This window comes from Ceratotherium simum, chromosome 20, assembly GCF_057802395.1.
Source record: "Ceratotherium simum simum isolate JZ-2026a chromosome 20, ASM5780239v1, whole genome shotgun sequence".
Lineage (NCBI taxonomy): Eukaryota > Metazoa > Chordata > Mammalia > Perissodactyla > Rhinocerotidae > Ceratotherium > Ceratotherium simum.
In genome coordinates this window covers 42,437,110-42,559,005 of record NC_141919.1, presented here as the reverse complement: position 1 = coordinate 42,559,005, position 121,896 = coordinate 42,437,110, and the positions used below count along the sequence as shown (strand labels likewise).

The following is a 121,896-nucleotide window of genomic DNA, read 5'->3' as shown; positions in this document are numbered from 1 at the left end:
GTCCTCCTGTAGCAGCAGCTGCTGCACCCCTCCCACCTTCCCTAGGCCTTAGCCGTGTCTGCGACACTGGGTCTGACTTCGTCTCAGCACCCGCTTCTCTCTTCCTCAGCGCCTTCTCTGGCTGCTGGAGCCCATGCAGCCCACTGCAGGCCCATGGCCGCTGAAGCACTGGGCAGCTAAGGCCCTGCCCCCACCCCAGCGGCCCCTCACGGGAGTTGGTTTAGGAAACCACCAGCCCCTCCTTCCTCAGGTAGGGTAAGCGTGCGGTGTGGGTTCTGTGCCGCTTCCCAGAATTCCTCCGTGGGGTTACGCCCCAGTTGCACCTCCTGGTGTAACCTATTGACAAGTGAAGCCTTTATTAGCTTCCTTCTCTTTCCCTGTCTCACGTGTTTACTGGTGTTTCCCTGAATCACCTCTCACTTGCATTGTAATACCCACCTCCAGAGCCACTTCTGGGGGAACCTAAACTATAAAATATCCTCTAACCAAATGCCATTTTAATGAAATTAATTAGGCCTGGAATTTAGTTAGCCCTTAGCAGTCTTAAGGGAAAGCACAAATTTCCTGCACAACTCTACTGAAGCTAGAACACAGGCACAGCATTTCTCTGACTCATTACAAAGAAAAACGTGCTCTGACAGTAGCCTGGCCTTCATCGTGGTTCCCGGGTATTAGAAAGGGCCGTTCTTCTCTCTGGAAATTTTGATTCAACAGTTTGAATTTTAATAAAGCATGCCGACCCCTACCTGTTTTCTGACAGAATCAGTTCTCAGGAATCCCATCCCAACTTAAGACGGAAGATGATGATGTGGGTGAGGAGAGAGTTTACTCTTTAGGCCCCTCCACAGCTGTCTTCGTACAGCTTCAAAATGCGGCCACACCAATGGTTTTCCACTCAACTCCATTTGGAAGCCAAGTAGACTCTTGGGCCTAATGGATGCTTATGAAGTAGTTCATTATTCCTCCACTAAAGGTTTTCTGTCTGCCTCTAAATCACCTTATTGGTGACTCAACCACCCCCAGGAAGTTTGGTTCAGGGAAGACATTTAAAATTTCTAACCACTGACCAGGGAGTGGCTTACTCATCCAAAGGATGCGATCTCTTCATGCTGACATAGGCTCTCTAATGCAAACATCATAAAGTATTCATTAGCTTCCTCTTTGCCTCAAAAATAGAACCCATTTCTCCATTTGGATAAGGTATTAGGCTTTAAATGCCTCACAATGAATCTGCTCACTTCTGGGTTCTAATTGTTTCTCTCTCTTCCTTGGAGGGGGACTCTGGTGTGCTCTGCTTCTCTTAGCCAGCCATCTGTCCTTCTGCATTGACTCTCGCCTCATCTCCCTGTCTCACTTTTCCCTCCAGCCTTGTTTATAGTTCTTTTTCTGGAGGGGTGATGGCGGAGTTGACTTCCCAGGGAAAAGAAATTAAATATTCATGAGAAAGATAGTGTGGGCTTAGGGGATCTGGAAGAAGGCAAACTGAATATATAGTAAATGAAAAAATTTAAACATGTTAATTTTAATACTTTAACAAGCCCTGGCATGTCTGGGGCCCCTCACAAGATGTAGTCTTCTTGAAGCTGGGTAAGCTGCGTGGTAGTTATTTTAGTCATGCATGATTTTTTTCCCCTCTGTCATTAAATTAGAATATGATTACCTCCCACAGCCAAAATAGCTCCCTTGGGTACTAAGTAATATAATTTATTTCATAAATAGGATCAAAACACCTTTATTAGATGGAAATGACTGGGGAAAAAACAGCATTTTATTAACATTTCAGTATTGACTCTATTTTATTACATTTAATCAGGATGGGATTTTGACAGCAACCCAGAGATGGACTGAAACTTGTATTCATCCTTCAGCTGCCTTGCTTGAAAGACGCTTATTCTGTTTTTCTTTTAATGTAGAAACCAAACTGTTTGAGATGGATTCTTTTGAAAACCACAAGGGCTACCTGTTTAGTTTGTCTGAGACCTGGGCTCCTAGTGGTTTCTTTCTCTTATTGGTTCAGATGAACAGGACCACAAAGACCCTAATGTGTAGAGCCCAGGGTGGAGGACCCGTGAAGATGCTGACTTTCCTCCTCCTTGCTTTCTTTCTTATTATCAACAAATATTTATTTAACACCTGAGGATGCAGCAGTCAACAAAACAAAATCTCTTCACTTGTGGGTCTGGAGTATAGAAGGAGATAGGCAACAAAAATAAATATGGGCTACCCCAGGGGCTGAGTCCCTCATTCGGCACAAGTTTTCTGGATATCTGTTCTGTGCGAATACTGTGTTGTGTACCACCTATAGTCTTAACCTCCGGGGGGTCAGGCAGTCACACCTGGACATTCTGTAATGTTTTTCCCTAGGGATGATAAAAATAGGATATCAACTCATTTCTAGTTGAGGCATAAAAAGAATTACTGTGAAATTTAGAAGCAGCATTAAAGGTCATTTGAAAAAAAAGCTGGCTCTGCCCTTGGTCAAGTTATCTGACTTCTGCATCTCAGTTTGTTCTGTAAGATGGTACTAGCACCTGCCTCCCCAGGTTGTTGTAAGGATTGAGTGAGGTTCTATTTGTTGTGTACCTGGAATAGCGCTCCTGGCATGCATGCAGTAAGTGACATCTACAGATGTTGGCTATTTGGTCTGCTCTCCTGCCAGAGGCTTGCACTTCTCATCTCTCTTGGGGTGGTTGGCCATCTTCTGCTTAAATAGCTCCACTGAGGGAAGCCTGAACCTTCCGAAGGGCCCTTTGAACTTTGTCCCTTTGCCTGCTACTGCCCTTCCTCGTGTGGAGCTGAAATCTCTCGTTTATGTGGCTTCTACCCTGTGGTTTTTCACCTTGGGGATCAATTCAGAATAATTCCAGCCCTTCTTCCACACGATGCCCTTCAGATATTTGAAAAGAGTATGTACCATTTGAGAGTACTTTTCACTGGGCTGAATATCCCAGGTCCTACAGTTCTCTCTCAAAAGACATGGTTTCCAAGTTAATTCTAGTCTCATCCCAGGTTACTGGAAGGATGCACACCAGATCCTCCATCATATAATGTGGCTTGGAGTCTCCTAACCTTCCCAAGTGCTCTCCTCTGATCTGTTTCTTCTTTGTTTATATTATGTATTATAGGATGGGGTGCCCAGGTGTGAATAAATAACCTACTGGGTCCTAGCTCTGCAATATACGAGGAACAAGAGGGAAGATGTCCTGCACTCATGGAACTTCCATTCCAGTGGTGAAGACAGACAATGATCGGATATAGGAATATATAGCTCCAGGTAATGCTATTTTAGATTGGATGGATAGGGAAGGCCTCTTGAGGAGGTTATACTGAGATGAGATCTCAAGATTGAGAAGGAACCAACTGTGTAAATATCTGGAAAGGAATTTTCCAGGCAGAGGGAAGAGCATGTGCAAATACCCAGAGGGAGGAACAAGCTTAGCCGTGGGATCAAGCAGCAGAAAGACAGCCCATGTTTCTGGAGTAGAGTGAGTGGGGGAAGGAGGAGCATGCAATAAGATGAGGATCTATGTCTCTGCTCATCATATATCCTGGTAATAACTCTCTTCTCTTAGATCTGGAAAGTTTCAAAGATTCTCAGGGTTGGAAGAGACATTTCCCAAACTCCCCAGTCACTTTTCTCAACAGTACCCAGACTCAACCTTCATTCAAGCTGTGCTTAGGTTCTTCTAGTGCACTCTGTGGGAAATTGTTTAAAAAAATATACCAGTTGCCCAAATGTAACTATCGCCAAAAAGAAAATCTTTTTAATGGATTGCTTTCCCAGACTTCTAGTGCCATGTTCTCTACACTTCTGTTCGTTTCCACATACTGTTTTCTCCACCTGGAATTCCTTCTTTCAACTTCAATGGCCTGTGCATATTCTAAAAAACCCAACTTAAAGGCACCACCACCTCTGAGAGGCCTTCCCCACCCTTTGAATGGCCCCAGACTCCAGTAGAGGAAATCTCTGGTCTTTCAGCATCCATTCAGATTTCTAGATTAGCCATGAACCACTCTTGTTTTTTTTTTTTTTTTTTTTTGCTTTCATCCGTCCTTTATTTTTTTTAATTTATTTTTTTTTAATTTTTTGTTTATTGCAGTAACATTGGTTTATAACATTGTAAAAATTTCAGGTGTACATCATTATACTTCTATTTCTGCATAGATTACATCATGTTCACCACCAAAATACTCATTACAACCCATCACCACACACATGTACCGAATTATCCCTTTCACCCTCCTCCCTCCCCCCTTCCCCTCTGGTAACCACCAATCCAATCTCTGTCCCTATGTGTTTGTTTGTTGTTGTTATTATCTACTACTTAATGAAGGAAATCATACAGTATTTGACCTTCTCCCTCTGACTTATTTCACTTTGCATTATACCCTCAATGTCCATCCATGTTGTCACAAATGGCTGGATTTCATCGTATCTTATGGCTGAGTAGTATTCCATTGTGTATATATACCACATCTTCTTTATCCATTCGTCCCTTGATGGGCACTTAGGTTGCTTCCAAGTCTTGGCTATTGTGAATAACGCTGCAATGAACACAGGGGTGCATGTACCTTTACAAAGTGGTGTTTTCAAGTTCTTTGGATAAATACCCAGCAGTGGAATAGCTGGATCATATGTCAGTTCTATCCTTGATTTTTTGAGGAATCTCCATACTGTTTTCCGTAGTGGCTGCACCAGTTTGCACTCCCACCAGCAGTGTATGAGAGTTCCCTTCTCTCCACATCCTCTCCAACACATGTTGTTTCCTGTCTTGTTAATTATAGCCATTCTGACGGGTGTGAGGTGATATCTCATTGTAGTTTTGATTTGCATTTCCCTGATAGTTAGTTATTTTGAACATCTTTTCATGTGTCTGTTGGCCATCTGTATATCTTCTTTGGAGAAATGTCTGTTCAGGTCTTTTGCCCATTTTTTAATTGGGTTGTTAGTTTTTTGTTGTTGAGATGCATGAGTTCTTTATATATTTTGGGGATTAAGCCCTTATCAGATGTATGGTTTGCAAATATCTTCTCCCAATTGTTAGGTTGTCTTTTCATTTTGTTGATGGTTTCCTTTGCTGTGCAGAAGCATTTTAGTTTGATGTAGTCCCATTTGTTTATTTTTTCTATTGTTTCTCTTGCCCGGTCAGACGTGGTGTTTGAAAAGATGTTACTAAGACCGATGTCGAAGAGCGTACTGCCTATGTTTTCTTCTAGAAGTTTCACAGTTTCAGGTCTTACATTCAAGTCTTTAATCCATTTAGAGTTAATTTTTGTGTATAGTGTAAGGTAAGGGTCTACTTTCATTTTTTTGCATGTGGCTATCCAGTTTTCCCAACACCATTTGTTGAAGAGACTTTCTTTTCCCCATTGTATGTTCTTGGCTCCTTTGTCAAAGATTAGCTGTCCATAGATGTGTGGGTTTATTTCTGTCCTTTCGATTCTATTCCATTGATCTGTGTATCTGTTTTTGTGCCAGTACCATGCTGTTTTGGTTAATATAGCTTTGTAGTCTATTTTGAAATCAGGGAGTGTGATACCTCCAGCTTTGTTCTTTTTTCTCAGGATTCCTTTAGCTATTTGGGGTCTTTTGTTGCTCCATATGAATTTTAGGATTCTTTGTTCTATTTCTGTGAAAAATGTTGTTGGAACTTTGATAGGGATTGCATTGAATCTATAGATTGCTTTAGGAAGTATGGATATCTTAACTATGTTAATTCTTCCAATCCAAGAGCACGGAATATCTTTCCATTTCTTTGTGTCTTCTTCAATTTCTTTCAGAAATGTTTTATAGTTTTCGGGGTGCAGATCTTTCACCTCTTTGGTTAAGTTTATTCCTAGGTATTTTATTCTTTTTGTTGCAATTGTAAATGGGATGGTATTCTTAATTTCTCTTTCTGCTACTTCGTTGTTAGTGTACAGAAACGCAACTGATTTTTGTATGTTGATTTTGTATCCTGCAACTTTACCATATTCGTTTATTACTTCTAACAGTTTTCTGGTGGATTCTTTAGGTTTTTCTATATATAAAATCATGTCATCTGCAAATAGTGAGAGTTTCACTTCTTCCTTTCCAATTTGGATCCCTTTTATTTCTTTCTCTTGCCTGATTGCTCTGGCTAGGTCTTCCAGTACTATGTTAAATAGGAGTGGTGACAGTGGGCATCCTTGTCTGGTTCGTTCTTAGAGGGATAGCTTTCAGTTTTTCACCATTGAGGATGATATTAGCTGTGGGTTTGTCATATATGGTCTTTATTATGTTGAGGTACTTTCCTTCTATACCCATTTTATTTGGAGTTTTTATCATAAATGGATGCTGGATCTTGTCAAATGCTTTCTCTGCATCTATTGAGATGATCATGTGATTTTTATTCTTCATTTTATTAATGTGGTGTATTACATTGATTGATTTGCGAATGTTAAACCATCCCTGCATCCCTGGAATAAATCCCACTTGATCATGGTGTATAATCATTTTAACGTATTGTTGTATGAGATTTGCTAGTATTTTGTTGAGGATTTTTGCATCGATGTTCATCAGTGATATTGGCCTGTAATTTTCTTTTTTTGTGTTGTCCTTGTCTGGTTTTGGTATCAGGGTAATGTCAGCTTCGTAGAATGAGTTAGGGAGCTTCCCCTCTCCTCAATTTTTTGGAAGAGTTTGAGAAGGATAGGTATTAAGTCTTCTTTGAATGTTTGGTAGAATTCACCAGGGAAGCCGTCTGGTCCTGGACTTTTATTTTTGGGGAGGTTTTTGATTACTGTTTCGATCTCCTTACTGGTGATTGGTCTATTCAAATTCTCTACTTCTTCTTGATCCAGTTTTGGAAGGTTGTATGATTCTAAGAATTTATCCGTTTCTTCCAGATTGTCGAATTGGTTGGCATATAGCTTTTCATAGTATTCTCTTATAATCTTTTATATTTCTGAGGTGTCTGTTGTAACCTCTCCTCTTTCATTTCTGATTTTACTTATTTGTGCCTTCTCTCTTTTTTTCTTGGTGAGTCTAGCTAAAAGTTTGTCAATTTTGTTGATCTTTTCAAAGAACCAGCTCTTGGTTTTATTAACTTTTTCTATTGTTCTTTTGGTCTCTATTTCATTAATTTCTGCTCTGATTTTTATTATTTCCCTTCTTCTACTGATTTTGGGCTTTGTTTGTTCTTCTTTTTCCAGTTCCTTTAGGTGCATTGTTAGATTGTTTATTTGAGATTTTTCTTGTTTATTGAGATAGGCCTGTATCGCTATAAACTTCCCTCTTAGAACCGCTTTTGCTGTATCCCATAAATTCTGGCATGTCGTATTTTCATTTTCATTTGTCTCCAGATATTTTTTGATTTCTTCTTTGATTTCTTCGTTAACCCAGTCACTGTTCAGTAGCATTTTGTTTAATCTCCACGTATTTGTGGCTTTTCTGATTTTCTTCCTATAGTTGATTTCTAGTTTCATACTGTTGTGGTCAGAAAAGATGCTTGGTATTATTTCAATCTTCTTAAATTTATGGAGACTTGTTTTGTGGCCTAATATGTGATCAATCCTGGAGAATGTTCCATGTGCATTTGAAAAGAACGTGTATTCTTCGGTTTTTGGATGGAATGCTCTGTATATATCTACTAGGTCCATCTGTTCTAGTGTGTCGTTTAAGGCCAATGTTTCCTTATTGATCTTCTGTTTGGATGATCTCTCCGTTGGTGTAAGTGGAGTGTTAAAGTCCCCTACTATTATTGTGTTACTGTCTATTTCTGTTTTTATGTCTGTTAATAATTGCTTTATATATTTAGGTGCACCTACATTGGGTGCGTAGATATTTACAAGTGTTATATCCTCTTGTTGGATTGTTCCCTTGATCATTATGTAATGCCCTTCTTTGTCTCTTTTTACAGTTTTTGTTTTAAAGTCTATTTTGTCTGATATGAGTACTGCTACCCCAGCTTTCTTTTTGTTGCCATTTGCGTGGAGTATCTTTTTCCACCCCTTCACTTTCAGTTTGTGAGTGTCTTTAGGTCTGAAGTGTGTCTCTTGTATGCAGCATATATATGGGTCTTGTTTTTTATCCAATCAGCCACCTTATGCCTTTTAATTGGAGCATTTAGTCCATTGACGTTTAAAGTAGCTATTGATAAATATGTACTTACTGCCATTTTTTAAGTTTTTTTTTCTCAGTGTTTTAGTAGTCCTTCTCTGTTCCTTTCTTCTTCTATACAGAATTGATAGTCACTTTAGTTTGACCTCTGTCTGAAAGCTGTACTCTTTAACTCCCCTCCTACCTCCGTTTATGTTTTTGATATCATATCTAACCTCTTTTTTGTGCATTTGTATCCATTACGTTCTTATCATGGAAATAGAACATTTTTCCTATTTGTGGTCTTCTCTTTTCCCCTTAAATCAGTCCCTTTAACATTTCTTGTAGCACTGGTTTCTTGGTGACAAACTCCTTTAATTTTTGCTTGTCTGGGAAAATTTTGATCTCTCCTTCCATTTTGAATGATAACCTTGCTGGGTAGAGTATTCTTGGCTGTAAGTTTTTTCCTTTTAGCACTTTAAATATATCGTGCCATTCTCTTCTAGCCTGTAAGGTTTCTGCTGAGAAGTCAGCTGATAGCCTTATGGGGTTTCCTTTGCATGTAACTTGTCTTTCTCTGGCAGCTTTTAGGATTCTCTCTTTATCTTTAATTCTGGACATTTTGATTATGTTGTGCCTTGGTGTGGGCCTCTTTGGGTTTATCTTGTTTGGGGCTCCCTGTGATTCCTGTACCTAGATGTCTGTTTCCTTCCTTAGGTTGGGGAAGTTTTCATCTATTATTTCTTGAATTAGATCTCTGGCCCCTGTCTCGCTCTACTCCTTCCGGGACACCTATAACACGGATGTTAGTGTGCTTGATGTTGTCCCAGAGGTCCCTTAGACTGTCCTCACTCTTTTTAATTCTTTTCTCTTTTACCTGTTCACCTTGGGTAATTTCTTCTAGTCTTTCGTCCAGCTCACAGATCCGTTCTTCTGTATCCTCTACTCTGCTTTTGAGTCCCTCTAATGAATTTTTCATTTCCAGTATTGTATTCTTCATTTCTGATTGGTTCTTTTTTATATCTTCCATTTCTTTGTTGACATTCTCACTGAGTTCATCTATTCTTCTCCCCAGATCAGTGAGCATCCTTACCACTCTTAGTTTGAACTCTCTGTCAGGTAGGTTGCTCATTTCTGTTTCACTTAGTTCCTTTTCTGGGGTTTTGTCCTGTTCCCTTACTTGGAATGTATTCTTTTGCCTCCTCATTTGCCTCTTTCCCTGTGCTTGTGTCTACGTATTAGGTAGGTCAGCTACGTCTCCTGCTCTTGGATAGGTGACCTTATGTCAGTGATGCCTTAGGAGACTTCCAGTGTGCTTCCCTCAGTTCTCAATGTTCCAGGGGTGACCCCTATGTGGGCTACGTGTGTCCTTCTGTTGTGGCCTGTTTGCTCTCCCTGTAGGAGCCCAGGGAGGTTGAGTTATGCTCCTGGCCAGCTGTTGTAATGCTCAGCTGCTTGTAGTTGTTGTGGGCCCTTCAGTCTCTTTATCAGGTGTGGGGAGCCCCAGCACAGTTGGCTGCAAGTTCTAATACCACATTTGTGTTGCAGTATTTATTTTAAGTGAGTAGGCCCCCAGTGTGGCAGGTTGTTAGGCTCAGGGCCTTAGAATTGCTATAAGCCTCTAGCTTATTAGGTCTCTTGTCAGCTCTCTGATGATTGCAGCTGGGTGGGGCTGGCCTCAGGCACAGGAGCACCCAATTGTTTCAGGCTTTGGAAGGTGGGGCAAACCCCCTATGTGGGTCTTTGAGAAGCACAAGTCTTCTGCAGCTGACAAGCCCTGCCGCCCACAGGTCCACACACACAGTCAACACAGTCCTGCCCCGTGTGAGCACCCCGACCTCCCCAAGCGGACCCAGTCTTTCCACAGCGGGAGCCCCACACACTCCGCCACCACCCCACACTCTCCACCCGCTCCTTGTGCACACCCTGCCCCGCTAAAGTCGCCTCCGTTGCCAGGCTGCAGAGAATCCAGTCACCAATCTATGCAGGCCCACAAGTTGCCTGAGGGCTTGTTGTTGGGTGGGGCCAGTCTCTAGGGTGGGCTGCCTGCCCTGGCTGAGCTGGATTAAATCGGTGCTCTAGCAGGTGGGGCAGACCCTGGGCTATCAGGCCTCAGGGAGAACTCCAATGGCGACTGTGTCAGCACGCCCACACCAGGCCTCAACAATGGCCGCCGCCAATGTCCCAGTCCCTGGAGAGGTCTCAGCTCTCACCGAGATGCACTCAGGGCCTATTAGGTGAGTCTCTTTTCACCACAGCACTGTGCACCTTTCTTTCTGGTGATTTTGGGATACTTTCTGAAACGGGTGAGTGTGCGCCCGGGCCCTTTAAGAGCCGGTTTTAGTTTCTTTGTGAACCGGGTTTTCTGGGGGTGCTCCCCAATGCTTTAGTAGCAGGCAAAGTCAGATATTATGCCGCTGGTGTCGATTGTGCTGGGTCCACAAAATGCCCACAGCGGGGGCGCTCCCGGCTCAGGGCCCCGCGCCTCCAGGGAGGCTGCGTACCTGTGAGCTGCTCCCGGCGGCCGTGACGCTGGCGGCTTGTGAAGGCGGCGTTTTTCCTCTCCAGAAGGGAGTCTCTGCCTCTTCCACCTCAGTTAGGATTGTCCGTTGTTGCAGGAGTTCCTCTCATCCAGTTTTCAGTTCTGTCTCAGGGGTAATTTTTCCACGAGTAGTTGTAAATTGGCTGTGTCCGCGGGAGGAGGTGAGTTCTGAGTCTGCCTACGCCGCCATCTTGACTCGAGCCTCCGCCATGAACCACTCTTGTGAAACTGGTTGCTTGCTTCCTCACCTCCCTCCATTAATCTTGAGCCTCTTACAAGAAGAAACTTCCTCTTGTGCTGCTAACTCTAGGGTTTAGCAAGATGCTTGGCACTAGTTACTCAATGAACACTTGCTGTGTGATTGATTGTTGAGCATTAACTAAAATATCCTCTCCAGGGTTTGTCTAGCCCACTATTTCTCAATGGGAACACGATTCGCATTGTGGTTAGTCGAGTTATTTGTTTTGTGGGGACATCCCTTTCCTAGCATCCCTGCCTCCTCACTAAGTACTGCAACGAATTCTCAAACACCCTCTAGGGGGCAGTAGTGGCCCCAGTTGAGAACTATTGCTGGCGCATTAACTTATTTATTCATGTAAAAACTTTGGGTTAATACTTTATGCCTTGTGACTAATCTATATGTCTGAGAACACTGGAGCAGGAATTCACTACTTCTCGTTCCATCCATCTTGAGTCATCTCTGTAGGACAGTTCTTCCTCGTTATGTCAAAATGTGCCTTTCTGTAATATCTGCACATTGATTCTGGTGTTATTGTCTAGGGCAATACAGAACATATCCAATCTCTTTCTGTTGTGATAGCCTTTCAAGTATTTGAAGACTTTTTTATTGCCCTCAGTGCACCTACAATTTTTTCGTTCTGTAAGTGAAACATTACTGATTTTTTTTGACCATTCCCTCTGACATGAATTTGAGTGATTCCAGCTCTTTTTTGTGGAGTAAGGTTGTGTCAGTATGCATTACTTTGACTGTCACACTATAATATTTTTACCCTCCTTTCATGTTTGGCATTTTCCCCATTGTTTACAACTCCAGCAATGATATATCTGCAGGGTTTTTGTGTGGGGGAGCATTTTTTAAATGCATCAGGTCACAGGGACGTAACCACAGACAAATCTTCTTTGTGAAATGATTGCCTCTTTCTAGGCTTCCAGCAAGTGGCAAAATGTTTAGCACCCACTGTGTATGTAATGATATGTTGAACAACACAGAGGACAAAGATATATGTGAAATATCCCTATTGTCAAAAAGTTGATGAACTCTTTAGAGCAGTTTACAAACGTGAGGAAGTTAAAACCAGTGGTATGCCAGTAAATGTTTAACTGGCTCTGTGGGTTTGGAGTGGAGGGAGAGCCTTGATTTGTGTTTGCTGATTTCTGTGGTGTAAATTCTCCCACCATGACTGATTGCAAGCTAGGAACATGATGTCATGCATGTGGAGTTGGAAAGGGATGCGCAGTAGCTGTCCATTTTATAGTATTTCCTCCATACACATATAACAGACATAAATACAGTCATGCACCGCATAGCGACGTTTCAGTCAATGACAGCATATCCAACAGTGGTCCCATAAGATGAGTACCATATAGCCTAGGTGTGTAGTAGGCTATACCATCTAGGTTTGTGTAAGTACACACTATGTTGTTCGCACAACAACGAAATCACCTAACTATGCGTTTCTCAGAACATGTCTCCATTGTTAAGGGATACGTGACTGTAACCTCAAGAGCACAGATGATAGTCAAGTGTAATACAAATAACTAGGAAGTGTCATGTTTTTAGTGTTTATTACCTTTGTTTTTAATGTAATTGATTATAATTTTATGTAATTTAATTTTTAATAATGCCTGTGTTTAACAACCACCTCTCAAAATTCCGGAAAATTGAACAATTGGCTCTGACAAGCTGATGTGAGCTGGCTCTAGCCCACTGCTGGAAAGTCAGTTTATGACACAGTATGATGGGGCATTGGACACACGTGCAGAATAAATCATTTGTAAATTCAAATAAGAAAATAATTACTACATTATGTGTTGAAGTCATCAAGGAGGATTTCCTGGAGGAGGTGGTGGGACTTGAGCAATGCACAGGATTTGCACTAAGGAACATGAGAGAGATGTGGAGATGAAGATTAATAGCATCTTACTTAGTAACAATAATATTTCTTGAGGGCCTACTCTGCTACTCTGTCCCAGGCATTGTACTAAACACTAAAGTGTATAGTTTAACTGTCTTAAAAAACCAAGAAGTAGATACTATTATTAGCTTCCTATTAAAATGAGGAAACTGAGACTGAAGCCAAGAAACCTGGCTAAAGTCACACAGCTAGTAAGAGTTATTTTCCTTCTTGTGTTCTTCTTGTCTGAGATTGATTTCAGATATATTTAGTAGAGGAGACCATACCTGTGAGCATCCTCTGGCTTGTCAAATTGTCTATTCATACACCAACGTTCATAATTATAGAAGTCAGCTATTAGTTTCAAATACTCTTAGCACTTAAAGATTCCTATCCAGCTTTCTGATGGACAAACCACCAAATAATGCTTTTCCTTGCGTGTCACTGGTCTTTTTGGGGGGAGATGGGGATATGGTAAGTGACAAAACATCCAGATGAAACTGTGTTAATGAAAAGTGAAATCGATTGGTTACAAAACTGAAAGTGCAGAGATAGGTCTCGCTTCAGGCACATCTGGACTCAAGGATTCACACAATATTGCTCCATCTCTCCTCTGTGTTGGCTCCATTTTAGGCAGCTTTCCCTTGGAGGGGACAGATGTCTGCCCACAGCTCATGCTTAGATTCTCACCACGTGAAATCAGGCAGAAAAGGAGTAGAAGCTCTTTCTCCAGAGTCTGAAGAAAAGTTTCAGCCTAGGACTCCTAGGCCATATTCTCATTGGCCCAGGTTGGGCTGTCCCTTTGTCAGTGAACCACTCATTCTGGCTAGGAGGATAATCTGTAGCCAAGAGTGAGTCACATGCCCTTCCTCCCTCCTCAATGAAGGAGCTGATGGATGAGAGTGAGGGAAGGGTATTCCTCAGAGGGAAATGAAGATGCCGTTAGCAAAAGTCCATAATGTGTATGTAAGGAAGAGAAATAAGGGACAAAGGAAGAAATAGTCATAAAGGAGATGGTGATACAGTGAACACAGAAATCAGAGCGAGAGAATCTGTATCATAAAGATTAATGTAGAACATGTGCCATCCAAATCCTTTTGAATTATAACACATATAGAACACAGCTATATATACCAACATGGAACACTTATAGAACAACAGCTCTAACATAACTAGACAGACTGTTCCCATGAGAGTACATTTATTCAACATTTTTGGAGCGTCCGCTATCTGCTAGGCTCTGTGACAATTCACATTCACATTCTCTTTTTTTGTCTTTATAATTAATGTATCATTGAAGAACAATAGACTACACATATTTAAAGTGTACAGTTTGGATGTGACATATGTATACACCTGTGAAACCATCACCACATCTAGAAAACAAACATTTCCATCACCCCCAATAGTTTCCTAGAGCCCATTTGTAATGGTGCCTAGTCCCCTCGTTTTCCTCCCTCCCCAGGCAACCTCTCTGATCTGCTTTCTGTCACTATAGATTAGTGATTTGCATTTTCTAGAATTTTATGTAAATAGGAGCATGTAGTATTTATTTTTTTTGTATAACGTCTTTCACACAGTGTAATGATTTTGAGATTCATCCATGTTGCATATATCAATAATTTGTTCCTTTTTGTGGCGTTCCAGTTAAGTGGATATTCTATAATTTTTTTATCCATTCCCTTGTTGATGGATATTTGGATCGTTTCTAGTTTTTGGCTATTACAAATAAGGCTGCTATGAACAGTCATGCTTATGCCTTTGTGTGAACATATGTTTTGGTTTCTCTTCAGTAAATACCTAGGATTGGAATGTGCGGGTCAGGTGGCAGGTATATGTATAACTTTGTAAGAAACTCCCAAGTTGTTTTCCAAAGTGGTGTACCATTTTACATTCCCACCAGCAGTGCGTGAGTGTTTCAGTTCCTCCACTTCTTGGCCTGTATGGTGAAATTTTTTTAAACTTATTCATTCTAATGTGTATGTAGTGGAATCACGGTGAGATTTTGGTTTGCATTTTCCTGTCAACTAATGACAGTCTTATTTTGACCTTATTTCTTACCTAGAGATGATGGGATTTTTCTATTAGGTAAAATTTCTCTCTATATATCTATAGACTAAGCTCTTTTGAACTCCTTGTGCACAAAAGGTGTTATTTCTATGTGGAATAGTGACGATTCAGTCATATAGTATCTCCCTTGGCTTATTATATCCATGAAACTTTCTGTACAGAAACTGGTTGCTATTTTACCCTCTCAAAATTATTTGACTCTGGAAACCATTACTTGAAACTAGTGGAGTTTAAAATAATGTAATTTTAGCAGACTGTAGCTGGCCCTATTTTTTCTTTATGTGACTCAAAATTTGAATATTTTAGAAATTTATTAGGACGTCTATCTTTAGAAGTAGTCAAGGCAAAAATCTTTCTCCAGTGTCTTCTCTCTGGAAAATTCTGGACTCACAGCTGGAGATGAAGTGACATAGTAAGGGAGAGAAAATTTGCATTACTGTCAAAAGGTGCAATTATCTTTCTTTCTGGAATTGCTTATATCCACACATCAGCAATATTGAGCATTGTTGTGAGGTTGGATTTTTTAGAAATAACCACGTGATTACTGTGCTTGCCTCAGTTCTGATGCTGTATTTTACTTTTTCTAATCTTAATTGAATGCTTCTGATTGTCATTATTTTCTGGTGCTTGTGCATGCACACAAAGCTTTAATTTGAAGGAGGAAATCGGATTATTTATCTTTGTTTTCTGGTTTCTAACTTCCTGGCATTCAAGTCCAAGGCCTGCCCTTGAATGGGATTCCTGGGTTTCTGGAGGGGTTATCACCCAGGATTCTACCCAGCAATCTATCTGCTGACCTTGAAAATCAGTGGTAGTTCTGTCGTGGCTACTGAAGTGGTGGAATGAAGGAGGAAGAGAAAGGATGAGTAAAGTAAGGGTTCTTAAAAAGACTTGAGGGCTATGCTGACAGCACATTTAAAGAACTGTGACAAATAATAATCACTTCTAACACATATTGAGCAGTTGGTGTGCGGTCAATGCTGTGCTATTTCCTGGCATCGTCTGATTTAATGAGGATAAGCGGTGTCATTATCCCCACCTTTATAGATGTGGAGACTAGGTTCAAAGAACTTAAATAATTGGCTGAAGGTCATTGTGTACATCTTGGTAGAGCCTGAGTTTGAATCTGGGCCTGTGTGTTCTGGAACCCATTTTAATCACGACCTTCTAGTGATTTGACTTGGACCAAAAGTTTATTCGCTTATCAGAAAATATGGAAGAACAATTTTTATAGCTTTGGAAATGTTTGCCATTCCTGTCTCTAGAAAGCTTGTTTTACGGTGGATGAAGGACAAGAATTTAACTACAAAAATGTGTTAAACACTTATTATTACCTGGATGGGAACCTGGATGCTCCACTGAGATTAAACACAGAAATATTCCTGGAAAGAAACATCAACTGATAGCAAGATTAGGCAAACAAAAGCCTTAACAAATCCCCCGCTACCTTTGCTTCTTTTTCAAGTTCTAGATGCCTGTATACCCTCCCGATGAAACACCCTAGAATCTAAGTTTTGGAAATGTTCTTAAATATCATCTCAAAATCCTGTGTTAGTTCATTTTATGTGTCAACTTGACTTGGTGACAGAGGGTGCCCCGATAATTGTCAAACATTATTCTGAGTGTATCTGTGAGGTTATTTCTGGATGAGATTGACATTTAAATAGGTGGACTGCTGGCCTTTGGAGTGGAGCTGTACTCACCCTGCAGATATAGGGACTCAGCATCCATAACAACATGAGCCAATTCTTTTTATAATAAATCTTTATATTATACACACACACATTCTATTGATTCTGTTTCTCTGGAGAACCCTGACTAATGTAGACCCCTAATATGATTCCCTCTATATAGCTCCATGCCAAGTGATCATTCAGTCTGGATGTATTCAGAACGTATTCTCCACTCTCCTGGCTCACCAAAGTATAATGGTTACAAAGTATAAAGGTCTAACCATTATACTCACCAAAGTAAGGTGGTTAGACCTTTCCTTTCAGCACCAACTGTCTTGCTGGGTGTTTTGGGTTCCGCCCTCCACTCTTTAATCTCTGGAGTTTAAAGCACCTAGGACATTGTAAGGTTGTAGTGAGAGTAAGTTTTCTCGTGGGCTGCATCTTCCGGGGCCCAGCAAAGTCTCTGGGCATGTGCAGGCTCCTCCCCTGCTGGGCGTCACTGTACTCGCAGGGCTGGTGTTGGGGGGTCACTGAAGCAGCAGCAGGCAGGACCCAGAGGCACTGGCGGTATATGCACCTTGTTCCAGGGGAGTTCGGACCATCTGCAAAGCTGGACTTGGTTCTTGCCTGCAGGGTCCGTTCAGGTTAGGGACTGTTATCCTGGGCTGCATGGACTCTGCGTTCACAGATGTCTGTGTGTGTCTCCAACTTTTGCCTCAGAACAGTGTGATGTTTTCTAGTGTGGTGCGTGATTTTTTTCTTTTACTCCTTCTCATTCCTTTATGATTCTAGGCTTTTAGAATGCAGATGCAAGAAAGGGCTCCATTTTTCTCTGCTCTCTGTTCATCCCTTCCCTGGGCAATGAGCACAGGCAACTTGGCTAAGAAGGAAGCATAGAAAGAAGGGTTAAGGGGGACAAGATGACTCTCGGAGGTGGGCAGGGATGTCAACTAACATTTCAAAAATACTGTCATCGCATTTGCTTTAATGTGTCCAGGGGTAGAGAACTGAATCCTTTTCCTCCTCCAAACTCGGAGAGGACCTGTTCAGTTTTTGGACTGTGGGGTTAACATGAACTTCGTTTCTCCATCTTTAACATCCCCCGTTCCCTTCATTCTTCAATTCTCTATTCCCATGAGACATCCATTTAAGTCTCTCTCGTGCCCTGCTTGCTTTCTTGAATGTGCTCCATGTCTTTTTTAAGATTTGTGACTGAGACGGACACCACCTGTGATCTGAGCAGGGCACTTGCATAATTTCTGGTGGCGTCTGTTTCCGTGATAAAAACCACTCAACCCCTAGAGTGTAAGTGTGGGTGGGTATACACAAACACACACACACACAGACGTACACACATACACACTGGAACTTAAAGCGAAAGCAGATGCAGAATGTCTTCCTGCAGCTTCCCTTGGCCCCCAGAGTCTCTAATGGGTGGGGAAGGAGCACGCAGCCACCAGTAACATTGTCAACTTAAAGTAAGGTCTTTTTTTTTCTTTTTTTGTGAGGAAGATCAGCCCTGAGCTAACATCCATGCCAATCCTCCTCTTTTTGCTGAGGAAGACTGGCCCTGAGCTCACATCCATGCCCATCTTCCTCTGCTTTATATGGGACGTTGCCACAGCGTGGCCTGACAAGTGGTGCGACGGTGCGCACCCGGGATCCAAACCCAGGCTGCCAGCAGCAGAGCATGCGCACTTAACTGCTACGCCACAGAGCCAGCCCCTAAAGTAAGGTCTTGAAGGAGCCAAGAAGCTTAATTTTGTGCTGGGCCAGAGTCAGTTTATGTCGTGTCTTTCATCACCATTCAGAAAGAATTTACATACTCAATAAAATTTCTGTGCTTAGTTCTTCCATTTAAGAGGATATTTGCAAACTTCAGGCTCTGCTGGCTGTTGAAGCAAACTCATTTCGGAGGGTTCCATCCTCACCCGCGGAAGAAGGCAGTCAGTGTGTAGGCCTCTCTGAGCTGACTCTTTGCCCTCAGCTCTCCAGCATCCTGGAAAGCCCATTCATTCACAGCCCTGGAGACCACATTATCACACTTTAGTAGTGGCTTCCCCTGGCTGTGGAGAGGTCTCCTTTATGTGGCGTGGGGTAGTGGTAGACCTGGCTTTGCCAGACAGCACAGAATTTAAAGCTGTTTTCTTGTATCTTCCCTTCCGCCCTGTATCCGTTAATGCCCAGGGTTAAAGAACATAAAAATCCTATCAGAGTTTTTCCAGGGGAGTGTACACCTGGACAGATCATCTGTCAGTGTCAAAGGAGTGAAGGTCCACCATCCACTTTGGAATAACAATAGCTCACGAGAGACTGAGCATACAGAGGGACAGTGGCCAGATCATACATGACACCAGAACTCTGACCCACGGCCTCCACAGGAGTTGGCCCAGCGAGGTCAGGACTGGGCCAGTGCCTGCCAGCACCCCTCTTTTTTGCCCCCACTTCCAGTTCAAGATCAACCAGAAAGAGTCAAATATGCTTTTCAAACCAATCAGTTAAGATGCTCTACTTCTAGTTAGCATACCTCCGGCCTCCCTGGGCCAACTGCCTCCAATCAGAGCACACTGGAAGCCTCCCCTCTATCCCTATAAAGTTCTCTCACTCCCTGCCTGCCTTTGAGTCTCTGCCAAGTGTGAGTGATGGTGTCTGACTCATTATTACCACAAGCCCCTCTCTGTTCTCACTCGGATGTTCTTTATTTATATCGATTCCATCATTGAATCCTCACAACAACCCTATGAATAAAATATTCCTAATGTCTCCGTTGTTCTGATATGGCGGAGAGGGGATAAGTTATCTGCACAAGGCCACACCACTGCTAAATGATGAGTCAGGATTTGAATCTAGGTTTGTCAGCCTCCTAAGTGCATGTCTATAAACTGGTCCCTCTTGCTGTCTCGCTGTGAGCCCTTAGGAGCCATGCATTGATATCTGCTGTAGGATTGGTAGAAGTTGAGATTTGTTAGAGGATCATGTGTTTTTTTAAATGTATGTCTACTTTAGGTCCTCAGGCCAGAGATGGGTAGCTGGTCACCAGCCAGGTGCTCCCCTTCCATGATGAAGGCTTGTGAAGTGCCGTTCAGCTGGTTTCCACTTCCCACAGCTCTTGTATCTAGCTGAGGCCATGAGGCTATTTATGACGAATGGAATGTGAACCTAAATGATGAATGTTCCTTTGGAAGAGGTAGTTGAGTTTTTGGTAGGCCATGCCCATATTCCCATCCTTCCATGGAAATTGTGGAGAGTCATGTTGCAGATGCAAACAGCAGAAGGTGGAAGGAACCTGAATTCCTGAATTTGTACTTAGGTGAGAGCCACTCAGGAGAGCCACGAGACCAGGTATAACCTCCACGGGACTTGGCATAAGTGAGAAATAAATGTTTATTGTGTTAATTCAATGAAGTTTTAGGGTTCTTTCAGCAGTCAGCCTGCCTTGATACACTTCTCTTTAGAAATACTTTAAGGGGGAGGGTTAGGCCCCCAGATCATTTTCTAGAAATAATTAGATTTCATCTAGATAACTAAAATGTACATGCTGATGTTTCCTTAGAAGCACTTATAGACTTTGTAGCTTGTAGAGCTAAAATGCAGGCACAGTAGACTCTGGGACTAGAGGCTGACATGGAAAGCAATTGATTGTAGCCACACCGGGAGCAGGACAGACAAGGTAAATAAATTATGAATTCCAGGGGAAAGGAGCTTGCAATAGCTGCTGTTTCATTTCCCTCTTAACCCCCTGTGACTGTAAACACGCTTATAGATATATTTTATTAATCATTGTTTTGATGTATTTGGATTTTGCAAGTGGCTATTGTAGCTAAGGGATTTCTGGACACCCCTCTAGCTAATCAGATTAGGGACATGAATGCTGTGGTGACAAACTAGTGTATGTACGAAAAGACAAATGGAAAATCTCTCCCTCACCAGCGCTTGTAACTAGCTGTTTGTTTAAAATAACAGCTGTAGATCGCTTTCCAGCTGGGCTGCCCTCACTTCTGTCTACAAATGATGGACTTTAGACGGGAAATTACACGAGAGGTCCTTAACAAATGGCTATCGTTCAAGGGACATCATCAGAATAAAACACTTCAAAATTCACTTTATGCTGCTTGAAGAAAGATAACATTGATATGGGTTATTGAAAGAGCCACAGCTACCGGAACTTTCAAAGACCTGTTCATTTTATAAAGAAAGCAAGGCAAAGCATGTCTGTTATTAATGGTAGAGCAGGCTAAATCTTAAGAGGATAACATAGGCTTTGCATGAGCTCCAAACTGTCCCACACAAAGCGTGTGTGTGTGTGTGTGTGTGTACTCCTGGCTTATTTATCTATACTTCACTGGGTAGTGGTAACTACTAGTCTCAAACTTTGGTTCTTTTCAAAGACAGCTCCCAGTGAAGTCTGGCCCAATCGTGCATCACCCTGCATCTCGGGAAATCTAGTGAGATCACTTTTCATTCTGATAGTCCTTCCTACACAGTAATCTTGCAATAGGACCTTTTGCTATGGAGATATCTTTTTAATTTTTATATTCTTTTTGCTCTGCCTTCTTTACGATGTCTGTTTTATTCGCTGGTCTATCTCCAGTGCCTAGCACCCTGCCTGGCACGTAGTCTACATTCAATATTTGTGGAATATATACAAGGGTGAGCAGGGTGACTGGAGATGACAGGAATTGGGGAAGTTTTAACATTTAAACATAAGATGGGCCTTGGAATAAAATGTGAAGGTTGGGTAAGTCGTGAATATGTTAAGAAGAGGAAAATTATTCCAGGTAGGGAATGGAATACACCGTGGGCTAAATCTAGGAGTCAGAAATGAGCGCAGTGTTTCCAGAACAGTAAGTAGGCAGTGTAGTGAAATAGAAGATGTGTTTCATGGCTGAGTCCTCGTTTAGAATGCCAAACATGAATAAAGTACGGAAAATTCTGCATTGAAAGTTTTGGAATAGCCTTGTTTTAACTCAAAAGGTGTTGTAAATTATGTTTGTTTATGGGCCAGTTTTACAAGTTAAAGCCACATGCTTTTCTTCCTATTATCCTGTGTGATTCATCTACCTTAAAGTCTTTTTAATACTACACATGTAAAACCAGAATATAAGAGCATTTATTGGTTTCGTCTCCCCAAAGGAAAGAATAGAAAGTCATTTCTCACTCAGCCATTATACTTTCCCATTCCTAGCCCCAGGATGGAAGACCCTTATGAGTCAAGAAATATTTCCTGGGCTGGATGTGGTTACATCAGAAATAATGCTAGTGTTTCCTCTTGGACCGGAGTTCAGTTGCTTGGGTTCCTGTGTGTCTAGTCCTAGGGAGAGCTGGAGGGGGAGGGCTGGATCTGAGGTGTCATTCTGCTGGATATAAAGCCAACTGTAGCAACTCCAATCTGTTTGGAGACTCAGCTGTTTTATGGTCCCATCTGCCTGCTGCCCACCAACTTCTGATGGTCAGAGAAAAGCAAGCTGCTCATTGGTCACTCTTCCCTGAAGCTCCACATGGGAAGCAGGGGCCTCTCCAACTCATTTCCTTCATGTACAGAAGCAGAGGAGTAGGTGGTCTAACGACTTTTGGCTCAGCTATCTGGGCTCATTTAGGGAGACTAAATTAATAAATCAGAACATTTTTCTGGCTCAGACTTGTTTTCCAGCAACAGTAATAGTAATAATTATTAATATATATTTAGTCATTACTAAGTGCTTAGAATCACACTAAATACTTTACCTATGTTATTTAGTTTATTGTCCAAGAACCAAGTATTTTCAGGATCCCCATTTTGGATCAGGAGACTGTGCCCTGAGAGTCTAAGGAACATCTGTAACATGATATAGCCAGTGAGTGACATGGTTATCTTGGATTCACGATATGGTTTGATCCCAAAGAGAGTCACTATCTAATGCTAGCCTTTGCCTCCATTTTTTGTTGTTGCTGTTGTTGAGGAAGATTCGCCCTGAACTAATATCCATGACAGTCCTCCTCTATTTTGTATGTGGGCTGCCACCACAGCATGGCTGACAAGTGGTGTTGGTCCACGCCTGGGATCTGAACCCACAAACCCCGGGCCACCAAAGCAGAACTCACAAACTTAACCACTATGCCACTGGGCTGTCCCAACCTCCATTTTTAAAGGGAATGATACCCATATTTAAGGCTAAAATCTTCACTGTTTTCTCTCAGACCTTCACAGACATAACTTTAAGAGAGATCCTTTGCAGAGATTATTCAGGTAGAACTCAGAACACTACAAGAAAGCTGTGATCTCAGCACCCACTGACTGGATGGCCTGGGCTCAAATCCCAGGGCACCATTACTGACTGTGTGACTTCAGCCTATGTATGTAAACTGCTTTTTACGGCACCTGGCACTTGTTAGAGCTCTGTAGATGCTATTAATAATTTCTTCCAAAGTGTATACGGTTTGAGTTGATAATGGTAGAACCATTTTCCTAGTTCCAGGATGTGCAATGCCTCACCTTTTTGCTTTCAGAAAGCAGGTGTTGACACATTCAGAGAGCGTGTGTCAGCATGCCTGCCATCCTAGGTCATGAAGGAATGAAGCAGAGTGGACAGGTGCTTCTAACCTAGAGAAGAGATTACAGAACTCACTAAATAAATGCACGGTCATATGCTTGTGTGGGGAAATTTAAAAATAAAGTAGTTTGGAAACTGAGACTAGAAGAGAGATCATAAAGTGCTGAGAGGACTCCTGGTTGAACCTGACGTTCTCTGGCAATGTTCTTAATCTTTTAGGGTCATAGACCAATTGGTAATTTTAGGAAAGCCAAGGAGCATCTACCGTCCAAATGCATGTGCACAGAGAATTATGCATACAGTTTTGGGGTTCAAAGAAACATCCTCTAAAGCCCCTCGATGTGTTTGCTCTCGGGCTAAGGGCACCTGTCTTGTTATCAGGGCCTGGGGGGGACCCTGATGATTCTTTTCCATCGGGAGCTTTCCTCAGTGGTGATGAGGAATTGGAGGTTGAAGGCTGAGGAGGAGTTTTGTAGATAGAGAAGAGAGAAGGACATGGCGGTAAAGGGGATTTTGTAGACAAACTTACAAAAGAGTGAAAGTGAATGGTGGGGTGCCCTCTGAGGAAGAGCAAATAAACAGGGACTAGATGAAGAATGTTGTTTGACACCATGCTAAGGAGTTTTGTCTTACCTTTATAGACTGGCACTCCTCAGCATTACAGGTCTGGGATGGGGCAAGACAGAGGGTTGAGGGTCTCCAAGCCCCTACCAGAGCTACAGCTGGAACAGCTGCATTTTGTGATTTATAGATGTGGTTTGAATTAAGGATTTTATACCTTTAATATGTTGAAAAAATTTTAAATATTGAAAAAATACTCAATATTTAAATATTTTTTCAATAATTAAATTTTTTTAAATATTGAAAAAAATAGGCAATAGAGGCCAAAGAAAATTTTAAGACAGGGAATCGATGTGAGCCAGTCTGTATTTGAAAAGACAATGCTGGCCACCAAGACTCAACCAGAACACCAATGAGGAGGGCAGGATGAGTCCTGCCTCTGGATCTAAACTCTCCAAAAGAACTTCCTGCAATGATGGAAATGTTTTATATCTGTGCTGCCCAGTAAAGACGCCACCAGCCACACGTGGCTATTGAACACTTGAAATGTGGCTAGAGTGATGGAGGAACTGGATTTGTAATATTATTTAATTTTAGTTAGTATAAATTTAAATAGCCATTTATGGCTAATGGCTACCATATCGGATGGTGCAACCTGGATGGATGGTCTCCTACCTCCCGAAAGGAAGGCAGCCCTGCCCACACTTGATTTTAGCACCATGAGACCCGTGTCAGACTCTGGACCTGTGGAACAATAAGATAACCAATAGCTATTGTTTTAAGCCACTAAGTTTGTAGTACTTTGTTATGGCAGCAGTAGAAAAGTGATAGTTACAAACCTCGAATGACATCATTAAAGGAGTTTTTGGACAAACATTATTTCAGGCCAAGAGTCACCAACTGAGACAAGAATTTTTTCATTTTGAAAGCGTCTTCTTTTTCTGAATATTTAGGTAGTCTACTGTCATTACAAAAAAATTTGGAGAAAGCACAGGACGTTTTAGAGAGGAAGAAGGAGGTAGCCACGTCTCCCTTTCTGGAGGCAAATACTAACAATATTTGGATATATTCCCTCTTTGTTTTTATTCATATTTTTATGATGGAGATGGTAATGGCTTAGAGTTAGTGAATGACTATTATGTGCCAGGCCCTGTTTAACCACTTTACTAACTCATTTAATCCTCATCGCAGTTCTATGAGATAGGCAGTCTTCCCATTGCACAGTTCAAGAAACTGAGGCAAGAAGATACGTCACCTGTATATCTATATAGGACTTGGCAGAGCAGCTCATCTGTCTCAGGCACTAAGTGTCAGAGCATAGCTTAATCCTATGCTATACTGCATTTTCTGAATATACTATTGTTAATCTTGATTTTTTTCACTTAACCCTTTAAAGATTTTCTCGTGTTATTAACAACTCCTCATTGCAAACATGGGATAGCACAAGTATCACCCTTTGGGGGCCACATTTATGCCAGAATAATTATGATGATCTTCTTTATCTTTGAAAAGAAGCATATTGGAAATAGAAATCCTTTTGCTTAAAGGTGAAATTAGCATGATGCTATCTTATGAATGGAGGCGAGGGGTGGGGCAAGTGTAAAATAAGTTTGTAAGTTCTTTTACTTGGATCTTGGAGTTAGTGTTCCTTTAAAATAATGTGATTCATTATTGGGTCATCAGCAGCACCCCCTTTCCCACAGGCATATTTTTCGAATAATATAATGGAACTACTCCATGTCGTCAGTACATTGAGGTTTAGCCCAAGAGCTTGTGTTTGAAGGAAAGAAAATATCCCCCAGGGAGGGCAGCTGCAAAGTGAGTATGAAGTTGATCAGAGCAGAGATATGCAAATTATTATTAAAAAGCAAGATAGTGTCTGGGCAGAAAGCTCTCAGCCCTGGAAGAAATGAGAAAGGAGTGCCTCGGATGTCCAGTGGCAGAGACCAAGGTGGCCCTGTGCCTGGTGGAGGGAGCTTAGCCGATGGCCTCTGAAGGGACTGGCCTCTCCGGAAGACAGGTGCATCAGGTTACTTTAGATGACGCGGTTAACGTCAGCTAACTCTCTTGTTTTGTTTGCATATTCACCCAACAATTTCTGGTTAAAATTTGGCTTCTTAACTAGGTCTACCTACAGAGAGAGAGTTCTCTGTTCGTGCTGCACAGGTATTATAGCCCTGTCACGGTGATATTTATCATTGTAAATTAAAAGATTGGTGTAGCAGTTCTATAAATGTTTCCTGAGTTTGGTTAATTCAAATACACCCCTCAGATATGGATCTTGGCGAGCTGAGAAAATCAGATCTCTGAAAGAGCCTGTGAGGCCCATGGTCAGTCCCTGAACCAGGGCCTCACCTCCTTTGACATCACTGGCCAAGCTTAGCCTCCTATTGTTATTTAAGCAACTTAGGTGGATATTTGTAACAAAAGAATAGGAAAAATACGGTTGTGATCGTAGTAATTACTACAAAAGGATGGTATGGTCAAATAAGAACAGTTTAATTAGAGAAAGATATAGATGCTGCTGCTGTTGCTGCTAATAAAGACAAATAACATTAACTGGGGACTTAAAAATGTGTCAGGCGTTGTGTTATGCACTTTAAATGAATTACTTCATTTAATTCTAACAACCCCATGGGGAAGGTACATTATTATGTACAAGTTACCATTGAGGAAATTGAGGGATCCAGAGGGCAAATGACTCACATGAGGCCAGATATCCGGGAAGCACAGAGCCAAGATCACCATCCAAACAGCGTGAGTCTTTGCCCAAACCCTTAACCATAATGTTCTATGAAGGAGGTGGAAGGAGGCTCTGGAGGAGAAACTAAGGGAGACTCACGTCTCAGCTTTAGGAGTTGATGTCACTGGTTTGTGACATCTTTTTGATCCAAGTATATCATTAACTTTTCATACTGACCAATCAGGGTTCAGTTCTATTTTTGGCTCACCACTTAAACAGAGGAGGAGAGAATCTTCTAGAACTAGATAAGAATTGGAAGGGGCTGGAGCAGAGTGATGAGGAAGAGGTCAAAGATGATACATGTATATGGAAAAGATTGTCAGATAAAAAAGTTATGTAAGCTGTGAATGTTGACAGATGAAAAGGGAGAGTGTGGGTTTGATGCCCACTCATAATCTTTCTGAGGGAGAAAAAAAGAATGGATCGGACACTAGTTACTAGAAGAATCTTTGCTTCTGTCTGGAGAGGAGGTGAGGGATAAGGGAAGCATACTCAGCTAGACAGCAGTCTGTATGTTCCCTGGTTTGTAACTGGAAGTCCTTGCTATTGCCTTTGAGCTCTGGAACTGTTTTATTGCTTTTATAAACTACTAGCTATCTTCTTTTAGGGGGAGATAACAGATGGTCATGCTGGAACCGAGCTTTTTATCTGAATCTTCAAAACCTTTTTGTGCACAATTTATGAGGTTCACTTCTTTGCAAATTCAGTGCTTTCTTGTAGCTTTTCCTTTTGAGATGAGCCACAAGAGCCTCATTTTCGTTGGGCATTGCCTATTAGTGGCAAAACTCCTTTCTTATTTAATCAGCTTCTCCAAAGGAATAGTTCAGATAACATTCTATTTATGAGGGTGAAAAGATTTTGGCAGTCTGACTAAAAATAACATGTGGAATCTGCCACCTGGGTCCTCCTTCCATATTCATCTTCTAGTTTTATGCATTTTGCTCATGGAGTTCAAGCTAATAGGTCAGCCCCTGTGAGCATGGAAGAAATTTGACGGGGTCAAGTGCTCGTGGCTGAGGTGCGGAGACTGTTACAGTGCTGGGGAGAGGCTGATCCTGACCTGGCTGCGTGGTTGAAGATAAGGTTGCTGTAACCCTGAATCCTGGCCCTCTTAGATTCAGAATGTACTGCGGATTATCACATACACTCTCTGTTGAGTGAAAATCAAAATGAGTAAAATAGTATTGCCCGTGGAAAAAACCTAGGAAATGATATGTTTTTTCATAATTACTAAAAACCTGCAAGATAGTTGGATACACAGTAGGCTCAGAAAACAAACAACCAAACCCAACCAAAATCAACTTTGCAGAGTTAAGCATATTCATAGCTCATCTTGTTCTACAGGCTTATTTCCCAAATCACTTGGAATTAATACTGTTCTGATTTATTATTCAAACCCCTGGGTCTACCAGAGGTAGTCCTAGCCAGCTTTTGTGCAGTGTCTGAAGACTGCCTAGACTTCAGGATGGCAGGATAGTTGAGTAGCTGAGAACACAGGCTCTGCAGTCGAAGTCTGGGTGTAAGTCTGGGGTCTGCCACTTACGAGCTACATGACTTTGGGGTAAATTATTCAGATTCTTTAAGCCCTTCAGTTTTCCTCAAATGCTAAATAGACATGGCAAGTATTTTCCAGGGTTGTTATGAGGATGACATTATAAACATGTATATATACACCCTCATATATGTATATATATATGTATCATGCTGTATGTATGTATGTATAAAGTGCTGGCATAGAGTCTATGTACAATCAATGACCTCGGTATTATTTTTCAGTTGCAAACTTTGCCCCTGTGTTGTCTTTGAAGAAATACTAGTCTCAGTGTTGAGTATTGCTTGCTTTAATTAGATTGGTTTAAGGGAGAGGGCTAAGTATATGGATAAAAAAAATCTTTTTTGTAAGTTCTGTATACTATCCTTTCATTTTAGAGAGTCGTGAAGGCTCTGAAAAGTCCTGCAATAAAGAAAGCTATTATAATTCTTATATGCTGAATATTCCCCAAACTTATTTGATCACTAAAACCATTTTTTCCAGTTATACATATTAACATCCTGTGGATTTACTGCTCTGCAAACACACTTTAGAAAATTCTGACCAGGTCGATAGCCACACTCTTGAATATAGAAATGTGTATTTGAATCCTTGTTCTATGCTTCCTGGCTGACTGGCAAAGCACTGAACTTGGCTCTCTCCTACTATTTGTTAAGACTCAACATGGATGCTATCGGCTCCAGGACCATTGGCCCCAGATGAGTGGGTAAGAAGCATGTCCTGTCTGGGCTCATAATCGGTGCCGTGCAGAGCACTGCTGGGACCTGAGGCAAAAGGAAAAATCAATTATCCTTCTGTTGTCTTCATTTAAAATGACGTTCTTCAGGGCCGGCTCCGTGGCTTAGCGGTTAAGTGTGCGCGCTCTGATGCTGGCGGCCCGGGTTCGGATCCCGGGAGCGCCCCGAGGCACCACTTCTCCATCCAACGTGAGGCCGAGTCCCACGTACAGCAACTAGAAGGATGTGAACCTATGACATACAACTATCTACTGGGGCTTTGGGGGGAAAAAACTGAATAAATAAAATCTTAAAAAAAAAAAAAAAAAAATGACGTTCTTCACTTGCCTCACCCTCCTCTTGGCCCTGCTTGTGATGCCCTGAACATGTCTCTCTCATGCTAGAATAATGTTTTTATACATGTCTCCACAAACAGACTGAAAGCTCCTGGTGGGTCGAGACCATGCTGTCTGAATCCTTACATCTACGGTACCTACCTCAGTACTGGCACAAACTCGGTTTTCAACATGTCTCAGACTGGAATGCGCTTCCCCTGGAGACCCACCCCTTCACTTCCTTCGTGTTTCTGTTTAAATCTCATCATCAGAGAGTCCTCTCCTGTAAGACGGCGTCACTCTCAGCACCACCTCACTATTTATCCCTATGGTGTTGAATTTTTCTTCATAGCACATATCATGATCTGACATCTTTTTGTTTGTTTTTTATTGCATATCTCCCTTGACTTCAACCTTGGTTGAGCAGAGTCTTGGTCTATTTTTCTCATTTCTGCATCCCCAGTGCCTAGCATGGTGCCAGGTACATAGTAGACACTCAAAAAATATTGGCCAGGTAAATAAATTATTGGATGAATGAAAGAATGGATCAATGAATATCTTCTTTTTCTATCATTGCCTCTTCTGTCAAATGGGAATAATGCAGCCTAAACCTATCTGCTATAGGATTAAATAAGAATGTGTATGTGGTGGCACTTAATATTCTGCTTTGCCCATTGGTGGTGTTTGATAAATGTTTGTTAAATAAATCTGAATCCAGCTGAATATGAATGGAAAATGGTAACGCATAGGAGGGTTTTCTGTGACCAGTGATAATGTCTTTGCCAGAGTTTTCTAATACTACAAAGAGAATGCTAGACCACAGTGTCATTTATTGAGTGGTATTTTTATAAGCAGAATATTAATGAAGCAACAGTCATACTCTTTTTTTTTTGTGAGGAAGATTGGCCCTGAGCTAATATCTGTTGCCCATCTTCCTCTTTTTGCTGAGGAAGATTGTTGCTGAGCAACCTTCCTCTATTTTGTATGTGGGGTGCTGCCACAGTATGGCTTGATGAGCGGTGTGTAGGTCTGTGCCTGGGATCTGAACCTACAAACCCTGGCCACCCAAGCAGAGTGTGCAAACTTAACCACTATGCTACCAGGCCACCCCCCGTACTCCTTTTTTTTAATAGAGTGTATATTCAATCAGAGACTGAGATAATGGTTTTTCATCTCATGGTTCTACATATTGTAGGACAGCATCAAGGGAACTCCTGGACTTGAATTTTGGCTCTGCCCTTGACTAAATTGTGGGTGATTTCAGATAAGTCACTTACCCTCTTTTTGAGCCTTGTTTGTTTTTGTCTGTAGAAGAATATCGTTGTAAACAGCTAGATCTCAGATTTGCTGTAGGAATCTCATGTGCTCATTTTATAAAACAGTAACTGTTAGTTGCTGCTGTTGTTTTTATTACTATTCCCACCACCACTGCTACTGAGTAACATCTCCTGGGAATTTCTAAGCCAAGCTATAAGGAAAAGATTCTACCCACTATTTATTTCTCTCATAAACTTTTAGCAGATCTCAAAGTCCAAAGGGAAGCTGGAACCAGGACAGATTGCATTAGCTGATAGACCCAGAAGCTGCTATTGCCACGGGGAAGCTGTCCTTTGGGTTCTGTAACTGATCTCCACCTCCCCTCAGCATTCTCCTGCTGCCTCTGGAAGGTTCCAGCACTGTCTGACAAATCTTTAGGACGACATCCCTTGGCAAACAAGGAGGTTATTGACTTGCGTGTGAAGAAATGCACATGATGTCGGTCTGTTAATGCTCCATTTCTCTGTTTCCCGTCCATGTGTTTTTCAGAAGGTGAGCGAGCCATATCGCGTAAATCGATCTTTCCCGTTGAGCCGAGACCGCGTCAAGAAAAATTCTAGAGGTGTGACCTCAGTGCTCCTTGGAAGGAGGAGAAGTAAGACGATGGGACCCTGGCCACAACGCAGAGTCCAAGGAGCTGTTCTTGAAAGTGAATCGTGAATCTTTAAGGTTATTTAAAGATTACACTGCTAAAAAGGTGTATTTGTTTATGCTCTCTTTTCCTGAAGACTTGAAAAGAGCTAGCAGCTTCCCTTGAGTGTTCTTCCTTGCCCCCCTCCACTCCCTGTCTTTTATTATTCTTTCATTTCTTTTTGGAGAGATCACAGCAAACTGTGTGTGTGTGTGTGTGTGTGTATTTTCTCAGTAAGCGCTAGAAAGAAAAGATAGCCCCCTTAAAATAGAATGACTGGGAACATATCTCCTTAAAAGAAGCTGAGATAACAGATTTCATTAAAACCATGCTTTAATAGAATTGAAGGGAGCTCTGTCATTAAGATGTGTTTGCAGAAGGTAAGTAGAAAGTGATTTTAATTATTGAATGTTTCTAAATATATCCACCCACTCCTCCCCAGCCAAGTACTGCAGCTCTGAGGTTCCAGGAGAAACTGTATAATATCATTGAAGGGTGACTAGAGATATCCTAACTGACCGTGATTTGGCAAGGTCTCTCCTTAATTAACCAAAGCAGAGACAAACCTAGAATTTTCTGCTCATATAGTGGAATAATATTTTGAAATATTATAACTATGCTCCTTTTTTCTGCTAAATTTACCATGTTCTCTTGCAGGCAGTGGTGAAGTTTTCATGTTCCCTCTCCTAAGGGTATGTTTGCTCCAGCCTATATGCAGAACTATAGAATAGGCAATGTGCAGATTTTCGGTCTCATAAAAATGTTAGGAGGAACAATGACATTTAGATTTTTAAAGGTAAGGACTGAGTCTTATTCATTTTTAACCCCCTAGTGCCTACTAGCACAAAATTTGACATACAATTAGTGCTCACCAAATGCTTGTTGAATGAGAAAAAGAAAACAATTCTATCTCTTTTGTATTCTCATTGTAATTCAAATGGATTCCAGCAATTTAGGGTAGATATGAGGAAGGTTTTTCTGGTGGGAAATTATTACCCCTTGAAATAGAAACTGAAGGAGAATGTGCAACATCTTGAGAGGTCTCTATGGTTTAGACTTGTTCTAGCCTAAATGTCAGAGGTAATTTTGCTGACTTTTCAACATTAAGATGTATATGAAGAGTGCTAACAACAAGAAGCCACGAAAAGACATGGAAGAATGTTAAATGCTTATTGCTAAATGAAAGGAACCAGTCTAATTATACTGTATAATTCCAACTATATGACATTATGGAAAAGGCAAATCCATAGAGATAGTAAAAAAAAATCAGGGGGTAGGTGGGAGGGAAGAAGTGTTAAGTATGTGGAGCACAGATGATTTTTAGGACAGTGAAATTATTCTGTATGAAACTGCAATGGTAGATTCATGATATTTACACATTAGTCAAATCCCGGAGAACTGTACGCTACAGAGTACACACTAATGTCAACTATGGACTTCATTTAATAACAATGTGTCTGTTGGTTCATCAGTGTAACAAACATATTGCACTAATGCAAGATATTAATAATAGGGGAAACTGTGCAGGGGTAGGGCAGAGGGGCATAGGAGAACTCACTGTACTTTCTGCTCAATTTTTCCATAAACCTAAAACTGCTCTAAAAAATAGCTATTAATTATCTTTTTAAATAAACTGTAAATCATCAAGACATAGAGGAATGAGAATTCTCTTAATTTGGGGACCATTTATTCTTTACTAAAATGTTAGTGAGAACTGGTGCTCCTCTCTTTCTTTGAGTTAGAAAGGACTAGGAGGAATCGAGAAAAGAACCGTTACTCTCCTCTATTAGACAAAAACAAAAGTGAGTTGTAGCAATCGGTTCCTTTCTGCATACTCCAAGCTGGAAGATACAGGAGAAAAAAGATGCTTCTTTGACTTTTCTCCCCGGCAATTGAGGGCTTATGTTCTTGGCACTTGAAAGCAACAGACATGTGAGTAGGCATATGGAAATCAAAGGGCAGAATGTAGCTGAGTGCAGTCCTCATTGAACATTTCACAAAAGCAGGGTCCAGGATCCAAGAGGAAATGGCAACTCTCATCCCATATCTTTGAGTGTGCCTCCTACTCCAGGGGTTTGTCCCAGGTCATCCTCATTTTGGGGCACATGCTGGCTCTCTTGGTGTTGCACCGGCCTGCATTATGATGCCAAATGGTATTTCCTGTTTGTATTTCATTCTTCTCCAGCTATTAGAGCGGACCTAGCCTTCTGTTGGATTTTTTTTTTAACTTTGTCGGAAATGGAGCAGATGGATTTGAATTCCTAATTTTCTTCAAAACTGTGCCAAGCACTTGTTCCTTTGTTCCTTATTTTCCCCTTGACCAATTCCTTGTCGCTTTGCATTTTTCCTCTTTAAATGCATCTCACTGATTAGTCTTGTCTTTCTGTGTTCTAGGCATCTGGTCTCTAGGTATGTTCTCTAGAGTCCACTCCTCTTTTATTTTGATTCATCATCCTAGCTTCACACACCTAGTGTATGTAGGTGGACAAGCAAATATTACCACTGAAATAATTGAAAGTCACATTAAAATGTTAAACTATAATTCATACTTCTTGTGATTGCTTAAGAAAAGACATATTTGTCTAGTGTTTTATTGAGTACTAATTATGAACCAGTGAATTTGCAAGATGTTGAAGATAAATTATCTTAATTTAATCTCACTGAATGCCGACAAGAAGTAGGCTAATAGTCCCCTTGTACAGAATAAGGTAGTGAGACTCCAGAAATGGACTTGCCTGAGCTCAGATAGCTAGTAAGGAGTAGAGCCAGGAGGCAAATTCAAATTAATTTTACTTTGTACTCTGCTTTTCTTTTAATTAAAAGAGCATTGGCTTTGTAACCCGAAGGGTTTGGGTTTGAGTTCTTCCTTTTGGGGAGTGGGGACATGAAGGACATTTACTTAAATTGCTTAAACCTTAGTTTCTATGTCTGTAAAATGGGGATGATATCAATTTACCTTCGGTATTGCGCTGAGAATTAAAGGAGATAATGAAGGGAAGTTCTTGCACAGGGCCTGGTAGGCAGTAATTTGCAAAGTGTCAATTAATTTTTTAATTAAAGCTGTTCCCCCCCCCCAAAGCCCCAGCAGATAGTTGTATGTCATGGTTGCACATCCTTTTAGTTGCTGTATGTGGGACACGGCCTCAGCATGGCCAGAGAATCAGTGCCTCGGTGCACGCCTGGGATCCGAACCCCGGGCCGCCAGCAGCAGAGCGCGCGCACTTAACCTCAAAGCCACGGGGCCGGCCCTAAAGCTGTTATTTTTATGGATGATGATATAACTCATCTTGGGATAGAAAACTAGGCTGTACCAAGCTGAGACGTTTACATTACCATACGTTACTAGATCTTTGTTCTTTACTAAGCCCCATGAGCCCTGTGACTGAAACCAGCTCTTGACCTGTCATTGTAGTCCTCTGCTGACACCTGCAATCCCATTGCCCAGCCCTGTGGCCAGAAAGTTATTTGGAAACATGATTGTTTTGCCGCCTTTTCTTAGAGGCCGTGTTTTTCTGGTTGGCAGCTACCTATGCAATTTAATGCCAGACTTTTCTTCTTCCATCAGCACACTTGTCTGAAACCTTCCTACTGGACTGAAGTGATCTATTTTCCATCCTCAGTGAGTCTCTTTTTGGATTAAAGGTCAGCCGTCCACATCTGTGGCTCTTGCCATCCTCCTGCAGCTGCCTGTGCAAATAGCAGTGTTACATTGACTTGTTTTGCCCTCTTCCTCCTGCCTCTCTTGCTACCAGTCAGATAGAAAAGCCTTGCCTCGTCTGGATGCTAGCTTGCCTTTGCCATCAGTTTGAGGAGTTGAAATGCAGATCCAAAATGATCAAAATGAAACAAAGAAAAGTAACAATGGACAATACAAGCAACCAGTGACTTTTCACTCTGTAACAAATGGCATATATGGTATTTTGTATTAAACATATCTTGAAATCCCTTTCTCTTGCTTTGGTGGAGAGTTGCTTTTCTTTTTGTTTTCTTTAAAACATCCATTTTCAATCTTGGGAAGTCTGCCTTGTTTCTAGGAAACAGGATCCAAGTCAGTCTACAACAACTTTAGAGTATGGGGGAGGGGGTGCTGGTAATTTCCCATGTCTTGGTACTTTACTCATATCAAGTTTATATACATAGAACAAATATCTGAATGTCTATGATGTGCTAAATGAAACTACATGACACTGGGTGTGAATTAGCCAAACAGAAAAGGTCCGGAAGTTGCAGTTGGGCGAGCAGGTTAGAATATTAAAAAGGAAACATAAAGATGCTCCACTTCAGCCCAATGGGAGCTAACCTCTAGTTCTGATGCAACCAGACAGCTCTACTTCCCACAAAAGAGCTAGCAAGTGAAGACCTTCCTCCTAGCAAGCTCTGTGGGCCAGAGAACACAGAGTAGCTGGGTAGAGAATGCCTAGAGAGGGGAATGAGACAGAAAGGCATTTTGCAAGTGGTATTGATGGAAAGCGGTCTCCTTCGTGGTATTATTGACTTGTGTTGTTGATTTGAAACCTGAACTTTGATCACTTGCAGACAGAGACAGAGAAATAGTTTTGCAGTTAGAAATCTGAACTCCGATACAATGAAACAACATCTTAGTAGGCCCTGTGATGGGGTGAGAACAGAGAGGGAGTGCGAAGGACCATCAGGCATCCAAACTGGACCAGCCACATATCATTCTTAGATACACTGGGCTAGGAGTTCAACAATTTCTTAGTAAGAAGGAGGTAGAAGTTGGTACCAGAATCTTACCATGTGGAAATTAAATTTTTCTATGTATTAGCTCTGCTTAAGCTAACTATTGTCAACCGCAGATAAAAATCCCCAAGTGGAAGCACTCCTCTAGGTTTTATGATAGATGACCGTTTGGACGGGTGGTCCAGCCTGACCATTGCAGTCAAGGGCCCACAGTAGGCAAGACCAGTTACACGGAAATACTTACAGAATGTGGTTTATCCAAGTGGACTTCTCTTTTCTGTGCCATCTGTCACAATAGCGTTGTGTAGAATATGAAAGACAAAATCCCTTCCTTGGAAGAGCTTACAGTCTAGGGGAAAGGCAGGATACATGAAAATGTAACAAAAATGCAAAATTATTTATATTTTGTTATCAAAGTAATATATGTGCATGGTAAAAGCAAGACAAACATTAAAATAACAGAACAGACTGTGATTTAAAAATAGGGTTCCCTGACCTGCCACTCCTCACTTCCAGGCTCACTACCAGTCACCCTCTTTTTATTGCTTTTATTTTTAGATTTTTCTGGTAGTCATGATCACAGCACTAAAAAAGACATATATGCTACTTTATCTTCATTAATAAGCATTATATACAATCTATTGCTCCTCATGATAATAGGATTTAACCCACCTCCCCCCTTCCTCTTAAGTTTATAATTGTATTATTGTGTTTATTTTTTCTATGATTACTTTTGTAACTAAGTAAATGTTTAGTTTTCTATTCCATCAACTTTTGATGAAATCTTCTTTCTTTCATTCTGTCCTTCAAGCCTCCTTCATCCATTGCCCAACTCCACTGTCAGCGCCTGAACTTTTACAGTGTAAAGGCAGATAAATTTTACTTTTTGGTCTGTAAGGAAACTTGTCTCCCATGCTTTGTGTGCAGATTATTTAAATAGCAATATAAAGTTCTTTACAATGAAGTGCAATATGCATAGTCCAGGTTATTCTAGTTACTTTACCAGTTCTGAGACTTGAGAAATCAGTAAAGGTAGAATGGATGGAGAACGATTCATGGAGGCATTAGGACACGATCTGAGTCTTGAAAAATGCAGAAGACTCAGATCGACAGAGAGAGGTCGAAGGTGCAGAGGGGACAAGAAAATGAGTCTGGTGTGGTCAGGTGACAGACGAGTGACAAGGCTACATGGAGAAAATTATTTCTTGGATCGAAATGGTGGATAAAGTTGGAAAGGTAGCTTAGGACCAGATGGTTGGCTATGAGCCTCAGGCTGTCTGCTTCCCAAAAGTTGTAGCCTACACTTTCCCTGCCTCCACTTCCTGCTCTCTCTCTCTCTGCAACCTCTTTCAATCTGGTGTAAGCCCACACAGCTCTATTAAAATTGCTCTCAAAGACCCCCGAAATTTATCTAATAGTTTAGTGCTAACCCAAAGCCTCCTTTATGTCTTTGTGGGATTTGATAGGATTGGCCATCATCTGCTCCTTGATCCTTCTCTCTCCCTTTATTCTGTGGCATTGAATTCTTCCTGTTCTTCTCCTGCCTCTGTTGATTTTACTCTGTTGTCTCTTTCAGTGTGTTTTCTTTGAGGGTCTGTAGGGTTTCTGATCTTGACCCTGGTCTCTCTCCATTGGTTGTTCTATTCCCTTCTGAATTCCTTCCCGTGTTCCAGATCTACTTCACATCTCAATCTAAATGATCAATCAAAACTTTTTACACTCAGCATGTGCAAAACTTACCTTATTCCCTTCCACACCAGCTCCTCTTCCCATTTTCTTTGTCTTCCTCAGTTTTGTCATTATTCTTTAAGTCGGCTGGATTCAAACACTCGTTTCAACCCTCGACCAGCCTTCATATCCCATCAGTCACTGAGCCCTATCAATTTTCTTCCTGTGTCATTTCCCTAGCATTGCACCCCACCTTTACATTCTCAGTGTTGCAACCCTGGCAGGGCCCCCTTTTGTCTTACCTGTATTGAGGCAAATGTCTCCTAAATATTTTCTAATGTCTCCCCATTTCAATCAGCCCTTCACAATATTACCAGACTAGAATAGGTTAGATCATTTTATCCCTTGCTCAGAACCTTCAATAGTTCTACATCATTGGCAGAATAAAGGCTTAACGTTTTTATCTGGCTTGGCCATTCAAGATCATCCATATCAACCTTTACAGCACTGTCTTCCACTATTTCCTCTCCTGTAACCTGTAGTTGGGCAATACTAGATTTCTCAGTCTCCCCCCAACCTGACTTTCTCGGCTTCTCGGCCTGATTCCTGATTTGAACTCTTGATGTCTTTTACACAACAACTCAGTTCACTTGCTACCTAGGTCATAAAGCCTTTCCTGTGTATCACCACTTTCCTCCCTCCCACCCCACTCTCCTTCCATTGGGGTAAAATGATTTGTTTCTATTTCCTCCATGGTACAGTCGTGTGCTGCTTAATGACGAGGAAATGTTCTGAGAAATGCGTGATTAGGCGATTTTGTCATTGTGAGAACACTATAGAGTGTACTTACACAAACCTAGATGGTATAGCCTCCTACACACCTTGGCTGTATGGTACTAATCTTACGGGACCACTGTTGTACATGGGGTCCAACATTGACTGGAATATTGTTATGTGACGCATGACTGTATATACAGCATTTTGCCTTGTACTACTGAAATCTTATTCAGGATAAGACTGTGCCTTAATTTTTTATCACCTTCTCCCTTCTCTTATAGCTGGTAGGAGTTTGTTATTTAACATAATTGGAGAGTGGGTATTTTAGTGAGAAAGACATGCCTTTTGAGGTCAGAATACCTAGTCAAAGCATAATTCCTATTAACCATCTTGTTATAAGCAAGTCACTAAACCTCTTGGGCTTCTGTAAAATTGGGATAATATTTGTATCTCCAAATCTCTGGGAACCAAGGAGTTATTATCTATGGATACTGCAAGGTTCTGTGTTTCTCTTCCTTTTCAAAGAGTTAATAGTTATCTTCTTTTTCTGAAACTCTCTACCAGCCTGTATTACTGTAAGATGGATGTTACTAATTCTCTTTTACAGAGAGGAGGACTATGAGAAAGGGAAAAATTGGACTTACATTTATCTAGATAGATATCTTCTCTCTCTCAAAAGGATTCATATGCCTGAAGAAGGATTTGTCCTGAAAATTTTGTCAAGCCCACTAAAGTACTTGGAATCACTGTAACAGGCCCAGAAATCCCCAACTGCCTCAATGTTCCTTTCAAACCTAGGCCGACTCCTGGCTCATTTAACATGGAAGGTAGGACAGGGCTATTCAGGATCTCTAGGAAGAGTCTAGACAAGGCCTTCAGGTTGGATGTCCCTCCTGACCACCAGAGGGCGCTCTACTCAGAGGCAAAGAACCATAGTAATGGAAAGACGTGGAGTAGACTTTGGAGCCCTAGGTTTGAATCTATACTTAGTTTTTCACTTCAGCCAAGTTACTCATCATTTTAGAACATGAAAAATGGATCATACCTGCTTTGCATAATTGTTAAGATTAAATGAGGTCATGTAAGTCAGAACACCTAGCTCAAATGCTGTCACAGTGTTGATACCCTGTGAGTTGCCTCTTTGTCTTCCTTCTTCCCATCCTCCCACCCCTTCATGCCGACGTTGAGTTTACTCTCTTGTCCTGGATCAAGAGAGGCTTCCTACAAGGTGGCTGTTGATCAGAGCAGGACCATATCCCTTGACCTGTCTCGAGGTCCCCCAAACCTCCAGGGGTTGTCACTCTAAATATAGCTTTTAGATGAAAAAGGAAACCAGTCAGCAGCTCCTAGTGACTTCACAAACGCAGTTATTGACAGAGAGCCCACAGTTAGAGAGTGTGGAGACAAGAATAGTACTCAAGGCTAGTTCAGGGCTCTTTCTGCCAGTTTCTCCTGCCACCGCACATGGGGGCACAATTGGAGATTAATTCTTCCCTTCTTTCTGTAGCACAGCCACAGGCTTTATTAAGTAGGAATTGAATTTTAGTTCCTTCTAGAAAAATTATTTGCCTGTACTTAATAAAGTAGCACATTAAACCCATCTTATGTACAATACCTTTGTATACCATTCCTGAATTAGAAATATCGATTGTAGGCTTTCCAAGTTGATTACCAGGCTGCCCTTGTGTATCCACTGAAGTGGGTTTTGTATAAATCACCACCAAACTGAGACTTAGGCCTCTTAAAAAAGCACAGACTATTTTAGCAGATACTTGCTCAGTTAATCTGGTTACTTTTAGGCATGATTACTGCCTTGCCGTGCTTTCCCCAACCACTTAGCTTTATTGTAGCTGATTGCACAGACCGAAGATATCAGATTTCATTTGGTCTGTTTCAGTGCCTAATTCATTAGTCTGCCCTTGACAGAAAGGGAAAGTATCAGTTCCCTCACCCTGATGGCTAGTGGCAGTTGATATAGGTCATTGGCTTTGTGTATCCGTGTCTAGTCTGGGCATCTCAGAATAACGCTTGCTTTCTGGGGGCCAACAAGAATAGAGCCAGAATGGGAAAGAGAAATCTCCCCGTGAATCTTACAGAAAAATCTTGACCAGAAGCACGTACACAAAAGATCATCGAGTGTTCTTTTCTTCATTGAGTAAAGTAGAAGTTTGGTTCCAGATGTTAGCTGGTTCTTCTTAAAGAAGCTTGAGGAACATGGAACAATGCTGAGATTGAGACAGTTTGGAGGGCAGGTTTTTAGCTAAACAGTCAACTTCCATGTGCCAGCAGCAAAGAAAAGAAGAGGGATTCACAAATGGCATTCATAATTAAAAACTTCGACCATTTAATGAGCACTTACTGTGTGCCAGGCACTGCACCAAATACTTTATGTCCATTGTTCTATGTTGACCCTCAAAACAACCCTGTGAGGTAGGCTTATAATCCCTGTTTCACAGATGAGGAAATTGAAGATCAGAGAGACTAAGGTACTAAGGTCATCCAGCACTAAATTCAAGGCTCCATTAAGGTCATAATATAAATCATTTTACCAGTGAAAAATGTAAGAAAGTGTATTTTACTCAATTGTCACTTCTTAGCAGTAGAATCAGTCAATCACATTGATTCAGCACCCACTACTCAAAAAGGTGTCCTAGTCCCTGGCCAGGCTCAGTTCTGGATTTACCTCAAGGAAGATTCTCTTACCCCTTAAGGCTAGTCTGCCGGCACCCCTCCACCCCTCGCCATATGCTCCTCATCACCTTGTACTGTAGCCTTCTGCACACTGCATTGTAATTGCCTGTTTGTCTGACAGCCCCTTTCGATTGTGAGCGGCCTAACAGGGGGATGGGAACTGGGTCCTGTTCATCTGTCTATCCTAACACTGGGCACAAGGCCTATCATATACTAGCTGCTCAGTAAATGTTTGTTGGGTGAAAACAAAGCACCCAGAGAGCCAGCCAGCTAAGTCTTATGATGAAGAAATTCCAGATGAGTTAAGTACAGATGGGGCCAACAGGAATTTAGCACAGAGTGCTAGGAAACAGAAGTCTCTTCTTGACTTTTATGGAACTCTATGAACCTACAGATGCCCATACAGATAAGGTCGTTGAGTTTTCTTAATGGACTTGTATGGAAATATGTGAACGCAAAGTTCACATTGTGTCATTCTTTATCTGATGCTTTCTCTAAGGGAATGTTGGTATATAGCACCAATCAGTAAGCATTGTGTGGTACACCTGTGGGAGATACCAGGCAGTATGGGGGATTGCTGGCTTTCCTCAAGATGTGTGCTAGATGTTGTCTTAGTCTCTTCAGGCTGCTATAACAAAATACCATACTCCAGATGGTTTATAAATAGCAGGAAGTTAGTGCTCACAGTACTGGAGGCTGGAAGTCCAAGATCAGGGTGCCAGCGTGGTCACTTTCTGGTGAGGGCCCACTTCTAGGTTGCAGACTGCCAACTTCTCCACATATCCTCACATGGCAGGAGGCCAAGAGATCTCTCTTGGCATCTTTTATAAGGGCACTAATCCCATTCCTGAAGGCTTCACCCTTTATGACCTAATCACCTCCCAAAGGCCCACCTCCTGATACCATCACCTTGGGGGTTAGGGTTCCAACGTATGAATTTTGGAGGGACACAAACATTTAGACCATGGCAGATGTACTTTTCAAAGCACTGTCTCAAAATGACTGAAATCATTCATGTCAGAAAGGGGCCTGAACAAAAGATGTCTTTTTATGGCTTTATACAACTGTTCTGGGCTTGCGGTTTCAAAAATCAACATAAACTTTGCCAGATTCTGAAGAGGGACTCATGCGAAGGTTTTGTTCAGCCATTTGTGATTTGAGTGTCTGTATCCTGTCTGTCACCTTGGTTTTATAAATAGACATAGACTCGGGAAATGGAATATCAAGAAATCATGTATGGTGGAGTGTGACTTTATTCTCATTATCATCTTTGCCAAGTGCCTACTACTGTGGTATAGAAACAGAAGTATAGTAGACTCCCTTATCCACAGTTTTGCTTTCTGTGGTTTCAGTTATTAAATGGAAAATTCCAGAAATAAAAAATAAGTTTTAAATGCTCGCCATTCTGAGTAGCATGGTGAAATCTTGTGCCATCCCCCCCTGCGCTGTGAATCATCCCTTTGTCCAGGGGATCCATGCTGTATACCTACCCACCTGTTAGTCACTTAGTAACCATCTTGGTTATGAGATGTACTGTCACAATATCACAGTGCTTGTGTTCAAGTAACCCTTATTTTACTTAATAATGGCCCCAAAGTGCAAGAGTAGTGATGCTGGCAATTCGGATATGCCAAAGAGAAGCCATGAAGTGCTTCCTTTAAGTAAAAAGGTGAAAGTTCTCAACTTAATAAGAAAAAAATTGTATGCTGAGATTGCTAAGATCTATGGTAACTTTTATTACAGTATATTGTTATAATTATTCTGTTTTATTATTAGTTATTGTTAATCTCTTACTGTGCCTAATTTGTAAGTTAATCTTTTCACAGGTATGTATGTATAGGAAAAAACATAGTATATATAGAGGTCGGTACCATCTGCAGTTTCAGGCGTCCTCTGGGGGACTTGGAACATATCCCCTGCGGAGAACGGGGGACGACTGTAGACACTGTTCCACTGTTTGGCACAGGATCTTGACATATATCTATTTTCAGAGGTTTGAGCTTAGGATGTTTCATTATCACCAAGGGTTTCAGGGTTTGAAGTGTGTATCCTGTTAGGGTAAAGTGTTTAGGACCAAGATCAACTCCCTTGCTAAGAGACCACAGGAAGATCTGCTCGTTTTTCATAATAGTCTTGAAGTGATCTACCATGGTGTGTGTGGAGACATGCACCGTGTAAAATAAAGAACCTTCAGTGTTTGCTGTTGGCCGAGTCACATTCTTTCTTTTTGTTCCCTTTACAAATACGGATTGATCAGAGAGGAAGACTCGGCTTATGGAGGAGTCTGCCCAACTCACGCACTTCTACTTTCTGGCTTCATGGGAGGGGCTAGAGACATCTAGAGACATTTCATTCCTGTAAAGTCACCTGCTGTTCCCTGCATTCATACTCTTGACCCAGCTAGATTTTAAGTTCTATAAAGGTGGCAACTTCTCTTTGATTGCTTATATATTTTCCCCACCTATTAGAACATTTTGAATATAAAGGGGTGCTCAATAAATATGATGACCAAATGACCAAGATATTTGGAAACACATTTTGAGTGGAGATGCACTGTCAACCTGACCTTTGTTCTGTAGTGAGGCACAGACAGAGGTTTAGCTCTTGTTTCTCCAGATGCTCTGGTTTAGAGTAGTTGTTTTGCCCTGACCTGCCTTGCCTGCCCTCCCTTCCCTTCCCTTTCTGTCTTTCCTTTATCTTTTCTTGCCTTCTCTTCCCTTCTTTCTTTCTTTCCTTGTTAAGAAAATATATTTGAATTGATCCGGAAAGATTTCTTAAGGATACAAGCACTGAAGCTTTAGAATAGCAAGATGCAGTAAAAAGACACAGTTTCCAGGTAGTTTGCCTCTCAACCTTTGATCTCAGTTTCGTTATTTGTAAAATGGGGACACAATACCTATCTTGTGTCGTTGGTTGCAAGAATTAGAGATTTGAAAAGTGCCTGCCATTATTAGTAAGTGACGTCCGAGGAACTCAATAAATGGTACAAATTACATTGTTGTTGGAAAACTTGGAATGGAAATTTACAACCCATTTTTGTTACTAAACTAAAGACTATTTTAGTCATTTTACCAAACTCTTGGAAAATGGAGTAGAGTACCAAAAAATGCTCCAATTCCCATCCCAAGAGCGTCTTCCATACAGTTTTGCCTCTGACAGGAACAGACCCACACAGAGCACGCTGTACTTTTTGGTATGCAAATAACTCAGAATGTAATCATCTATTTTCCCACAATGTTTAAAAATTTTTGTGTGTGTGATAAACTTTATTTCTTTTTGCTTTTAAGTGAGTGAGTGGAAAGCATGATATTTAAACCCCCAATATTGAGTAGATGTGGGTGGATCTATGGGTGAATGACAAATGTGAAAGTTACTGTGAAATATTAGCTGGATCCTTAACCTACAGTTAGTAACAAACAATGATAAGAACGAAGGCCTTACCTATTTGACATGCTTTAGCCCATGAAGGGTAAATATGACAATGAAAGTGCTGAGCATGATTATTCGGAAAAAGAGCAACAAATTTCTCAAGCCTCATTTTCTTGATTACCAGTTTTCAGATGATGTGACTTTGACATAGGATATTTCTACTTGGTGCACATCTCAAAATATCTTGTACTAATATAGCCTTTCCTTCAAATTTTTAAAAGATTTGATTCATCAGAAGGAAGTTTGGTGTAAGAGAAGGATATGGAATTCAGCAATAGGCAGAACTGAGTTTGAAATATGGCTACACTGTTATGTACTAACAATGTGATCTTGGGGTATAATGAAAAATAAATATTTGGTCTTTGTCCACTGTTCCTGACCCTCGAAGCTCCTAAAACTCTTGAAATTTACTGTCTTGTATGCTAATGAAATGACTCATGGGGGAGGGGAGACCCTAGATAGTCATGTGATGAGGTTAGAACTTTCATCTCCGCCTCTTGACTTCCAGAGAGGGGAGAAGGGTTAGAGAGGGAATTTATTCAATCATGCCCACATAATGAAACTCCCGTAAAAACCCCTAAATGACGTGTTTAGGGAACTTCTGGGTCGGTGAACAGATTGATATACTAGGAAGGCGGCACGCCTGGAGAGGGCGTGGAAGCTCTGCGCTAACCCTCTCCCTTCCCCCATACCTTGTCCAATGTGTCTCTTCCATTTGGCTCTCCCTGAGTGGTATCCCCTGGTTTTGTGGTTGGCTGGGCAGACGCGTGGGTAGCCTGGGCACCCCATTTGCAGCTGGCGTCTGAATTGGGGGAAGCCACGTGGGACTGAGCCCTTAACCTGTGGGGTCTGCACTAAGTAGTGCAGACTGCCCTGAGTAGTTAGTGTCAGAACTGATTTGTTGGACACCCAGTTGACGTTGGAGAATTGGAGAATGGGTGTGCACCAATGACATGTGTTTGGTGCCAGAAAAAAAACAACAGTGATCTTAAGGAAATTTGTTTTAACTGCAGTGAACTTTGTTTTGTAATCTCTCTACAAAAAGCAGGGTGGGCATTATAAAACCTCCAAGGGGACTTAGGAGGAATGAAGGGAATGATGCGTGTAAATCTCCCAGCATAGTGTTTGTTATTTAGTAACTGTACATAAATGTTAACTTCCCTTCCTCATTTTTCACCTGATTTTTAAAGGATTGCCAGACATCTGTGCTGTGCTGTTTAGAATGTGGTGGAGAACATGGCAGATAAATGACTTATGGTGGCTCTGAATTACCTAGTGGAGATATGGAAAGGAAAATCCCAGGAATTCTGCTGAAATGGAGAAATGTGGAGTTTTTTGAAGTATATTAATAGACAGTTGAACAACAGATTCACCCAAATATTAATTAATGGCTTGATAACCTGAAGGGAAAGCTCTCATAGCATATTATTCCAGTCTTGTTGAAATTTTTTTCTTTTTTCTAATGACTTGGATGAAATTACGGAGGACTTGCCTGGCAGATGTATTTGGGAGAGAAAACTTGTGTCTTTGATCGTAAAGATCTCGGATAATTCTTCTTAGGCCCAGAGCTATGGACCAAAATCAAAAAGGTGGAATTTCTCAGCAAAAATTTTAATGCCTCGTGTTGACACCAAGATTGGTGTAGACTCCTGCTCTGGGATGGTCAGAGCCCATCTGAAGTATTGTCTCATTACAGGGACTATAAAATAAAAGATATTCACTAGGACCGAGTGCCCAGAGATGGGCAACCAGGTTGAACAAGGGGTGAGGGAGGGGGGCTGTGGAAGTTTTGCCAACTAGGGAAGAGTTCAAGGACCTGAACTGTTTCAGTAAGAGAACAGGTGTCTTATGTTGACTTATTTAAGAGTCTGTCATGTGTGAGGAGAGACAAGCTAATTCTGGTCACTCTAGAAAACAGATTAGAACCAATGGGTTTATAATACCGAGAGGGAAAATCCAGTTCCAATTACGAAAGATTTTTCTCATAATTAAAGGAATTCAAAAGTTGAGTGAGCGACCTCACAGAGTAGAGAGTTCCTCATTGCTGAAAATTGCATGCAGAGGCTGTATGATACAATGAAAAGGATGCTAAACAGAGTCTCCTCCAGTTCCCACTCTATAAAGGCTCTAAAAGTATTTTTAAAATATTGAACCACATTAAAACCAAAGAAAGACATTGGTAATTCAGCTAACTTTGACAAATCAAATTTGTTCACGTTTCTGTCCTATATTAGGTCCCTTTGCAAAGAGAGGAGAGCCTGCCATATCATGAGGTTGAGTGCACCACTCAAGACATGTGCATTCTCAAGTTTCTTGATTGACTTCTTTCTTGAACTACCCACTACTGCTGATTCACCAAATCACTGTCATCAATAGCTCCTGTCAGTGAGTGATCATACCTAAAGAACCTTGCAGTGAAATGTGTGTTCTTTTCATGGTTATCTTATACTGTTTACAATGTATACTTCTCTTATCATTTAGACTTTAAGAAGATGGAGGGAGAATATATGTTGAGGCTGACGCTGCTAGTTGCCTATGCAGTATCCATTTCTCCCTTCTTCATTGCTAACAGAATCCAGATTTTATGCTCAGCTCCAGTAAAGAGAATCATTTTTCCCAGGCTCCCTTGCAACTAGGAGCAGTCATGTGATACTGCCAATGAGATTTAACTGGAAGCCAACTGGGGGCTTTTCAAGGCCCAGTCTTGCCTTGACCATGGCTTCATGATGAGCTAATATAGCTACCTTGAACCTGTAAGGGGAAGGCTGAGAGAATTTGAGAGATATCAACCCTAAGATTGCTGAGCCATTGAACAAATATCAGCAGTTTCCTTCGTCTGGACTTCTTGCTATATGACAGTGATAAACACCTATTTCTTTGCTTAAATCATTGCATTTGTGTTTTCTGCTACTTGTAATTGAAAGTATTCCTAATTGGTCATTTGCCCAAGGCCTTTATTCAGCAGTCAACATATACCAATAGAGCTTTGGCCATGAGCCATATGAAGTGCTAGTCATTGGATACATAAGTGAATGAGACATGGGCCCTTCCTTCAGAGAGATCTCAGCTTCAGTCTTAGGGTCTAAAAGAAATCAGGCAGCAGCCTAATAGGAACAGTTAATTGTTGTGTTTCTTCCTTCCGTTTCTTTTCCTGGGGGCTAGAACTGTGAGTTGGATCCACTAGAATGATTGGAGCACAGCTGTGTCAGGAAGAGTTGCCTGGGATAACCTGACACCTGGGCTCTGCTCTCATCATGTGCTTCTCGGAGATTTGGGTGGCATCTATACTTTGTGATTTAGCTGTTGAGACAGAAGAGGTGTGGGTAGTGTTTACATCGATTTGATGGGAATGTTAAATAGCATTAATTTTCTGAGTACTTTATTTAGCTTTATTTATTTAAAAGGTACGTTACCACTGTAAACTGTGAATAAGATATTTAGAGATTTCTATTTAAAAACCATGTGAATGCTCTTTGTAAGATATGTTTTTGAAGTGACAATTTAGTCCCAAATACCTTTATAATCATATATTAATATTTTCAGGGAAGATGATACACATATTCTTTTCAAGAACTATATATAAACTACTTGTTTAAGTAACCTCTGTACAATAAAAATTTTAAGACAAATCCCAAAAAGGAAATACACCAATGATCATCTAATGCTGTTGAATTTGGGACTTTGTGTGATCAACATCTCCTTTCTACTTTTCTGACTTTATTGTAATTAGAAAGTATTATTTTCATACTCTAAAAAGAATGAGTGTAAGGAATTATGTACCGAGTCATGACAAATGAATTGACATAGAAACAGCAGAGCCATTTTTAATGTGTTTATATAAATAGATCTGTATAATTATCATTAAGCATCATAAGCAGATACTGCTAAAAAGAACAGTGCTATTTACTCAAATTGAAGTTGGATTTCATTACACTATACAGCACAATGAGTTAGATCATATTCTAAAGAGAGTGAAATAATGGCTGCATTAGAGCCTTTATATTTAGTATATCTATGTATTATGTATCTGTGCATTAATACTGATCGATTTATTTAACAGACTGTGTTACATATCCAAAGCTAGGGTTTCAGTAACCTAAAAGTGCTGATATCTTGCTTCTGGGACCTTGAAAAGGGAGAGGAGAGTATGTTCTCACTTATCCTTTTTGTGTACTAGAGTCTGGAATCTTCTATTGAGTGAGTCTTTTCCCTGAATGAGGATACTTGATTCTTGAATCCATAAAGCCACTATAAGAAGATTATGTAATCATATAATTTAAAGTTTGAAGTCTAAACTTTTAGTTTGAAAAGATGAAGAAATAGAGGCTTAATGATAAAAGTATTTTATTCAGTTTTCTTTTTAACAGTCATTATGCTCTTACTTGAGGTGCAGAGATGATGAAATGATGGGTCCTGCTTTACCAGCAGTTAGTGCTGGGGAGTGGTTCCAGTGCAGGAGAAGCAGGCTAGCTTGGTTCTTGGGAAACCAAGGAAGGAAAAGGGTCCCATGTTCAGACTGAAAATATCCATTGATGGCAGCTGTGGCAGGAAGGAGTAATTGTCGATCTTCACTTGAGTAGATGCGTCAGAAGGGTGGGCGCAGAAGCCAGCTTGTGGAGGAGCAGAGAGGTGAGAAAGGGCGGGCGTTGAGTGTAGGCAGTCTTCTCCTGCAAGGGGGAATGGGGTGCTGGGTCTAGAAGTCAAGTCTCTTGACCCCCAGATTATTACTCCTTCTACTAAAGCATGCTAAGAGTTTAATGAATGCAGAATTCCATCAGTGTCAAAAGTTTAGTAATACCCATTTTGTAGCCCTCAGGAAGAGGAGCATGTTCAATCTGCATGACCCCTTGGTAGAGCTCATCGACCCTATGTCCTAATCCTGTGCCGAGTTCCTCTGCAGCAGGCGACTTTTCTTCCACTTGAAGGGCTCAGTGAAAACAGGGTTTTATGTACATATGTGTTTATGTGCATGGTCGTCTCCTCCCAACCCCAACTAGTATTTTATTTTCTCTAAAAATAAACCACAGGTCTCTTTGCTGCCCCTGCGAGTACAGGCCCTTTTGTATCCACTTGCTAATAGCATGGCAGTTCTCTCTCTCTCTCTGGAAGCTTTAGCTAATTGGCCAAAGTTAGGCCAGTTAAGGCTAGTCACTTCCAACAAGCTGTACCCTTCCGTTCCTGTCAGATTATCTATCCTTTCTAAAGCTCAAATTCCCTGATTACTCTGCGATTCCTTGCTGTGGTTCCTCCAAATATTAATGCTTCTCTGGATCCTTCCCATTGAGTGCTCAGAAACATTCCTTGCCTTTTTAACAGTTATCCCACACCCTCAACCTTTTATCAAAATGCTATTCAGCCAGAACTTAAAACCTTTAACTTCCTCAGGATATTGTTTCTCCAGTTTGCTCTGCAGTGAAGGCTGATCCTCTCCTAAACCCCGCGTTTCATGAGACCAGGAAGGAGGCTTGCCACTCTCCCAACTTCCCAAAGAATTTCCAGGCCATTGATCATCCTTCCTCATTTAAAACATCTCCTACTTTGAAGGTCAGGCCTCCCAATTCTATCCCCTCAAGCCTTCTCCTTCACTGTTGTCCCCCAGCTTGCCTCTCTCTTCTGTTGAAACTTTGAGATATGGGTGCAGAGATTTCTTTTCCTTTGTGCTGACTCCCTGAGCATCTGCACGTCCCTAACTACGGAACAAGCCTACAGCATGAACGTGTACGCTTCACTTGGCCCCACGGGCATTTCCATCCCCATTTTGAGCAGGAGGGTGAGGAGGAAAGCCAACGCTGGGCCGGCAGAGTGTGCTTTCAAAAGCGAGCTGTCTGCCGAGTGGCAGATCCCAGGTCACTTTCTCTCTAAAACAGCTGTGGGGCTCCAGGGAAATGGGAGACTTTTCAAATAACTCCAGCTCTATTCAGGTAGGATCTTAAACTCCTGGACCACAAAGAGAAAAAGAAGCTGTTTGTTTCAGGTTGCCCCAGGGCTCAGGTGGAACACTGTGGTATGACAGCAGGTTTTAAAAGAGCAAGAATATTCCAGCTAATCAAGGAATAGCTTGTCGACAAGTGAAAAAAATACCTTTCAATAATAATAATAATAAAAAAGAAAAGCCAGAGAGTTCCAGGAGGCTCTGATAACAAAGCCCAAATATGTTATAATTTTTGGTGAAAGGAACTCAAAATAGTTTCCTCCTTACATTCAACGGCTTGTGAGTCTGCCTTTTGTCTCACAGCTTAGTTTTATCTGCATTGTGTCAGTTCGATTTGACCTGTACGAGAGGATCTTTGCTTTTCATTTCTGCCAGCTGCAGGAGTTTCTTGCTGGGCAATGCTTTTGCTTCATCCCTTTCAATGGTTGACCAAAGAAATAAGTGCTAGGGGTGAAGGAGGGAATCGTTTTATTCAGAAACTGGAATAATTCTGAGAGTCCATTGATGGAGAGGCCGGTCTAAGAGTCTGACTTGGACCTTCCCTATCTTGGCTTTTATTCTCCAGCCACTGGTCTGAGGGAAGAAAAAAAGCAAGGAGGAGGCAGAATGTTTTCCCTCCTGAATATTGAATCTATCTTGCAGACACATACAGCAATTCCAAAGAGAAATTGGCTATTTAAAATGTCCTAAGCAGCTAATTAAAAGTCTTAAACTCTGAGTTCTCATTTGAGCTCTGATTTAATTCATAAATATTTTAGCCAGAAAGAGACTTAAGGATACTCACATGCCAAACCCTTCCATTTACAGATGAGCAAATTGAGGCCCCAAGAGAATGTAGTGACTTGCTCAAGGCAATGCAGCTATGCTCTTTTCTCCTCAGTATCATCTTTGCAGCATTTTCTCTCCAAAAACAAACGCAAATTCTCTAAGATTCCTCCATTTAAATGCTGAAGTTCTTTTATCTCTACTAAATCCCTTACAATTTTTATAGACTAATTTTTCTAAAAAGTCAGGGCACCTTATAGTCCTTTTCTCTCATTTCACATCACTCTTATTAAGTAAGAGACACGGGTTCCTGGGGACAGTTAATACTCAGAAGGTGTGGTATGACTTGGTCAAGATAAAAAGTGACTTTCCAGAGTATACCCAGCGGGGAGGAGGCTTTTGATGTGGGGAATCACGATTATTAATCACACTGTACGTAGGTTGTCAGAGGTAACGACCCATCGGACTCTATGGAACCTTGAGCCAGTTTATTTCCTCACCCCAATCCTCCTAAATCAAGGCTAAACTATACCATATGTATTTTTGCTTTTAAATGATTTCACTGTTTTGACTTAATACTTCTATTTGCCATGTGTGTTACATAAACAAACAAACAAATAGATAAATGAAAGGCTGATCTCTAATTCTCATCTCTTTTGCTGTGATGTAAATCTCTCCTTCTGTCTTCAATTGACCAGGAAACAGGGTCTCCATAAACCATTTGGTCTTCCCCTGGGCTTGGCCAGAGGGCCAGAGTACAGGTTCACTTCTCAGAGACAGAGCATTGGTTCCTTTATGCTTTTCTTGACTGTTCCTTGATGAACTATGTTTTTTAAATCTTTCTGTTTTACCCCATATCTTAGCAGTTGACCATAAAAGCCAATATTTTGTTGTCTTTATTTTATGATTCCTCTTAACAACTTCCCCTTGGTCTGAATGGAGAGCGTTGTGGGATTAAAACCAGTGGGGGTTGGGACAAAAACATCAGGTGTAGGACCTGGAAGGATTTGTAATCTTAGGTAGAAAGCAATAGGAAAACCTTGCTGTGGAAAAACAAAACAAAACAAAATAATTCCAGAAAAGACATACAAAGATTTGAGATTTGTGAAACTCAGCAATGTGAATGGACATTCTACTTGAAGAGAAGGTTAATGACTGGAAGATATGAGTGGTGGACAATAGTTCATTTTTGACTAAAATTCTAATTTCCTCCAGCATACAAATCAGAGTAGTAATATCCTGGTGGTGGTTTCTGTTGAGAGAGTAGTTTTGGGTTCTCTCTACCTCATTCTTCTGTGAAAGGTCATTTCCTACCGATAGAGGTGAGAATATTTAAGTAGTATTCTCTTATTTATTTTCGGTAGTATATCTATGATCTTTCCCAGGATTTACATACAGCAAAACATTAACGTTATGGGGTGCGGAATTTTCTTTCTCTCTTTCTTAAAAGTGTTTCTAAGTAGTAGTGGCTCCCAATTCTATGGCGTGACTTTGGGTGGATAATTACTATAGAATACTGCAGACCATTTTTTTTCCCCTGTAGGGTGATTGATTTTAACCTTTCTCCTCTGCCAAACCTTTGTTCTGTGCATGACATTTCAACCCCCACCACTTCCTATGTTCTATTTTGCTAAAGAAAATTGCATTTTCTATTTCTGGATAAAGCATGGTTGTTTGTGTCAGTCAATTTAACACAATACACCAGTTCTTATTTGTGCAGAGGAAGCACTAATAAGATTCCAGCAGGAGATGGGTCCTGAGCCCATGAACAAGCCTCCCATTGGGCCCGGAAGACGGAAGCCACAACAATCCATTACCGACAAGGTTACTTAATGGTGATGTAGCACCTTTTTGTCTCAAAGACCTTCAAGTAGTATGAAATCCCATTTCCTGCCCTCTATACTCGTACTGCAAATGATACATGGACATAAAGGAAAATGGTCGTGTGACAATGGAAAAGGCAGGCATTTTGCAGAGTCTGACCTAACTTTTGATCCTTGCTCTGCCATTTACCAGCTCTGAACCATTAAATATATTACATATCCTTTCTGAGCCTCTGGTTCCTCATCGAAAATGGGGATAAAGATATAGTTTCTAACTTGCAGGGTTGGTAGGAAAATGAAATAAGATCATGAACACAAAACTCTTAGTACAGTGCAGGTTCCGTGGGAGGAACTATTAAGTAGTAGCTATTATAATGAAATAGCTCTTAGAGGTAAGAACATATTGCATTTTGATGAAATTAGCAGTTCTTATTATGACATGTCTTTTGGTTAAAAACGTGGTTATGGACCTTCCACCTTTTTGTTTCGTAGAGTAGATCAGCTGTGGGAAAAGTTTAAAATATTTGATTTCACTGCTATGTGTACCTTAATTCATTAAGCAATCAATTAATGAATGTCTACTGGATGCTGTGCACTGCTATGGATGCCTGAGTCTAGAAGAAAAAGCAAAGAGCGAAGAGCAGTGTCATGGACAGGAGAGAGCATAGGCTCTAGGGTAGGCAGATGTGGCTTCCCATTCTGGCTCTGCTATCTACTACTGTGATTTGGGCAGGTTATTTAACTTCTCTGAGCCTAGTTGCTGGATCTCTAAAATGTGGATCATAATACGTGCCTCACAAGACTGTGATAATAGATATAAAGCAGTTATAATCTAGGATGATATTCAAAATATTTACTAACCAGTATGGTAGGGGCATTGACTGGTCAGAAAGAACCACCTGTAGAAAACCAGAAACTGGTGCATATCAGCATTGGTGGAATATGAGCACTGCTCTAAGCCATAGAACAAGGTCTAGAATATAGTAGGGAGAGCCCAGGGTTTAGTTGGGCATTGGGAGTTATATTGTTTATATTTTTTATTTTCTGTATATTATGATGTTTTGACATCTTAAAAACCTTTCTAGCTGAGGAGAGACTGGCCCTTCAGGGACTAGTCAATTCTTAGCGATAGGGAGCATGCCTTTGATAAGCAAACTAACCAATGCAGAGCCACACCTCCTGTGTCTGGCCTGTACACCCCAGAAGGCAATATTCCTCTGCCTTAATCATCCCAGAGCCCCATGCGAGGCAACTAGGAACTACCCTTAGAGCTTAAAGCCTGAGGAAACTAGTCAAACCAGCCAATCCTAAAACGTTTGCCCTACCCTGCCTTGCCTTCCCCGAGGAAACCCCAATAAAGGCTCTGTTCTAAAATTTCCCCTGCTCCTATCTTCTGCCTCATGACTAAAACCTAGCCCTTCCCCTGTGACCCTGCGTGGCGTGCAGTGCCTCCTGTTTCTAGGACCTGTGAGTATAATAAACTTTGTTTTCCTTAGCTTCTCCTATGTCTCCTCTTGTGGCCGTACCTGACTGACCATCACATAAAAGAACATAGAACAGAAGCGGACAGAGAGACAAACATATAAAGGATTGCCATACAGCATGAAACGTGCTGTGATGACAGTACACAAAAGGACGAAGAGAACGCAGTGCAGGGAGCCACTAAGTCTACCTGAGGGAATCCAGAAACGGTAAAGAGAGGAAGAGAGAACTCTGGAGTTGAGTGTTGAAGGATGAGCAGGAGGGTTTGTCAGTCTGAGATAATTCCATGCAGAGGGAAATGCATGTCCCACAGCACATATGTATGAGGTGTTTCAGGATGTATAGGGGATGGTGGGCTGGCAGAGGGCTTTGGGGGCTGGGCAAAGGCTAAAACTGGAAATGTATGCAGGGGCTTGGTCTTGAAGGACCTTCGAAGCCGTGCTGTTCTAGTGTGGAAAGCAATTGGAAAGTGGGGGATATGGGATGGAGGAAGACCCGTGAGTGCGTGGCTGTGTTGGTTAGTGGTGAGATATGAGGGGTATCCCACAGGCAAGGAGAGCCCAGATTCTGGAGACATGTTAGATATAGAATAAATGGAACTGTGAGTGAATGAGTATAGGGGTGAGGGAAGGAAGCAGCTGAAGACATCTCCTGGGTCTTTAGCTTGAGTGATGGGTGCGCCTGGGGATCCCAGAAGAGAGAAGGTTTTTAGGGTGAATTGCTTCTCTACTGTTTGTGTAACTGCATCAGTCCCCTGCCTACCAGGTCAAGTAAGGCCTTTTTTTTTTTGTCTCACAGCTGTAAATATTTCATGCCAGTGGCCATGTTTCTGTTTTATTTTGGGAATGGCACTTTAACTGGTTTTTCAGTTTAAACGACTACGGAACTGAAGGGCCATTTTTGTCTTCAGGGATATGTTTGGTGCTGAAGATGGTAGACAGTTGGGTGTGGGTGAGGACAGATAGCGCCTGAGGTCTTGCAGCTTAGAAGTAACATCTTGTCGTTTGAGGATAACACTGCCAAAGATGTGTGGGTGTATCTTTGAAGAAACAAAACAGGAAAAGCATGACCAGCGATCTGATCTATCCTAGGTGTCTATAAAAATCATTCTTTTGTTTATTGCTTTAACTCTTGTGGAACTGCCTTATTGGGCTCAGAGATGGCCCCTTTGTTCAAAGTAAATTGCCCCGTTGCTCTCAGGGGCTGGTTGTCCAGCCTGTCAGTTGATTTTTTCTTTTTTTTGGCACTGCCCTGTTATACCGATTCATTTAAAATTTTGCTTTGTGTTTCCTCTCCCCTCAACCCTTGGAAGTAGCTGGCAATCACCCACTCCCAGGGCTGTGGAGTGCATGCGCAGTGAGCCCCTGGTCTGTGTGTTCCAGCCAGCAGCATTTCAGAACCAGGAAGCTGCACACAAGCCAGGTCTTGCTCTGCTACCACTGAAACAATTTGAGTGGGAAGGTGGATTTATAGGAGGATTCCTTTCTTATCATAACAGGTGCCTGTCCAATTTTTTGATTCTAAAGAGGTTTGCAGAGATGTCTGGAATTTTCTTGACAACACACTTTCCAGTTGCTTCAAGTTTCCATTTTTTTTAAAGCCTACTAAGAGCAAAGCTCTTTATACCCATCCTGTCATTTACTACTAAAATGACTAATATGGGCTATGTTTATTGAGCCCTTTCATGTGTCAGGCCCTGTGCTATAAGCACTTTACACAGATAATCTGAATTCATCTTCCCAACAAGCCTATAGTAGGACCATGATTCCCTCCAGTTCTCAGATGAAGAAACTGGGGAGTTGAGAGGTAAGGCCACTAGTTCAGGTTCACTCAGCTCTGAGTGGTCAAGTCAGGAGTCCAACCCAGACACTCTTAACTGTAAGCCCAGCCATCACGTTCTACAGCCCTGCAAGGCAAATAAATACAAATATTATCAATTTTAAAGAAAGTGAAACTGAAGCTTAGACGGGCTTAGAATCCAGGACCCAGGTCTCTCTGACTTGAAAGCGATATTGTTCTCCCAGGTCACCAGCTGCCTCTGGTTACACCTTGTGGACAATGTACGACTTGATACAAATCGTTTTATCACAGGTAACTGAATTCTGGGATCTTCAGAAGGAGCTGCTGAAAGTGGTGTTGGTTTATGGTGTGGTAGTGCTTCTGCTCTTATGTCTGATTGCATCATTCTTTCTCACCCTTCATGGTAGGAAGTACATAAAATGAGAATATTTGCATCATAAATTATTAAATCCCAGAGTCGGTTTGCTATTGCTGAGTCTTCACTATATACCAAGCACTAAGCCATTAACGCCAATGTATGGCAAGATTTCTACCTCTTTCTTTGGAGTTAATAATCTTCAGAGAAATACAGGACAGCTATTTATTTTTGTATTTATGCAAATTATATATACATACAGAGTGTTAAAACATAAAAACAACATATGGTGTAGAAGAATTTCCATAAGTGCTCCAGGCATCTCTGGATACAGAAATAGCATGGCTGCTAATAACATGGGTTCCTCAGCGAACAGAGATCGCAGCCTCCGCCACGCTCAGACTATGCAAGGTGAGGGGCTCTTCTGGGGATGGGTGCCATTTCTGTACTCACACACTAGTTTTCCGCTTCATTCATGATAAGCAATTGCGTTTTAAAGAAGGTTGTTCAGGGATAAGGGGAGAAACCTGAGATGACAGAACTGGACAGAGCAGAACTCACCTGTAGGATCCAGTCTGTCCTGTTGAGTTGAAACTAGCCAAAAGCACGATGTGTATCATACAGCAAATTTGACATCCCTAGCAGAATTTGAAGCACACGCTCCTAAATCAGAAATATTTGGAGGGCAGCATAGAACCAGCTCCTAATGAGCATAATCACCTCTCTTGTTCATCAGGCAGAAAGGATAAAAAATCAAAGAAAACTGAAGAGGGAAGATAAGGAAGAATAGAACTGAGATTTATCAGGCTCCATCTACGTGCCACGGTTGAGGTTTCTTACCATCTTCCTAACAACTCTGGGGAGCAGGTACTGGTCTTCCCATGTTGTAGATGAGAAAACAGAGGTTTCAGCATTTAAGGGATTTGCCCAAGACCATGCAGCTAGGAAGTGGTAGACTCACAATCTGTATCCAGCTCTTTGTGATGCGAGGAAAAGCTTGTTCTTGAAAGCTTTCCTGAAAGACTCCAGGTCACTGCCAAACGGCGTTTGCAGGCTCTGAGTACCTCCTGCATTGATATTTGGCAGAAACCGTGGAAACCAAAGGTGAGCAGTGTGGCCAGAGCACGGCTGGGGACTCCTCGGCTCTCTCTCCTCCCTGGCTGCTGGGCGATAAGCACAGCTCTCACTTCACACGCTAGGCTTCATTTGTTCTTTGCTCCACAATGCGGCCCCAGTGCCTATAGTGCAGAAGGCAATTAATTTTCCCAATATTCTCTAATTTTTGGCATGTACTGAATGCAGCCAGAGAGACTCAGCCAGGATCATATCAAGGACTTATGCCTGTGTCTGTGTGGAGGGATGTGCAGTTGCCATAGCAGCAATCAATCTGCTAAATAGCTGGTAACATAAACTGATTCAAAGGCAAAGACTGATTTGGGTCAGGGAATCGCAGTCTATAAAAAACAACTTCTCTGTGACTTCTGAGGATTTTGTAGCTTTTATGGATGGCCCTAGACATGCATAGTGAATGACTGCTCAGACTCAAGAGGGGTGTCTGTGCCTCAAGAGGAGAGCAGCGTGCTATTCCTGGGCAGTTAGAATGGGTCATTTCATGGAACGTGCCGTCAAGATGCTCTTCTGCTGCATATCAATTCCCGGAGGCTTAGGACCAGTAACAAAAATAATAATATCCAGTTATTGAGTTCTCCCCACATTCTGGGATGCCTCTCCATACTTTGCATGCATTTGATCAACAATCCTGAAAAATGGGATAAATCACCACCCTTCCACAGGTGTGGACACTAGTGTTAATATGCCCAGAGTCATATAGCCACCCAGGGGTGGATTCAGGATTCAAACTGAGATCTGCTTGATGCAGATGCTGGGTCCTTTCCACCCTGCCAATGGAATCCAAGGAAGAGATAGCTTCTCTTCCTTGGATTGTCTCAAAAGGAAAGGACATTTCTTCTTGGCCACACACATGGCAAGGATTGCAGTATTCTGATTCCTTTTGGTATATTGTGGAATGCTGCTGATTATTTTTAATTCAACATGAAAACTAAGTCTTGGAGCAAGAGGGCTGGCTTTCCCCAAGGTAGCAGTGACTGGTTTGGGTGATTCAAGTTGTCCTGCTGAAAGCAAAAAAAAAAAAGCTGTACTTTCTTTTCTTCTGGTTTTTACAACAGTACCAGGTAGTCTATTGTCTCCAGTTTGATCTAGCCTAGCTCTTGGGTAAACCTGGGCTAGGAAGAGAGCATTTCTGAACTACAATAAGAAGTGGCATGCTGTAAAGCAGAAAGCCCTGGCTCGATAGTTGATCTGAGTTGTAGGCTCTGCCACTTTCTAGCTGTGTGGTCTGGAGCATTTTACTTCTATTCTTTTGGCCTCAGTTCTCAACTCCGTGAAATGGGGACAATGATGACGATGATAGTGATGAGGATGATGATGATAAAGATAGTGATACCATCTAACTCTAAGTTGCCTAGAATAGTTTTTGGAGTGAGACAGAGGTAAAAATTGCCTCACAAGCTTAAGGTGTAAAGATGCCTGCAGATTCCTTTGCCTCAGGGAGTATATTCCCTTATCCTTGTATCCCGATTTCTTGTTTGTTTGTTTTTTTGCTTAATGGCTCAGAATTAAATGTTTGTGGAATGAATAAAGTCTAGGAAAGCACTTAACAGGGTGCCCATCGTATGGCTACGGTTTAATAAATGTTAGTTTCCTATTTAAACAAAGCCTGAAAATTATTAGATAACCCTTCATCTTTAGATCTAGTTTTTAGTTGCTTGTTAGACTGGTGCTGCCAAGGACCTTGAGCCCTGGGAGCCTGGAGGAAGGAGATTTAGACGTGCCCTTATGTTTTCTGTTCCTTCTACCTGACTCTGTGACTGAAACTTAGGAGGTAAGGGAAGGGCTGCAGACTGAATTCCCATCTGGAAGCCTCACCTTTCCAGGGCCCATAGCCACAGAGCTGGAGCAAGGATGCTGGAAATGAACTTCATGCACTGTGCAATTTGACTCCTCAGTGCCAGCTGGAAGACAGCTCTAGGAGCTGAGCAGGTGAGTTCATTTGAGGGATCTTACTGTTTTCAGCCTCTTAGCTGAAAGGACTACGATTTCTGGTGAAAATGTGGTTTTTAAGCCAGCCCTTTGCACATGGACTATTGGTGGCTTATAAACTTCATACAGGCAGGGCTTGGCTGCATTTCAGTTTGTGACCTGGAGGTGAAAGTTCTGCCCATCCCTCCTAATCATTTTTCCTTGCGAGGTGGTATTTTTGCATTGACCTACAGCCCCTCTACTGGTTTCCTGTGCAGGGCATTGCTGTAATTTGTGGCTTCAGAATAAGTGCTCGTTTTTTTTTTTTTTCCTGTGTGTGAACATTGATTTTTCTTTTTAAACCTAGAATGCAAATGGAACCTGTGCCTGCTATCTGAATATCTCTAATTAGACTACTTGTGCAAATCTGCCAATTGACTTTAATAGATTAAATCCAAGTCCGCGACTGTGTTGGAGGGGAAATAAGATTTCCTTGCCTCCCAACTTATCTTTAGCACTTTGAATGCAGACAGATTTCCCCAATTCAAGATACAACAGTAGGCAAGAGTTGCTGAGGGCCTGGAGACAGGATGTAATCCTCACACAGGTAAATTATCTCTGCCCTGGGAAAATTGGAACAGTAAATGAAACGTTAGTCTACTCCACTAGGAGGTCACCTGTGTTACGGTGCCACACCAGCCTGCTTCTCTGATTGCTGTCCGAGTCCAGGCTGCCATTCATGCCTTCCTCTTTTTTTGTTCTTTTTCTCTTTATATTCTACTGAGTTTTGTTTTACTTCAGCTTCTCTGCGTTCTACTAATTAAGCCCCAAATTGGCAATGAAGACAAAATACAAATGACAGGGAGGGGGCAGTGAGAAAGTAGACAAAGGCAAATGGAGAATAAAGTTGAACATTGCTCCTTGCTTCCTTCCTACATCATTCCTCTCCTGGCGGCTGTGTTGAGCAAAGGGAAACATGACAGGGAAACAATAACTTAGCAGGTTTGAGTCCCAGGGCAGTCTTGAGTAAAACTGTGTTGGGGGCAGAGTTGGTTATCTGAGCCTGTCTTCTCCCGTCTTACCTCGCTGCTCACGTTCCAGAGCACGCCTGGGCTCCTCCACATGCAACATTGTTGGATGACATTGGTCAAGGTTTGGTACATTCTAGCCACTGTTCTAAGGGCTTTATATGGATTGTCTCATGATTATCTTACAAAAACCCTAAAAAGAAACGAATATCATCTCCATTTACAGACGAGTAAGCTGAATCAACAGAGAAGTACAGCACTTGTGTGAAGGTCACACAGTTACAAAGAAGCGGGAATAGGATTCAAACCCAGGCAGTCTGACTTGAGAGCATTATTTTTTTTTTAATTATTTTCCCCCCAAAGCCCCAGTAGATAGTTGTATGTCATAGCTGCACATCCTTCTAGTTGCTGTATGTGGGGCGTGGCCTCAGCATGGCCGGAGAAGCGGTGCGTCGGTGCGCGCCCAGGATCCAAACCCCGGCCGCCAGCAGCGGAGCGCATGCACTTAACCGCTAAGCCACGGGGCCGGCCCGAGAGCATTATTTTCTAATTGTAAAAGTATTCTGTGTTCATTGTAGAAGACCTGGAAAATATAAAAAAAAATATACACAGATAGAAGAAAATAAAACCATACACTCTTTCTACTATGCTGATAAAAGCACAATTGCCACATTTTGTTGCATTTCCTTCCATTGTTTTTCCTAAATATATGCATGGACTTTAAATATATATGGTTGAGATCATACTTGAGATATAGTGTCTTGCTCTTTTTCAGTCGAAATTTTGTATGAACATTTCCCCATGCTGTTTTTATAAGTTCTTCCCTTGGGGAGTCCCTGATGTAATTAACCATCCTCCTATTGTTGGACATGTAGGCTCTTTCTAACATTTACATTGTAACAGTGGAATAAAGGCCTGTTTTATTTAAAGGGAAAAAATAAATGTTTTTAAGGTATAAAGGCATGAAGGAGTGGCATTTTGGGGGTAAAAGTTCCTTTGATCCAGATTTATTTTCCTTTTTCAGATTGTCATTTTGACTTTTTATTTGTATATATTCTCTAAAGCTTCTATTCCTCAAGCCTGCCCTCCTTTTACATCTGTACTTCTAGGCAAGTGTAATTCAGCCTTAAGACTGACTGACAGTCTATAAAGCAAATCTTATTCAGGGGCTACAGTGGACTTCTTTTGATGGCATACTCCTTGCGTGCTCTGGAAAATCTTTATAGTGTTCCACTGTCTCCACTTACCTTTGTACTGAACACCTCAGGAAGTTCCTTGTTTTCAACTCAATCATGCACCTATTGTTTGATACCTTTGTGTGTGTGTGTGTGTGTGTGTGTGTGAGCAACAGCTACTCGACTGACTAAGGGGAGTGAAGAGCCGAGTCACACGCGGTTCTCATTTTCAAGGACCTGTGAGTCTAGCCAAGGATGAGAATGAAAAGCAATGATTATGACTTTAATGATAAGTGCTGTAGTACATATGGTTAATGGTTATAAAGGGTCATGGGAACCCAGTTTAAGAAGCATGTTTCCTAGGGAGAACAGGTATCAGCAAAAGCTATAGATAAACGAGATGTTTTTAAGCCTAGCGTGGAAGGATAATTATGAATTTTGGAGGCAGAGAAGGTGGGGGAAGGGCATGTCTTACAGAGGGACGATTACACATAAAGGCATGAGGAGGGGCTTGTTCAGGATACGCGTGTAATGCAAGATGGCTCAAACAGAGGATATATAGTGGTCGAAGGTGAGGTTAAACAGGTAGGCCGGAATGAGATTGTGGAGAGTGAGGTGCCACCTTTAGAGGTTTGGGACTTGATTCTGTAGACACTGGTACATGAATGAGGCATTTAAGCAAAGGAGGGACATATTCACAACTCTCAGGAGCTCACAGCCTTGCAAGAGGCATCTTGGGTACCACTTGGGCTATCCTTACTCATCTTTCCTTCTGTCCTCTTCCTATTTTATAACCTGGTCTCTCTGAAATGCGCTGGCGTCTGGAAAGTCATTCAAATACTTTACAATATCTGAATATGAAGTTTCTCAACTATCAGTCTAGTGGAACCATTTGGGACATCTGCAGCTAATTCATTGATGGCCTGCAACATTGTAGTCCACTCTGGAGGACCCTGCTTCATTTCTGCCTTTGGTGTGTATTACTTAGGTTTGGTCAGCTGCTGTAAAAACAATACCCAGAGCTCAGTCACTTACTGCATTTGCTCCCTCCCATTTTAGTCTAAAGCAGTTCAGGGTAGATGTGTATGGAGGAGTGGGATGATTGTGTTCCATGAAGTCATTCATGGTCCTAGGCTTCCTTAGGAATGTCACTCATATTTCATTGGCCAGAGCTCAGTCTCAAGGTCACATCTGATCCAGGGGAGGCTGGGAACGTGGGGAGGGAAGGTGGCCGCCGGAAGGCTGGGAACGTGGGGAGGGAAGGTGGCCGCCGGAAGAAAAGGAAATGAGATGTGGTGAACACTCAGCTACAGTGTACATGTGTATGACTATAGTTATAAAAGACTTTAACTTCTAAGGGTGGCATCACTAAAACCACAAGTTGGGCTTTTTGGTTTGGGAATACCCCATATTCACAACTATTTAGTCATTTATGAAATTTGGCTAATTCAGTTTGGATTTATAGCTGGCTTATTTGCCCAGATTTTCTATTTCTACTGCTTATCCAGAATTTATTTTTCATCTTTGTCCCTACCTGCTAAAGCTCTTATAGAGTACAAGTACCTGTACCTCTATTGTCAATCTATTGTAGGAATGATGATTGCGAATCAGCCTTCAAACTGTAAATGCAAAATTGAATATTCTATCAGAGTAGTTTTCTCTCTTAATTTAGTGAAATCTTAAATAGAAGGTAAATCAGAAGCCTGTGAAAGGATGAAAAACAGTAAGACAGCACGTTCAGATTACATTTATAGTAGAAGAAACTGCAAAAATTGTTTTCAGTTTGATTTTATCTTTAGAAACGTGTGACTATTGGGCCTTTTTTCCTAATCTCCATGTATAACATTTGCTGTTTTTACCCTGCCCCCCACCAAACTGATCAGTGTGTCCCATAAGTCATATATTTTGCTTTGTTCTGTCACCTCCACACCTGCCTTATTTAATTCTACGCAATCAGGAATGTGTTATGGAGAACATAATTAGCACTGCCAACAGACCAGCAATGCGATTGCACCTCTCTGTGTGTGTGGAAGAAGAAAGAGATGCTGCTGGGTTAGGAAATAGATTTTAGTTTCAAATTACACAGGAACTCTTGTAAACCCAAAGGATTGGAGTTGTTAAAGTGCAAAATATCTTTTGGTAATATCATTGGCAGTAGTCAAGTTTTTTCGGTTTCTCCCTTCAGCCATTCCACCTGCCCCTCCCCTCTTCCCTGACAGCCCATCAGTCTAGGAGAGTCAGAGTGAGAGACAAGGTACTGGGCAGACCCTTTGCCACCAGGATAACTTCCCCAATAGAAAAACAGGTTGTTATTGCTATTCACCTTTCAGATCTCAACTCAAATGACATCGCCTTGAGGAGGGCTTCCCCGACCCATGAGGCCAGGCTTAGAGCTCCTGCAGTCCACTTCCTTAGCATTTGCATTCCCTATGCAATACTGAACATGCTTCATTGTATCATAGTACTCTTAAAATTATCTTCCGGTAAATGATCCATTGTAATCCTGATGTCTAGCATAATTGCTGGCACATGGTTGACACTCAACAAATATCTGTTTGAATGAATGAATGAATAATTTAAACAGTAGAGACTTTAGAAACAGGCACATCTGGGGTTCTACCCTGACTCTAATGGTTCCTAGCTTCAGGTTTGTAGGTAATTTATTTAGTTTTTTCATGACCCAATCACGATAGCTGCAAAATAAAGATAAATAATTGCATGGTTGTTCTGAAGAGTAAGTGAGACAATGTACATGCAGCCCCTGGGAGAATTCCCATCACACGGATGCAAATGAAATGTCAGTTCTATAGTCCATGGGGAACAAGGGAGTGACAGAATGAAAGTTGTGCTTTATGAAGGATGAATCTGGTGGCATGGTGCAGAAGAAATGAGAAAGGAGGGAAGGAACTGCTGCGGTATTCTCAGTATGAGGCGATGAGGGCTGAACTGGTTTGGAGCAGAGATATAGTCCCAGATGCCATCTCTGGGCGGGGTTGTTCACTTTGTTGAGCTATTTAAGTAGCTCATGAATGTGACAACCGTTCAATGAGCCGCCTTACTGAGCTGTCGGCCATTTTGCCAACAGGTGCTGGCCTGAGTTAGTCAGGCTCATAGCCAAATGAGGAACAGTGACTCATTTAGACCCTCTTAAAAAATGGCTTTATTTTAAGGATATCCTGCAAATGAAACAGGAAGGCTGTCAGGCTCCAAGACAGCTATTCTCCCCCTCTTGACTTTCACCACTTCACTGTGATAATGTGTCTGCTTCTCTCTGTATATTTACTCTTTTCTCTCTTTCCTTTTTTTTTGGCTGAGGAGGAGTAGCCCTGAGCTAACATCTCTTGCCAATCTTCCTGTTTTTTTTTTTTTTTTTGCTTGACGAAGATTAGCCCTGAGCTAACATCTGTGCCAATCTTCCTCTACTTTATATGTGGGTCGCTGCCACACCATGGCTGATGAGTGGTGTAGGTCTGCACCCAGGATCCAAACCTGTGAACCTGGGGCCACCGAAGCAGAGTGTGCTGAACTAAACCACTACACCGCAGGACTGGCCCCTACTCTTTGATTTCTTGCTGATGACTTTCCAAACTCCTTTAGTCCAAATCCCACAGGGTAGCTGTCTGTTTGTCTTAGTTACCATAACCCCATTTAGAGTGTGTTTTGTGCTAGACCAGCTCATAGGTTCTCAGCCTGGCTGGGAATGAACATCCTTTGGGCCTTTTCTTCTTCCTTACAAAGAGGGCCACTGGGGTAAACTGGAAGGGGCTTTGGGGATGGTAGGTAATGTGACCAGCATGCCCAGGACAGAGCAGTTGAGGGCAACACAACTTTCCTAGTGCTGTTGGAAAAACTGACCCTATCTGGTGGCATAACACAGGCCTGGTGTGGTGGCAGGGGCCCAGTGACATAAGCAAGGAAAGGAACGTGGCTTCAGGAATGTCTGACAGAAGAGGTAGACAGGAGATCATCAGACAGAGTGCCCCATGGAAAATGCATTTAGTAATTCAGGAAATAATTTTGTGTGCCTTCTGTGTGCCAAGGACTGTGCTAGGTGCTGAAGATGGAGTGGTGGACAAGACAGAGACCCTGCCTTGTGAAGCTTACACTCTAGTGCGGGAAGGCAATGAAAAGGTAAGCAAATAAATACATGATATGAAATCAGGTGGAGATAAGCCTGTGAAGATAAATATAGTAGCGTATGGGGCCACTGGATATGGTGGATCACCAAGCCCATTCACGCCTCCACATGGACACAAAGATAGACTGTATTTCCCCACCCCACTTGCAGTTCAGCAGTGACCGCTGGACTGAGTTCTGGCCATTGAAATGTGGGAAGAAGGGATGTGGGCCACTTCCAGGCCTGGCCCATAAACCTTCCCCTTGTGGTCTTCTCTGTTCTTTTCCATTTTGGCTGGCTTGGAGGGAGATATCTCCTGGGGCAACCTTGGGCATCCTTTGTTAAAAATAGTGGGGCCATAGGATGGGAGCCCCGAATCACTGCATGGAGGAAAGCTGCCCTGCTGGGAATGCCTACATTTTATGGTTACATGAATGAGAGATAAACCTTAATTTTGTTAAACCAGTGGTTCTCCAAGTGGGGTCCTTTGACAAGCAGTATCAGCATCACTTGGGATCTTGTTATAAATGCAAATTCTTGGACTCCACCCCAGACATAATAAATTGGAAACTTGGCAGGGTGGGCCCAGCTATCTGAAGTGTAACAAGCCCTCCAGATGATTCTGATACACGCTAAAGTTTAGAACTGTTCTAAACCACAGAAATTCTGGGGTTTATCTATTACATCAGCAAGCATTATCTTAACTAATACAGAGAGTAATTTGAATGGGGGGGCTAGCAATTTGAAAGGGTGTGGTCATGGCAAGCCATTCTGAGGACATGACATCTGAATTAAGGAAAGGAGGGAGCCACATGAAGATATGGAGAAGATCATTTTAAGTACTGGAAAGCACTCGCAGTGAACTTGAGGAGGGAGCAAGTCTGGTGTATTTACATAAAAAAAGGAGACCAATATGGCCACAGCAGAATGATTATGGGAAAAGGGCAGGAGATGAGATCGGAGAGGAAAGCTGGGGCCAGATCATACAGGCTCTGAGAGGCCATGGGTAGGGCTTGAGATCTAAGTGCAATGTGATTTGTTTATTCAGTGAAAATTTTTTTTTTTTGCTTTTTTTATTGTGGCAAAATATTCGTAACATGAAATTTACCATTTTAAGTGTACAATTTAGTAGCATTAAGTACATTCACAATGTTGTGTAACCATCATCACTATCCATTTCCAGAACTTTTTCATCATCCCAGACAGAAACTCTGTACGCATTAAACACTAAATCTTCATTCCCTCCCTAAATCCTCTGGTAACCTCTATTCTACTTTCTGTCTCGATGAATTTGCCTATTCTAGGTACTTCATATAAGTAGAATCATATAATATTTGCTCTTTTGTGTCTAGCTTATTTCACTTAGCATTAATGTCCTCAAGGTTCATCCATGTTGTAGCATGTATCAGAATTTCCCTTCTCATTAAGGCTGAATAGTATTCCATTATATACCATGTTCTGTTTATCCATTCATCTGTTGATGGACATTTGGGATCTTTCCCCTTTTGCCTATTATGAATAATACTGCTGTGAACATGGGTGCACAGGTATCTGTGTGAGTCTCTGCTTTCAGTTCTTTGGGGCCAACAAACTTTGTGAGTGCTCTGGTGCTGTGTAGTGAGAATGAGGAGCTGCGTCGAGTCTGACCTGGAGTCTGACCTGGTCAAGGCGCTCACTCCAGTGAGGGGGGAGACAAGTCAAGACCAGTTGTGATCTATTGGAGTCATAGGGTAAGCTCATGTAAAGCACTTAGGGGGATCAGCAGGTGGTTTCTGGGAAGGCTTCCTTTCTGGAGGAGGCAGTGCTGAGCTCAGTCTGAAAGAAAAAATAGAAATTAGTCAGATGAGGAAGAGGGGGAGGGGCGTTCTAGAGATGGTGGAGCATGAGTGTGTCGTCCTCTGGAGAAGCCTAAGCTGGCCCAGGATGGGTGATGCATGGAGGGGGAAATGGGAGAGGTGGGAAGAGATGAGGCTAAAGAGAGAAGCAAGGACCTGGCAAGAGATGTTAAGGAGCCTGACACTCATGCCTTAGGGCAGCCCTTCTTAATCTTGACTGTGCTTGAGAATCATTCAACAGCTTTCCAAAAACTCCAGTGTGGAGCCTGAATTCCACCTCCATAGATCCTGGCTTAATTGGTCTGGGCTGGGGCCAGGACATTGGCATTTCTGCAATTTCCTGGGGTATTTCCAGTGTGCAGCCAGGGCTGAGAAGTACTGCCTCAGGCAGTGGGGAAGCTTTTGGAAGGTTTTAACCAAGGGGGAAACAAGATCAAATTCTTTTTTAACCAGTTGCACACATTTTGATGTAAAGTGAATTTTATGGCTGATGAGGCCTTTGGGGAAAGAGGCCCTTCTCTGTTCTCTGAGACTCAGTTTGCTCCACTGGAGAAGGAAGATACTAATTACATCCCTCAAGGGCTGTTGGAAGGATTGACCCATCCCTGCCCAGAGTAGATGGGGAGGATGCTTTTTCTGGTCAAAAGTGACTGTAACTGAGGACCCTAGGCAGGAGCTCTTTAGACAGCATCACATCACCTGAGAAAGACAGTAGTCCCCGCCCATTTGCGTAGCTAAGTCTCCCTCCCCCTGGGCAGATTTCTGGCTGGGGGTCGAGAGCTTCTCCAGCCTTGACTCTGCTGGGATCAGTCAGCCTCATTTCTTTAACGGGAGACTTCCTGATGAGCAGGATGAATTTACAATGTGTTTGGAATGAAAAGTAAAGGCTGAGGCAGCTGTGCGTGATAACGATGAGGGAGAGCGAGGCGGCACCTGCCTGCTGACTCCATCGCAGGCTCATGCTGTGGCAGCAGTCGGGTGGTGTTTGGTGGTTTCTCTCTCTATCTGGAGCAAAAATCCTGCAGCAGAGCCATTCACCTGCTCCCTTCGCACCCTTCCCGGGAGGGAGGTATGTGACTGAGTTCGAACAACAAAGAAGAAGAAGCCCAATTCTGAATTGTGTCTTTTCTTAGGGTACAGCAACCCTTAATTATTTTTGGGGGGGGAGGTCTTTTTTCTTCACCTTTACCATTCCTTGAGGGCCTGAACCGTGCCTTTGGTCGTTTTGTGCTTTGAGCACATTAGGTGGACAAAAACCTCTGTGTTCAGTGGACTAAGAATCCGTTAGAACTGATTGTGCTAGAAAGAGGGAATGAAGATGACTTGAGTGGCCTTGAGACCTAGAGAGAAACGGGGTGCGGGTGGGGTCTTTGTGTATCTCTCTCCTTCTAATGCAAGTTAATGTAGAGGTCTGGCCACTGTCCTATGTTTGTGGTCACTAGATGTTATGTTGCTCCCAGAGTAGTGAAATTCCAAGCCTCTCCTACCCCACTGACAGTAGAGCCAAGCTTGATATGAGAGTATCCTGGGGTGGGGCACCTGGAAACACCAGCATGTTCAGAAGTATACACCAAAATCTTCCGTATCCTTGATGCTCTTTGCTTTCTGAGGTCACACATAAAATCTAAATCATTGCATTGAATTATCCGCACCTCTACTCTCTTCCATTCATGTGGATAATTGAGTAGTTGATGGTAATTTGGGGGGATCCTAGATCCATCGGCCTAAATGTTAAAGGCTGCAGTGTTTCTGTTCTCTAGATCAGAAACCTCACTTAGTTAGCTGGATTTATTTCTAGGCTTTGTACTATCCTTTCCGAATAAGCTGGTTCTCCATTATTTGAAAATAGCATCATGGGGTTACTAGTGCGTTCAGGGCAAGCCTTTCAGCCTGTGGCTGTCTACAGGGCTGTCCTGGAGCCTTGGCCCAGCAGGGGGCTCTGTGATTCCTAACCTCAGTAACAGGGCCTGGCCATGCATGCATGCTCAGATGACGGGCCATCTGTGCCCTGCCTTGCGCCAACTCATAAAGTACCTCGCTTGACAAATTAAAGGTGAGGAAGCCTTAATGTGGAAATCAGTCCCTTTTAAGTCAGGCCAGCACAAGGAAATAAGAGGACTCTACTGAAAATGAAGCAGACATGTTTTATACATATATACCTCATTGAACCTTCACTAACCTTGTGGGGCTGGTGTTTTTATCCATATTTTATAGATGGAGAAATTGAAACTCCAAATGACTGAGCAACCTACCCAGATCATATAGCTAAACTGGTGGCACCCAGAATTTGAAGCCAGGCGTGATGTGCTGGGCTCTACGCCTGGGTTTCTCAAAATGTCAACTATTGACATTTTGGGATGAGAATTCTTTATTGTGGGGGGCTGCCCTGTGCCTTCTAGGATGTCTAGCAGTGTCCCTGGCTTCTGTTACAGATGGCAGTAGTACCCCAGTTGTGACAACCAAAAATGTGTCCAAGCATTGCCAATTGTCCCCCTGGTGGGCAAAATCACCCCAGCCCCAGTCGAGAACAACAGCCCTATGTTAATACAATGTTTTCTCAATTCTCACAATAGCCCTGTACACTAGGTACCATTATCATCATATTTTGCAGGTAAATATAAAGAACTTAGAGAAATTTTGAGTTGACCAATGTCATACAGCTTGTAATAGGTTGGGAATGCATAGCATCTCGGAGCGTCTTGTTTTTTCCTGGGAATAAAGTGGTGGATCCTGTGTTAAGACCAGGCAAGCACAGTACTGAAGTCCTTTTGCTTTGCCACTTCACCAGGCGTTTGAAAAGTTTTGTGTTTGTGAGAATAACCTGGAGGAGCTTTTTAAAATTCAGATTCCTGATAGATTCAGATCTAGTAGACCTGTGGTGGGCGCAGGAATGTGTATTATAGAACACACCCACAGCAATTGGTAGTGCCGTGGTTCAGGCAACCTAAGTTGAGAAACACTGAGCAGTGTACTTTGCTGTGTTTGAAGTGACCCTAAGATAAAAATTCAGGAAAAAGAATGGAGATGATGAGGCGAAGAGGGATGAGACCTGATGTGCAACTACTTGCAGAATTCAGTTTAATTGCCAAAGAGGGTGCCATGTACTGAGTAATTGCCAAGAGGGTGTCTTGTACTCAGTGACCTGCATTCTGGGATGAAGGATCTGCTCTAGACCTTGAGATGATAACGCCCAGTGTGTTCAAATCACTCTCCACCCCCAGCTAATGTTTAATCCCAAGGTTGAGTGGGCTGCCTAGTTTGGAAGCTTAGTGCATCCTGAAATTCTAAAAATGGTTACAGTTAAACAAAAACAGCTGTGTCAATTTCCGCTCTATTCAGATTCACACTCTTCTGCCTCGCTTCTCTTAGACATGCTGGGAGGGATACAGGCACACACACATATATGCACACATGCACACCCACGCACACCTATGCACACATATGCACACACACACGCACACGGGTGTGCGCGCACACACACACACTGCCGCCTTGCTCTCACTCACTTGAATTAATTTCTCCATGGAGAGGGAATGTTTCTAGTTTTCCAAAAAAGAATCACAAACAAGAGGAGCCACGAGAGCCCAGACTACAATAAAATGCTACAATATGCTTTCAAGCGACTAAAAAGCTGGGAAGAGAAAGCGGCAGTATAATGCCTATTTTTATCTTCAACTATAATCTACCCACTTGTAGTCTCAAAGCTGTCAAGAGACAGAAAAGGAAGGCCACGTAATCAGCCCACAGTTCTCTGCTCTCGCCCTCCACCTGTGTGACATGGATGTGGGTGTGTGTGCACATACACAGATATTTTGAAACAACTGTCAGTGAGTTCGAGTGAACTCACGCCTGAAGCCAGGTTGTTTTTGTTTTAGAACCTGTCCTTTTGTCCATTATTTCTTGGCAGCCAGACAATGAAGGTGAAAAGCAGGCGATTAAAACGCATTTTCTGGATGCCCAGGAATAATGGTTACCACTGGACGGCCAGAAGGAACTGCTCTGCACCTATTCGTCTTTTTCAGCCTTGGCCAGCCTGTCTATGGGCATGTCCTAACCTCCTGGACACTGCTCACTAACCTGGTGATCACATCTCTCCTTTACGGGAGGCAAATGTGGACCAGTGGAAGAGGTGGACCAGCGCTGGAAGGTCAAGAGACCTGGCCATCTAGCCTCATTCTGCGAAGTACAAGCTCTGCGACCTCCAGCAAGTTACTTGACCTCTCGGGACCTCAGAATCCTCATCTGTGGAAAGAGGATAAAAATACCAATGTGATGGGTTGTTGAGAGAATTCAATAATGAGTGTAAACACTGCTATCACATGGCTGAGGCGAAGGAAATGCTACCTACGAGTAGCATTATCTTTATTATTGCTGTCTTATTTGTATTATTATTTTAGTGGTAGAAGCAGTTTGGGGTTTGGTGTCTGCATTTGCTCTGTATTCTTTGTTGTTTTCCATGTTACTCTCCTGTGTTGCTAGCTAGGGTATCACATGAGGTTACGCAGTGTTCCTACAGCATCATCACAGGCGCGTCAGAGGGGTTACCTCCTTCACAGTGTGATGGTAAGATTTTGAAAAAGTCTGTGACGCCCTAGCATTTGCCCTTAACTTGCTGGCAGATAAGGGACTTAAAATCTTAATGGAGAAGCTCGGTCCCTTGGAAGCTCCTTTCTCAGAGGCTTCCTCTGTAGCTGCGGCAGTGACATCTCAGTGTAAACGGAGGAGCCTAGAGTAAGTGTGGTAATAATTCTGCAGACAGTCCTGACATGTGGAGTCACACAGAGCTTGATTTGAGTGCTGCCCTGCCGTTTATTAGCCATGTGAACTTGTGTGTGTTGTTGAACCTTTCAAGGACTCAATTTCCCCATCTGTAAAATAATACCTTTATAGGGTGACAGGAAGGTGCAAGGTGTGAAAACACGCTATAAACTCTATGGTGCCAGATCACCATTATCTAGCCATCCTGATTGTTACAGATGGCAGCCTTTCCAAGATCTGGTCTCAAGAAACATATTAGCTCATTTGGGCCCCAAACCAGTTTTTGTAAATGAAGTCCTATGATTTTCGAGTGTAGCCTTCGCTTTGTGCTTTCCCCCCAGCCTGCCTGTGGACCCGGAGCCACACACCACACAGTCAGTTCTTTGTCTGCGAGCTCATTAATGCAGCCACAGCTTCAACAGAAGAGCAGCTGTTGGGTGGTGTCTGGCTCACGGAGAGGGACACAGGTACTGCGGCTGCTATTAAGCGTTTGCAAGATGACAGATTGCCTCAATGAAGTGTCCATGTGCTTCTCCATTATAATGCCGCAGGTCAAGAAAAAAAGCCTGGATCCACCAAAAGCTTTCACAGATTGGAAAGTGCACAGTTTGGGGGTGTTTAGCACTTCAGCACATGCTCTGTGACTGTGCATTCAAGGCAACATGTCAGAAGAAATTAGTCTGCAGCAGGCCACATATGTCAGCCAGCCGGTGGAAGCAAGTGCCTGACACCCAGGCTAGGGGCTCAGAAGAAAAGGCTGCTTACCTGAAAACCCTCTCAGGTTTGGCACGCTGGTGAGATTGTCCAGGCTGTCATGCTCATGTCGGGTATTGCTGAGGAGAAGCATGAATGTGGATAAGGAGGAGGTAACTGGGCAACGCTAAGAAAAAAATGGAATCTTGTGTCATTTATTCTGAGTCAAGCAGAGAGATGTGCATTGCACACACTATCACAGTTAATATAACAACCCTGCCCTGTGGGCAGTGTTAATATCTGAATTTGTAGATGGGAAAATCAAAACTGAGAGAGGTCATGTGGCTTGAAAGTCATCTAACCAGAAAATCCCAAAAAGATCTCTCGGAATCTATAGAGTACCGACACTCTTTCCCTTTCACCGAGCATGTGCTGTAGGGTGATGCAGTTGATTTTCTTTTTGAACAAACATACCAGCACTTCTATATTTAACTGTCATCTTTAAAGAAGAAACTCTGGCAGTCCCTGTTCCACAACCAGTGTTCATGTTCAAACCTTGTTGGCTTCCTGTTTGGAAATTTTCTTCATTCTTTTTTGTTTTTTGTGAGGAAGATTGGCCCTGCACTAACAACCGATGCCAATTCTCCTGTTTTTGCTGAGGAAGATTCTGGGCTAACATCTGTGCCCATCTTCCTCTCCTTTATATGGGACCCCACCACAGCATGGCTTGACAAGCGGTGCATCAGTGCGCGCCTGGGATCCGAACCTGTGAATCCCAGGCCGCTGAAGCGGAGCACAGGCACTTAACTGCTATGCCACCTGGTGGGCCCCTCTTTTTTTTTTTTTTTTTTTTGGTGAAGAAGATTAGCCCTGAGCTAACATCTGCTGCCAAGCCTCCTCTTTTTGCTGAGGAAGCAGAGCGTGTGAAATTAACCACTATGCCACGGGCCAGCCCCCTCCTTCGTTCTTTTGAAGACCGTCACTAACAGTGTGTTATTGCCTCTTGCAGGTGGGTTTGACAAGTGGTCGAGAGAATGATTAGGATTCTGTTGTTGGAGTCCAGGAGGAGATGAGCTGAGGTCGAGGGCAGACGTGAGAGAGAGTTGAAAAGACGCAGTGACCATTCGATAAGTGAGATGAGGGGAGAATTGTCTCCAGCTTGGGAAATTGTGCTGACGACAGTAGGGCAGCTTCCTAACTGAACATAGGAGGAAGAGCAAAGTTTTCTTCAGGGAGTGGAGAGGGCTGCTTGGGAAGGGAATGGGCTGAAGGTGCTCCCTTCAAGACTGAAGGCATCTGCTGTAGCATTGAGAAGTTAGGAGGGAGGTCAGAGCTGCTGTTGAGGAGCTGGGAGTTGGTGGTGTTGAGTGAGCAGAGGAACCATGTGTGATGGCTGATTTTATGTGTCAACTTGACTGGGCTAAGGGATTACCCAGATAGCTGGTGAAGCATGGTTTCTGTTCATCTGTGAGGGAGTCTCTGGTCGACATGAGTACTTGATTCGGTAGACTGAGTACAGATCTGCTCTCCCGGGTGTGGGTGGGCATCATCTAATCTGCTGAAGGCCTGAATAGAACAAAAGGCAGAGGAAAGGTGAATCTATCTCTCTCTTTTCGAGCTGGGATGCCCATCTTCTCCTGCCTTCGGACATTGGAGCTCCTGGTTCTCTGGCCTTCAGTCTCTGGGACTTACACCAGCCACCTGCTCCCCCTTTCTGTCTCCCCATCCAGGTTCTCAGGCTTTTGGCCTCAGACTGGGAGTTACATCCTCGGCAACCCTGGTTCTCAGGCCTTCAGACTCAGACTGAATTATAGCACCGGCTTTCCTGGGTCTCCAGCTTGGACATGGCCTTCTCAGCCTCCACAATTGCGTAAGCCAATTCCTATAATAAAACTCCTCCTATATATATATATGTATCTATATATCCTATTGGTTTTGTTTCTCTGGAATACCCTGACTAATACGCCATGAGAGGAGATAGGACAGGGAAAGCGAAAAATGAAGAGGAGAGAACACTGAAGCTCAACGATGTTGAAAGGGTGTGTGAAGGGAAGGGATGTGAGTAATCCTTGAGTAGTGTCGCCTCTGTTTCAAGCATATCCTTGAAGACAGCAGGACTTAAATTGACTAAACATTTGTGAGAAGAGGGAGAAGAGCGGGATTGTGTTTCTTAGGCCAATCACCTCATCCAGGCTTGGTCTTCCTAAAATCGTCAAAGAAGACAGGCCGACGCCAAGTGAAGCATCAGATGCTAGCAGGCCTGTGTGTCCACACAGACACACACACGGTGCACCCTCGGCCACACTGTCAGGTGATCTAGGCTAGGTTGGCTGAACTCTGCTTTGAAGGGTAAATTTGGGGGATAAAAATTCAAGCAAATATTCAGCGCTGCTTTGCCTGCTAATGCATCTCTAGTCTCTGGGCTTCTGTGTTGTCAGCAAGTTCCTGAATAGCCTCTGCAGAGGGAAGTAACAGTGTGGTATGGCACAGCAGGGATAAAGTGCCAGCCGTTGCTCTCAGGCCTCCTCTTAGAGTCTGTGGCACCAAGACAGCGGTTAGAGTCCTTCCTTATGCTGAACTGACTCTCTCTTCCTTGGATGGGTATGTCGTAGCCTAAACTGTGAGGACTGTTCGGGTTAATCGGGAGCCAGTGCTGTGTCCTGAGGGAGCTCAGATCGGGGAAGACCAAGGCAGAGCTAGACTTCAACTCTCACACAGCTGTGCACACGTAGGCAAGTGCCTTCAGTTCTCTGGGCCTTAGTTTCCTCCGTGTAAGATGAAGGACTTGGTGTGGACTCCAAGTTTGTCCCCACTGAGACATCAGAGCATATCTGTGAGGCTTTCTAGCGTGTGTTCACACATGCGTTCACACAGTGAACACACCGACCTATTCCTAGATTCACAAACAACCAGTTCTCGGTAATCTGAGATTACCTAAACAAGGTCAAAACAAGGCCATGGAATAGCTGGGTCACAAAGGCTCTTCTCCACCTGTTTTCCTCCCCAGATTTCCCTGTGGTCCCCCAGGGTTGCAACACTTGTACAGAGGAGTTCTCCTCCTTGCTTCTTTGCTGCCTCTTTCCAGGAGAATAAAAGTCTGATGCAACCCTTAAGGCTGCCTGTCATAAATGTGGACCGCTGGTCGAGTAATGAGATTCATGCCAAAACCCAGGAAGTCCGAAAGAGATGGAGATTGGCAGGCCTCATGCTCCTGCTTTCCCCGGGCCTTGCTTAAGCCCCCTAAGACCTAAGTGTAAGTCTCCACTTAGCTTCTCTCTAAGGATCTGGCCCTACTAACCATCGAGCATCATTTTCTGCCTCTTTCCCCCTCAAGCACTCTACTCAGCCACCTTGCCTCCTTGCTGTTCCTTGGCCATGCTAAGCATACTCCTACCTCAGGGTCTTTGCACTTCCGATTCCTTCTGCGTGGAGCAATATTTACTCTTGTCTGGTATCACGTGGCAGCTTCCTCATTTCTTTTTGACCTCTGCTTAAATGTCACTTCCTTGGAGAAGCCTTTGCTGAACACTCCATGTAAAATACCAACTTAAGCATCTTTTTTTCACACCCAGCTTTATTTTTTTTCATAGTATACCTGATATTGTTACATCTGTTTATTGGCTATCTCTGCAAACTAGAATGTAAGGACATCCCAGGAGGATAGGGATTTTGTTCATTACTCTGTCCCCAGCACCTAGAATGATGCCTGGCACAGGGCTGATGATTAATAAATATTTTTCAAATGACTGCAAGAATGAATGAACGAATAGTTGAGGACACATGTGTGGCTCTAAGAGTTTTCTCTCTTGGTGGTACGTTCTTTCAACTCATTCGTGTCATCATTGAGAAAGATAGGATCCTCATTTTCATGGAGTTTATTCCAGTGGTAGAGGCGGATTAAAAAATCATGTACATACTTTAATTTCAGTTGTTGGTAAGTGATATGAAGAAAATAAAGGAGAGATATTGGAACGCTGGGTTGGCGTGATGGAAGTTCTTTTATGAAGGGTGGTTAGGAAAGGTCTCTGTTTCAAAAGAGCTGGGCAAATGCAAGATTGAGAAGATAGTAGATGTAAAGCCCCTGAGGCAGGAATAAGCTCAGTGTTTTTGAGCATCACTAAGAAAGCTGATGTGGCTGGAGCTTAGTGAATAAGAAGGGAACCCTAGGAGCTTGGACTGGTGGGCAGAGGTCCAATCATTTAGGATCTTGCGGGCCACGGTAAGGAGCTTAGATTTTATTCTAAGAGTAATAAGTCATCCATGGAATCAGGCTGGCAGGGTCAGAGGTGGTTCCTGTTTCAGTATGCACAGTATGCGCCTTGCCTGTAACTCCACTGAACTTGACCCTGCTGTTGGGTTTGGGTCACACAATCAAGGGCCCTGCCCTCTGGAGAGTTTCCTTTCTGAGGATGCCTGATGTCCTTTTCCATCACCTGGTTGCAGTTATGGCAAGACAGTCCATCACACAGTTTTAAAATAAATATATTTGACAGTCGTCCAGGAAGAGTCAGGGTCCCATCCCCATGTTTTCTGGAGGGCTTCCCTATTCCTGGGTAATTTGAGATCCTTAGGAGAGGGGTACTTCCTCATTTCTCCCTTAATACCAATAGATAAGTCAAGGAAGGAGATGATACTTCAATGTCTAAACTCCAGGCCATGCCCTTGAACAGCTAAAAATGGTAGTAGATGCTTCTATACGTGTTCTCTATATGTGTTCTCTGTCTCACTCTCCTCTCAGCTCTAAATGTCTGTACTTTTTCTGCTTTTCTGGTAGAAGACTCCCCCGCTTTTTTTTGGGGGGGGGAGATTGGCCCTGAGCTAACACCTATTGCTAATCTTCTTACTTTTTTCCTTACTTTTTCTCCCCAAAGTCCCAGTAGGTGGTTGTATATTACAGTTGTACTTCCTTCTAGTTGCTCTATATGGAATGCCGCCTCAGCATGGCTTGATGAGTGGTGCCTAGGTCCATGCCTGGGATCCAAACCAGTGAACCCCGGGGGCCCTGAAGCAGAGCATGCAAACTTAACCGTACATCACCGGGCCAGCCCCCAGAAGACCCTTTTTACTTCCTGCATTGGATTTCTAGTGTAGGGTTGATTACATTTGTCTACTAGTTCAGCAAATTTCCGTGATTTTGAGCCACCGATAAGATCTTTCTGGCACAGGATTTCTAGAGATGTGCAATGTATGGAATCTCAGGTTTGGAAAAATGCTTAAAGATTTCCACCTTTAAACATTGTTTCTAGGAGGGGTAATTGGGTGGCAAGTTATTACCACTTCTTCACCTTTTAAAAGTTTGTTAGGCCAAAAGTTTAATACTCCTTCAGATGGTAGATCCAAATCCATTGCATTATAACAAACTGCCTCGTGGAACATTGGGCTGGGGTGGCCTAGTGTTAGTCCAGAACAGCAGGAATCCTTTCACAATTTGCAGAGGGGAAAAACTGTCATTTCAAAGAAGATAATTTTCTCAAAATTTTCTCCCAAAATTCATTCTTAAACTTTGATGCCTGCTACCACTTGTCTGGTAGCAAGCACTAGCAGACGACCAGAGAAATGAACAAGCAGCAAATGAATATTAATGGAAAAATTCTGAAACAGTTGATCATGCTTGGTTTGACAGCTTGTTTCCTTCTGGACATGTGGGCTCCCAGTTCTTCATATAGAATTTTTCTCCTAGTAAAATTGATCGTGCTTCATCTGATGGAGTTTCCTATGGTGATATTTTAGGGTGTTTGGCAGAGCATGGCATTTTGCAAACAGCATCATTTCTTCCAGGTTCTTCTTCTCTTTCATAAGTTTGAGAAGCATTGAGTTCTAGGGATCAGCTGAGGTCTATCTCTTAGAAAGTCCCCAAATAAGATTCTATCTCTCAGCCACCAGAACCTTCGAATGTTCCTGACTAGTTTTTAAAAGGCTGTCTGAAGATGTGGCTACTTGCAAGTATTCAGGGGTGGAAGTTCATATTCATTTACTCATTTATTCAGCAAGCGTGGCCTCTACCACATTGTGCTGAGTTGTCAGCTTGAAATCTCCTCCAGCCACATCTAAGGTCTTACAGAGGAGAGGCTGAGAACCATATTTCCCAGGATCCCCTTCCCTATGCGGGTCCGAGTTAGAGTCTGCCAGTGAGAGCCACTCGTGTGAGATGTAGAAGCTGGATAGAAAAAAGAGGCCGTTATACTCCAGAGGCAGGTTAGGCAGACGTGTGGACAGATGGCAGACTCTAGGCTTGCAGAAGCTTCTGGCGAACTCCTGTGAATTACCTGCTTTGTGCTCTAGGCAGTGGAGATGGTCATTGTGGCTTCTTCTGAGACCTTGATTGAGTGTTACTGGCTGATACAGGCAGTGGGAGCTTCTTGAAGGTTCTTGACATTCGTAGCAACTTCTTAGGAACCACCTGTTTCACCGCTGCAGGTGGAGGTCTTCATTGATGGCTTATCAATTCTATGTTGCCCCAGCCCTTCGAATGATTACGCAAGCCCCCAAATCCCTATATTCAAACCCTACCTATTTGGAACACTTAGAGGTTGGAGGTTTAGAAACTGGGGTGTGGGGTTGGTCCTATCAGCCACTTTGACTGCAGCTAACATCCACAGTCCTGTAGGATATCATCAGTTGGGTCAGATTCATCCTTCAACCATCCCAATAATCCCCTTTGACAGCACCATCTTTGTGAAAGGCAATATCTCTCTATTGAGATAAATCTCAAAGGACTTGAGAAGACACTAATCTGCTCAGATTTGACATCCTTGGACTTATCAAACCCTTCTTGAACCTGTTTACATTTTCAGCATTACCAGCAATTGGGAAATAGTTCCACTTATCTTCTTTTATATTTCCTTATAACTATCATATTTAATGTAAAACTTGGCTGGTATCACTCTAACAGTTCTTTTAAGACTCTCCCAGTTAAACGTATGAAGCATGGTGAAATCAAACTTTTTCCTAGGATTATACTCTTGCCCAGTATCTATGTTAATTATTGGACTTAAACTTGATCAGGGAAGGCTGCTGAAAGCAGTGATGTAACAGACATCTACTATTCCCTCCAAGTTAGCTCAACATGCACTTGATTGTGTAAAAATGTTTTCGTCTTAGCTGTTTCCCAGAGAAAAAGCAGCACAGAAGTTCAAATAAAATAAATTTTAACGTAGATATGGAAGCAGAGTGAGGGGATTAGTTATGTAGCTTGAATGTTGAATGGATGGAGGCTCAGAGAGCCAGCTGGAGCCGCCCCCACCATCGAGGAGACCTGCTGAGTGGACCAATGTCTCTCCTGGATCAGCATCAGGATGGGCGCTGATGCTGGCATTTGCCTCCATATTCTATGCTCTAGGCTAAAATATAGCCACTCCCTCTTCTGATCCACACACTTGTCTTGACATGTTAAAACATTCAATCAGGTTGTGGTCAAGTCACGTTTTAGGAAGCATTTCTAGGGCTGATGTTCTATTGTGCTACCTTTATGGTCCTACCAGTTTTTAAAATATTGAAAAACCTTCTTACTAGTGGGCAAATAGTCACTGCTGGTAGTCTTCATTGCACCACCACCCCCACTCCGCCCCCATCCTGCAGCATTTCCCCACAATTCAGCAATTCACAGGTTCATGAGGTCTGGCACAGACCTCATGTTCATGGAAGCAGGAGAGCTTCCAGGACCTGTTCATTCTCATTGGTTGATACTTGCTTCACACTTGCTATTAAATATTGTTACTATCACCCCAGAGCACATTTATTGATTGAAGAGTTGGCATCTCAGATGATGATCTTATTTCCATTTCGCTGTCTCCTATTCCCACCAAAACAACCTCTCAGGAATACTTATACTTTTAATGTAATCATGTCTACTTCTGGTTTAAAACAACTGAAGACAGACCCCACAAGTGAGGCTCTTAATAGCCTGGTTACCTACTCCCTGGATCGGGGAGTGAAGCCTCAGGCAAGAGTTCCTTGAATTATTTTCTGTTGTAGAGTGTGAAACTATAGGGGTGGGCCTTCTCAGTTGTTCAATTACCAGCCCCAGACATAGCACACAGAACAGTCAGGGTTGGCCAGGGATAGAGAAGACCCTCTAAATCTCAGGCCAAAGAGAGAGAAGGAAGGGACAAACCTGTCCTAAAGGTATTCTGGGTGCACAGGTTATTTACCTTGAGGTGGATTAATAGTGTGTGGGAAAGAACATGGGCTTTCTTGTGACAGACCTGATCTGAATGCTGGTTTGGCCATTTCAGGCTCTGTGATGGTGGGCACTTTAATCTCTTTGGGTCTTAGTGTACTCATTTAAAAATGGGGATGATTCATAGGCTGCTTGTGGGGATCAAATGAGGTAATTCGTGTGTGCAAAACACACAACACTCACTTGATAGCTAAAATCCAAACCACAAAACAAGCAACTTGCTCTTCAAATTTCTTCTTCTAAGCAGTGTGAAGGAAAGGCTGAGAAGATGCTCCTGGCCAGTGGCCCCCCTTGGTGTTGTGGTATTTTTCCGTTTCTGTGATGAGCTTTTTTATGTATTAGCATAATCACGGAGGGCCTTCACACGCTATGAAGGTCCTGTCCCAGGAGAAAGGAAATGAGATCCAATGCTTTCCCTTATCACTTTTAGGAAGAGATGGCCAAAGAGAATGGACTTCCCCTTCCTATCCTATGGCCTGCTAATCCTGAGAAACCACCTCCTTGGAAATTTCCAAGGCCTTCTCAGTTTCCCCAAAATGAATGAATACTCACCAGCTCCACAGAGACACATAACCAAGGCAAGGGCAATTTACCAAGTTGCCACCCGGGCAAGCTCTTGCTCCCGTGATGATCCCTTACCTGAGTCCCACAGGCTGAATTCCATGGCGTCTTGTGGAAACCAGCAGCAGTTCCGGACAGTGGTGGACATGCCCTTCTAATAGTAAAGGCTGCATTATGGGGTCTTCTCAGTACCTCTTGAACATGAAGCTCATTTCCTATGCTTTAATGTTTGGAATAAATGATTATTATCTTTAAAGTGAAAGTGACAAATAGGAGTAACCTCAAACAGCTCCAGGCCTTGATTGATTAGCAATGTCTGTAATGAGTATGGGAAGGGATGAAGGCAATGTGCCTGTAATGCATTTGTTGATCCCATTTTACAGTGTCTTTGATTCTTGTTCAAACAATAATCTTTTTTTGTAAGATCCAAAATAGCAGACTGAATGGATTAGAGAAGCTTTTCTTAAGAAAATAGAACACAAACTAAAGAGATACCCATCCCTAAGCAGAGTGTTTTATGATTTCAAATTGGAGGGTGTATTGTTATATGCAAAAGATGAGTTTTCTGGTGCTTATGTCTACATGCAATGAAAATAAAAATTTGTGTTTAAGAGTGCATGATTAATATGTCCTAGCTTTTATGTCTATCTGCTTAAGTTGGGTATATAGCTTCAAATTTTCAATCTATTTTTTACCTTCCTTGGGGGTGTTTGCACAGTGTTCTGTCCCACAATAGGATGCATCCATTTCTTTTCTTTTCTCTCCAGCCCTCCACCTACATTTATGTCTGGGAAGCCACTTGATGGTGTCTTGCTGCTACAGGTACCCACAGAAGACATTTGATATTGGTGTCAAGGATGCCATCTCCTGGTGCTTCGAAAGCCGTAAATCCTCAAGGGCCTGTGGCAGTGGTGTTCAGGGGGGAGATGGCCCCCACCCCCTACACTATGGTAGTGAATCCACAACTTTTGCTTCTGCATTGCAGCCCCTGTCTGCAAAGGGCTCACACAGGGACTGGGTAGAGTCCAGAGGCCCTGGTAAGCTCCTGTCCTATCCCCCACAGGCATGCCCACTGTACTTCTTGCAAAACTACTTGTGCAGATTGCCGGCTGGTGGGCCTGGTCCGTTGGACATCAGCACTTGGGCAGTTAGAGTTCTTCCATGTTTTAGACTATGAGTACTTAGTGATTCCAGGTTTTCTTTTTAGTTTCCACAGCCATTTTATTTCCAAGTAAAATGCTGCAGTTTCTACTGTAGCATACAGGAATATCTGGAATAGTTGGGCTATGGAGGAAATGTTTGACATTTACTTTAGACACTCTTTCTTCTTTCAAACTTCACCATATTCCCTTTTGTTAATTTCTACCACTTGTTAATTTCTTTTATTCATTTATTTATTTGACATTTATTGCACTGCTCTGATATACCAAGCAATAACATTGAATCCTGAACTGATCAATATGAATGCTACAATCTCTGCTTTCACAATTTGAGGAAGAAAGGGAGATAAACATAGAACCGAAATTCTATTGATGAATGAAAAATGAAACAATAAAGCATTCATGTCCAGAGAATAGCCCTGGGGGGGAAAAGATTAATCTCAAGCAGATGAGGGGGAATAAGTGATGGTTCTGACTTTACTTTTGCCACTCAACCCCGGACACCAGTCTCTCTGGGCTTATGTTGACTTCGTCCAGCTCACAGAGACATCATTAGCGAGCACTAGGCTGCCAGGATGGTTTAAAAACTAAAACAAATTTAACAACATCCTGAGCTGCAGGAAATCTTCCCTGAAAACTGCAAGGAATAGCTGCCTTGGCACAAGGTGTGTGGCATCTTAAAAGGGAGCAGGTTTTGAGGCCAAGATTTATGTTCAACAGCTAATGCTTTAGAGACAGAGTTATATGTAGAAAAGCTGATTCCGTGTTTGTCCCTTACAGATGCAAATAAGTCACATCTGTAACCCATACTTTATTTATGATTTTTTTGTAGACCCTGACGTATGATGAAAGGTGAGCATAAGGCCAGACCGAAGCACGGGAAGGTGTGTCTGCCCAGCCCACTGCAGGACGGAAATAAAACGGACACCAGAGACGGTGAAAGGCAGTTCCCGCATCGCCCCTAACTGTAGGGGTTGGTTAGCTAGAAATGTCAATAGTCCTAATGAGGACTGTGGAGTAATTTGTTAAATAACCGAGTGAGGGTGCCAGTCAGAAGCTGCTGGAGGAGAGCACAGCATCAATGAGAGACAAACGAAATCGCTCGCTTTTCTCTGCATCAAGTGGGCCCTTGGAGGCTCAGAACGAGCTGGTCCAGAAAAAGCAGAGAGAGCAGAAGGAAAGAGTTGGGGAAGGAAGGATGAGGCAACTCAGCCTCCTGGAAGTCTGAGGGGCGATGAAGAAAGAGACCCCTTGCTCACACTGAGAAAACACACACGACCTGAGCAGAGAGTGGAAAGAAAGCCTCCTGGTCCCCAGGGAACTTGACAGAGAGCGCCTGACAGCCAGACTGAGTGACTGGCCTCACCATCTGCTCCTGCACGTCTTTCCCCAACAATGGGGACTTCTGCAGACCTTCTGCCCCTTCCCCTCCCCCACCTTTAGCATGCATTTAAATGAGGCCCCATCACTGGGGGGCGGCAGCTCCTGTTGTGATCTCTCACACCGAGGGAGCCAGCCCCGCACCCGAACAGGAGGCCTGAGGGGAGAGGTTAAAATCTCAGCTGCCCAGAGAGATGATTACGGAGCCGCTCCCAAATTAAGCTGCTTCACTGCTGGTCCTTGGGCATGTGTTGGGATAATTGTGCTTGAATACTTAATGCTTGATTGACTTGGCTGTTTTGTGTTTCACCATATTTTGAAATGCGATCTCACTGTTGGGGTAGGCAATTAGCATCGAGCCCACGGGGTTGGAAAGAGGGAACACTGAGTTGCTTCTATGGTGATTTCTGTTTCTTTCCTGGATTCAACACAGAAAGCTGAGCGTTCTGCTGGGGCTCATTTGACTATATTTGGATCATCTGGAATTTTGATCTTAAAGAGGAAGTCTCTTAATCCTGAACTTCAGCGTAGCTGCCAACTTTGATCTTTGCTCCTTCCGTTACAGCTGAGTTTTGCTTCCATTTCAAGTGACCTTCGCTCCGGTTCAGCAGTGGAAGAATAGGAGAGGAGAGGAGAGGTCAGGGCTCAGAAGAGGAAAATTCGTGCTAAGGATCAGAATGGCTAGGACAGAATACAAGTGATAAGTTATGACACAGAATCCAGAATTTTGAGATGACAGCAGAGTGGCTGTGGTGCCCTGTCCTGTTCAGTTCTTTATGGGTATGTCTTAATCATCTCTGTTTCCCCAGTGCCTAGCACAATGCCTGGCTTTTAGTAAGCATTTAGTATTTATATTTGTGGGACATGTATATTAACGCTAGCACAATTTCCAGGAAAACAGAGAAGGGCAATTAGCTAATTTAAAAAATCTGTTTAATTTCATTTTCAAATGCTTAACTTGAGCACCACTCAGGCTGTGTCCCTATTATTGGACTAAAGCATTCCAGTTAAGAATTACAAAAGGCAGGCATTGGGTCACACAGATTCAAGATCACTTTGGGGATATTTGAAACCACTGACTCTCTATAGTAAAGGAAGGCCAGGTTTCTACTCATTTAATCTCATTAAAAGCGGCACAAGCAAATACCAGTTTATTTAAAGAGAAGTAAGAGAAAGGTTAATTACGGAATAGTCAGATGACTTAATGTGTATCACTCATTCCATAAATAACAATGTCCATTCCATGAATGAAGGCATCATGTAACCACGGGCCTCCAGGACCAGTTCAACTGACCCCATCTTATCAACAGAGTAATTAAGAGCAGTTTTTCAGGAACTGAGACCCCTTGTCCAGTTCAGGCCAGTTGAGACCACCAACCTAAAACTGGGCCTGAGCAAATGCCCCATAAGTGAGTTTTTGATCTCAAAGGGCTGAAAACTCCACCCTCAGATCACACTAACACCACCATTCTGTGACCATGTGTCCTGTGAAGAGGCATGAAGCTTGACCACGCTTGTGCAGATCATCGATTACCTCACTTCTCCTTACCTCCAATAATCTGCCTCCACACTTTAGTCCGCCCTGCCCTTCATCCCATAAATTGTGCCCCAAGCCCTGGATCTGAGAGCTGATGCCTTTTGTCTCCTTGCAGATAGATCTAGCAATAAAGCTGATTTCTTTTCCCAAAAGCTGATGCCGTAATAATTGGCCATTTTTTTGCACATCGAGTCGGAGTACCCCAATTTTGTGGGGTAACAATTGATAGCGGCTCAAGATAAAGTTGACATGAGGGAAGCCATGTTGTAGAAAAGAAAGCCTATAGTAACTTTGAATGATCTCTGACTAACTAACCCAGCCGTATATGCACCCTCCAGGAGATCTAAGTGCTCTGTAGATTTTAAGACCCCTGCTTGTGCATGTACCTCCCAGCTGTGATAAGATGATAACTTTGTTCTTTTGAGTTCCTTAGGAATGTGATGACCCCCCAACAGAGAGTCTATGCTGACAGCCATCATCAATGGAAACTGAAATATCTGGTGTGGCACTCCAAGTCTGTAACACCAGAAGGTCAACATTCCTAACCCCTCCCCTATAACCCACCAGTCTATATAACTGCTGTAAGATGTTGTGACCCTTAAGATGGTTCTTTTGGACATGAGTCGGCCATCTTCCCTCTTGCTAGCAAGCTGTAATAAAAAGGCCTTTTTCTCCTGCCACCTTGCCTCTTGACTATTGGCATGTCTTGCGGTGGGCAGACGAACCCCCTTTTTGGGCAGTAACACAATCACAACCTACTTGGTGAGTTTCATAAGAAAAATAAGAACCAAAGACTAAATAAATATATGATGAATATGATAAATGTAGTGATGGGTCTTATAAATCAATTCCAGGAGTACAGAAAATTGTGGTGGAGGTCTAAGACCCAATGGTGATGATATGCATGCAGTTGCAATTTCTGTACTGTCTCGGACCTTTGAGACTAAATCTTAGCAAAATGAAAGGGTTCGCTGACTTTGGCTCAGTGGTGTGAAGTTCCACATATCTGGGATATACAAACTGGATTTATGTGTAAATTGATCATTAATGTCCCTCAAGCATGGCACAACTCCTATGTTGTTCTCATTATTGTGATTGTTTTGAATTAAAAATGAAGAATGATTCTTGGATTTGCATTTGTTCTGTGTTCTTCACTTATTAAAGACTTTTGCCTGTCCTCGATGTTTAATCAACTCTTTCAAGATAACTTACTCATACTTCTTCTGTCTTTGTTTCCTCGTCTGTAAAATGAAGGTTTTAATAGTACCCACTTCAGAGAATTGTTGTGAGGATTAAGTTAAATAATATATGTAAGATGCTTATAATTGTGCCTGCCACATTATTTACATATATATTTGCAATGATAATATTTGCAATTATTATTTCATTTGAGCACCTTCTTGTTTGTAGAGGATACAGTCTCATTCATATTTCTTTTTTAAGTATGTCTGACTCTGCTTAAGAAGACTGTAGACTTCTCCAAAAGATAGTGCAGACAAATTCATTATAGTAAATACTTTAGTAAGGTCATATAATGAAGTATAATAATTCTCAGTCACTGACCTAAATTTGAAATTCTAATTATACAATTATAAATTCCTAGCAGCTGAGGAGTCTGGGTTATGTATTAACAAGGCTAAGTCTTTTAGTGTATCATGTAAGGCAGAACAGAGCAGTGAATAAGCAGGTGAGTTTGAATCTTGGCTCTTTTACTTATTCACTTCTTTGAGCCTTGAGACTCATGTAATGGAGTAATAATACCTACCTCACGAAACTGGTGAAAAGATTAAATAAGATATTGTATGTAAAGGACTTGGTACAGTGCTTGGCCTATATGGAAAGGAGTCAATAAATGAATAAGTGGTAAGTATTATTATTATCATCATTATAGCTATGATCATTATCACAGGTCATAGAAATTGCAAGATGGGTGTTTTTTTCACTCCTCCTAGGGAAACAGCATTCGGGAGTTTGGGGACAATTTGGCATCGCAGAAGGTATGCTGTGGTCTATTGCAAAGAAGCCAGAGGACATGGATTGAAATTCTCGAAATGAGTGGCAGGCTGCCAGGCCTTCTTGGGAGGCTCTACAGAGCTGAGGATGGCTTTGCTGCTACAGGATCAGAATGATTTTGCTGCTATAGGAGTAAAGGATCAGTCTGTTCCTTCTGTGCTCTCTCTCTGCCCCCAGTAATCACAACCATCATCATAATAAAGGCACTATTTATTGACTTCCTTATATGTGTAAGGATTTTATTGCATTATTTTTAATCACCATAGAAAATCCGATCTGCAAACTAGATGTTATCCCCATTTACCATTGTGTAAAAGCCCCTTAGCTAGTGGGTGGCAGAGCCAAGGATTCAACCTGGGTCTTTCTGACTGCTAAGCCTGAGATTTTACATTGTTCTCTGGCATAGTTCACCATCTTAACGCCATCTGCAACTCGAACCTTAACAAAGGTCTCTAAAAACAGTTACAAAGAAACATTTTTGAGGATAATTTTTTTTCTCAACTTGAGTTGTGTTTTTCTTCCTCTCCTACAGAGTACAAAATTATCAGAATCCACACATATACACACTTGCGAAACTGTAGTGCGAGTCACTACTCTGAGTGATGTTACATATAGTTTGGCTGCAAGAAAATTAAACTATCAGGAAATAGTTCCCAAGACCAGTAATTTTTGTATTTTTTTTTTTAGTATCAAAGCAGATGCCAACAAAAGAGTGAAGCAAATTAGGAAAAAACTCTCCCAACCACAGATAGTAAATATGTATAATATTTAGTTCAATGTTCTAGAGAATTTGAGATAAGCTCAAGGTCCGTCACACAGTAAGTGAGTAACGGGATCAAATTAGAATCCAGCCTTTGGATATTCATTCCCGTACTTTTTCCTGACACTTGTGCAGCCTTTCAGGGATTGGGGTTGTAGAACAGAGAACAACTTTTTAACAAAAATGAGTTGGGTGGGTGGGGGGGTGAGTGTTTAACACACTCCAGAAGTAGTGATCACTGAAGAGGATCTCTAACTGTTGAGCACCTTTGGGAGTTGCCCACATCCTTGGATCCATGTACCACGTGCATAAATAGCACGTTTTGTTTCACTCAGCCTCTCAGTCCTGAGCATACACTCCACTGGACTTGTTGCAAAGACCACTCATTGCAACTAAACGTCTCTGCAGGAGCAACTGGAGATGTAGCAAAATTTGTCTCTGGCAACCTCCCTCTTTCCCTCTCATGGTCCTCTAACTCCTTTTGATACAACTACTAGCCCTTTTGCAGTCCCTATAATTCTATTTGCATGTTTTATTACTGAACTAATTTTTACAAAATTCTACAGAAAGTTATCTGCTAATCGTAATCACTTATATTTGTATAGCTCATTATGTTGTATAAAGTATCCACATATACATTATTTTATTGTTCTTGTTAACTCTGCCAAGTGGACCAGATGGGTGGGTTATCCACATTTTACAAATAACAAAACAGAGTTAGAATGGTTAAAAGATTTGCCCAAAGTCACACTGGGCAATGAGCAGTGGAGTAAGATCGAGCTAATGTCTTCTGAGCCCTAACAGGGCATTCATCACTGAGGTACATTTCCTCATAGAGTATTTTCACTTCCAGAGGAGATGCCTGAAGATTGAAAAGTGTTTAATGCACAAAGTCTCTGATCATGTAATTTCAGGCTTTCTGGCAGGAATTGGGCAAGGGTATACTTTGGGGGCACCTCTTGATTCACACTATGGAAGCCTAAAACCTTAATGAACGAAGGTCATCGGAAGCCTTTCTTTCTTTAAGGTCTTATCCCATGGTAAACGTTTGACAAATTTTTTCTTCAGAAGAAAGGAAGTACATTTTTGTCAGAGTCAAGGGCAAACAAAAGTCAATGTCAAGCCAAAAATACTCAGTGTTTTTTCCATTTACCATATTCTAGAACACTTTTATTAGAGGATTTTAAGTTTTGAGATAGAAGTTAAGCAAATGAATACATGGGATGAAATTTATGGGAAATTGGTTAGCAACTAACATGAAACAATGAAACTACCGGTCATATGTTGTGCATTTGTTGGTTTGAAAACTCAGGAATTTCCAGGAGATATCTGAAACTGGCCCCTGTACATGGAGGGCAAGGAAAGACCAAAGAAAGAGTCAGACCACTCCAGATGGGTAGGTGGCAGGTTTAACAAGCAAGGGAACTTACACAGGAGGCTTGTCTTGGGCAGCTGCAAGGGGAGTAGATCTCTATACCTGCCAGCCATAATCTTAAAAGTTTATAGAGAAGCATTAGCTGGGTTCAGTCACAGTTATTACACAATCCAGATGGTCTCAACAACACATTACTCTCTCAAGGCTGCGTCCTTGAAACAGTTCCTAGTGTGGGAATGGTAAGTGGAATGTACATTCCAAGGATAGACTCCAAGGAGTCTCCCATTGCCTGGATCCAACTCCAGTGTGTCAACTGGAGGTCACGTCCGCTCGATGACCTCCTCCAACAGCATTGTGTTGGCTCTGAGTTCTTTACAAGATTAAATTGCATAATAATGTCTTAGTTTCTTTGGAAAATGAGGGCCAGCTCTATAAATATTTCAGGTGGCTACAATATTCCTATTTTTATGGAGCAAACAACTTGTGTACCTTGAGGAGGAAGAGGTGGCATAGCCATAGCTGCCAGTTATATAAACTTAATAACGTAAGAGATGTTGTTGGTAATTGTTTTTATTTTTTCATTTGTCTCGAGAGAATTTGTAATTACTTGTGGAAGTGTTTTTATGATGGTTGCTTTCAAGTCCTTGTCAGATAATTCCAATATCTGATTAATCTCAGTGTTGCTGGCTGTGGATTGTCTTTAATAATTTAAGTTGTGATTTTCCTGGTTCTTGGTATGATGAGTGATTTTTGCTCATATCCTAGACATTCTGGATATTATTTTATGGAACTCTGGATCTTATTTAATCTTTTTTATTACTAGGTAGTCCCTTTGTTGAGGTGTAGCTTGAGGGCTGGATGGGTGTATATGTCTGGTTTGCTGATGTGCTCTGCTAATACCAGAAGTGGAAAGCTGGCTCACATTGCTTCCTTGCAAGTGGGTAGGGTAGAAGTTCAGCTCCCTACTTGGTCCTATGACACCTTCTTGGAGAAAGTGAGGCACCAACTTGCATTGCCTCATTGCCTCCGAGTGGCGTAGTAAGACTGTGCCCTGCTGACACCAGGGCGGGGGAAAGCAGAGGGCTAATTCACCTGCTTTGTTGCTACAGGGTGAGGCGGAAGCAACCTGCTGGCGATCCTTGACAACAAGGGAAGGGAAGGGGAGACGAGTGCTAACTAACCCTGCCTCATCCCTCCTCTTACCACCTCATTGATGCCAGGTGGGCATGGAGGTTCAACTCCCTACTGGGATCCACTGACACAGGGGTGGGGGGACTAGATGTGACTCACAGTTTGTTTAGTCTCATTGCTGCCCGGTAGGGGTGGGAGGCTCTGCTTGCCACTGGACCTCACTGACATCATCCTGGTGGGGGAAACTGTGTGTTACCAATTGCTTCTGTTGGGGGGTGGTGGGATGGGAAGTAGGGTGGAAGGTCAGCTGTTCCCGACTCAGGCCCTGTAAAACCATGGGGTGGGGGGGGAACACTGTTTGCCTGGAGTAAGGTAGTATTGCCAAAAAGGTTTTCTGTTGATAGGCCACCCTTTTCCTAGTCTTTTGGCTAGGGGGAAGAGGCTTTCTTAGAGTCATTTTTTGTCTGTGCATGTTGGTGATTTCCATTTAGAGGCTTCTGCAGAGCCATGTCTGGGATATATAAGGGGGTGCAGGTGGGGAGGAACTCACTGCCATGTCGGTCCCCAAGTCCCAAGATTCCTAGGCAGTCTATCTTCTTCTCACCTTTCAGTATTTTAGTCAGCTTTTTTGTGCTGTTATGTTTATGAATTCCTAGTTGCAGGAGAGAAGACCTCTGCCTCTGTAAGAGGGGGAAGTGGGGCTACTCCATCTTGGAACTAGAAGTCCTTATAACCTTTAAGAACTCTCAAACATACAATTTGGTCAGACTATTTCCATGGAACTTGCCATAAGAGTAGTGTGTGTGCGTGCGCGCGCGCACACGGGCATATGCATGTGCACACAAAGACAAATTTGAATGATTGAAATTTTTCCTCCCCTAATATCCATTTTTCATATTTTGCCTTCCGTTCCTACACACACACACACACACAGATTTTGTTTTGTGTTGTTGCTGTTGTTGATCTACCATGCAAATTTACTTGCTCTTTTCTCCCACCCCCACTCCAAGCTTACTCCAAATGTTGCCCTGTAATTCCTTGCCTTAGGGTGGATGTAGAAAATCAAGCATATTAATGCAGGTCACCAAGTGATCCCAAGCATCTACTATCCGTTATTTTGCATCAATTTGATCATTTTCTATGGTATTAAAATTTTGTCTTAGTAGCCTTGCATGGAGAATTCCTTGAGCTCAGGACTCTGACTATTCACTTTTGTATCTATAGCTTCTGGGCTCACTATCTGGTACCTTACAGGTCCTCAGTGACTGTTACATAAAGTGTCCGTATAAGCACATCTTCCATTCACCTCCGGCTCTGATTAGAATCCTTTCTTTACACATCTTCATACGCAGCTTGTTAATTTATTTGAGAGTGAAAGGTATGGCCTACCTAATGTTGGACTGTCTTACTGTGTAACCTTGGGTAGTTCAGTGTTTTAGTTATCTATTCCTGTGTAATAAGCTACCTCAAAACTTAGTGGCTTAAAATAGCAATGAGTTTGCAATATGGATAGGAGTTGGTGTAGCTTATCTCTATTCCATATGGCACCAGTGTTTTAACTGGGGCTGGAGCATATATTTCCCAGATAACTCACTCACATAGCTGGCAAGTAAGTGCTGGCTGTTGGCTGGGGGCTCAGTTGAAACTGTCAGCCAGGGGTCTTGATTGTTCTCCACCTGATCCTCTTCACATGGCTGCTTGGGCTTCCTCACAACATGGTGGCTGGATTTCAAGATGTAGAAGCTGCCATCCTTCTCAATACCTGGCTTAGAATATGCCTATTTCTTTCTCTGCATTGTACTGGTCAAATTAGTGTGAGGCCCAGCACAGATTTAAGGCGAAGGGATGTAAGCTCCTCCTCTTCATGGAGGAAGCAGCCTGTACATAGAGGGAGGGGCAGAATTATTTGGGGCTATCTTTGGATAACTTTAACTCTGCCATAAAATTTCTTTCTCTGTAAAATATGAAATAGGAGAGGGCAATAATCATACATACATCATAGAATTGCTATGAAAATTAAAAGAGATACTGTAGGTTTCAAGTTTAGAATGACTCCTGGCACATAGTAAGCAGTCAATACATTTTAGCTAATTTAGGTAATTTTTGTTGATATGAGAATGGAAAATCGCTATAAAACACTAAGTTAGAGAAGAACATACCTTTTCCTCCATGGAAGTTATGGTATCTTCTCATACAGTCCAGTTAGACAATTGGACTGGTTAGTATTTCCCTTGACAACTTCAATCAATGTGTTCTCTTTGATTTGCTTCCTCTTAAACAACTGATAGAGATTTTAAAAAAAAGACCTCAAATCATTAGCCATCAAATGATAGGAACAACCCACAGTTTTATTGTATAATGACTTTCGGCGTCTCTGTTGAAATCCTTTTGCTTTTTACGCTCACTTGTGGGTATATTTCTTCTTGATAGCACTTTTCACTCCCTCCACACATTGCACTTTGGAAAAGCAGTCCTCTAAAGAGACATAGTGAATGATATTGGAATGACAGGCCCCGGGAATCTGCTCTTGGTTCTTTCTTTGGAAGTGTTCGTGTGCAGAGTTAGCCCTTTAAGAAAGTTACAGGTCGGCAGGAGTCATCAGCCAGATAAATGCAAAGAATAACCAGTGGGGCCAAATAAATTCCAAGTCGAGTAATCTCTACATTTTAGCAATTCCAACAAGGTAATTTCTTGTTTCCATACCAGAGGTGGGGATCAATGTTAAACAATGAACTCCTACAATTAGGTAAATTCACTATTTTTAAACATTTAAACGGTTAGCCAGGTCAAACTTTTCATTAACCAGTGCGTGGTGTCTTTGTAACTATCTTGATTTTATATAAAAAGCAATCAGGTTTTTGCCATGTTTTCAGATCATTGCTAATTTCCATTCTTTCCTTTTGATTCTGTGTCCGTATTTGTAATTTCTCCAAGCGATTAAGACCACAAGTTATTCCTTCTACAGCTGACATTTCCTTCCATGATTATTCATCTCTTTAGTTCTTTTAACAGCCACGTTTTATTAATGATCATTTACCGTGCAGTAATAAACTCTGTGTCATTTAGTCCTTCCGGAATTTTCTGATCCTTGATTACAGTGTAACATATTGCCTGATTAATTGCTCATCATTTCTGTTTTCAGCTTCTGCGTGCACTAGTTAAGGTTATTTCTTCCCTTTTTGGCTTCACTATCCCCTGAAGGTTTTCATTTTCAACAACGTTGTTAGTTGTCTCCAACTTCTCTCACTTCCTTCTTGCATTTCCTGAAAGCACAGAGCATACACGGAATCCTTGTAAATGGTTACCGTTGACTCTTGTTTCAGTCTTGCACAGTGGTTCTCAGATTGTAGTGTGCATTACAAGTACCTAGAAGCCTTGTTAAAACAGATTGTTGGGTCTCACTCCCAGAGTAGGTCTGGGGTATGGCTAGAAAATTTACATTCCTGATAAGTTCCCAGGGATGTTGATGCTGCCTGCTTTGGTCCGAGCTTTGAGAACCACAGGCAGAGCAGATTAGCATTGTGGTTAAAAGCCTAGGCTCTGGGTTCAGCTGATCTGGGTTTAGACCACAGCTCTGACACTTAACTTTCCCAACCATGTGACCTTGGGAAAGTTAGGGTCTTATAGCTTAATCTGTAAGGTGTAGTTTCCACATTCATAAAATGGGAAGAGGACCAACCTTCTAGACTTGTTACAAGGATTAGATGAGATGATCCATGGAAAGTATTTAGTACAGTGGCAAGATGTAAATGCTCAATAAAGGTTAGCTATTGGTGTTTTTTACAAGATCTGAGGAATTAATGTTCAAACTCAACTACCAAAATTAGGAAAACATGCTTTCTCCAGCAAATTGGTCATTTTTCTCTGGATCTTGATTTTCTATACTGCTACAGTAGAAATGTTATTTTATTTTATTTTTTAAGATTGGCCATGTGGACAGAAAGATGGAAAGTGGAAAGTGGAAAGATCAGTGGAAAGATCATGAGATTTGGAATCAGGAAAATACTGGGTTCCAGTGTAGACTCTGCTATTCCTAGCTTTGTGACTCATAGCAATTTTCTTCATCTCTCTGATCCAAGTTTCCTGTAAATATCTTCTAAAGTGGTAATATAAATGGTAAGGATTGTTATGTGGATCAAATGAGCTAGATCATTCGAAAGTTTTTTTTTCTCTTTAATGTTGTGTACAAGTGTAGTTTTTATTGTTATTTTTATTGAGAATAAGGGTTTAGAGCAACTTTTTATTGTACTTGTTCATTATCATCATGAAAAGTTATGGTTCTGTGGAGTGACAATTATGGAAAAAACTTTTCCATTAGAATTATTTTGAGGTGGTAGTGACTTTAACTGGGAATTGCTGAACACTTGCTTAGATCTGTGGACGTGTTATTTTCTATTAGTAATCTAGGTAGACCTCTTTCTTATTGACTGAAATGCTGGTTCATCTTTCAGACATCTTACTTGGAAGGAATTAACGTCTAAATGACCATATTTAAAAATGATGCTGAGAGGGACAGAAAAATTATGTTATATCTGATAATGATTGGAACAAAAGCACACTTAAGAAAACTTTGTTCTCATGGTATATGTCTCTCAGATTTGATAATAGATTTTAGACTGAAAGTGGGGACTTCTTTTCAGTTGATACTACAGGATCCGTTTAGAAGAAGAAAGAAGTTCCATTTAATCAAATTTTTTAAAATATAGCATTAAACATTGTTTTAGGCACAATGGGAGACATCAGAATGAACCACACACGCTTCATGCTTTAGATGCATTTTTCTCTCACAGAAAGCAGAACAACACACACAAATTACCACATATGTCACAAAAAAGGTCAAATCAGAGGGCTAAGACAGTTTAAAGGAGGAACAGATTATTTCTGGCTGGGGGATCAGCACCCTCCCATTTTCAGGCCATGTGCTGAGCCACCTTAAGCCAGTGTATCTGAGTAGCATAAGAAGCCTGGAAAGGACTTGCTGAGCCCAATTTATTGACCTTCACAAAGGATTATATTTAAACCATCTCAGACAGATGAGAATCTATCCTCCATTGGGGGAAGAAATCCTTCTCTTGAAGGAGATTCTATAACCTTCCTTATTAACTCGTTTCGGTATTTAACAGCCTTTGTTTGCTGCTGAGAAACCTGCTTCAACTTCCACACTAACCTCAGGATTTGTCCTATCTGGACTTGCTGAACACAAACTGGCATTTTTGTGTTAGGCAACCATTGTCATATCTCCAGGACCCCCACGTCATAGCTTCATTAGTTGATTAATCAATTAAATACATAATTCTGGGAATCAGGATATAATACTGCTTAAGAGCATTGAGAGTCAGGCAATTTGGGATTAGAGTCTTGGTTGGCTTCTTCACTTTCTTGTCCCATGACTTTGGGCAATGTTACTTACAACCTCTGAGCCTCAATTTTCTTACCTGTAAAATGGGGATAATAACATATCTACCTTTTAGGGTTGTTGTGAAGATTAAATTAAAAAGATGCATGTTTTAGGTTGAGTACATGAAATCACCAATAAGTGACCATTTCAATCAATAAAAATAACAATTTTAGGGGGCTGGCCCAGTGGCAAAGTGGTTAAGTTCGTGCACTCGACTTCGGAGGCCTGGGGTTTGTTGGTTTGGATCCCGGGTGTGGACCTACACTCTGCTTATCAAGCCATGCTGTAGCAGTGTCCCATATAAAGTGAAGGAAGATGGGCATGGACATTAGCCCAGGGCCAGTCTTTCTCAGCAAAAAGAGGAGGATTGGCAACAGATGTTAGCTCAGGGCTAATCTTCCTTACACACACACACACACACACACACAAAATGGCAATTTTATATGGTTCAAGATAATGAATGGCTTAGTAAGTACCTAGAATCTACCAAAGACTCAACCTTAATAGCAACAAAAGACTATTATTATTACTTCATTGTTACCGTTGTTATTATCATGGTCTACAATATCTAGGCTGCAAAGAGTTCCTGGACCCAATTGCAACGTGTGTATAGGCTTCCCCGCACCAACAAGCAGTTCCTGGATACCAACAGGGTGTCCAAGAATTCAACCCAATTCTGACACTATCTACCCAGAGATAGAATCAGATTCCACAGGTACAGGGCTCCGTCCCACAAGATGCCCTCCACTTCAGATGCTAGCTGCAAGCCTAGGTTGTTATCTGTGCTTCTGACCTACCAGCTACAAACTGGAGGTTCCAAGTAATTAATTGACCCCCTCCTTGGGTTCAATTAATTTGCTAGAACAGCTCACAGAACTCAGGAAAACCCGTTTACTCATTAGATTATCAATTTATTACAAAGGATATGAATCAACAGCCGCATGAAGAGATACATAGAGCAAGGTCACAAACAAAGGAACTTCTGTCCTCGTGGAGCTTGAGGCCTGGCACCATGGCACATGGAACTGTTCTGGTTTCCCAGTGTGGAAGTTCTCAGAAAAAAGGGCTGATGAGCTGTCCTTTGGGGTTTTTATGGAGGCTCATTATGTAGTCATGATTGACTAAGTGACTGGCCATTGGCGATTGATTCCACCTCAACCCCTCCCCACCCACCCCGGAAATCAGGGGTGGGACTGAAGGTTCCAATCCTCTGGTCAGATGGTAGTTCTCCTGACACTAGCCCCTAACCTTGGGTGGGATCCAAAAGTCACTTTCATTAACATAAACAAGACACCCATTTCACTTTTATGGCCCTGAAGTCTTTTTAGGAACTGAGATCAAGAGACCAAATATTGTAACGAAAGATGTTCCCATTGCTCTTATCACTCAGGAAACTCCAAGGGTTTTGGGAGTCGTGAACCAAGAACAGTGGATGAAGACCAACTAGATCTGAGAAATAAATTTCGGTCATCTGAATGAACAAATGTATATATTTCTTCCGAATCACAATATTGCACAAGCTTGGTGATGTAGGATATTCCTGCAAACAGACCATTACAAAATGGTGAGAACACTGATTATAGAGCTATGTATGATGTCATTAACGTGTGGAAGATAGGGCATCTGGGTCAGCCTGCAAAAGTTAAGGAAGGCTCCAGAGACGCGGCAGTGTTTGAACTGGTCCTTGTAGGGTGAGTTGTAGATTTCTGGGTAGAAAAACTGGTGGAGGAATTCCTAGCAGAAGAAAGAGAATGTGCCCAAGGCAGAGAGGTGGGAGAGTATGTGGGACATTTGGGAACCTCTGCTGATTCTGTATGGCGGGCATAAAATAGGACTGTGAGAGTGGAGGGAATTGAGAGTGGAGAGAGGAGAAGGGACGTGGCTTGAAAGAAATGTAGATTTTATTGAGGAAGTGTCATGATTGGTTTTGCAAGTTTGAAAGGTTCCTCTGGAGGTTTTGTAGAGAACGATTGGCCTGGAGCAAGTGTAGAAACAGAGAGACACATAAAAAGGCGATTGCAGTGGTCCAGCTGAGAAATAATGTAGGCTGAACCTGGGGCATCAGCAGTGTGCTTGGAGAGGAGGGAATGAAAATTATATATTTCCAGTGTATGTTGTAAAGGTGATGAGGGCCGGCCCCGTGGCTTAGCGGTTAAGTGCGCGCCAGGTTCGGATCCCGTGCGCGCACCGACGAACTGCTTCTCCGGCCATGCTGAGGCGGCGTCCCACATACAGCAACTAGAAGGATGTGCAGCTATGACATACAACTATCTACTGGGGCTTTGGGACAAAAAAAAAGGAGGAGGATTGGCAATAGATGTTAGCTCAGAGCTGGTCTTCCTCGGCAAAAAAGAGGAAGATTAGCATGGATGTTAGCTCAGGGCTGATCTTTCTCACAAAAAAAAAAAAAAAGGTGATGAGTGGGCTCAGGCAAGAGGGTGACAGTAAGTTGACTCCTGGACATGCATAGAAAACAGGGGCAGGAGGAGGAAGACTGGAGCATGGGAAATGGGTGGGAAAGGGCTGAGAAGATAATGAGCTGTGTTTGGGGAGTGTTGCATTCAGTATGTGTGGGAGCTTCCCATGTCCTCTGACTTTCCTAGAGCCTGGTGGTTCTGATCTGACTGCAGCATGAGGTGTTGTGGTCTAGTGGGCACCACAGGGATTCATGAGATCCTTGCCAGGTATTTTGACAGGGAGAATTACACTTTGCTTTTCTGATTTCACCAGGATCTTGCCTCCACAAGGACATTGGTCATGCACTTGTGCTGAGGTAATGGTTAATAAGTACAAAAGGTAGCTACCATTAATGAATAAATAGAGTGCTCACTATGTTTTAGGCACTGTTCCAAGTGCTTTCTGCCTAAACTTCATTTAATTTTAGGAACACTCTATGAGGTGGGTAGTACTATTAACCCCATTTTATAAATGAGGCAATTGAAGCTCATGGAGGTTAATAACAAGTCCAAGGTCATATAACTATCGAGTGGTGAGGCCAGGATGCAGGAGGAGAGCTCCAGGGACTGTGTTCCTTAGCATTACCCTGGGATATGTAATTTGGCCTAGTCTAGAGAATGATAAGTTCCCTGTCTATGGGGTGCTTTATAATGGGATTTTATTGTTTTTAAAATAATTCTTATTTGGTCCAAATTATTTTACATAGTGTTCTGAGGCTTGTAAATTCAAAAAGACAATCCATAGATTAAAAATTCTTCTGTCTAGGGGGCCGGCCCTGTGGCGTAGCGGTTAAGTGCGTGCGCTCTGCTGCTGGTGGCCCGGGTTCGGATCCCCGGTGTGCACCGACTCACCGCTTGTCAGGCCATGCTATGGCGGCCTCCCACATAAAGTGGAGGAAGATGGGCACGGATGTTAGCTCAGGGCCAGTCTTCCTCAGCAAAAAAAAAAAAAAAAGAGAGAGAGAAAGATTGGCATGGATGTTAGCTCAGCGCTGATCTTCCTCACAAAAAAAAAATTCTTCTGTCTAATCCATGTTCTCCAATGGGAACGATTTTGGCTTTTGGTTCTAGATAATCTTATTGTGTTTGGTCTGTTATTTTATTTCACTTCCTAGTTTGGGAGTCTCTCCTTTGGAGGAATCAGAGAGGAGTTACAATTACAGGTGATATTTACTAAGGTAAATTAAATTTATTGCGTATTTTAATTTTGACTGAAATAGAGATTTGTGTTTTCTGGGGTTTCTTTTGCTAAGTCACTTACGTGATGTGCTGGTGTCTGGCATTCTTACAATTCCTCCATTCATCCTTGCTATGGACTGAATATTTGTGTTCCCCCAAAATTCATATGTTGAAGCCCCAGTCCCCAAGTGATGGTATTTGGAGGTGGGGCCTTTGGGAGGTAATCAGGTTTAGTTCATCCGTGATGGGGTTAGTACCCTTGTAAGAAGAAGGACACCATAGCACACTCTTTCTCTGCCATGTGAGGGTGCAGCAAGAAGGCAGCATCTGTAAGAGGACCCTCACTAGTCTTCAGAACCATGAGGATCTTTAAGCCTCCCAGGCTATGGTATTTTGTTACAGCAGCCCAGGTCCACAAGCCAGTCCTCTTGGGACTCTTCAGTAAGACGACTCAGATCTCTGCTGTGGGCTCCTACAATTGTGTGACAGTCCTCAGTGTAAGGGAGTCCTTCACCTTGGTAGCAGTCCAGTCTCTGACTGATGGAAAAACGAAGCTAAAATTTTCTCTCTGTAGCTGTGCTTTTATGAATTATTTAACTGGGCTTTGTCCCTCTCTTTATTTAATTGCACTCACGGAGAAGAACCGTGGAGCATTGGCATTAAGAACCCTTTAGAAGACAAAGCAGTTGATTATTCTTGTTATCAAAGTAGGCGCTCACATTGGTGCAGTAAGAAGCGCTACACAGAAATAGCTTGTTGGCAGAATTGAGCTCTGAAGGGTGGATATCTTCAAGCCATCCTTGACTCTCTAGAGCAGAAAGGCAACCAAGTACAATGCGGAGGAGTGGGGAAATGTTACACTGAAGGCAGAAGGATCTCATGTGAAATTTTGAGTGGGCTTCAATGATGCCCATCAAAGAAAAGATTCACAATGATTCGCTTTCCTTCTCCATGGTGGAACTACTATTCTCAGGAAAGCCCACTTCTCTTCCTGGCTTGGGTATTAACTGATTGTTTAAATGAACATAATCTTTTACCTACTTGCCTTTGCACGCGCTCTTTCCTCTGTCAGGATTACCTCCCTCCCTCCTCCACCCTAGTTCTTCCAAAGAATTCCTACATGTCCTTCCGTACCTAAATAATAACAATGATACTAGCAAACACTTATGTAGTACTTACTGTGTATCTGGTAGTATAGAGGGTGCAGGGTGGGGCAGTGGAAGTATCTGCTTCGGACACAGGCAATAAGGGGTTGCATTGTCTATAGAGAATTAAAAAGTACTTATAAAACCAAAAAATGAGTCTGCTTTTTCTGACCGTCATATGTTGGCAGTTCTAAACAAAGTCAGTAATAAAATACTCCTTCCCACTAAGGCAGACTTTTTCCACTGAGCCCTCCTTCACCTTTGGTACCCACTGTATGTGCCTGGCACCTTCTGAAGCATTTGTGTATATTAACTTCCATAATTTGCCCCCATTTTACAGCTGAGGGAACTGAAGCATGGAGAGATCGTGTGACTAACCTAAGGGTAAGCAGCGTGGTCATACTGCCTAGCAGGTAAGCGATGTGGCCAAGGTTTCCATCCAGGCAGTGTTGCACCAGTTCACCCACCCACCCACAAGCCTCTCGGAGTATCTAGTACACATATAGACATACTCCCGTGACAGTGCCTCCGACCCACCCAGGATATAATGGCTCCTTCCATGCATTCCTCAGCACTCGGCTTATGTTTCTATTGCAGCACTCACTGGGCTGCAGGGTAGTAAACTGAAAGTTCCCCGTGCCTAGCTCAATGACTGCCCCATAATAGATGCCAGAGGAATGAATGAATGAATGCAGCCTTTGGTCCCAGAGCTGGAAAGATTTACATATATTGATGTGTATTAGGTATATATTATAGCAGATTGGTGGATAGCTCTGGATTTTGGTTTGAGATTCAAGAACAGCCTTCAGCTCTGACTCTCTTACTAATTGTATCTGAGACCTAGAATCAGGCATTTAATACATCTGGATCTTTGTTTTCTCATCTGTGAAATAGGAGATGAAGTTATATCAGTGATTTTCAAAAGTGGCAACCTTTTGTCAAACTAAACTCAGGTGGATTTCTTTTTTTCCCTCCCATTGCTAATAAACACTTTTGTAGAAAAAAACTTTTTATTTAAGTATAACATACTACATAAATCACACAAATTAGCTTAATGAATTATTACAAGGTGAATATGCTCACGTGACACCACTCAGATCAAGAAACAGAACATTACCAACCTACTGGTGCCCTCCCTCCTAGTCACATGTGAAACCCCTGACTTCTAACATCATAGACTAGACTAACTTTCTAATAAAGGGAAAAATTAAGTATATATTATTTTGTGTAAGGCTTCTTTTACTCAACATTATGTTTGTGAGCTCCATCCATGCTGTTTTGTGTAACTGTAGTTCATTCATTTTCTTTGCTATATAGTATTCCACAGTTTAAACAGACTGCAAGTTACTTATCCATTCTACTATTTAAGAATATTTTGGATAAATACAAAGAAAGCCACACCTAATGAATCATGATAAAACTGCGAAAAAGATCAAAGACAAAGAAATCTATTAAAAATTATTCACTTATTTACTTATTTTCCCTAAGAATGCTAATTCTCTTCCCCCTTTTTGAGCACTCTTCCTTCTTCCTTACTCCAGCTGACAACTTCTAACCTATCCCAAGTCTCCATTTCACAACCATCATTAATTGGCCAGGTCCGGACACCTGAACAATCCAGGCCAATCAGTCCCTGTGCTCATGCCCACAATTCCTAAGTCCAGGAATAGTCACAACCAGAGCACTCTTTCAAGATTCTTACCTTGGGGTCAGAGAGAACGTCATCATAAGAGACTTTACAACTGCCTGGGGCCATGTACCATGAGGAAGAAGTCATTCTGCAGTAGGAGAAAGGACAGCTTACACGTAGCTAGAAACACTATGGGGAGATGGAGAGGATGATTTGGTGGCTTCCTTTATCCCAGAGGTCCCACCACATCTTCCTCTTCCTGTTATTAGATAGTCAATCCATTAAATTCCTCCTCGGCTTAAGTTAGTTCAGGTTGGTATTCCGTTTCAACCAAAATAAATCTTACTGGTATAGACACGTTATGCAGAAAAAAATATATAAAATCGATAAATGTGGAGCTGCTCTGCCTCATCACCTCACCTCACAGCAGTGTCTTTTTAAAAAAATGCTGAATTGAATGATATTTAAGATCCAGATGCATTTTTTTTTTTTGTGAGGAAGATTAGCCCTGAGCTAACATCTGTTGCCAATCCTCCTCTTTTTGCTGAGGAAGACTGGCCCTGGGCTAACATCTGTGCCCATCGTCCTCTACTTTATATGGGATGCGGCCACAGTATGGCTTGATAAGCGGTGCATAGGTCCGTGCCTAGGATCCAGGCTCGTGACCCCTGGGCTGCCGAAGCAGAGTGCGTGAACTTAACCACTATGTCACTGGGATGGCCCCTTTAGATGCAATTTTTGAGGAATGTTGATAGTGGTAAGTTTTGTCGTATAAAATAAGAAAAAGTATTCAAATCTGGAATAGTATTTTCTGAAAGGCTCAGTACTCTGGACGCCTGCCCAGCACTTTCTTCAGTGCTTTCCTCACTTCCACTTGAAATAATCCTCTCCCTGACTCTCTGCACCCCTGAGCCTAGGTCACAGAGCATTGCCAGCAAAATATGTAAACCCTGTATTTTTCAAGTACATGTGCCTGACACACAGAAGGAACTCAACAAATACTTATTTTGTAATCACTACCCAAATTCAGCACTCACTACTTAGCTGCAAGTTCTTTCCTTATTTGTGGGTGATTACTTAACACATGTCTACCAACAGCTACTCCAGAATCTTAATTGTTCTGAAATCTGCATTTTTACTTGATAAAAGACTCCCTACTCTATTTTTAATGAACAACTTCAGAGGCTTCCTTCTTTGTTTGAACACATTTCAACCTTTGTGTTTACCGCCTTTGTCCTTCTCTCTTGCTCAGAGGAATCTGTGTCCTTATTTTTCTCCAAAGTTAGAGCCCATCTGAAAGATACTGTTATATTTATTCCCTCTCTCTAGCACCTTCGAACTCTCCTTCTGCATAGACTTCCAACCCAACCTGTGTGTTTCTCCTTTATCTTGAAAGAAAATCTTAGTATGTTCCTGGTGTCCACTCTAGCTACCATCTTACTTTTTTTGCTTTACTGACACATTTCTTGAATAAGAAAAGAGGTTTAAGGATATATTGATTACCTGTTTTGAAACCATTTAGTACCATCTAGCCAATTCCAAGGTAAATCATTCTATCTCCTTGCTTGATCTCTGTCTCCACCCCTGGCTTTTCTTCTTCCTGTCCTCTAACTCTGAACTCTGAGCATTTGTGAAAGGTCAGCCTGGGTGCTGCGCTCTTTCTTCTGCTACAAATGTTCTGTCTGCTTCCTGGATAATGTCTGTACAAATTACACCCAAATCTATAACTTCCATTTTGTTCTCTCACTCATGTTCCAGCTGTGTTGTCTTTAATTCCTGCCCAACATTCCCACTTGGCTGTTCCATTTTTTCCCTGCAAATGAACACTTGCCAAACAGAACTCATCCTTCTCCTTCCATCCACACTGGGCTCAGCATGCCAAATTCCTTTCCTTCATCAATAACACCAACATTTCCCACTTAGGCAGACTTGAAAACTCCATCATCATTGACGTTCCCTATCTTTCATTACACATAATAATCAGTCATTATGACTCACGGAGATTGTTCTTTGAAAAGACTCTAGCAGCCATGCCTTTTTCTTTTTCCTGCTCCCACGCCAATCCATGATTTATATTATCTGACGCCATTACAAAGCTCATAGAAAAGCTCATCTTCCTTTTCTCGTGTTTTCCCTTCTTGATGCACCTGTAAATTCTTCTCTCTCTGAAAGATATTTTTAGTTCTAAGCTATTTTTCGAGCCAAGATTACTGATCTACATGAATTCCAGGAATGAGCAAGTCTTCCTGTGGCTAATTCTCCTAGATCTGCTCATGCCTCATACGCTGTTTATAACTTCTCACTTAGAAGATTCTCCCAAATGGGTGGAATATTCTAAAATCGGAATTTCACAAAATTAAAATACCTTAACACATTTAACAACAGCCATCATTCTCACCTAGAAAAGCAGAGATAGTTCCCACACATCCTTATTTTGGTAGTCAGAAAAGTTGACTACTTATTTCTCTAGATTATTAGGAGCGCTGTGTTTACCATTCTGTAGATGCTGCAGTGTCCAGCTCAAGGTTTTGCATGTAGTAAGAATTAAAAAAATTTTGATAAGTGGATGGATGACAGGACGATATAGCACCTCAATAATACATATTCTTTGTAAAAACTTCAAAATTTTTAATTCTTAGGACCCCAAGAGTCAACCTTTGGGGTAGGTAGAATATGTGTTATTTTTGCTATTTTCTGTTGAGGAATCTGAGGTAAAAAGAGGCTGTGGATTTTCCAAAGCCAGACAGGTATTTGGCAACATGACTAGGCTCAGAAACTGATCTGTTTTCTACAACCCAGTATCTGAGCACTAAGACATGCTTTCTTGAGACGTCAGTAGACCACGTTTTGAAACAAATGATATTTTGAATTGAAATCTCTAAATGTGAATTTTCTCCCTTAGAATATTTAGTAGGTTCAAATATTTTTTATATTTTAAAGTCAAGTCAGTCTGTCAATTATTTCCATTTGAAATTTGATTGTTCCTCTATTTATGACAGGAAAACAACTTACCTAAATTTAGCTATTTTAGTTGCTGTTATTTTATAATATTACCTAACATTTGGAAATTGTAGATCTGGAAGCAATGTTAGAGATTGTGTAGAACAATCTCTTATTATAGGATTCCCTGTCGCCAAGAGAGATGGAAAGGGCTTGAGTGTGTACAATGTGCTGTTTCTTCAGGGGGACTTAAAAGGTGAGACACTTGAATGAAATGAGTTGAGATGTGCTAGGAAACTTTGCACTTCCTTGGCTGGTATTCCCTCCACATCTGCCCTTTGTTTTACCTGTGACCTTTGTCTGGCATCCCATGTTTCCTCACTAAGGATAGTATCATGTGGGAATTACCTGAATTCGTGTTTGTCTTAGGAAAATTTGTACTTGTCTTCCTGGCTACCCAAACCCTTCTGATTTCTCTATTCTAGACATTCTCTTAAATTCCTGGTCCACGGATGTCACTTTGGTTTTCTGTTCCTCAGATGAGCCAAACCCAGATCCACTCTGGGTATTCCAACTTACTATTTCCTGTACCAGGAATATTCTATCCCAAAGACTTGTGCAAGTCTGGATCTTTGAACCATTCAGGTCTTGGCTCACATACTACCTCCTCTGAAAGGTTTCACTGACTGCTACAGATGAAATAGTCCCCCAACCCCCTCCTATCAGTCACTGTCAATCATAGTATTCTGTTTAATTACTTTTGTAGTATACATTATTGTTTATAATTATCTTGTATATTTATTTTTTTGCTTGTTTACTGTAATTTCCCCCCCTGCCCTCCCATCTTGACTAGAATATAAGCTTTATAGATCAGGAATCTTGCTTAACCTATTCACCACAGTAGCACCTAGAGGATAGTAGGAGGCAATAGATATTTGTCAGATGAGTGAAGGATGAATTCTTATGGAATTTTTTTCTGTTGCTTCAAGGTATTTTGGATACTGGGAGGTAAATCTGTGTACTCAGTGTACCATATTGATTCAATTTCTTCTCTGATTAATATGTAGGATTTTGAACTCTCAACAAACTATACATAGAGAGAATGTACGTCAACATAATAAAAGCTACATATGCAAGCCCACAACTAACATCATAGTTAATGGTGAAAAGTTGAAAGTTTTTCCTCCAAGATCAGGAACAAAATAGGGATGCTCACTCTCACCACTTTTATTCAACATGGTAGTGGAAGCCCTAGCCAGAGCATTAGGCAAGAAAAAGAAACAAAAGACACCTAAATCAGAAAGGAAGAAGTGAAACTGTCTTTATTTGCAGATGACATGATATTATGTATATAAAACCCTAAAGATTCCACCAAAAACTGTTAGAACTAATAAACAAATTCAGTAAAGTTTCAAGATGCAAAATCAATATACAAAAATTAACTGCATTTGTATACACTAACAATGAACTATCAGAAAGAGAAATTAAGAAAATAATCCTGTTTACAATAGCGTGAAAAAGAATAAAATACTTAGGAATAAATTTAACCAAGGAAATGAACAGTCTGTACCCTGAAAACTATAACACGTTAATGAAAGAAATTGAAATAATACACAAATTAATGGAAAAATATTCCATGAAAATTGATTGGAAGAATTAATATTGTTAAAATGTCCATACCAGCCAAAGTGATCTACAGACTCCATACAATGCCTGTCAAAATTCCAATGGCATTTTTCACAGAAATAGGAAAAACAATCTTAAAATTTGCAGAGAACCACAAAAGACTCTGAATAGCCAAAACAAGAATAGACAAAACTTCTTTCTTCTTGAGAAAGAAGAATAAAGCTGGAGGCACCACACTTCCTGATTTCAAACTACATTACAAAGCTCTAGTAATCAAAACAGTACGATACTGACATAACAACAGACACATAGATCAGTGGAACAGAATATAGAGCTCAGAAATAAACTCACACACATATGCCGATTAATTTCTGACAAAGGTGCCAAAAATATACAACGGGGAAAGGATAGTCTCTTCAAAAAATTGTGCTGGAAAACTGGATATCCACATGCAAAAGGATAAAAGTAGATTACTACCTTTCACTATACACAAAAATCCACTCAAAATGGATTAAATATTTGAACGCAAGACCCGAAACTGTAAAACTCCTAGAGGAAAACATAGGGAGTCAGCTCCTCGATATCGGTCTTGACAGTGATTTTTTGGATCTGACACCAAAAGCAAAGGCAACGCAAGGCAAATAAATAAGTGGAACTACATCAAATTAAAAAGCTTCTGCACAGCAAAGGAAGCCATCAACAAAATGAAAAGGCAACCTACGGAACGGGAGACAATATTTGCAAATCATATATCTGATAAGGAGTTTTATCCAAAATATATGAAGAACCCATACAACTCAATAGAAAACAAATAAATAATCCAGTTTAAAAATGGGTAGAGAGGGACCACCCAGTGGCGCAGAGGTTAAGTGCATGTGCTCTGCTTCGGCGGCCTGGGTTCGCAGGTTCGGATCCCGGGTGAGCGCACTGACGCATCGCTTGTCAGGCCATGCTGTGGCTGCGTCCCATATAAAGCAGAGGAAGATGGGCACAGATGTTAGCTCAGGGCCAATCTTCCTCAAGAAAAAAGAGGAGGATTGGCATCAGATGTTAGCTCAGGGATGATCTTCCTCACACACACAAGACAAATAAATAAATAAATATATAAATAAAATGAGCAGAGGAACTGAATAGACATTTTTCCAAGGAAGACATACAAATGGCCAACAGGTACATGAAAAGATGCTCAACATTACTAATCATTAGAGAAATGCAAGTGAAAACCACAATGAGATATCACCTCACACCTGTTAGAATGGCTATCATCGAAAAGATAAGAGATAACACGTATTGGTGAGAGGATGTGGAGAAAAGGGAACGCTTTTGCACTGTTGGTGGGAAGGTAAACTGGTGCAGTCACTATGGAAAACAGTATGGATGTTCCTCAAAAAGTTAAAAGGAGAACTACCATACGACCCCACAATCCCACTTCTGGGTACTATCCAAAGAAAACAAAACAGGAGTTTGAAGAGATATCTACACTCCAAAGTTCATTGCAGCACTGTTCACAATAGCCAAAATATGGAAACAACATAAATGTCCATCAATGGATGAATGGATAAAAAAGACATGGTATATATATACACAATGGAATATTATTCACCCATGAGAAAGAAGGACATTCTGTCATTTGTGACAACATGGATGGATCTTGAGGGCATTATGCTAAGTGAAATAAGTCAGATAGAGAAAGACAAATACTGTGTGATATAACTTATATGTGGAATCTAAAAATGCCGAACTCATAGAAACAGAGACTAGAATGGTGGTTACCAGGGTCTGGGGTGGTGGGGGGAAAGGGGAAATTTTGGTCAAAGACGACAAACTTCCAGTTAGGAGATGAATAAGTTCTGTAATCTAACCTAGCATAGTGATTATAGTTAATAATACTGTATTATATACTCGAAAGTTGCTAAGAGAGTAGATCTTAAATGTTCTCACGACAAAAAACAAATGGTAATTAGGTGGCATGATGCAGGTGTTAGCTAACGCTATGGTGGTAATTATTTTACAATATAGAAGTGTATCAAACCAACACATTGTACACCTTAAACTTTCACAATGTTATATGTCAATTATGTCTCATTAAAGCATAAAAAATATCTAGGATTTTGATAATATTGGTAGTCACTTTGACATATTGATAATAGATGTTGTAGAGAACACTGTTGTTCCAAATAATTGGTACATAGCATCTGAATCTACCTGGACATTTTTGTAACATCTAAAGGATTAAGCTATATGAAAAGATGCCTAAAGCCCAGAAGAATAGAAGACAAACACTTCTGGAAAGGAAGCACAGTCCCGTTGCAAAGTGTCTTCTCATCCCATAGGGAGGGTGCCCCTGCTCTCCAGTCAATGGATGGGGGATATTGCAACAGTGACGGCTCCTACTGGGAGGATAGGATGCAAGTGTTGCAAGTGTGAGAAAGGGTTGTTTTCTTTAAAAACTTGCGTTAAAATACCCTCCTCTGAACTGGGCTTTGGCTACTGTCTTGCCAGCTTCTGTGATCCTGGCAGGCATTGTGATGCCCCTACATTTTCCTAAGGCTTTCTGAGCCCGACAGTTCTCTGTCCTTATCTCTGTTTCCTTGGTGCCTAGGGAGGCCGAGGCAGTGTTGTTTTGTTCTGTTGGTTGTGGTCAGGGGTAGTTTCTTATAACATTTAATCTTCAGAACAACCCCGACCTGGTAGGTATCATTAAGACCCATGTTCACATTAAGGGAACAGACTCAGAGAGGTTACACCACTTGGCCGAGGTCTTGCCCCTAGTAAGTGACAGAATGGGATTTGAACCCCAATCTCTCAGATACCCAAACTTATATGTGCTGTTATGTGGCTGCATTCAGCAGCATCGCTATTTGTGGAGATGGGGAGTTCACTATTTCTAATCTATTATTGATTAGCTTAAATTGTTGGAAAGCAATTTCAGTTACTGAACCAAAATCTGTTTCTTTTCCTTTCTAAAATTGCCCTGTGGGAGCTGTGCAGAATGTCCACCCTTTCTTTTTCCTGACAATCACTTTCAAACACTTAAATAAAACTCTCAAATACGAGAGTTAGGGATGGATTCTTAAAGAGATAGAACCTGAAGATGAATCACAGCATTTGGATTGGTGGGAATGAGAGAACAGACATTATAGGTAATCAAATGGGATAATAATAGAATGATGTGTTGAATGCTTATTGTGTCCAGTATGGTGCTCGTCATTTTCTATGCATTATCTCAGGTAATTCTCATGATGACTACGCAGTACGTGGATGATGTTCTCATTTTATAGATGTAAAAACAGACTCAGGAGATGGAAGCAATCCAGTTCACTCAGGTATCAAGAGACAGAGGTTTGACAGCAGACTTCTGTGACTCCAAAGGATGTGCTTTCTGCACTAGCCTAGGCTTGCTTCTTGGCTAAGTAAATTAAGTTACAAAACAGCATAATCTGTTTATCAGTCTGGATTCAGTGCAGTACAAGCCGACAAGGCTTTATGGTTTTTCAGTCACCATCTTAAACATGCTCTGCCAATTTACTCCATTTTTGTCCTCTATTAACATTTTAAGAAGATTCCATTGCTTTTTCGGCCTTTTTAGTTAGGACAAAGCCCAGCCCATGTAAGTCTAAAGTTTCAGTCTCATTTCCTCAGCTCAGACCCAACAACTTAAGCCCAACTGAACTGTAGTGAAGAAGAGCATGGTCTGCTCATTTAATCTTCTTTCCCTACCTCTTTTTCACGGGCATGTGAGGCAAGGAGCGGGGAAATGGTGAAAGTCAAGTGACTCTTAACTGATGCTGTTGTAATCCTTTCTCCACTGTTGCTACTTCTCCAGGTAACTCTGATCAGCTACTGATGCTGTCTGTAAAGCGGGCATCCACCATTAAGCTAAATTTGGGAAAATGAAGGAGAAAGGGGAGGCAAAGTTAAGGTTTGGAGGCCAGGAAAGATGACATTTATGGAAATGGACAAGCTGGAAGAGAGGGAGCTCGTTCAGGATAGACATAATCCAAGGGGCATGATAGAAGCTTCTACATGATGACTTAAAATGGAAAGACAATTAGCTTTTGCCTAATGGAACAGATGTGTTCCAGCTGTTGGTTCTCAAATGAACCCAATTTTCCTTGTTAACTGCTATTATAAAAGCAAGGATGTATCCTCACAAGGAAAAACGAAAATCCTCAATAGACTCAATTAAAAACTTTTGGTGAAGATGTAGTTGAAATGGTGGCCGGCTTCCTAGGGCCCTGTGGGATTATTGTCCCACTTAGTGGTTCATGTCCCTTTGCTGGGATTTTTCAACTCCTTGGTTCCCCCTAGGCTGTCTGGCCCTCTCCTGCTCCCTTCAGGATAGAATGTTAGTGCAGTACCTATTATTGGAGAAATCACTGCACAATCCTAAAACACTGGGAGTTTTCTGGCTGGCTATAGAAGACATCACATTTGCATTCAGGTTCTACACACTTACTCCACTGCCATTTCTCACCTTTGGAACATTTCTAAAAATAAGACAGCCCACTCAGAGCATCCATGGGGGATAACTGTGACCTGTATCTCTTTATTTTTACATGAACAAAACCCTCCAAAACATAGTCTATAGATGGCATCTTATATTTCATCAGACTCTTAGTTGTCCTACGGATTCGACATCCTCTGTGTCTGTATAACATCTATTGGTCTGTCTATTATGATAGAGCTCTCTTTTGAACCAGTTATCAGAAAATCCAATTGGGCAAATGGGAAATTATGTCCTTAACTCTGCCCCCTGAGCAATTTGCTCTTGGGCACCACGGGAAGTTGCTGGTGTTTGGAAGGATAGCATGCACTGAAGACACCAGGAGATTGAAGGACTTAGGAACACCCCGGGAAGGAGAAGAGGCATAAGGAGGGAGGAAAGGGCTACCAGCAAAGATGAAATTCTTTAGAAATATTCTTGCACTGGCTTCTATGCGGGAAACCTATAATACCAATCCTGTTGAAAAGACTGGGTCAATGGAGTCACCTCCTGAACTCTCAATTTATTGCACCAACACTCTCTCTAACTTTGTTACAGCTGAAAGAAGGAGTCATGTTGATAAAAAACACTTATCATTATAGCTCTTCTTGAAAAGAAGAAAAAGATTTTCATGAACGCTTCCCTTCTCATTTATTGTCACTACCATTTTTTCCCCAGACTACTCTCATTCTCAGCCCACGTAGGAAATCAGAAGATAATTTAAAATTAAATGATGATGGCTCAGAGCTTAAAGCACTTAAAAAAAGAGAGGAAAGAAACATATCACATCTTGACAGGGCTGGGAGTGAGAATTGGAAGCTTGCCTAGGAGGCCCAGAAGAGCTGCTGGCAAGTGGGTTATTGCAACTTTTGTGTAACCATAGCGGACCCCAAGACATTATCCTTCCTCATGCCATGGGACAGTGACTGAGGTCGTAGAAACCTATGAGAGAGAGTTGAGAAAGAATGGAAAGAAGGTACAGACAGAGTTAGTGAGTTAGGAAAACCAGGTTGAATCCTTGATTTATTAATTACTATTTAGTATTATAATCTTTCTAAATATTTCTTTCTGTACCTATGAAAATATTTTCATAGAATGTCTATGAGAAATACATCAAATTATATATTTATATATGAATACCTATGTATATATAGGTGCATATATGTATATAGATGTGTATATGCGTATATAACTATGTGTGTATGTATGTGTGTGTATATATGTATATATAAAGATATATATACAGATAAAATGTATCACACCCCATGTGTACATGTGTGTATATATATACATACATACATACATATACACATACACACATACGTATAAAATGTACCCCACACCACACACATATAAGTCTTAATCAGCACAAGGGTCAACATATAAAAAGTTCCTTGTAAATAGTGATGGCATCAACTATTCTGATTATAGGGTATAAAGGGTATAAAGCCAGATTTTCAGCTTACTTTAGCTTTAGTTCCACTTGTGCATATGTGCATATGTGATGTTGTGCAAATCACTAAAAAGGGCCATTGATTTCTCTTCAAGGTTCTCTGACTATTATAAGTAATAGAGCATAGGTGTCCGAGTCTGACAAATCAGAACTCAAATTTCTGCTCTGCCACTTATGAGCCATAGAACCTGGGACAAGTTTGCTTTCTTGGTCTCAGAGTTCACATCTGGATAATGGCATTGTTTATCATTTCACAACGTGGCTGTGAAATTGAATGAGGCGAAAAGTATGTAACATTGCGGAGCATATTGCCCGGTATATAACATACGCTAAATCAGGGGTTGGCAAACTTCTTCCATCAAGGGCCAGAGAGTAAATATTTCAGGCTCTACAGGCCTAACTACTCAAGTTGGCCATCATAGCATGAAAGCAGCCAGAGACAACACGTAAAGGAATGATCACGGCTGTGTTGCAATACAACTTTATTTAACAAAGACAAATGGACAAGTTTTGGGTTGTGATCTGTAGTTTGCAAATCCCGGCACTTAACCAGTATTATTTTCTTGCCTTTTCCCCAATTTGTCTTCTCTGAGATTTACATTTTTCATGTGTATAATGTTGAAAATAGCACCTACCAAAAGTTTAATTTATTTGTTGAGCATCTGTTGTGTACAAAGGACTGAGTCAAATGCAATGAACAACAGAGTGAATAAGATTTGCTTCTACTTTTGAGTGGCTTAAAGGGTAACAGAAAGTGTTGAACTTATCTAAGCTTGGTCTTCCTAGCCAGAAAATGGTTTAAGAGTATTTATTTCATGGAGTTACTATGAGGATGGAATAAAGCATCATATTTAAGTGTAGATGCAGTACCAGCCATTAGGGAGAAGTGGTTATTGCACTTACCCTTTTTGCTGTGAAGAATGTAAAACTGGACAAAATGTGAAGGAACTGTTCTCAGACATTTGACAACAGATAATGCAGGGCTGTGATGCTTGAGATAAGGAAAACACCATATTTCGCTCCAGCATTCTGCCTGTGACCACTATCCAAACCTCAGCACAGGAAAGTGGAGCCCAGTTAAAAAACAGTTGAGCCCAATTAAAAAAATATATTTTTATTTCTTTTTAAAGCAATGGTGTCACTGGGTAGAGGCAAAAGAGATTACAGTTTGGGGCTGCTGATGTAACTGAAAGTTGCAGATCAGGTTACTGAGGAGAAGGCAGACGCACAGATAAGGTGGCTTCAGAAATCTGCATGAGGATCCCCTTGAGTTTTGGGGTGAACAGAAAGCCACATATGCACAGATCAAGACTCAGTGAGATTAGGCAGAGCGTAGCTATTGGATAACTGTGAACTGGACAGAATCTTGGAGGTTGCACAGTGCAGTAAGATGGAGTTATAACGACCTAAAGTGGAGGGACCTCATAAACACCCTGGGCCTTCAATTGAAACCCCAGAAAAGCTATGACTCAAGAGTAGGGCTACTCTGGCTCTAGAAGAAGGCTACTCTAGCTCCATCATAAAAAAGCTTAAAACCAAGCCTCGAGAGGATGAAGCTGATCTGTCAATAAATAAAGTGCCTGCCAGAACAAAACACAACAGTCTTTAGAGGAAGGCAACAAAATTCAGACTTATGTAACAGCATAGAATCTGCAATCGAGTATATAATAATATATTTGAAGACATGTGAGGAAGTAGGAAAATGTGGCACTTAACTGGGAGAAAGATGAGTCAGTGGCAACAGACCCAGAAATAACACAGATCTTGGAATTAACAGACATGTTGCTCTGTTTTTGGCCACACCCACCTCCCCTCCAATCCCCCATCCCTGACCCCAGGTAACCATTAGTCTGTTCTCCATTTACATAACATTAACATTGCAAGAATGTAATAAATGGAATCATACAGTAGTCAACCTTTGTTATTGGCTTTTTTGGGGGAGGAGTAACATTGGTTTATAAAATTATATAAATTTCAGGTATACATCATCATATTCTGACTTCTGTATACACTACATCGTGTTCACCACCGAAAGTCTAGTTTCCATCCATTATCATACAAATGTCCCCCTTTACCCTTTTTGCCTTCCCCATCCCCTTTTCACTCTGGTAACTGTCAATCTGTTCTCTGTATCTCTGTATGCTAAGTGAAATGAGTCAGACTGAGAAAGACAATTACCGTATGATTTCATTCATATGTGGGGTTGGCTTTTTTCACTCAAAATAATTCTTGGAGATGCATCCAAGTTGTTGCATGTACTGATAATTTGTTCCTTTTCCTTACTGAGTAGTATTCTGTGATATGGATGTATCACAGTTTGTTTAACCATTCATCCATTGAAGAACCTCTGCGTTGTCTCTACTTTTTGGCTATTACAAATAAAGCTGCTATGAACATTTGCATACAAGTTTTTTGTGTGTGTAGACATAAGTTTTCATTTCTCTGGGATAAATGCCCAACAGTACAATGCTGGGTTCTACGGTAGTTGCATGTTTAGTTTTATAAGAAACTGCCAAACTGTTTTTCAGAATGGCTCTGTCATTTTACAATCTCACCAGCAATGTATGAGTGATCCAGTTTTTATGCATCCTTGCCAGCATTTAGTGTTGTCACTATTTTTTGTTTTAGCCATTCTCATGGGTTACATGAGATATGTTTTAAATATAAACCACAGATAGGTTAAAAGAAAAAAATCATTGATCACAATAAAGATTCAGTAATTACATCAATGACAGAAAAAGTAGAGTTCAAGGAAAGGAGTATGACAAGAGATAAAGAGGAACATTTCATAATGATATGAATTGTGAATTAATTATGAATTAGTTATTATTCATCAAAAAGACATAACAATCCTAAACGTAAATGTACCTTATGACAGAGCCTCAAAACATAGGAATCAAAAATTGATAGGACTGACAGCAAAAATAGACACATCCACAATCAGAGTTGGACATTTTAACACTTCTCTCTTAGTAACTGATATGACAAATAGACCGAAATCTATAAATATATAGATTTAAACTGCTATCAGCCAACTTGACCTAATAGATAATTATAGAACACTATATTCAGCAATCGTTTTGTCTTCTTTTCAAGAAGTTGCTTTACAACTCTTTCTTTTCAAGTATACATGGAATATTTATCAAGAGAGACTATATGCTGGACCATTAAAAAGTGTTTATAAACCTAAAATTATTAGAATTTTATAGAGTATATTTTCTGTCCATAAAGAGTTAAATTAGAAATCAATAACAAAATATCCACACAATCCTCAAATATTTGGAATTTAAGCAACACACAAAAATAATATGTGCACTGAATTAAAAAATTAGAAAAGTAAATAAGAATATTTTACTAAATGGTAATAAAAATACAAAGTATCAAAGTTTGTGGGGTACAGATAAAACACTGTGTAGATGGAAATTTATAGTGGAAGATGCTTATATTAAAAAAGAAGAATGGTTTTAAATCAACCACTCATGCTTGCACCTTAGGAAGATAGAAAAAGAAGAGCAAATTACACCCAAAGTAAGTAGAAGGAAGGAAATAATAGTGGAAATTGATGAAACAGAAAATGAGCAAACCACAGAAACAAATCAATGAAAGAAAAAATTGATTACCAGAGAAGATCAATAAAATTGAAAATTGGTCTGTCTCAACTGGGGTTCTACAAGAGTGTTAGACTTAAAGAATATTATTGGATTGTCTATTTTCTCTATTCTTCCAAGGACATTGCATAGCTAATACTATTTTAGATCCATAGGAAAAAGATTATTTCGCTTTATACAATAGATGCCTTAGATCATTAGGGCTTAATTCTTTCATATAACCCTAGTTGAGAAGAGTTGCCCCAGCTATGCTGATAAAAATTTTAAAAGAAAACAGAAATTACAAGTTACCAATATCAGAAATGTAAAAGGAACCATCACTACAGACTCTGTGGGCATCAAAAATTAGTAAGAAAATACTGTGAATAACTTTATGCCAAGAAATTAAAAAACTTAATCTTAATAACACTAAAACTGTTAAAGAAGTTGAATTTATAATTTAAAACCTTCCCATAATACAATTCCAGACCTAGATTGTTTAACTAGAATGCTTTTTCTTACATTTAATAAAGAAATATTGCCAATTTTACACAAACTTGTTCAGAAAAAGAAGTTGGAAATGCTATTCAACTTAGGAGGTGAACATAACCTTGATGTCGCAGTCCAATATCATTCACAAACATATATGCATAAATCTTGACAAAACATTAGAAATTGAATCTGGAAATATATAATTGGATAGTGTATATGACAAAGTGAGATTTTTCTTACAAATGAATGCAGGATTGTTTCAACATTTGAAAATCAATTAAATTAATATATCACATTAACAGGTTAAAGGAGAAAAACTATGTGATCATCTCATATAAATGTGTAAAAAAGAAAAAATTCAACACTCATTTATCATAAAAACTTTCAGTCAAGTAAGAATAGTAGGGGGCTTTCTTGATCTGATAAGAAACATATTTATTGGTGAAGGACTGATTGCTCACCCTATGATATGGGGAACAAGGCAAGGAAGACTGCTTCTTCCACTTCTATTCAACGTTGTGCTGAAAGTCAAGGCTAGTGAGATAATGCAAAAATAAACAAAAATACAAAAGGAAAAATGGCAATATGAATGCGTACATAGAAATTTCTATGGGATCTACCAAAAAAGATCCTAGAACCAACACATGAATTTAGCAAGGCCACAGACTCCAAGGTCAATATACAAAATCAATTGCATTTCTATGTAATAGCAACACATAATTTGAAGACTGAATTAAAAAAAAACCCACTGTTTATAATGGCATCAAAACATTAAATAATTAGATATAAATACAAATATATGCAAGAACTCCTCATTGAAAACTAAAAAATATTACTGAGAAAAATCAAAGAAGATCTACATAAGTGAATAAATACATAATATTAATGGATTAGAGGATTAATTATGTTAAGATGTAAATTTTCCCAAATGTATCTTTAGATTTTTAATGCAATCTCAAAATCCCTAGGCTTTTTTTATCTTTCTAAAAATTAACAAGCTGATTCTAAAATTATTTGGAAATGCAAAGCATCTAGAATAGCAAAAAAAAAAATCTTGAAGAGGAAAAACAAGTCAAAAGATATATACTACCTGATTTCAAAACATACTGTGAGATTTCACTAATCAAGAAAGCATGATATTGGCCTACAACAGACCTTTTAGGTCAATGCAACAGAATAGGGAGTCTAGAAATAGACCAACGATTATAGAGTTGATGAGATTTTTTGACAAAAAGGCCAAAGCTATTCAATGGGAGAAAAGAAATTCTTTTTAAGAAATGATGCTGAATTACTGGATATCCACAGTGAGGAAAAAAAAAAAACCAACCCAAAAACCAACTCAGCCCTTACTTCACACCTCACTCAAAAATTATTTCAAGATGGGTCATGGACCTGACATAAAAGCTAAAAGTATAAAATTTCTAGAACAATGTATAAGAGAACATCTTCATAACCCTGGGATAGATAAATTGTTCTGAGACAACACTGACCATAAAAGAAAAAATTGATACATTGTTATTCAAACTTATAAACTTCAGCTCATTGAAAGCTTTCATTAAGAAAATGAAAGATTGGTGGTTACCAGAGGGGAAGGGGGAAGGGAGGAGGGTGAAAGGGATAATTTGGCACATGTGTGTGGTGATGGGTTATAATTAGTATTTGGGTGGTGAACATGATGTAATCTATGCAGAAATAGAAGTATAATGATGTACACCTGAAATTTATACAATGTTATAAACCAGTGTTACTGCAATAAACAAAAAATTAAAAAAAAAAGGAAAATGAATAGGTAAGCAAGGGAACAAATATTCAGTACACGGATATATGACAACAGACTTGTGTGCAGAGTATATAAAGAGTACCTTCAATTCAACAATAAGAAGACATCTCAATAACAAATAGGCGAATTCGACACTTTGTAAAGGAAGATATATAAATGGCCAATAAACACTCGAAAAATTGCACATTATTCTTCATCAAGGAAATGCAACTTAATATTAAAATATCACCATACTTCTAGAATGGCTTAAATCTAAAAAGACTGACAACGTTATATGTTGGCTGGGATGTGAAGCAACTAGAATTCTCATACATTGCTAGTAGGAGTACAAAATAGTACAACCAATTTGGATTCTGTCAATTTCCTATAAATTAAAACATACTACTATCTCATGATCAAATAATTCTGCTTCTGGATATTTACCCAAGATAAATGCAAACATATGTCTACGAAAGTCCTTTTATGCAAATATTCATAGCAGCTCTATTAATAATAGACAAAACCTGAAACAACTCAAACGGCCAATAAGAGAATGGATAAATTGTGTTACAGCCCTATAACGAAATTGTACTTGGCAATTAAAGGGAGGGATAGATCTGGACATTGCTAAGATAGAATCAGCATCACTTAGTGACTGATTGGAAAGTAGTGTGATATAAAGGAAGGAACTCAAGATGGCCTTGCGATGATTAACCTACTTGCCTGTGAGACAGATTAGAGGAAAAAAACACATGGAGGGAGGAAAAGGCTTAGGGATGGGAATAAGCTGATTCCCTGAGATCTACTTAAAAACGTTTTTTTTTTTTTTTCAATGTGAAGTAGAAAAAGTTTCTCTATTAACTGAAGTTTCCAGTAGTCAGCATTCACTTGTTTCTGTATTTCAGCCTCTTTGTGTTTCTTTCCTGGGCAGAATTTTCAATGACTTCAAGGGGTGCTTTGGCGTTGTGAGAATACTGAGAAGGGTCTGGAGAGGGGATGACTGACCACGCTTGGTACTCCTTGTTCTCCTTTCTCATGAAGTATTTGACGTCGAGGTATTTGTGGGCTGCTGTGGGATGGGTGTCTGCTTGTTTACTTTTCTCTCAGGTTGTATTTCAGCTGAGGGAATTTGGGCTGAGGTGCAATATTTTGAGTGTTCAAGAATGATGGTAAGAAAGAGAAGACAAGCATCATATTGTGCTGTTCATCAGATCCTTCAGGCATCGGTCATCACGTTCATTTATTTGTTTTCTATAACAGAGTTTTTCTTATGTACTAGTTGGTGAACTTCTTGAGGGTAAAGACTGCCTTATTCATCTTTTTATCTTTCCTCCCTGAAGTTTATCATGAAACAAAGTAGGCATCCAACGAATAGATGTCAAAAGAAGGAGAAAATTTGCTTCTAGAGATTTTATTACCACTACTTCCTCTGAGACATAAAGTTTTGTTATTAAAAACAATGAACAACAGTTACAAAGCGGATTTTTAAAGAACTTTTCCTCTCAAGAGAAAAGGAAGATAAGACATGCCCAATATAAAAACGGAGAGACCCTTGACTAAAACTGACATTTAAAAACCAGATTGGGGGCCGGCCCCGTGGCTTGGTGGTTAAGTGCGCGCGCTCCACTGCTGGCGACCCGGGTTCGGATCCCGGGCTCGCACCGACGCACCGCTTCTCCGGCCATGCTGAGGCCGCGTCCCACATACAGCAACTAGAAGGATGTGCAGCTATGACATGCAACTATCTACTGGGGCTTTGGGGGGAAAAAATAAATAAATAAAATCTTTAAAAACCAGATTGGAAGGATAAGAGAGAAAAAAGAGAGGAAACTCAGATAGTTAAGCTTTCTGAACTCAGAAAAGAAAGAAGCGGAAGAGACAGATCAAAGAATCAAAACTCCATTAGGGGGAACAAATGGAAAGTAAAGGGACTAGGGCAAGCTAGAGAAGCATTTAGATACAGCTGTGGAAACAGAGGAGGGTTACATGAAAACAGAGGGAGGTCGCGTGAAAACTGCCCACCGTTACTCAGGAGTGAAGCTGGGATAGATGGTCAGCCTGATCTCACTCTCCACTCAGCCGTCTGCTCTCTAGATTATGCACCTCTTGATTTTTACCCACAAGCTTGATAATCAGCTTAGAATAGTGCCTGCCCAACAAGGATCTTTGCTAGCACAACTCAGCCACCTTGCATTTTTTTCTAGCCACCATCATATCTCTTCACCCTCTTTAAACCTGACCTTGAAACCACTTCTGCTTCACTGTTCTGTGTGTTCCATTCAAAACACAATATAAATTCGAGTGTCCTCTACTTCTAACTAAGGGGATTCATCGGAGGTGTATAACTTTTGAGTGTACAAGAATGAATACAAGGAAACAAAGTAAAAAGTAATTATTACTTTAACGTACAGAATATATGGCCGTCTTCCTTGAATATCATTTGGCATTAGAGTTGATGTCCTCAAAGTCAATACTGTGGTCTGAGAAGCAAATTTCTTCTGTTCCAGTATCACCTTCTACAAAATCAGAACAGGTTGATATTTATTTTTAAATATAAGTATTCTAAGAGAGTTGATATTTGAGAATGAGGGATGGTACATTAACAGGGCTCTGAACTCGTTCCCTTGAATCTAAAGGCAGCCCACACTCCTTAGCTCACGGCCCCCTCCCTCTTTCAAAGCCAGTAATGGCGGGTCGAATCCTCTCACATCTCATAA

General features: G+C 41.5%; 1 protein-coding gene across 13 annotated transcripts; it reads left to right on the top strand.

The window, feature by feature from the left end:
- The first annotated feature begins 10,191 nt into the window (after positions 1-10,191).
- LOC147914437 (uncharacterized) lies at positions 10,192-86,918 on the top strand. 13 transcript variants are annotated; one of them, XM_087444682.1, is made up of 7 exons: positions 10,193-10,296; positions 30,723-30,930; positions 31,522-31,660; positions 65,570-65,660; positions 74,663-74,802; positions 82,440-82,622; positions 83,665-86,916. In XM_087444682.1, exons 4-7 carry the CDS (start codon positions 65,653-65,655, stop codon positions 83,676-83,678), a joined length of 345 nt encoding a protein of 114 aa, XP_087300808.1. In that variant the 5' UTR covers positions 10,193-10,296; positions 30,723-30,930; positions 31,522-31,660; positions 65,570-65,652; the 3' UTR covers positions 83,679-86,916. The 13 variants fall into 13 exon arrangements, 6 of the variants coding, with proteins under 6 accessions (XP_087300811.1, XP_087300808.1, XP_087300807.1 ...); XM_087444681.1 differs by having other exon boundaries at positions 10,194-10,296; positions 30,723-30,902; XR_015555458.1 differs by lacking the exon at positions 31,522-31,660 and having other exon boundaries at positions 10,196-10,296; positions 30,723-30,902; positions 83,665-84,992; positions 86,183-86,918.
- Positions 86,919-121,896: the final 34,978 nt, after the last annotated feature.

Bases quoted from the DNA above. Each gene is read 5' to 3' on its own strand.
- LOC147914437 (XM_087444685.1), top strand. The intron at 74,803-82,439 runs GTAAGCCAATTC...TTTTCTCTCCAG, and splicing joins TTCTCAGCCTCCACAATTGC to CCCTCCACCTACATTTATGT.